This window comes from Borostomias antarcticus (assembly GCF_949987555.1).
Source record: "Borostomias antarcticus genome assembly, chromosome: 17".
In the NCBI taxonomy this organism is placed as follows: domain Eukaryota; kingdom Metazoa; phylum Chordata; class Actinopteri; order Stomiiformes; family Stomiidae; genus Borostomias; species Borostomias antarcticus.
The window spans coordinates 4,600,104-4,703,862 of NC_140250.1; the positions used below are offsets into that span (position 1 = coordinate 4,600,104).

The following is a 103,759-nucleotide window of genomic DNA, read 5'->3' on the forward strand; positions in this document are numbered from 1 at the left end:
GGACCAGGGTGCGGGATCCGGGGAGGGACCAGGAGCGGGAGCCGGAGTCGGGGCGGGGGTCGGTGTCGGAGCCGGTGTAGGGGCGGGGATCCATGTCGGAGCCGGTGTAGGGGCGGGGGTCGGTGTCGGAGCCGGTGTAGGGGCGGGGGTCGGTGTCGGAGCCGGAGCCGGAGTAGGGGCGGGGGTCCATGTCGGAGCCGGTGTAGGGGCGGGGGGCGGTGTCGGTGCCGGAGTAGGGGGGTGGGTCCATGTCGGAGCCGGTGTAGGGAAGGGGGGCCATATCGGAGCCTGTTTAGGGGCGGGGATCCATGTCGGAGCCGGAGTAGGGGCGGGGGTCGGTGTCTGGGCCAGTGTAGGGGCGGAGGTCGGAGTGGGGGTCGGAGCCGGTGTAGGGGCGGGGGGCGGAGCAGGGGCCGGTGTCGGGGCCGGTGTAGGGGCGGGGGTCGGGGTCGGTGTAGGGGCAGGGGCCGGTGTAGGGGCCGGTGACGGGGTGGGACCAGGTGCAGGGGCGGGACCAGGAGCTGGAGCAGAAGTAGGGGCGGGGGTCGGTGTCGGAGCCGGTGTAGGGGCGGGGGTCCATGTCGGAGCCGGTGTAGGGGCGGGGGGCGGTGTCGGTGCCGGAGTAGGGGCGGGGGTCCATGTCGGAGCCGGTGTAGGGGCGGGGGGCCATGTCGGAGCCGGTGTAGGGGCGGGGATCCATGTCGGAGCCGGAGTAGGGGCGGGGGTCGGTGTCGGGGCCGGAGTAGGGGCGGGGGTCGGTGTCGGGGCCAGTGTAGGGGAGGAGGTTGGAGTGGGGGTCGGAGCCGGTGTAGGGGCGGGGGGCGGAGCAGGGGCCGGTGTAGGGGCGGGGGTCGGAGCAGGGGGCGGTGTCGGGGCGGGGGTCGGTGTAGGGGCGGGGGTCGGTGTAGGGGCGGGGGGCGGTGTCGGGGCCGGTGTAGGGGCGGAGGTCGGAGCCGGTGTAGGGGCGGGGGTCGGAGCGGGGGCCGGTGTCGGGGCCGGTGTAGGGGCGGAGGTCGGAGCCGGTGTCGGAGCGGGGGTCGGTGTCGGGGCGGGGGTCGGTGTGGGGGCGGGGGTCGGGGCCGGTGTGGGGGCCGGGGTCGGAGCGGGGGTCGGGGCGGGGGTCGGAGCCGGTGTGGGGGCGGGGGTCGGAGCCGGTGTGGGGGCGGGGGTCGGAGCCGGTGTGGGGGCGGGGGTCGGAGCCGGTGTGGGGGCGGGGGTCGGGGCCGGTGTGGGGGCGGGGGTCGGGGCCGGTGTGGGGGCGGGGGTCGGGGCCGGTGTGGGGGCGGGGGTCGGGGCCGGTGTGGGGGCCGGTGTAGGGGCCGGTGTAGGGGCCGGTGTAGGGGCCGGTGTAGGGGCCGGTGTAGGGGCCGGTGTAGGGGCCGGTGTAGGGGCCGGTGTCGGAGCGGGGGTCGGAGCGGGGGTCGGGGCGGGGGTCGGGGCGGGGGTCGGAGCGGGGGTCGGAGCGGGGGTCGGGGCGGGGGTCGGGGTCGGGGCGGGGGTCGGAGCCGGTGTGGGGGCGGGTGTCGGGGCCGGTGTGGGGGCGGGAGTCGGAGCGGGAGTCGGTGTCGGGGCGGGTGTCGGAGCCGGTGTCGGGGCGGGAGTCGGAGCCGGTGTGGGGGCGGGAGTCGGAGCCGGTGTGGGGGCGGGAGTCGGAGCCGGTGTGGGGGCGGGAGTCGGAGCCGGTGTGGGGGCGGGAGTCGGAGCCGGTGTGGGGGCGGGAGTCGGAGCCGGTGTGGGGGCGGGAGTCGGAGCCGGTGTGGGGGCGGGAGTCGGAGCCGGTGTGGGGGCGGGAGTCGGAGCCGGTGTGGGGGCGGGAGTCGGAGCCGGTGTGGGGGCGGGAGTCGGGGCGGGAGTCGGAGCGGGGGTCGGAGCGGGGGTGGGAGCGGGGGTCGGAGCGGGGGTGGGAGCGGGGGTCGGAGCGGGGGTCGGGGCGGGGGTTGGGGCGGGGGTCGGAGCCGGTGTCGGGGCGGGAGTCGGGGCGGGAGTCGGAGCCGGTGTGGGAGCGGGGGTCGGAGCGGGGGTCGGCGCGGGGGTCGGAGCGGGGGTCGGAGCGGGGGTCGGAGCGGGGGTCGGAGCGGGGGTCGGAGCGGGGGTCGGAGCGGGGGTCGGAGCGGGGGTCGGGGCGGGAGTCGGGGCGGGAGTCGGAGCCGGTGTCGGGGCGGGAGTCGGAGCCGGTGTCGGGGCGGGAGTCGGAGCCGGTGTCGGGGCGGGAGTCGGAGCCGGTGTCGGGGCGGGAGTCGGAGCCGGTGTCGGGGCGGGAGTCGGAGTCGGTGTCGGGGCGGGAGTCGGAGCCGGTGTCGGGGCGGGAGTCGGAGCCGGTGTCGGGGCGGGAGTCGGAGCCGGTGTCGGGGCGGGAGTCGGAGCCGGTGTCGGGGCGGGAGTCGGAGCCGGTGTCGGGGCGGGAGTCGGAGCCGGTGTCGGGGCGGGAGTCGGAGCCGGTGTCGGGGCGGGAGTCGGAGCCGGTGTCGGGGCGGGAGTCGGAGCCGGTGTCGGGGCGGGAGTCGGAGCCGGTGTCGGGGCGGGAGTCGGAGCCGGTGTCGGGGCGGGAGTCGGAGCCGGTGTCGGGGCGGGAGTCGGAGCCGGTGTCGGGGCGGGAGTCGGAGCCGGTGTCGGGGCGGGAGTCGGAGCCGGTGTCGGGGCGGGGGTCGGTGTCGGAGCGGGGGTCGGAGCGGGGGTCGGTGTCGGAGCGGGGGTCGGAGCGGGGGTCGGAGCAGGTGTAGGGGCGGGGGTCGGAGCAGGGGCCGGTGTCGGGGCCGGTGTCGGGGCGGTGGTCGGAGCCGGTGTCGGGGCGGGGGTCGGAGCGGGGGTCGGAGCGGGGGTCGGAGCGGGGGTCGGAGCGGGGGTCGGAGCGGGGGTCGGAGCGGGGGTCGGAGCGGGGGTCGGAGCGGGGGTCGGAGCGGGGGTCGGAGCGGGGGTCGGAGCGGGGGTCGGAGCGGGGGTCGGAGCAGGGGCCGGTGTCGGGGCCGGTGTAGGGGCGGAGGTCGGAGCCGGTGTAGGGGTGGGGGTCGGAGCGGGGGCCGGTGTCGGGGCCGGTGTAGGGGCGGGGGTCGGAGCGGGGGCCGGTGTCGGAGCGGGGGTCGGAGCGGGGGTCGGAGCCGGTGTGGGGGCGGGGGTCGGGGCGGGGGTCGGAGCCGGTGTCGGGGCGGGAGTCGGAGCCGGTGTCGGGGCGGGAGTCGGAGCCGGTGTCGGGGCGGGAGTCGGAGTCGGTGTCGGGGCGGGAGTCGGAGCCGGTGTCGGGGCGGGAGTCGGAGCCGGTGTCGGGGCGGGAGTCGGAGCCGGTGTCGGGGCGGGAGTCGGAGCCGGTGTCGGGGCGGGAGTCGGAGCCGGTGTCGGGGCGGGAGTCGGAGCCGGTGTCGGGGCGGGAGTCGGAGCCGGTGTCGGGGCGGGAGTCGGAGCCGGTGTCGGGGCGGGAGTCGGAGCCGGTGTCGGGGCGGGAGTCGGAGCCGGTGTCGGGGCGGGAGTCGGAGCCGGTGTCGGGGCGGGAGTCGGAGCCGGTGTCGGGGCGGGAGTCGGAGCCGGTGTCGGGGCGGGAGTCGGAGCCGGTGTCGGGGCGGGAGTCGGAGCCGGTGTCGGGGCGGGAGTCGGAGCCGGTGTCGGGGCGGGAGTCGGAGCCGGTGTCGGGGCGGGAGTCGGAGCCGGTGTCGGGGCGGGGGTCGGAGCCGGTGTCGGGGCGGGGGTCGGTGTCGGAGCGGGGGTCGGAGCGGGGGTCGGTGTCGGAGCGGGGGTCGGAGCGGGGGTCGGAGCAGGTGTAGGGGCGGGGGTCGGAGCAGGGGCCGGTGTCGGGGCCGGTGTCGGGGCGGTGGTCGGAGCCGGTGTCGGGGCGGGGGTCGGAGCGGGGGTCGGAGCGGGGGTCGGAGCGGGGGTCGGAGCGGGGGTCGGAGCGGGGGTCGGAGCGGGGGTCGGAGTGGGGGTCGGAGCGGGGGTCGGAGCGGGGGCCGGTGTCGGGGCCGGTGTAGGGGCGGAGGTCGGAGCCGGTGTAGGGGTGGGGGTCGGAGCAGGGGCCGGTGTCGGGGCCGGTGTAGGGGCGGGGGTCGGAGCGGGGGCCGGTGTCGGAGCGGGGGTCGGAGCGGGGGTCGGAGCCGGTGTGGGGGCGGGGGTCGGAGCAGGGGCTGGTGTCGGGGCGGGGGTCGGAGCCGGTGTAGGGGCGGGGGTCGGGGCCGGAGCGGGGGTCGGAGCGGGGGTCGGTGTCGGAGCGGGGGTCGGAGCCGGTGTGGGGGCGGGGGTCGGAGCCGGTGTGGGGGCCGGAGCCGGTGTGGGGGCGGGGGTCGGAGCGGGGGTCGGAGCCGGTGTGGGGGCGGGGGTCGGAGCCGGTGTGGGGGCGGGGGTCGGAGCCGGTGTGGGGGCGGGGGTCGGAGCAGGGGCTGGTGTCGGGCCGGCGGTCGGCGCCGGTGTAGGGGCGGGGGTCGGGGCCGGTGTCGGAGCCGGTGTGGGGGCGGGGGTCGGAGCCGGTGTCGGAGCGGGGGTCGGAGCGGGGGTCGGTGTCGGGGCGGGGGTCGTGGCCGGTGTGGGGGCGGGGGTCAGGGCCGGTGTCGGAGCGGGGGTCGGAGCGGGGGTCGGTGTCGGGGCGGGGGTCGGAGCCGGTGTGGGGGCGGGGGTCGGAGCCGGTGTGGGGGCGGGGGTCGGAGCCGGTGTGGGGGCGGGGGTCGGAGCCGGTGTGGGGGCGGGGGTCGGAGCCGGTGTGGGGGCGGGGGTCGGAGCCGGTGTGGGGGCGGGGGTCGGGGCCGGTGTCGGAGCCGGTGTGGGGGCGGGGGTCGGAGCCGGTGTAGGGGCGGGGGTCGGGGCCGGTGTAGGGGCGGGGGTCAGGGCCGGTGTCGGAGCGGGGGTCGGAGCGGGGGTCGGTGTCGGGGCGGGGGTCGGAGCCGGTGTGGGGGCGGGGGTCGGAGCCGGTGTGGGCGCGGGGGTCGGAGCAGGGGCGGGTGTGGGGGCGGGGGTCGGAGCCGGTGTGGGGGCGGGGGTCGGAGCGGGGGTCGGAGCCGGTGTGGGGGCGGGGGTCGGAGCGGGGGTCGGAGCCGGTGTGGGGGCGGGGGTCGGAGCCGGTGTGGGGGCGGGGGTCGGAGCCGGTGTGGGGGCGGGGGTCGGAGCCGGTGTGGGAGCGGGGGTCGGAGCCGGTGTGGGAGCGGGGGTCGGTGTGGGGGTCGGAGCCGGTGTGGGGGCGGGGGTCGGAGCCGGTGTGGGGGCGGGGGTCGGTGTCGGAGCCGGTGTGGGGGCGGGGGTCGGTGTCGGAGCCGGTGTGGGGGCGGGGGTCGGTGTCGGAGCCGGTGTGGGGGCGGGGGGCGGTGTCGGAGCCGGTGTGGGGGCGGGGCTCGGTGTCGGAGCCGGTGTCGGGGCGGGGCTCGGTGTCGGAGCCGGTGTCGGGGCGGGGCTCGGTGTCGGAGCCGGTGTCGGGGCGGGGCTCGGTGTCGGAGCCGGTGTCGGGGCGGGGGTCGGTGTCGGAGCCGGTGTCGGTGTCGGGGCGGGGGTCGGTGTCGGAGCCGGTGTCGGGGCGGGGGTCGGTGTCGGAGCCGGTGTCGGGGCGGGGGTCGGTGTCGGAGCCGGTGTCGGGGCGGGGGTCGGTGTCGGAGCCGGTGTCGGGGCGGGGGTCGGTGTCGGAGCCGGTGTCGGGGCGGGGGTCGGTGTCGGAGCCGGTGTCGGGGCGGGGGTCGGTGTCGGAGCCGGTGTCGGGGCGGGGGTCGGTGTCGGAGCCGGTGTGGGGGCGGGGGTCGGTGTCGGAGCCGGTGTGGGGGCGGGGGTCGGTGTCGGAGCCGGTGTGGGGGCGGGGGTCGGTGTCGGAGCCGGTGTGGGGGCGGGGGTCGGTGTCGGAGCCGGTGTCGGAGCCGGTGTCGGGGCGGGGGTCGGTGTCGGAGCCGGTGTCGGGGCGGGGGTCGGTGTCGGAGCCGGTGTCGGGGCGGGGGTCGGTGTCGGAGCCGGTGTCGGGGCGGGGGTCGGTGTCGGAGCCGGGGTCGGGGCGGGGGTCGGTGTCGGAGCCGGGGTCGGGGCGGGGGTCGGTGTCGGAGCCGGGGTCGAGGCGGGGGTCGGTGTCGGAGCCGGGGTCGGTGTCGGAGCCGGGGTCGGTGTCGGAGCCGGGGTCGGTGTCGGAGCCGGGGTCGGTGTCGGAGCCGGGGTCGGTGTCGGAGCCGGGGTCGGTGTCGGAGCCGGGATCGGTGTCAGGGCGGGGGTCGGTGTCGGGGCGGGGGTCGGTGTCGGAGCCGGTGTCGGGGCGGGGGTCGGAGCCGGTGTGGGGGCGGGGGTCGGAGTCGGAGCCGGTGTCGGGGCGGGGGTCGGTGTCGGAGCCGGTGTCGGTGTCGGAGCCGGTGTCGGGGCGGGGGTCGGTGTCGGAGCCGGTGTCGGGGCGGGGGTCGGTGTCGGAGCCGGTGTCGGGGCGGGGGTCGGTGTCGGAGCCGGTGTCGGGGCGGGGGTCGGTGTCGGAGCCGGTGTCGGGGCGGGGGTCGGTGTCGGGGCAGGGGTCGGTGTCGGGGCAGGGGTCGGTGTCGGGGCAGGGGTCGGTGTCGGGGCAGGGGTCGGTGTCGGAGCCGGTGTCGGGGCCGGTGTACCAGGACCAGGACCAGTAGCCGGTGCAGGACCAGGTGCCGGTGCAGGAGCGGGATCAGGAGCCGGTGTAGGGGCAGGAGCCGGTGCGGGACCAGGAGCAGGAGGCAAAGCTGGGGCGGGACCAGGTGCAGGACCAGAACCAGGGAGCAGGACCATAAACAGCGGTGTAGGTGCGGGGGTTGGGGTCGGAGTAGGGGCAGGAGCGGGAGCAGGAGCCGGTGCCGGACCAGGACAGGGAGTGGGACCAGGTGCGAGTGCTGGGGCGGGACCAGGAGCCAGGGCGGGACCGGGACTAGCTGCAGGGGCAGGACCGGGTGTCGGACTGGGACCAGGTGCGGGGGTCGGGGCTGGGGTCGGAGCGGGAGCCGGTGCCGGGGTCGGAGCGGGGGCGGGTGCCGGGGCGGGGGTCGGAGCGGGGGCCGGTGTCGGGGCGGGGGTCGGGGCGGAGGTCGGTGTCGGGGCGGGGGGCGGAGTAGGGGCCGGTGTCGGTGTAGGGGCGGGGGCCTGTGTAGGGGCGGGGGTCGGGGCCGGTGTAGGGGCGGGGGCCGGGGCCTGTGTAGGGGCGGGGGTCGGGCCGGGTGTAGGGGCGGGGGCCGGTGTAGGGGCGGAGGTCTGAGTAGGGGTCGGTGTAGGGGCAGGGGTCGGGCTAGTGGACGTTGGGGCCGGCGTGCTGGTGGATGTTGGGGCCGGCGTGCTGGTGGATGTTGGGGCCGGCGTGCTGGTGGATGTTGGGGCCGGCGTGGTCAAACATGCCGTGGTGGTCGGGGGTAACGTGATGGTGGTCAGGGTAGGAACATAACCAGTAGGAATTGTTTGGAGACTCCACTGTTCAAAAGCTGCGGTACTCGCAACGGTTGACGGATTTGTAGTCATAGGTTGAGCTGGGGGCATCTTATCTGGAGTGTAAGGTTGAAGTGGAATATCTGGGAAGTCCCAAAGATCAAAGATCGGGTCATCAACATGTCTTGCGACACGGCTTGACCGACGAGGGGAACAAGACACCCTTACAGTGGACATCTCTCCAGCAGAGTTAAGATAGATGAGTTGCAGGGAGAGACTACCATTCTGTGAAAGAAAACAAACAAGTAAGTCCTCAAATAGTCATGTTAAATAGTCTTGTTGAAGGTCAAAAAGAAACTAGGGCTGTGAGCAGCAGTGAGCGGGCCCTCGCACCCCACGCGTGTCAGGGTGCGGCGCCGTTAAAGGGCGTGCCATTTCCGTGTCCAGTACTGAGAAACTCCCTGTCACCAGTAGGTGGCGCTCCAAGCGTGACAAAACCGACGCATAGTGTTCAGGACGGTACCTTGAAGCGTGAGAAACATTGTGTAAATCGGACAATGTATGTAGGAGTTATGATGAATTCCTGCTTGACCTGTAGGCTGTGCTACAAGTATGACTCAACACTGACCTACAGATGTGTTCAGGACGCAGCCTTCATCAAGCGTGAGCAATTTGGGGTAAATTGGATAATGTAGGTAGGAGTTATGAGGACGTCCTGTAAGCAGTAGGTGGCGCTATAAGTATGACTCAATGCTGATGCACAGATGTGTTCAGGAGCAATTTGGAGTAAATCGGATAAGGCATGTGAGAGTTATGAGTACTTCCTGTTTCACCAGTAGGTGGCGCTGTAAGTGTGACTCAAGATGCATAGATGTGTTCAGAACGCGACCTTCATGAAGCGTCAGCAATTTGGTGCAAAACGGATAATGTATGTAGGAGTTTTGAGGACTTCCTGTTTCACCGTTAGGTGGCGCTCTAAGTATGACAATACTGACACAGATGTGTTCAGGACCTTCATGAAGCGTGAGAAATATCGGGCAAATTGGATAATGTAGGAAGGAGTTATGAGGACTTCCAGTTTTATGGCGAAATGTCAGAATTTGGCAGGGCGCCACGGCAAGGGTGTTTGGTGAAAACTCAAATCACATAGGCCTAGGTATTAAGATGAAGCTGATTGGATGAAATCTGTAGGAGGAGTTCGTTAAAGTACAAAGCAAGGAAATGGTAAACAAGGAAAAAATGGCACATTAAGAGCAAAATGGCTGACTTCCTTCCTGTTCCTCCAACGAGACATTTTAGTGTGTCTATGAATTACATATGCCCATCAAATTTTGTTTGCCTACCTCAAACTGAGGTGGGGCTCGCCATTTTAAATTTTCCAGGGGGCGCTCTTGAGCCGTTTTGCCATGCCAAATATAAATTTTTTCGCCGGGACTGACTCATCTGCAAAGTTTCATGCGTTTTCATCAATGTTTAGGCTGCCAAAAAGGCATTTGTTTGGGGAGAAGGTAGAAGGGAGAATAATAATCCTTACAATTTCAATAGGGGCTCACACCGCCAGTGCTCGGGCCCTAATAAACATGAATTCATTTAAATAACTCACTTCTACGATGGGTGAAAACTTCATGAACAATGCATCAACACTGCGCCATTCTTTTACACTGTATTCATCTTGTGTATGCAGCAAGGCTTGTGGACCTGCAGAGGAAACAGATTAACACAAGTTGCCACCTTTTCAAAGAATGTACTCTACATTTTACATCACTGTTCTATTGGAGGATTCTAGATTGTAGTCATTTTATTTGCACAGTCAAGACGAGTATAGCTCCATTCCCATTCTCATTTCTCAAAGAACAAATCCAGTTGAGGCAACAATTTACAAGCAGTGCTTACCAAGCACCCTCACGTTTCTGAGTGTTCCATCTGGTAGTTTCACAATCATGCTATTCCCACCACAGCTAACCTCAGAGGTTGGCGCATTGATGGGAGTCTGACAAGTGGCCGTGCCAGACACGTTCTTCTTCAAGAAACGGTCAAAGTATTGCACTTTTACAGAGTGGTACTGGACTCCCACATTCATCTATGGGGAGAAACAAGAAAATGGTTTTATATCTTACCCGATCTACCCATTCAAGATAAATGTAAAACTAGAACAAAATGCCATTTAATACAAATAAAGTGGCACTTAACCAAAAGCTTTGTCCCAAAAAGTAGATTGTGGTTAACTTTATTTAGTCACAACTCAATTTACAAAATACAACACCATACAGTATGAAAGAGGGAAGGACCTACCCATTGGGTCAAGTAGCAGCCTCTGTATGACATCTTCAATAGCAGCCATGGCCCATGCTTCAACTCCACATGGAGGCACTGCTCTGGTAGCAACATCAGTGATAGGGGAGGCATTCCATCTGTGAAAAGAAATAGGCTCACATGCTTCCAATTTCAATTTAAAGAACATAAAAATAGCTGACCTTTCACAAAAAGGAACATAAAAATGCACCCACCCTTCACAAAGTAGAGGTGAGCCTGTCTGATCTTGGAAAACCGGATTGACAGACTTTCATGGCCACAATGATACAAGGGCTGGTTGAAATGGGACTGCAATCCAGTTTCCAGATTGGCATGAAAACCTAAGGAGATAAAACTTGAAATCGTACTATGAAAATGTCCAAAGACGAACAAAATAATCTCTAGAGAATCATAGCCAGATTGCCAAATTCAAGAAGAAAAAAATATTACAAATTAACACCCAAGCCAGTGTTAACATCCAACCACAATAAATGCTTTAAATATAATACATTATAATATATAATTCAATATACAATTCAAATAATGGATGGACATGCATAAAAGAATGCCCCTCTGCAACTCCTTACCTTTGAGGTACTTCCAAGTGGGAGAATGGAGATTCGTTTCACTTGCCAGGGCCCTCGACCGCACAGAAGCTTCAATATTCAATGCATGACCATCATAGGCAAGACCCTTGTTGGTGAAACCTTGGCTGACCTCATCCGCGCTAAAGTTGACTTTTGTAGTGTTATGCTGGGCTGTTACATCGACATGAACCCAAGCTATCAATAAAAGCAATTTCAACGATACATTTGAGCTCCACGCCATTTTCAAGAAAGCCTTGGAAATTTGTTGCGTTCAATCCATTTTATATAGGCCTAGGCAACGGCCTAGTCCAATTATCAATCAAGAAGGCAGTCAGTCAATTGACCAAATTCTCACGAGGGTGCCCTCGCGCCAAATAGGCCTAACACTCCAACTAGGTACCTTGATGTTATTTCAGTAAGTTATTTTAAGTTAAGAGGTTAAAGTTCACACACAACAGTGACCCTGCTAGTTATTTTAATGTTTTAATGTAGTCTTCATTAAACTTAAACTCTCGTGTAACCTAGCTTATAGAGTAGCTAAGCAGTGACTTTATATAAGATGCATGTATGAAAAAATATATAGGCTATAACAAAAAAAAAAACATATATTCTTTATTTCCTTCATCCGCCAACGGATTAGGCTACACGATGGTTTTAATTCGAAACGGATGCAAAATAGACACAAAAGAATCCCCGAGAGAAGTAGACCTATACTTTACTCATATTTAATTTGTCTTTGGGTGTGCGTCTGGACAGGCTTGACTTAATGATGTTGCACTAGCATTAGCCACCAGTGGAAATTGGAACAAACCGAAGCTATCTACTGCATGGAATTAACTGAAAATGATCTCCATCAGTCAAAAACATCACAGGTAAATCGAAAATGAGGCACTAGAAATTCCAGAATATACCTTTAAATGTCGGCACAAGGTGAACTGCGCATAACCGACAATGTAGTAGCGGTAAGTATAACTTTCAACGGTAACCAACTCGTTGTCAACATTGACATTGTGGGGTTTTTTCAAGACAGAGATAGCATTGCAGATAGTGATAGGTATGTGAAGAGGCATTTGCTTGTCAATTCACTTATAATGACACATCCCGTTATCGCAATTCAACTCGCTATGACTTGTAGGCTATAGCTACAACTGATTGATTTATCACGACGTTGATTTGGGGACAATTAGCTGTCTTGCTGTAATAGATAGTTTGTTGGCAACTATATTTGACACCTGGATGATTGATATATCATAAATCATATTTATACAACAGCTAGTTCCGACCGCACATTGTGATTGGCTAAGACGCATTCCAAGCAGTGCCTTAAAAGCCTATAATGACACTGGATTAATCACCAAATGTATTCCTACTCCCTATCGCTCGTAGCGAACTCGCGTTGCCTAGCAATCGTAATCAAAGTGGGAACTAGCTGTCGTATCGCGGAGGTCTGAAACAACATATTTAAGCAAGACTGAACACTAGGAATAAATACTATAAATATAGTATAAATGGCTATAGCTTTTCTTAGCCGTTGACAAATACTGTATACTCCAGGAGCTTGCTCCAGGTTGCCTGTTTTAATATCTGTGTTGCTTTTATGGCTCTGTGTGCTACTAACCCTTTCCTGCCTCCCCTCTCCCTAGTACCTCTCTCTCTCCCTCCTGTCTTCTAACCAGATCCAGTGGATGCCCCACTGTCACCAGCAGACCTCCCGGAGTCCGATAGATACCCCTGTGTCTGCTGTGGATGTCGTAGCATTTAGTTAACACACACGTACACACAAACATACACCAGTCCACTTACGGCTTTAGGCCTGGACCTGGGCCCAGTCCCCCTTCCTCTCACCCTAACCTGGGTCTGTATCCTTTTACTACCCCCACCCTATCCCCGACCCCTGCCTCTACCTGGACCCAGGCACACACACACACACAGACATAGCCTACACCAGTCCCTTTCCCCTGACCCTAACCCGGGTCTGTATCCTTTTCCTACCCCCTCCCTACCCCAACCCCTACCTCTATCTGGGCCCAGGCACATTCACACGCACAGAGACATATACCAGTGTTTGCCATGTCTCTCCTATGATGTTTTTAGCCTCTCTTACTCTGAAAATATAATTTAATGTAATTTATTGCTTTATAAATGTTCTTAGCCGTTAGACAAACATACTACAGGATCTTGCTCAATCGCCTCGTTGAGAGGGGTCAGGGAAGAATTTTTACAGCCCACTTTTCTGGCCCCCTGGTGATACTGTTTTTTTTGCTTCCCTCTGGAATATGTAGGGGTGGGTCGTATGCCCACCTCCCTTGTTCTCTGTAAAGCGCATTGTGTTGCCTCTGGGTATGAAATGCGCTATACAAATAAAGCTTTGATTGATTGATTGATTGATTGATTGATTGATTGATTGATTGATACTAGTTCTCATTTAGCTTTCAGATAATAGGCCTATTGGAGTACAGATCATTCATGTTCTTGTAGACTGTATTTCCTGTTTGATTTCTATGTAGTTGTACTGTTTTAGTTTCACAGCACAACAGAAGTTTGTATTTTTGCATTGGTTGATCTGTTTTCATATCTTAAGTATCCTCTGAGTAAAAATTATACAAAAATGTATCTGATGCAGCTGGGCTTACAGGTGTGTTCCAGAGAACATCTGTGGTAGGATGGGTGTGTGGGTGGAGGGGGGGGGGGGGGGGCTTGAGCTTTTAGAAGATTTCATGTTGTATTAACTTAACTGATACATCAATATAAACAACAAAAAATAGACAAAAAATGTCAAGGTCTTGTATAATAATAATAAAAAAAGTGAAAATGTATAGAACTGGCCCTTTGCATATTTGATGTTTGGAATAAATGTTTATGCTTTGTAGATATATGGTCTACTTAAAAACATACGTTTAGACTGAAACCGGGTTTAAGAAGGTTGTTTTTGTACCAGTTACATCTAGATGTTGATTAAATGTTTAGGTTAAAACCTGGTGAAATCCCATTCGAATTGGCAAGTTTTATACCAGCTATGTATAGACGTTGATTAAACATTTAGGTTAAAACCTGGTGAAATCCCGTTCGAATTGGCAAGTTTTTATACCAGCTACATCTTGACATTGATTCAACGTCTTTGAAAAAAGCTTTATTCTTGGACAGTTATTCACCGTCCAGACGTAGCCGGTATAAAAACGTGCCAATTCGAACGGGATTTCACCAGGTTTTAACCTCAACGTCTATGGGTCATTTCAACGTCTTTTAACCGGTTAATAAACGTCTGGATGCTCACTGGGATCACTTTAAACAAAACTTAAATATTTGGTAGGCTAATCTTATCTTAATCCTATAGCATTGTCACACCTAGGCTATGCACAAATAGAGGGCCTCGAACAGACAGCAACTAATCCTAGGACTACAAAAATGCGCGGAGGAGCTGTCCATCATTGAGGTGCTGAAATTGGTATTTTAAAACGCCTGTGTCTTTCTGAAGTCTGAAGAACGTCAATCATATCTAACCCAATGCCCAGTGGTTGACCTAATCTAACCCACTATTGGTTATTCCTTTTATATGTCCCATGGCACTAAATGAAGGTTCGTTGAGACATCACGGTGCCAATCATGTAACATTTCCCATTCAATGACAAATAAATCTGCATAGGCTATACGAGTAGGCCTATTCAATTGAATGAGTGCAACTTGTTGTTGTTGTTGTTATTGATGTTGGATTATCACGTAAACGTAACATGATATAGGCATTTTTACGAGTATTTACATTTACCAAAATTATTTATATCACTTGAGGTGATGGGTCGATGATTTGTTTGCACTCTAGGTGTTAGTCTGCGAGACAGCCCTGTCTACTGTGTGTAACAAAACACGCTGCACATAACACCCCTGTTCAAAATAGCCGTTTTGACATTTCGTCACCTTTTCTATATTCGTGTCCTTATATGCCTATTCTTAAACCACACTGGAACGCGCTCGTTCCCACAGAACATGCACTAAAATTAAGTCAAAAGTTAAAGCAAACGCGTTGTTGACGGTGATGCTTAGGCATTTAGGCTGTGCGGAAATAGGCTAGACTGATCCATTTTGTCTAGAACAATTTATGGTTTCTGTGGCGAGGCAATGATATGGAATACCCAGGGTTAGGGTTAGGGTGCTTCCATGACCAGTGCATCCAAAGTGACAGTCCCGAGCGAGACGCAAACGACTGAGGTGTTGCGCACAGCACCGTCTCCACAAGACGACGGTGATAGATTCTCTGGAAGAAGCGCTATTCTGAACGAGTGGGGAGTCTATATATCTGTTGTTCAATTTCTATCCCGTGTCAAATGATAAATTACCAACAACAAAGACTGGGTAAATTTGGCACTGCAATGACAACAACGGAATTAAATGAGAAGACACTAGCTCTCCGAAAGGACAAGTGTTATAAGGACACTACGGGGACACAAGACGAAACGAAGTATGTTGATTTAGGTCATTCACTCGACTTGAATCCAGGCGAAACTACGTCTGGAAAAGTGTCGTCCCCTGGCGAGGGAAGCCGGGTGGCCGTTCACAAGTGCAGCGGTGCCATAAGTCATCCGGGCGCGAGAAACAATGCGGATCTAGCAAACCAACCCAAAACTGTCAGTGAATGTAAAGGGGATATGGAAGCAAAGGAATGGGTCGGGAATGAACCGAAAGGCTCTTTGAAACCCGCCCTCTCATCCCAGATGACTAATCGTAGCAGCGATGTAAAAGATTGCCTTAAATCACAAGGAGGAGACACTGACAAGCCAGAGGTCCGCGCGCAGCCAGCGAGTGATATTTTACCCAAAAAGGAAGACACGACAAATACTTCGAATGACAATGGAGATTTGGAGTACACCGACGAGTATCTAAGCAGGACAAGTGACTCGGATGATGACGTGAGCCTGGTGCTGTCTGATGATTATGTTCCAGACACCACTGAGGATGAGTCTCATTATATTACCACCCATGAGATCCAGCTATCGGAACTTTCAGACCATGAGGTGGATTATGACGTCGGGGTGGGGTCCCGCTGGGACATCGATGATGATAACCAGGTATACTCTTTTGTGGATTATGCTTCTCTTGACGGTGAGACGAGAGAGAGGGGAGAGAGAACGGATAGCAAGCAGGCGAGCCAGTCTAATAGCGGAGCAGCAGTCAGCAGTCTGCTGGAAAATGATCTCTGTGGCAAGGCCAAGTGCGCCACCTCAGATGAGCACAACGGGAACTCCGAAGGGCAGATCCACCTGTCAATCAAAACAACTTCCCGAGCTATAAATGAGCCTAGCAACGTCCAAGACAAGGAAAAGATTCTTAACCATGCCAAACACGCTGGAGACATGAGTCACTATGTTTTCGCAAGAGCCGATGCGAAAGCGGAGAAATTCTGTGATAGTGCAAAGTGTTTTATTGCCGCCCCCGGTCGGTTGCACTTTGGTAGAAAATTAAAAGGTAAAGATGTTAACGATCACTCCAGCGGCGCGTCTAGCGCTGTAAGTGAACTAGACGACGCTGACAAGGAAGTGCGCAACTTGACTGCCAAAGCTTTCAAGAGTTTAGCATACCCGTATTTCGATGCCATTAATTTCAGCACCTCTAGCGAATCCTCCGCCTCAGAACACGGAGTGGGGATAAATAGGTGGTCAACCTTTGTCGACCTTAAATATGGTAACGTGAACGTGTCACAGGGACGAGAGCAAAAGATGTTGTCCCATAAAAGTTCTACGTCCTCTTTTGAAATTGCAAAGAATAAAGACACTAAAGGCTATAAGGGCTTAGCTAACATGAAACCACCCCCGAGCAAGATCTTTAATTTGAATGGAAATCCTCATAACGCATCTTCTTCAACAAAGAAAATTGAGCTGATGGGAAAATTTGGGCAGGGGCATAGCGGAGTTATTACGCTCACAGAAACATTGAATTTTCGCTGCAATGTTAAATCGGGGGGGTCTGGAGAAAGGCGTTCGAAATTTGCACAAAACGCAGTGGGATCACGTTCCTCAGATGAAGTTACCAACACCTTGCCAAGCGGGCAGGGGAGTGCGGCCAGCAAGCCGCCCTGTAATGCAGGGGAAACCATGGAAGACACACACAAGAAAGCAATATTCGCGTCGAGCCTCCTGAAAAATGTTATTTCTAAGAAAATGCAGTTTGAACAGGAGCGCAAAATGGAGAGGGGGGAAATATCCGAGCCACCATGTCAAGTCCCATCTCCCAGCTTTCACCAAGAACCCGAAACTCTCAGAGAAAATCTAACACCAAGGGAGACCAGGGATTTGCTTAGGCAAAACTCTAAATATTCCGAGGCCAGTTCTGACACTATTGTCTGTGTGGATGAATTGGGGGACATTGTGGACAGCAGTTCAGGCGATGCCAGGAGCGACCGTCGGAGGCAAGACCCTTTAACTCATGCATCGGAAACTAATTTAGAATCGACAAATGAAGCAGGATTCGATACTAAAAAAGGAGCATTCGAAGCGGCCAAAAGCACTCTGCTTCGTAGCCAAAATAGCGCATTCAGATCGTGGAGGGACGGTGAGCTAGAGTTTCAAAAGGAACGTAAAAACGATAAAACTCTGGAGTGGAAACGGCCTTCGACTGAAGACAACCTGGAAGAGACAGACTTGTACGCCGATTCAGGCAACAGCAAGCTGACTAAAATGTCACATTTGTTTGTGCCAAGTATCCAGCTACCATCCAGTGAGAGCGAAGTTGAAAAACAGCCGCAAACTATGAATTATTCGACGCGCGCGTCCACTGGAGAGGGAGGAGGTATGGCGCCGCGCTCTGACAACACCTTATACGTTGCCGATTCAACAAGAAGTGTTGTTACATCAAAATCACCGGAAATAAAAATTAATTTGAGGAGGCTACCAGACAACAAAAGTGAGCCGTTTAACATATCTAAACTGCCAGTACACAATAAAGGTTGCAATACATCCAGCATGATAAAAGCAGCTGACGACTCCAGATGCCAAGCGCTCGCTGCAGCGTTGAAGGGTGAGTCCTCCGACAAAATACCGCACTTCATGGTCAGAGACATACGAGACAACAAGGGCAAGCTGCAAACCCCCATACACCAAGTTAGAGACGTGCGTAAATTGGTGAAAAGCTCGTATCACTTTGTTTCTTTGGATAACAATGAGAACAAATCCAGTGCCGTCGACCTTCACCCAGAGCAAATTATTTTAAAACCGGGGCCTCAGAGGAATCCCGCGTCGCTTTCCCCCATAGTGATAAAGTGTCAGTCGGTGAATACAAACAGTAATGTAAGGGAATCTGGAAATCTAACTGAGGTGTCTAAACGCAGGCTCAGCGAGGACACGTTTGAGGTTGATAGGTCATCTCCAGAGGGCATCAAGACAGGGCCAGCACCTGTCCACCGACCAACAGGAAGAGCGCCATTAGTTAATAAAAGGAGAGATTCGTTGGAAGGGCTCGTTGGATTGAGAATCGAAACAAGAACACCGTCTAGAAGACAAGAAAAAACACCTGATACCTCTGAGAAAAAACCCGAGTCAAAGAACATGGCCGCCCTAGAGAAACTACAGGCTGCTGTGAAAACCATGGAGCAGCTGTATGTTTTTGACAGAAACGAATGGAAAAGAAAATCAGAGCCTCACCCCATGACAGACAGTCACGTGCTTTCCATGATCACCAGCGAGGAGCATGGGGTGCCCGAGGAAGAGGAAGGAGACGCGGCGGGCGCCGCCGTGCCGCCGCCCAACCCGGACAGGCTCGCCAGGAGAGACTCCTACCCCGGCGCAGACAAAACGCCGCCGGCGGGGACGGCCTCCCTCACCGCTGAGACCACGTCCAAGAGAGAGGAGAAAGAGCTCCCGAAAACATGTCACGTCCCCACAGGCCATGAGGAGAGGAACGGACCCAAATGGCCCCCACAGCACGGCGGGAGTGGCGCTGGGAACAAAAACATGTTCGGCCTCGGCGCTGGCCACAAGGCTTCAGTGAACACGAGTTCAAGCGTCAACGTGAGCGAAACGCAGCCTCACGCCGCGTCTCAGGCACCTTATGGCTCTAAAGGCTTCTGTCTAAAGTCGCCTAAAGTCCCGGTGTCACTCGGGACCCCGCAGGCCAGACCCCCGGCGGAGGAGGCGGAGAAAGCCGAGGGGGGCGAGGCGGGGAGGCCGGCCGCACAGACCGAGTCTGGCAATTCGGCCGAGTCCGAGAACTATCTAACCATACCTGTCAAGTCCCGCGCCACCAGCGTCAAGCCCTCTGCCAGGTCGGGCCGCGAGAAGGCATCTCTCAACCCGGCGGGCGCCAAGGCCCAGACCGGCGCCGCCCCGCCCAAGCACGCCAGCCACGCCGCCGCCGCGAGGCAGGAGGAGAGCAGACAGTCTCCGAAACACTCCACCGTTGTCATGGAAGCACGGTCCCAGGACACACCCACCGCCGCCACCATCTACCACCACTCCCTCCCCATGGTGATGTCGCCAGGCCAGCCCCAGATGTTCTGCTTCTCCCCCACCATGGCGCCTCCGCCGGCCATGGACCACTTCCAGGCCACCCAGAGAAAGATGCTGCTTGACCCCACCACGGGAAACTACTACCTGGTGGACACGCCGGTCCAGCCGGCCACCAAGCGCCTGTTCGACCCCGAGACGGGCCAGTACGTGGACGTGCCGATGCCGCAGTCGCCCATGTCCATGCCCATGTCCATGCCTATCTCTCCGCTGGCGCTGAGCCCCGGGGCGTACGGGCACACCTACATGATCTACCCGGGGTACATGTCCACGCCGGCCATGATCCCGGCGCGGTCGATGCAGATGTCCGTGCAGTCGGAGGCGGCCGACGACGGGGACAAGGGCGCCTACCCGCAGCAGAGCGAGAACGTGTACATGGAGAGCCCGTACTACCTGGCCACGGGGAAGTCACCGCAGGCACAGCACCTGGCTTCGGCCCGGACGACGGCACAGGGCTTCGCCAACGGCAAGCAGCCCGTCATCAGCATCACGTCCCAGCAGGGGCCCAGGATCATCGCACCGCCCTCCTTCGACGGGACGACCATGAGCTTCGTGGTGGAGCACAGGTAGTCCACCGGGCCCGTGATGATGTAAGTGTTCAATCTCCTGCGTTTCTCTTTTTTTTTTTATGCACTTTTTGGGTTTTAGGAGGTTCTCAGCAATTTTATCTTATGTAACTGTTAATACCTTTAATGTATTTGAATTACTGTTAATTGTTGAGAAGAGATAACACATTCACCTCACTTAATAATAATAATCATCATCATCATCATAAAAATACAATGAAATCTTAAAGGAGTAGTAAAGGGAAAATGCATGACTAGCCCTGTTTTAAGGTTACTTATGATCATATACAATGGTTCAGATCAAAAAGTTGACAAAACTAGCAATTTTGAGAAAGTCTGATAATTGCTCTACCACCGTTTAGGTCATACAATGGATGTGGGTGGGCACCGTGAAAAATCTTTCAAATGGTAAATGGACTGCACTTATATAGCGCTTTTCCACCTTAGCGGCACTTTACAAAGCCTCTCATTCACCCATTCACACATACATTCACACACCAATGGCAGTAGCTGCCATGCAAAGTGCTAACCTGCTCATCCCTTTACTACTCCTTTAATGTGCTTAGCACAGTCAGTATGGGAACTGGGTTTTATCATTTGAAATAGAATATATTATGATAAATGTAATTTCTGCTGTTCTAAGCACCTAAACATTTGTGTTGTCCTCTCAAGAATTAGTTTATCCAAATGACCCAAACATTGGTTTTGTTACAGCCTTAGTACTCAGTAATCTGCGTGAATGAGGTCCTGGGTCTGTGATGCATCACAAGCACCACCACTAACATTCTGAAAAAGGGTCTGAATGTGTTACATGTTGCACCTTGATCATGTAGATAGAATTAATAAGTGCCAACTCACTTCAGTTTAAAGCAGTTTTTATGCAGCTCTAGCCCTCTTGAACATTGACCCCTATTCAGATGAAAATATCAAAACAACTCAATTTAAGAAAAAAATGAAATGGATAAACTATGATTCTGATTATAATTATGAGTACATTATACACTGGTGTATGCATTCACTTTCTTATGCCCTGTTTATGATGACAGTTCTATGTATAGAAGTGGTGTGATGTTTTATTTGGCATAGCCTGCTCAGGAACTGTGGACAAAATTAGCTGTACAACTTACTTTTGTTTGAGATGATGATTTTTGTGCATTGGCTATTTAAACATTATACAGTAAATTAATACATATACAGAGCATGCATAGTTAGCTCCCTTACTGCTGCCCCTCTAGCTCAGTTGGTAGAGCATGACTTTATATAATAATAATAATAATAATAATAACCAAAACAATAATAATAATGATAATAATAATAATAATAATAATAATAATGACAATAATAATAACAATAATAATAATATATTAATAATATTATAATAATATAAATGTATGCCATTTTGAATGCAGGCATTGTTAGCATTCTTTGTTAGGTGTAGTCTTTTCTTTCAGTCAAGTAGTGTAGTAACACAACTGACCCAACTAACCAACAGACAAGTGTTCTGGAGTGTATGGAGCTAAAGACTGCACCTAGCTCAGCCTCTACTACCAACAGGGTCCCCCTCACCACCACACACAAAGCCAAGAGCTATACTGCCTTATCCAAGCTTTCAAGAATGATATCAGTGATACAAAGTTGATGTTAGGTCAGCCGAGGTTGGTGCATGTTTGTATGTGTGCTTGGGGCGAGGGAAGAGGCGAGACATGGTTGGCATAGCCTCGGGTGGAAGAAAAGGTCAGGTGATTGGAGGAGGCATTTGTTATGGTGATACAGGGAGAGGCTCCAGCTGCTGCTGAAAATCAAGGCCTTCTCAGGGCCGCAACGGGGTCACCTTTTTTTAGGACACAGTAATTTACAGGGAGAGTGAGAAGCGGTCTAGCATGACCAGTGCTCAGCGATTAGATAAACAAATCAACCAGCAGTTAGCCCCACACTGCACTGTTGTGTGAAGGAATTCAGTTCAGGACTTCTTAGGATTACGTTCCTCTCCACTGTTTATACAACTCATTTTAGGCTCTGTGTGTGTTACTCATATTCAGAACTGCATTTTGTAAACTTCGGCGATATAATAATGAATAAATAATAATTCATTTTATTTATAAAGCACTTTTCATTGCAACAATCTCAAAGTGCTGAAGCAATCAGTCACAAAAACAGACACACAAATATATAAAATATAAAAGCTTGTCTAAATAAGTAGGTCTTTAGACCAGTCTCAAAAGAACCCAGAGTCTGTGGTGCCCTCAGACTGTCAGGGGGGGCATTCCAAAGATGGTGGGGGGCAGCTGAGCAAAAGGCCCGGTCTCCCATAGAGCAGAGCACGAAGAAGCAGACCAGACCTGGGTGCACGAAGAAGCAGACTGTTTCTAGATCGAAGATTGCAGGAGGGGTTTAGTGGAGTGAGGAGTTCTTTAAGGTACTGTAGGGAGTCGCATTACCATGAGTGCATTTTAAAGTTGTGTTGAGAAAGGTTGTGAATTTGAAGACAGGGAGCCAATGCAAAGGTTCCAGGATAGGGGTGATATTATTTCTGCACTCTTATCAGGATCCTGGCAGCTTTTGGAGGCTCTTGCCAGGGATCCCAATGAACAATGCATTGCAGTAGCCTCAGTAGCCTGCAGTATCCTCAGCCTTGAGGAGACCTGACACCGAGGTTGGTAATTGAGGAGGAGAGAGCGATGGTTTGGCCTATTAATATGTTTTGATAAACTGCGTCACAGACTCTGCCCTTACACTCCTGAGACAAGCGGATGACACCAGTCAGAGAATCAAATAGCAAGATGCAGAACGAGGCCTAATAATGCAACAGATATGAATGCACAAGGCATAATGCACGACTATGCATGTACAATATGTCTACATGCACTGAATGAAGGTGTATACCTTTCTTACACCCATCTTTGGTGGGTGAGTGCACCCTTGTTTTCTGTTGTATTACAAATAGCACTTTAAGTTCCCAGTCTTAATTTTCACACCATCTATTTTTTGTATTCACCACAGGGGGACTTGTGAGCCGTGTTCCATGTTTTGAGTTTTGGATCGTGGCTTCTCACCCCATAACATCTGTTTGAGTCTGGTTGCCTTTTCTGTAGACAGCAGGTCTTTCTGGAACACAAACATGTGAAAATGTTTCCCATTACCTGAGAATATGTTTGAGATGAAGAAAAAACACAGTTTTTGTGTGGTTTAATGAATATTGCCTCCCTCCACGCATACATGAATCAGAATACATCAGGAAACAGAGGTACAATGATTTTCCTGATCCATATTCTTCAATATTACATTATAAATATTTGGAGCTTACCTTATACTATAGTCATTGTAAAGCATTACACTGTCAAAAGCAACAATATAGCACAAACCGCATTACAACATGTTTGTAAGTGACCCAAAAGGTGCTGATTGATTTTTTATTTGTTTGAGATATTTGATTTTGTGTCACTATTCTATTTTGAGGTAATATTCATATAGCCTATGCAATATGTCATTGTATTAATGTGCATGGTGTATAATGTTAGCAGGGATACAGGTTTTGTTACAGGGAGTGAAAGGAAGTAATGATCAGAATATGATTGTGTTTAAAGTCTGGTTAAATCATGGTTGGTCATCCTTAGGTTTATTCTTTGACCTTGAACTATTGTCTACTAGTGCCCTGCTACAACATCTGTTGCTGTTCAGAATAGTATGTGCCAAAGCCTCAAAATGATTTTTTTCATTTGTACTTGATTTCTTCTCAGTGAAATACCAATGTTTTAGGATTACACATAATTCTGATTATAGTTTTATGCTGCACTGTTTGGCTGTTTACAATTCTTGTGCAAACTCACAATATCCACTCATTCTAGAGCTGCTTTTCTGGAACAGATCTAACCTGACGTTGAATCTCACGTTAACTGAACAACTTCAGAAATTTCTGACTGCTCCCCTTTGTAGAGCACCTCTGTTATACCTTCTTCCACTTATATAATAACCAATGCCTCTTAACATAATGTTATTATATTGCAGTTCTTATGTAACCACCATATTGTTACTATATGTAGGTAAATAGTAACACATTTAAACTTTGTTTATGTGTTACCATATCCTATGTTTTAATTTTGAATTGCTTGTAAAATGATACAGCCAACTGTTTCATTAGGTAATTAAGCACTATCACTGGTACTGTATCACCTGTTCTTTTTTTTGCTAGATCCACATGTCTAGTGGCAGTGAGTTTTATCATGCTGTTCAGTTACTTGTATTTTGGAGGAGTATATTTTTTCAATACTCCATGCACACTAACAATATAGGCTTTTGGAACTGCTGGACAGTTCAACTATCCCCGTCTTTATGACAATTTGGTTACTTGAGCAATTGTCATATGAAGCTTTATAAGCCTTATAAGCGTCCACCTACTGTAAACTGCAGTGCTAAACTATTAAAGAAATTTGGCAGATTAACCATAAATATAAGAGTCCTCTTACTATTCAGATATATTCTTAATCAGATTTGAAATATTCTGCTCTTATACAAGCTGCTATGAATACCCTATATTTAGAAAGGTTAGTGTTACAGACATTTTAGTTTTATTGCAGAAAGCCTATTTTAATCTCAACACTTAACATGCTACCCTAATATAATTTGAACCTGTTGAGTGCATGAATTGATGTCTCAATTGAACATCTCAGGGTTAGTCTAAGTTAAACCCTAAATACTATTAAAAACAGTTGTAAGGTGTATGCAGTATTGGACTATGGCATGTTGTAAGGGTCTGAGAAAGTTAAGGAGTGGTTTCAAGGTGGAGCAGAAAAAAGAGAAAATGTATACTTGAATGTTTTAGATGTCTCCCCTTGGTAACATGGATCTGGAAGAGTATACAATGGTTCTGAAAGAGAGAATTAGTAATGAAATGGGAAGACTTCTTAAAAAAGAAGTGAAGTGAAGTGTACCGTCTAGTGCATTTAGAAAGTATTAAGACCCCTTCACTTACGTTACAGCCTTATTTCCCTCAAGTTTTTTGCACTTAAAAAAAAAAAAAAAGAAGAAATATCACATTTCAAAATTATTCTGACCCTTTACCTAGTACTTTGTTGAGACACCTTTGGCAGCGATTACAGCCTTAAGTCTTCTCAGGTATGATGCTACAAGCTTGGCACACCTGTATTTGGGGTATTTCTCCCATTCTTCTCTGCAGATCCTCTCAAGCTCTGCCAGGTTAGATGGGGAGCGTCGCTGCGCAGCGATGTTCAGGTCTTTTCGTTTTTGGAAGTGAAGGTGTTTGGATACTTTCTGAATGCACTATATAATGTAGACTGTGTTAGGCTTACTGTTTGTAAAAATGAATGCACTTTTCAAGCATATGTACATTGTGGGAGTTGTTAATAAATATTAAGTACTTTTACAAAACTGTTTCTTCTTACATGCATTTTAAATGAATTAGGCCTACTGTATTTTAGACAAGTCAAGACATAGCTTCCCTCCCTGTGGTTCCATGGCCATACTGAGGATAATGCTAGGGGACTCCAGTGGGACTCCACTCAGCTCTGGGTCGTTAATGCTCAAATGTTCAGCTGAAAGCAGAGCCGTGATCGCCCATACAGTATCAAAACCAGGGGTAAACAAAGCATTTCACTAACTGAATATACAATGTCATATTATTTGATGTCAAGAGACTGCCAAGCTTTAACAAGCTAGCCTAAATAGATAGATAATAAACTTTATTTATCCCCGAAGGGACATTGGTTAATGGTTACTACCTGATCTAGCAGAGGACAAGTAGGCATAATGCCTGTGACTGGAGTGATCTCAGGAGACCTGCAGACCAGGCCAGAGACAGAAAGTTAACAGCTATTTTCAAGGTCCACTTTGTCAACAATTGTTTAAATGTTACTCACTTTATAATGGATACATAAACACAGCTTACTGTAGGATGTTATCCTTTAATAGAAGGTCAAATTCAGATGTGGCATTTGGATAAAGACTATACAGAAATACAGATGATAATGATTTTTAACGCTTTGTGTTCTGTAGATGGTAAATCTCAGATGCAATCATAGAGTATGATTGAATCAACGAGAATTTCAATGCATGGTAAAGCTAATAATTAGATGTTGAAGCAAAATCTCCCTTTAAAGCTCTGGCAAGAGGTCATCTGCAATATAAGTCAAAAAAGTATGCCTACAAATACAGTATATATATACTGTAAGTGCCATTTAAATTTACAGATGCTGTTTTGTACTGTATAAGCTCAGTGTTTTCTGACATTTACATTAAAATAGGGTTAAATACATAGCACTACATAAAGGACATTGTGTGTGGGGGGGTGATTAATTTTAACACTCCCCCCATATCTTTGTTTCATTGTATTTCCATTAATTAACTATTGCACTAAACATTACCATATATTTACATAACACAGTACTGTATAAAATAGGCTACATAGTTACTTTGCCACCAAAAATGTTTTTATTTCATAGAATAACTAGTTACTTCAAAAAGAGACAGTCATCATATCAGTGTGGTGATAAAATGTATTAGAAAATATCCACAACTTTAAATTAAATTTCAACAAATGGGTTAAGAAAATGTGGCATGTGAAATGATTACAATACTCAAAAGGTTAAGGGAATTATAAAAACAATAATGAATGTACAACAGATCCAACAATAACGAAAACATATTTCATAGTGGTCTTGTAAATCAACCATAAATCATCAAATGGGAATCCAAGGCCAACTTTTCTTAGTAGGAAATTCTAAAAATCTGTTGGGCTACTAGCACAGGGCTAGAGACATAACTACAAAATTACCACGGCCATTCGTCAGTTATCAGTCCTCTAGAAAGCGTATGTGCTTACTAGCCTCCTTTGCCCTGGCAACCACAATTTTCTCTGCTTTGGAAATCAGCTAAAATGGAAAAGAGAAGAAAGATGTTAAGATACAAAGGCAGAAAACGACAGGGATGTTGATCTGCTTGACGCGGTGGCATAACCCTTCATGTCTGAAGATCTTTAAGGAGAATTCTTACCTTCTCAGTGCCCCGTTTCTTTTCCCTGGGTCTATTCAGCTTGACTTGGCGGTCCACCAAAATCTTCTGCCAGTATCTTTGTTCATGGTCACCTGTAGCATCCCAAATACAGTACACAAGCATTTCAATGTTATAATGGTAAATGGACTGCATTTATATAGCGCTTTTATCTATTTGCCAACAAACTCTTTATGATAGCCAGACACCTCACTGTCCCCAAATCAAAAACTGTTTTTTCACTTTGTGTTATAACGTGGTGGTGCACGTTAGTGTAGTAGCCAGATATGATTTTGTAATGTCAGTCTAAGAGTTGCAGTAAAAGAAGCCAGACGTATGGAAAACGGTCTCCGCCTCGTTTATTAATTTACAGTATATAGGGCATACAAATATATCACAGTGTGAAGAGGCAATTGCTGGATTCTAACTGGTTTAGAGCCCGCTGAAGAAAGTGCTCATGAGCTCCCCTCCCCTATTGTTTTGATTATAAATTGGTTATGAACTAAAGAATACTAAAATGATGTACTGGGAGAATGTGCATACCAGAGAGGATGGCCAGTTGCCAGCTGTGTTTACTCTGGAGTTCTACATGAGCGTTGATCACAGCCTTGGCATCTTCGGGGGTTTTGAAGCGGACGTGACCCTCGACATCTCCTTCCAGGATGTCAACATACACCACCGGTGACACCTCTGAGAGGATCTCCTGAACAAGACACACACACACACACACACACACACACACACACACACACACTAGATGTACAGGCACTTCAATCATCCAATGGCCACTGTCGTCTATTCAATTCATAGCATTGTGGAAATGCATCACACATCGGTACACTCAATCTAAAAGGCAGACAAAGGGCCTTTGTGCCGGTGACCGGCAACGTCCACAATTATCAACAACCTGCCAATGTATGAATCAACTTTATACATTACAACTTTATACATTATATATTGGATGAGCGGTTCTCGACAGGTATAAATCCAGCTGTGTATTGAAGATATTCAGATTACATTTGTGTTGTGCATTGAGGTTATTCAATAATCATGTATAAGTAAATACAACTCAAGATATTCAGTGATCAGGGATTAATCAATAGAACAATGGAAACATTTAGACCACCTCAATCATACCTTGATAGACTTTCTCCCAGGTAATGGCTTGGTATGTGTGATCTTGACGATGACTCCGGTCTCAAACAGAGGACCCTGTGGGTTCTCCTTATTATCAGCCCGCTTGCTCTTCTCAGCTTCAGAGACAATTACACAAATAAACATTGTAAACACAAATAAACATTGTAAACACAAATATACATTGTGAAACCACCTAAGATGGTGACACACAGGGCAATTTTGTGGGCAATATTGCCAGCAATGATCGCCTCAACAGCTCTGCATTAAAACAGGCAACTTTTTCTTATCTGGATAAATTGTCAGATGATCCTCCAATCACAGCGCATATGCAGGTCATTAACCCTAATAATCACGGTTATTCGCTTAGCACTATTGCTGTTAAAGTGCTCTCACAGTTGTGGGAAACACTGTAGAAAAGGAGTTTATTAAGTTGCCGCTAGCTAGCCAGTTTACTTTGAGGAAGTTGAGGCAAGGCAAGATGATGTGAAGCTAGTATGTGAAGCTAGTACATTCAGAAGTGTTTTGTCTTTGGACTAATGGGCAAAAAAATCTACTTACTTATGGCGCTAAACTGTAATAGCATGTATAGCAGTTCCTATGTAACTACCAGGCCCGTGCACACACTTAAGTTGCTTGCACCAGACACACAGGGGCAGCCCTTCAAACAACCCTGTGCACTTTTGCTGGTAATTACCACGTCGTTACTACAAATGTAGTTAGATGCATACAAATTCATGTCAACTGAAGGTCAAGTGTTACCCTAGAAACATACATGTCTGTTCATGCTGGAGAACGTTGCTCGTTTCTATTTGCTGTCTTTCCCCCCTCTGGTGGATCTTGGTCATGCACTTCTTCAATGACGACATACTCTGCTTCTGCAAGGTCAGATACTCCTTCTTCAGCTCAAGCCAGTCATACCTTCACTCAGACCACAATGGAGAGAGAGAGAGGAAAATGATACCAAAGGGTTTCAGAGGATTACAGCGCCTGCTAGATGACTAATGTAATTAGGGTTGCAAATTTCAAGGAATTTCATTAATTGATGACCGTTAACCTTAAAGCAATACATAGCGTTTTCTCCGGTTTTCTCGAAACTGCGCCCCCACAAGCTCTGCGAGTAAGTGCACTGTCGTAAAGTTATCAGATTGTCTTTTTCTGGCTTCCTCTGTGATGTTTCACTTTTCTCACCTCCGCCATGATATCATTGATAAAAAACGCATGATATCCATAGACGCCAGAATAGTTAGATACTACTGTGTTGTTTAAGCACAACGTTGCGCATGCGCACTTCGACTGAATGCTGCGTCCCGGGGGCGCGAGTTTTAAAAGGTAATAAATGTCAATGTATTATCTTTCTGAGTAGACTGTTTGGACGATTCAGCTTACTTTTAATCTAATTGGAGAATAAGCACCAGACATGTTTGTAAAGGTCCAAATATTGCGATGTATTGCTTTAACAAACAATAGTCGATTAATTGATAAGAACGTCCCACGCTGGACTGCGCTTTGCTTGCTTCATTTTTGTGTCTTCTTCCGCTGTGTTGTGGCGTAGCGCCCTCATGTGCAGAGTCAGACCTTAAATCATGATTACATTTCACGCAACTCCCGTTGATAACGTTTGTTCCCCCCCCAAAAAAGCTGCATTCCATTAACAAACAATTAATCGAGTAACCAAATCTTAGGAGTAAATTATTAGCGGCAATTAATTGAGTCGATCAACTGTCAACGTATAGTGGTCACAGGGGTGGACAACGATGCACACCAGTGGTCATGGTCTGCATGAGACTGAGGGAAAATGGTTGAACTTACTTAGAAATAACTCTGAGTGGAACCACCTCCTCCCCGATCTTCAATTTCTCCTTGTTTTTCTTTTTTCTCTTCCTCTTGGCCTTTAACAGTGAGTCTTCCCCCTTCTCCTCCTCTTCCCCCTTCTCCTCCTCTTCCCCCTTTTCTTTCTCCTTCTCTTTCTCCTTTTTCACCTCTTCCTTCACCTCTTTCTCCTTCACCTCTTCCTCTCTCTTCGCCTCTTTCTCCTTCACCTCTTCATCTTTCTTCTCCTCTTTCACCTTCACCTCTTCATCTTTCTTCTCCTCTTTCTCCTTCACCTCTTCATCTTTCTTCTCTTTCACCTTCACCTCTTCCTCTTTCTTCTCCTGTTTCTCCTTATCAGCTTCTTCCATTAGCATGTCTGAAAAACAGAAAGAACATTTTTGAGTAGGAGGCAACAGCTGCATTGAGTTCAGGAGAACAGAACGGTAAAACGGGGCACGATGAGAAAAATCTCCAAATAAACCAACTGTACTTTTACGTTAAAAATATTTTTGCACATTGTACCCCAACTGAACACAACCCCATCGCTGCGTATTTTGGCATCATGCCATCCCTACACCAAGGACCAAGGCTCAGTTGAATACATCCTTTACCCTTCTCATCACAGTCCTCTCCTCGCCCTGGAGACTCGTCCCCTTGGCCTGTCCTCCTGATCTTGGATGGCATCTCCTCCTGGACGTTGCTCTCTGACCCCTCTGCTGCTTGCGATCGCCGTCTCTTCTTTTCCGTCTGCCGTGCAGGGTTCTTCTGTTTGCTGGCCACCTCCCCCTCCGCTACCTCCTCTGGGCGTTTCCTCTTCCTTTCTGAGGACTCTGCCGCCATTTCCTGGTCTTTGGTTTGGCCTGATGTCTTTGATAGAGCGTCCGCCTTAGCACTACTCTGAGACTTCTTCTTCTTCTTCTTCTTCTTGATCCGCTCCTCTGCCTCACCTGCTAAAGAATGGGATGACATCAATGAGAGGTTAAGGTAGTTATGAAGTTATCGGATCCATTCAAATGGATCTTCCCATCCCAATGGAGCCTCCCATTTCCCCCTTCCTCAGGCTGCTTTTGTATATAAGAATTGAGGGCTTTGAGATCAGTGTTGAAAAGTCTGAGATATGCAGATTTTGCCCTTAATACATAACTGAGTGTGCAGGGCTGTGCCATTCAGCACCACCAACAACAGAGAACCCTCTGTAAACAATATCACATCTCGCCACCGGGGGAGCTGTCCAACAGGTCCTATTACAACAGGATTGGTTGACCACAAAGCCTACCGAAAAGCACCTAGATTTGAGCTACTCTGCATCATCCTCAATATTTTATTCCTTCAACCACAAACTGTGAACTGGAGTTGAATGAACTGTATTTGGAAAGCAAAGAACCTCGACAGATATTGATTCATTCAGTGCCACTCAGACTAACCTTGTGTGACGTTTTCATTGGGTGGAGGGAGGATTGGCTTCCCGTTCTGGGTCTTGGGAAAGATCCCAGGTTTCCTGGGAGCATCCTCCGGAGGGTTGTTCAAGATCTGTTTCAGGATACATTGTGACACCGCCTCATTCAGCATGTGAACTTAATGATCAAATGAATGAATGACCCTATGATCATGGGGTTATTAACACTTAAAGTTTATGACTAGTTGGCTACTACAGTAGACAGTCTCACATTCACTGCATCAAGAGACAGAACGGGACATTAACAACTGAGTGAAATTGAACTGTGTTGTACTACGTCTGGGGCTTGAGAGTGGTGGTGCAGTTCTGGCGGTGGCAGATGAGACACATCTGGACATTATTATCATGATCCGTTCAATCGCCTAGTCAATCATAAAATAGTCAACCTGTCAATCAAAGTAGTCAACAATCATGTCACCTCTAGGGCTCTCTGCGCCTGCTCTTCCTTCGCAAACTCCACGAAGGCGAACCCTTTGGAGTGGCCCGTGGTCTTGTATCGCGGGATGCTGACGTAAACCACAGTCCCACATTTGCTGAACACTCGCTCTATCCAGCCATGTTTCACATTCTTTGGCAGAAGTTCCTGAAATATATTAGTAATTTAGATTTCCCCATGGGGGACTCAAAGGATCTTGATGATACATATTTTAAATTGTCATGTCAATTGATTCTGTATACAAATGTATAGTAGGTCTACTCAATATTTCATGGGGGGTACAGTAGCTACTAGATTTTCATGGATAGTATGATGACTAAATAGAGGGATCAGTTTGTCTTAACAACCTTCCTCAATATGTTTCTTTTCAACAGATGTGAGCCATCAAATCAGATGGTGACCAGTATGGAGTAAGAAAGGACAAAGACGTTTACCACGTAGACCGTTCGGGCGTCCACATCTTTAGGATTTTCTCCAATTGGATGTTGCCGACGAACTTTAGTTTCCTCTAGGTTAACCTGAAATTCAAAACACACCTTTCTAAGCAATATCTGCACACATACCAGGAATAATAGACACCATTATTAATCCATTCTGTTGAGTGTTGGAGCAATAAATAAGAGCTGGGTTAACAAATGACTATACATGCTGCACTGTTTTTTCCCCCCACTACAAATAAGCACACCACCTTTCAACGCCGTTTCCTTGTCATCAGCAGTACCTGATAGTATCCCATCAGGCCAGAACATCTAATTAAAGCCCGAAAAATGGAAATCTGAAAAATGTAGATTGCTTTGGCAGTAGGTTTCTCTGAATGGCTGAATGAATGGTATGAGTAGTAGTGGGATCAGAAAAGAAGGCTTTTAAGGAATCAGTAAAATATAGTGTGTATGAAGGACAAAGTGTCCTTCATAGTTTTTAGTCACTTACCTCAACTAACAATGAGTTTTTCAGCGCCCTTGCAATCAATTTGATGTCAGTTGTCAACTTCTTCATCCGATTGAAAGTGGTCAACACAGATATATCGACATCTGGACAAGGTCAAACAAAAGCTAGCTCATAAACAATGTGGCAATTCCATTTCAAATATACATTACAGTGTTCAACATAAATGAATAGACTAGGCTACAGGGGGGCATCTGAAATGAACCAGCCCTGGTCATAAGTGGTGAGTGTGGGGGGGGGGGGGCTTTTCTCAGTCCGTTTTACATGAACCTGACATTTAGAGATTATAATTTCCTTGATCGTCTCAGTATTGAGGCTCAGCTGTTCTGCAGGCACGCACTTGGCTACAATGGAAGTCAACAGAGCTAGTGAAATGTTAGGAGAAAAGTATGATTAATGTGCTTTTCAGAGACGGGAAGCACATGGTGTAATAATCAAAAGCAATAAATAAGACTCTTGATACCAGATCCAGTCTGTGAAGTTGATCTTTTTCTTACAAAAAACTTTGACATGGTAAACTCTGCCAAATTGCAGTGAATGTTATGCAATTCCTTGCAATGAAGTGGCAAGGAAAATCTCAAAGATCATTTGCTATTGGGAAACTTACCAGGTGATTCCTTCGCTTTTATGACTTCATAGAGAGTTTGCAGCACTCACAAAGAAACAAAATCTACACTGTTTCACTCCAAAACTTTGAATTTAGCAAGCACATTAGTTCCAGTTAACTTAGATATTACTCCAATCGTTAGGGAGAGATGGTTTGAATGGATATGAAATGTATTCATGGCACTTACATCCATCTCTTGAATCCACAATCAGTTGTTTTAGAAACCTGTCCTTGTGAAGGTTGACATCCCCAAACCAGAATTCCACCTGCTTCTTTATATCGGACAGGAGCAGTTTCACACGGGACCTTTTCTTCTTCTCATTCTCTCTGTTCTGGCTGCTGGGATCTGTGACAGGCGGGTCCCCTCCGGCAGGTCTCATGTCCGGGTCAATCATGCATGTACCTACCAGCCACATTTGGAACACACACAAAAGCGTAGCCTAAAGTTAGCCCAACTGAACACTGTGCGTTAGCACTGGATTGGCTGCAGCTAGAAATCAATTCCAACCCACCAAACACATGTATACACACATCAATATATTTCCCCCCCCAATTCATTTTGCAGCTTGTTTCGTTTATGATGCACTGCATACTAGAGACGCAGCACGGCAGCGAGCAGACAGAGACCACAGAAGCTAACTTCAGATTGTTTTTTATTATTACAATTGTGTGATTAGCCACCACTCTTACCGACGTTGGCAAGCAACTCCCACCTCATTTTCTGAGGTGACGCCAAGCCTCTTACTAGCACTAGCCAGGTCTGGGTGGATTGCAACAACCATGCGATAATTAGAGAAATGTTAGCTAACGTTGGCCTTCTTACCCGTTTCAGCGTTTGCACTATAATCACATTGGGTTATGGAATAACTTAGCTCACGTTAGCTAAAGTAATTTAGCTAGCCTATAGCTACCAACGTCAGTCCACAGCAGGTGACGCGAGGCTAGTCTGAACCCAATGTGATGCTAGTACCTATAGACATGCTAGTACCTATAGACATGCTAGTACCAGCCAACAACGCAATGGTACCAACAGCTAAGAAGGCTAACGTTAGCTAGATACGCTAGGCTATTAGAGCAAGTTACGCTAGCATAGGCTGAACCGTAAGTTAGCAAGTATAGCTAGCGAGCTGTCTAGCCAAACTAGAGGAGGGGAGCTGGAAGTGTATAGTTGGATTGCTAGCTAGTTTACAGATCGCTAGCTAGCTAGAAGGTACGCTACTATGGTAAAATGGTGTGACACTGACACAAACCAAGCTACTACTGCAGTCACACACACAAGCCGTCTTACCTTCTATGTACGTGGAGCGAAAGTAATATGCAATTCCTGAAGTAGCAGTAGTCTTCTTCGGCCAAACTTTAAAATCTTCTTCTCCTTCTCCTCTGATTTAATGGCGGATCGCAAACCACCGTGTACAGGTGCATACCGCCACCTACTGTACAGGAGAACATGGTGAGACGTTTCCACAGGGCTTCTCTTCTCTTATTATGACAAATGGAGTTGACTAGATGGATGCGGTGTAAAAATGCATTTTATTAGGGTGGACAACATAACTTTATTACCCCACCTGAAACCTAAAAGTGACAGCTGTTAATGATTGTAGATATATCCATAGCATTACTGTATCTGGATGCAAACAAATGTTATCAGTGTAGTTTGCTTACACCCTGTTTATGCCGTGACACATAGTTGTAACTATTGTTATTATTTCCATGTTATCTTTAGATGAGCACTAAATCTAAGGCCACGGGAGACAGGGAGTGGATGAAGAGGCCGAGGGCCTGGAGGAAGCAATAGACCAGCCCAGCATGGCCCCCCTGGACCAGGTGTGCATGGAGCACATCTGGAGTGTGCAGAAATGCCACACCATGCAGGACGTGCAGCTGTACACTGAGATAGGCACTACCAGCAAGAGGGTCGTCATCCTGACCAGGTACCGCTGTGCCAGAGGCTGCCAGCTGAACAGGTTCATTCCAGGTTGGTGTATGATATTTTAAATATATTTTAAATAATTGTTAAGTTTTTTTAATTAAAGCATTATTCAGATTAAAAATACGACTTTTTGCAAAATTTGGACTACCAAAAATGATGGTACTCTTCTACACCTCCATTATCGAGGCCATCCGCACCTCCTCCATCACCATCTGGTACTCCGCCGCTACAGCCAAGGACAGGGCCAGACTGCAGCGCATCATCCGATCCGGTGAGGTGATCGGCTGCAACCTGCCCTCCCTCCTGGTCCTGCACAACTCCAGGACCCTGAAGCGGGCCAGGAAGATTGCGGCTGACCCCTCCCACCTCAGCCATAATCTCTTCGTGCCACTCCTCTCAGGCAGGAGGCTGCGGTCCATCAGGACCACGCCTGCACACCAGAGGCGGCTTCTTCCCCACGGCCATCAGCCTCTTCAACCAGGCTTGTGTCCCCTTCTGATTTCCCCCCGTGCCCCTATCCCGCCACTGTTGAGACACCGTTGAGACACTTGCACATGACCACTGAATGTACAGTATAGGATGCACCTCACTCTGCATACTTACACCGACAGCCCTACTTTTTGTATATTGCTTTGTCTTAGCTTATCCTGTTGGACTAGAATGCTCACTTTTTATCTTCATCAGATTTGCTCAGGTATGAACCAGGTGTGTCCTATATCGTCAAAAAATCGGAATGTAATTCACCTATACAAATACTGAAATATTTTTTTAAAAAATATGAGAAGATTCAGAGAAAAAGATGGACAGAAAGAAAAACAACAGATCAAAAAGAAAGATGAATGGAGTGAAGGAGAGAAGAAGTTGAGTAATCATGCACAATTAATAAACATCATTTGAGATGCATTAATTAAAAAAATAATAGTACTGTTATATTGCACAGTGTTGCCATAAAATGACATTCCAAAAATACAAAATATTGTTTTTAATCAGGTCACATGTCATTTATTGCAGCAAAATCATGTAGACATTCACATCCATTCCACAGGACGGTAAAGGATTGATGAAACCATTTGTAAAAAACAGTATGTTCTGTATTATCTGCTGTTTCATACACTTCTAGGGAGGGAGGAAGTACTCAAATGTACTTACATTCATATGTGGGGAGTTAGAAGCATAGATAAGTTAGTCCTAAAACTTCTGCCAATCCGAGCTGGATTCATACTTAGTCAGGAATCCAAATGTTAACAAGGCATACAGTAACATATGTTGTTCCCCCCCTTTTCTATTTTGGAGAAAACCTGTGGATCTGTACTGCATTGATATACTATACAGTATTTGGACAAATAACCCACAAAGATGAGCAGAGCAGAGAATCATTATAGGCTTGAGTGTAACTAGTGCAATTTAAGAATCTGGAGCGTAGGTCAGTCTCATGTGTATTTCCCCTGAACCTTGTTAAATGCAGGCTGATGCCACACTTGTCAGTTTCTATGTAGTTTGGTACTTTCTGGAATGTCATGCAGGCATATTTTCTCCCGTTCAACTGAACTGGTTTTAGCAAGCCGGTATGTGCCATGTTACTGTCATCTGTTCAGATCAGAATTTACATTATAATATAAACCTTAAAAATGACTTGCCAAGGGTGGACAGTAGCATATATATTAAAAGAAGTTAAAGACTGTGCACCCAAATAACAATCCCATCTGATTTAAAAATTGGTTCAATTCACATCATTTCAATTTTTAGGATTTTGAAACACTTTGGAGACAGTTGTATACAAGAAAACATAACAAAACCTTAAGGTGACATTCATTACTATGCAACTAGACAGTAATACCTGTAGTAACAACATTGGAGTTACATAGGAGTAAGTTGATATTCATTTTGATCTCATCTGGATAATCCCCAATATCTTGGTCAACTTATGTAATATTTTATCAGTGTAATTACATACAGTAGCAGTTCATATGTAAATACACAATGTTGTTACCATGTACTTGCATAGTAATGTCAATTTAGGTATAAAGCTGATACACTTGGTATTTATAAAAACATTGTTGTTTTTTTGTCTCACCTTCAGATGTACATCATTGGGACATTAAGTGATAAAGTGTCACCCTGCCATTCCATTAGCATCAGCAGAACTGCAAGAGGCCACTGGAAGTTTCTTGGTCACTAAAACACAACTGACTGGATGAAGAGGTTAATGCAGGTGGGAATTCAGATAGGGTTGTCAGTTGGGTGAACTTTACCACGTATCCAAGGGAGCTTTATTTTTGTTAGAACTATTGTAGTCTATGTAGTCTATTAAGGTATAATCCAAGCAAGTGTGTGATCATATTTTTAATCACGTATACTGAACAAGTAATAAAAATAAGTGTGATTAAAAACAAATGGGACTGATCTATTGACTACTGTACCTCGGCACTGCAGTAAAGTGAAATTTCCCATCGCTATTTTCCCTGCTAGAGCAGCCCTCTCTGGAGATGGAGGGAGAATAGAAGAGCTGCTTTTCAGTAGTTTAGCATGCCATTTCCACAGCTTCATCTGACATTTGCGCCAAAGTGTCAACTTTAACTTCTACAGGATTATGCATGACGTCATTTCTGTTGGGTTTTCTAAGGTGAAAGAACTTCACTTGATAATATTAGTTTTTGCTCTAAGACTTGAGTGCAGGTATTCTGGAATGTTGTGGAGCTGATCTGATTGTCCATGGCCTCAGTCATCTCCCGTCTAAGTCAGCAGCCAACAATTATTTACACACAAACAGAAAAACTCTCCAAAATGTCATTAAGACAAATGCACACAATGACATGAAATCCATTCTTAAGAGTGTAGAAATAATTTCTGTAGAAGGCATCAAGTTCTCTTACTTTGAAAAAGGCAACCCAGTTCAAATTTTCCCCTTGTAGAAAAACACATACAAAAAGATTATAAGAATGGACAGGAGCTAAGTGCATGTACAAATGGTGAGGATCAGTATCCGGCCCATGGTCATTCACTTCCTGGGTCTAGGGGGGGATTGTAAGAACAGATTAAGCATTTGGACAGAAGTGGAACAGGGCCACTCAGAACAGGGCAGTCGCTGACACCCACATGTGCGCACACACACACACACAGACTATCAGCACACTGTTCATTCAATACACTATGCTCTATCATCAAAGGGTCCATCGTCTCAAGACAAACTAGGCTACCTAAACAGTTGGAACTTAAACAAGCACTTACAGGCAGCCTCAAGAAAGATGATAGCAATGTGAGCCAAAATGCTTTTCGGGACAGGGAAAAATGTACCATCTTTGGGCAATATAAAGGTGTAGAAATTATCTGTACAAAACGCGAGAATTCTCCCTTAGATCCTGACCCACCACCAATCTCAACAATGTAGTTTCCTTGCTTCCTTCATCTTCCTCATGCAGCTCTCCCAATGTCTTGAGAGTGAGGGCCACAGGTGCACATCTCTGTTTTTGAAGCTGAGGGCGCTGTTAGATGACTGGAGCTCCAAAGCACTTAAGACACCACTGTACGTTGTTGCTTGGCGGGCGGTCGATGCGATGCAGCACCTTGAGCTGGTCTGGGCTGAGCTCCTCATAGGCCAGACGGTACTCCCTGTCAAAGGCCTCTGCAGAGTCACAAGGGTAGAGAAGATTTGACAAAATGGGTGATTCTGAAGGGCTAAGCTATAATTATAGAAAATGCAAGTACAAGCACTATATATCAATTGCCCATAGCTGTGCTCTTGAGCAAGGCACTTAGCTGCAACACTACTGTAGCTCATAATTTTAAATTGCTTTGGATAAAAGTGTCTTCCAAATGACAATATTGTGAATACTGCAATGTTTCAGCTGATAAGGTTTTGCCGCCACACCATACATTTGATTTAAAAAATAATACAAATTAGGCTACATACTGTATATTAAAGTCTTAAATTAAAAATCGTAAACTTTCTAAATATTTCTGCCTAAATGCCAGGCGCGCAGATTGGCTGGGGCAAGGGGGGGCACTGCCCCCCCTGGTGGCCAGATGCGCAAACTGTCACTGAACGGCTCCTGCTTGCGTGAGAATTGATTGTGCTGATTCCTCATCCAGTTATGGGTGGATGGAAAACTTTCAACTGAATGTTCACATTGTTCTGATAATTTCGGCTATAGCAACATAAGAGTGGCAGCTCTGACAGCCCAAACATGAGCTAATCCCATAGCTGTAGGCCTACCATTGCTAGCCATGAACGAACTGTTGGATACTGCATATCTGTGCAACGTATCCATTGTCCAGTTGTCAAATCGATTATGTACGCACTATTATTCTTTTGGTGATTATTCTTTGATATAAATGCAGATAGGCTACATGTGAAGAGGCAATTGCTGGATTCTAATACGCTGTTTATAATGACACATCCCGACATTGAAGCATGAAAGGCGTAGCATACATTCCGTTTTAGTTTTTGGAAGAATTTATTGGAAAATATTGTTTGAAGTAGGCCTAGGCTATATTGAAACGAATTCCAAATTTTTGTGCTAATGGACGCGCAGCGGAGGCGCAGTTGAACGAAACTTGGATATTGGAAATAATAAGCACTATGTTTTTAAATGTTGTGGGTCAATCATGCAGCTGTAACAGAATATGCGCATTCCAATGTCCGTGCAGGGCTCGTATTTATACCACTATAATCCCTATTTGATGGGGGAGGGGGGGGGGGGCTGGGACTGACTGCCCCCCCTGATCAAAAAGTCAAACTGCGCGTATGCTAAATGCGCTTTCAAAACCATGACAGTAAACTCTTTTCAGGCAAGTGCCTCATGCAGTTGTCTGATCGGACAAGTAAAAAATATAGCTGAAGTGTGCTAAATATGTAACAATAATGTTATCTAAAAAATACAGTGAAGAAACACGACGTGGAGCTACACATGCACCCAGTAGCCTAGCCTATGTTTGAGCTGAAGCGGAGCCCTGATCTACGTAGCTTACGAGCTGCTGTCTGTCAGTCAGCAAGCATTGTCAAGGAGACCGCCCACACCACAGAGGCGCTGGACTGGCTGGCTGGCTGGCTGGCTGGCTGACTGACTGACTGACTGACTGACTGAGCGAGCCACCGTCTTTTTGGCTGGCTGAACCGAAAGTTTAACAACGGCGACTGTGGCTCAGTTGGTAGAGTGGGTCGTTCAATGATCGAAGGGTCAGCGGTTCGAATCCCAACTCCGACTGTCCACATGTCGAAGTGTCCTTGAGCAAGACACCTAACCCCAAAATTGCTCCCAATGAGCAGGTTAGCACCTTGCATGGCAGCTGCCGCCATTGGTGTGTGAATGTGTGTCTAAATGGGTGAATGAGGCCATTGTAAAGCGCTTTGAGTGCTGCTAAGGTGGAAAAGCGCTATATAAGTGCCGTCCATTTACCATTTAAAAAGTGCCAGTCACAGCAACAGCAAATGCAACTTAATATCAGTTAAGCATAGCCTAATTATTTATGTAAGGTGTGTAAAAAAGGCAGTGATTGGGGTAGGAGAAGACAGGACCAGCACAGAGTGGAGGGACAGGTGAGAGGATAGAGGTTGTTGAGAGGAGAGCAGGAGAAGAGAGAGGAGAAGGAAGGGGACAGGAGAGAGTGAAGATGAGAGATTAGAAAGACAGTCTGATGAATTAGACTGTATGAGCATGCAGTTAAGCATTAATGGGCATCAAACATTCTTTCCTATTAAATAAACATTCTATCTATTATTCTCACCCCATAACTCAAAATTAAAGAAAGCATATTTCATGTAAACATGCTGTTTCAGTATACTTTTCCATATACGTTTCACCATTTTGTTATTTTCAGTCTTTAAAAGTCACCAGAATACAGGAAACTAAACTTTTTTTTGGCCTAGGCCCCTTAGTTCCAGTGAAGGGAAATGTTAATGCTTCAGACATTTTGGACAATTATATGCATCCAACTTTGTGGAAACAGTTTGGGGAAGGTCATTTTCTGTTCCAGCACGACTGTGCCCCAGTGCACAAAGCAAGGTCCGCGAAGGCATGGTTGGGTGAGGCCGGTGTGGAAGAACTTGACTGGCCTGCTCAGAGCACTGAGTGGCTGTTCTACTATTCACTTACCCACGTCAATGTTCTCCCGTCCCAGTGCCACCAGCGCAAGGAACAGGATCTCTCTGTAGATACTCCTAAAAGAAAGAGAGACAGAGAGAGGAAATAACAGTAGATATTAATATTAATAACAGCCATCCCAGCATGAGTTCTTTTACCAGGTGATCTCAATACTCAGCTGTTCCACAATTGTATTGTTACAGTATACCAAATGTGTATGCAAATGTGCATCTATGAAATGACATGGTATTACAGGTTAGCTGAATTAATTCAGCTCTGGATGCCATCGTTGTTATGCTTGTTTTCTGGGTGCCTTCATTGTTATGTGCGAGTGTCTGAATGTCCTTCTACAAATAAATTGATTGCCAGAATACAACATGAAGAATTTCAAGTGAGTAAAACCAGATATACAACTGCTATATGGTAAAACATTACTGAGATGCTACTGTATACCAGACGCAATTGCTAAGTTATCAATGGACATTCTTTAGCTAATGTTCCAGTCAAGTGTATGATGATTCACAACAGGACCTGATCACACATGATCATACGCGTCAAATGGTTGAAACACAGGTCAAAAACTGTGAAATGGAAGAAGCCAAAGGGTCTCTGGAAAGGACTGACCTCTGGCGCTTGACCTCTGGGTGACGCTTGACCTCCCGGATGAGCAGGTTGATGGGGCCGTAGACGTCGTTGGTCTGAATGCTCCTTACGATGCTGTTTAGCAGGGTGCGTGACTCCTGGTGGTCTGTAGGGGCCAATGTCCCCTTCTTCTCCACTGTGAAAGAACAACTGGGAAGGTCAGCGTTCACTTTTCAAATTGTAATGGTAAACTACCCGGAGTTTTATTTCCTCTTTAAAGTTGCAGCATCTAGGATTTTAAGATTTAAACATTGTAAAATTGCTATATTACTATAATACGTCATTGAGTGCAGCTGTTTCCAAGCCTTGCCGTAGCACGGGCAAAGTTTTAAATGTGCGACGACATCTGTATGCTAGTGCTGTCATTAGAACAGCGAAAAAATGCTAAAAGTGTCTTTTGCTGCATGGGCGAATATTTGTTTTTAGAAATCTGTGCATTGATTCATAACCGTAAAATATATAATGGAGATTCTTATATGTATCCATTTGTGTAAACTACATTGGATCTTACCACTTATCACTAAGTCGACCACCATTGATAAACATAGAACTCTGAAATGCTTCACAAAATAATTACTAAAAATAAACACTTCCCTTGTACATGCATGTAAGAGTGCAACATCAACTCATTAGTGTGTGTGTGTGTGTGTGTGTGTGTGTGTGTGTGTGTGTGTGTGTGCACTCACACAGGGTTCTCCAGAGTTGGTAGAGTGGTTCACCAGGCTCCTGATGGAGGTTGATATTGTCCCAAAGCAGCTGAACATACACCAGCTTACTGTCCTGAGAGAGGGATGTCTGTGGGAGCTGCAGAGAGAGAGACAGAGACACACACACACACACACACACACACACACACACACACACACACACACACACACAATAAACCTATGGACTGATTGATATTGAACAATGTTATATACAGTATATATAATAGTACATTGTGTGTTATAAAGAGACAAAGGGAGGCTGTGATCTGTTGAGGATGTAATGTTGAGAGAGAGAGAGAGAGAGAGAGAGAGCGCGAGAGAGAGAGAGAGAGAGCGAGAGCGAGAGAGGGAGATTCTAACCTTGACTCCGTTGTTGCAGTGTTCAGAGGTGAGTATAAGGCCACCGAGGTTGCTGGGCAGATCCAAACGGCGGAAATACCACACCAGATTCCAGAAGATGATAGGGTGCTGGCTCAGGAACTTGTGTGTGTAGATCACCTGATTGGGAACAATTCAATTCAGGAAGTCATATCACATGTGAGTATGGCTCACAAAAAGTTTCAACCCATAGAAATATAAAGACCATTGGAAATCTTGAAGTTATTATGAATGCTATCCGTTCTTTTACCAGACTATAGTATAATTCATTCACTACTAACTTTGTGATGAATATTTCACATTCATTAGGTTGCACACACACACACACACACACACACACACACACACACACATACACATACATATATATAACATCGGTAATAAAGGGAAAATAAAGTGTGTGTGTGTGAGTAGTGTGTGTGAGCATGTGTGCGTGTGTGTGTGGAAAAGCATGTGAGAGAGCGTCTGCTACCTGGTCTCCCTCGTTCTCCAGCAGGGTCTCCAGCTCCTTCCGCAGCACCAGGGGGCTGAGGTACGGCACAGACACCGGCTTGGGATTGGGCCTCCTCTGACCCAGGCCCGCCTGGGACACACAGGCGCAGGCTCATTTCTGAACCAAAACACATCTCTCCCTCCCACTCCGGACCATCATCCATATAACCACTCGGAATATTGATATTGAGCAATATCACACAAGAGGGAGTGCTGTTATATTGAATATCAGCACAGCTGTGATACGGTCGTACCGCAGGCCGAGTGCCAAAGATCAATCCAATTGAACACTGTAGTTGAACTCAAAAAAACAGTCCACACTCCACAGATGTCAACCCAAGAATTTGAAGGAACTAAAACAATTATCCATGAGAAATGATTGAGGATCCCCCCCCCCCCCCCCCCCAAGAAGTTCCATAGACTCGTACGACACTACAGAAGGTAGCTTCTAACTTAAGATATGTTACAATGGCCAAGGGAGGAACCACAAAGTACTGATAACGGGGGTGAATATTTGTGATTCTTCATTTTTCTGGAAAAATTAAAATTGTGAACCGTCCGATTGTGGTTCGTGTCATTTGGTTATAACATGAATCCTACTGAAACTGGGGTTATGGGGGACGTGCAATAAACACACCTCATGCAGGCTGCAGGGTAGACTGCTGGTGGACACACCGTGCCCAGGCCTGCCAGCTGGGTCTAAGCTCTGGAGGGGTCCACCAACACTATTACTGCGTGTCAGTGAAGTCTCACGCTTTCCTGCCTGGATCTCCAGCAGGCCCAGTGGGTCCGACTGTACTGGCTCTGGTACCAGACTAGGAAAAAGAAGAGGCAAAAGCAAAGATGGAGAACATTCGTATAACAAAGTCTGTTTCTTAACTTGTTCCATTGCGACTGCAGAGGAAAAATCATATCAACTTCTTAACATCACTTTAACCCCTCAGTAAATAAGCAAGCAATGCTTTCAAGTATGAATTCACTGTGGGCTAATTTAAGGGCTGCCACTTGCCTGTGCTGGATGAAATAAGATACTGTAGGTGAAGTAAAAACAGAAAATATGTTTTAAAATTAATTTACTACCATGGATGTTAGTAAGAGGTGAGGGGATAGTGAGAGCTGCAACTACTACATTAAGCCCCTGTTTTTAGGACATGTTTCAAGATCGTTCACTTGTTTCTACTGATATTACATTTTCTCCTCATTTCGATATTTTCAGCTAGCAGCTGATTCTTGCAAATGCCACGGAACATCTTTTGAGAGGACGTTTTGGGAGTACCTCTTATGTGTGAGGGGCTGGCTCTCTGGCTTCTCCTCAGATGTCTCCGTGATGCTGATGAGGTCAGGTGCGTCCCCCGTGTCCCCCGTGTCCTCCACCTTGTCCTCTGTGGAGCCCGGGGCTGTAGGGTGGGTGCTGGTGCTGTGGATGCTGTCTCCTGATGCACTGGGCTTCAGATAGAACCTGAGGGGGGGTTGGGCGGGTCATTGAACGACGGTTAAGCACGTGCATATTATGGATCGAGATCACACTTTTGTTGGATACCACACCTATAATGTATGAATGTATGTATATATGAGTATTATTAGACATATTTATACAGACTGTATGTATGTATGTATGTATGTATGTATGTATGTATGTATGTATGTATGTATGTATGTATGTATGTATGTATGTACGTACGTATATATGTATGCATGTGTGTGTGTATATATGTATTCTGTTTTACACATACTGTATGCATATATCCTGGTTCTCTCTCTCTATGTATATTCGCTACTTTGTTTATTCTGTATTCCAACCTATGCTGTACTTTTCCCTCTGCTGAAACGCCCACATTCCCCCCCCAAGAGGATTATCAAAGTTCACATCTATTTATACATAATTTACAAACGCTTCCACAATTAACTTTGCTAGATCTAGAGGAGCAGGCCTACTGATAGCAACATGAATCAGATGCAGTCATGCCGTTCCTGCATTTGTGAAATGTCCGACCGTCTGCAGCTAAATCAAAGGGTCTACAATGCGTTGTTCACAGCGCATGTCCGGCCTACTGAACATTGATTTCCGCAGTTCAACTGTGTTAAGTTTTGCAGAGCTGAATTACGTTTGCCCGTGATGGTCAACAGAACTCATTCTGCCTTTTTGAGAACCAATGTTTCTCAGGCCTAGTGGCCCATAGGGCAGGAGCCAATCTCCTGTTTCTGTAGCGTGAGGCAGCTTGATGTACAAGTACACCCCCTGGACATGACGCTAGTATGTCTATAAGAACAAGTGACAAATAAATTATAGTAATTTAAAGAAACAGCACTGTCAAGTCTGTGAATTGGTAACACTTTACAATAAGGGTACATTAATAAGCATTAGTTAATGCATTATTAAGCATTAAGTAACAGTAAACTAATGTCTCTATTAACCATTTACTAATGTTATTTATGTTAACTAAGGTTAACTCACCTAACCTTAACCCTAACCTTAACTAAGGTATTAATATAATATTAGTAATCTTAACCTAACCCTAAATAAGTATTAGTTAACAGTTAACTAATGTTTTAGTTAACAGTTAACTTATGTTTTTTGTGACCCTTATTGTAAAGTGTGACCTGTGAATTTAACTAGCTGCCAGTGCAATGAGGACAGTCACACAGAAAAGGACAGTCACACAGGAAAGGACAGTCACACAGAAAAGGACAGTCACCCGGTGGCGGTGCGCAGGTCCTGGAACTCGGTATGGAGCACAGGCAGGAAGGGGGTGTGACAGAAGGGACAGGTGGTGTTGAGGTTGGAGTCGTCGGCCGTCCAGCCGGCCATGATCTCCTCGTCGTACACCAGAGCCTCACAGGAGCGACACATGGAGCAGCTTGACATCAGCACCTACGACACACAGCCCCAGACACACACACCAGGAGCTCGGCTCAGTCACGGGGATTATACAGACAAACGTAAGAATGTGAAAACATTTTGATAAAAAATATGAATTATGTATTAACCACCAAACATGAAATAAATGGATATCAGATCCATTTGTATAATTTGGTATCAAATCAGAATCAAGTTTCGGTTTTCATGACATCCCTACATTACATTTGCATTACAGTCATTTAGCAGACACTTTTATCCAAAGCGACTTACAATAATGCATTTAACGTACAGTGCAGGTTCTGTAGTCAGTGTACTACTACTCGCCAGAACTCACAAGTGCATCTCCTTTCTAAACAAGTGACTACGAGCATAATCTAGTGCTAAAGCCAACGTGCAAGAATAGCGTGGTATAAAGTGTGTGTGTGTGTGTGTGTGTGTGTGTGTGTGTGCCACTCACCTCCAAGGCAATGTTCTGGTAGATGCTGGAGGTGGAGGCGTGGTGGGAGGAGCCCTGCTCTGACCTCTCAGAGTCTGGGCCTCTGTGGGGTCTCCCTGGAGTCAGATCTGTGAACACACAGAAACGTACATACACACTACACAGTCATCATTCTGGCATATAACACAATTACATGATTATAAAAGAGGAATCAGTCTTGAGGTCTCTTTTGGTCCATGATCAATTTGTTTGGTGCAACGCTAAGAGATCACTAATGTGCTCACATTTGCATGGATAATGAAGTGTGTATGAGATCATCTTTTCTTTTCTAGCGAACCTGTTGTTTATGTGTTTGCCTCTGCATACTGCATACATGTCTGTTACAGTCGAGGATTGAGTGTTTTTCGTGGACCTACATGTTGTTGGGTGTGCCCCTCTCCCTGTGTCGCTGCTCCCGCTGCTGCTACCCAGGCTGGTTCTGCTCTGGGTGAGGCCGTTGGACACCAGGCCCGGGATGTGCCCTCTATGGGTGGGGCTGTCCCCGCCGCCCCCAGACAGTAGCTGCTCGTCCAGCGTTACTGGGAAGCTCCCCCCACCCTGGGATGGCTCGTCCTAGGGAAGGAATTGAGTTGTTATTGACATGGAGGAATTTTACACCACAATTGTGTGGTCGTTACTCCACTCCAGACATATTATGTTTTGCTAATATTTGCGAAGGTGCAAACTCACCTCATCGTCAGAGTAGGCGTAGGCCGAGGACACCGCTCCCCACATTTTGCTGGCCACGTTGGCCGCCTGCTTCATCCCCGACTTTAGTACGTCCATCTTAGGTCCAGAGAGCAGGGCTTCCATCTTGATGCCAGAGATGGAGTTGATTACGGAGCCCAAAGAGCCACTCTGGGATGACTTAACCAGAGCGGTCAGAGACGATGACCTATGACCCGGGCTGGCCGCCAGGTGCTTGGTCTTCACGGCGAACGTCTTGGAGCGCGTGACGGTAACCGGGCTGCCTTTGGTTGCGTCTTCAGACGAACCCGGCGGGGATTTTATGGGGGCCACGGGGAGGCTGGACCTCCGCTCGAGAGGCTGCTTGGCCGGAGGAGCGTCGGTGGAGTCATCCTGGCTCTGGTGGAGCTCCATGCTGGACGATTTTGCGCCCAAAGGGCTCTGCAGGCTCATGTACATCTCGATCTCCTCTGCCAGGTTGCGGGACACGACAATGGGCAGTGAGTGCAGCGGCTCCTGGCTGGTCACAGAGGAAGACTCATCGCTCTCCGAGACCAGGATGGAAAGGGGGTCCGCGCCCACCTTGACGTCCTCTCTCTCCAGGGTGCCCCCCCTCGCCTCTGCCTCTTCCTCCTCTCCCTTCTCTTGCAGTCTCGTCTCACTCTTCCCTTCCGTTCCAGCCCTCTCCTCTTTTTCAAGCGCCTCCCCTTCTAAAGTGGGCGTGTCCATCGCCGGATCCTCCTCCTCTGATAGTTTCCCTAGAATTAAACCGCCACCGTCCTCGGACTCTTCCTCGAAGTCTTGAAAAAGGGCTCTGGCCGTTCCGGAAAGCGGGCCGGCGCCCGCCGACAGGGCGGCGGCCAGGATGCGAGCGTCGGCGCCCATGCGGCTGGCGATGTGGTCCACCCCCTTCTCCAGGAGCATGCCGGCCCGGCTCTCGGCGCTGAAGCTGCAGCTGCGGAGCTCGGAGAAGGACTTCTGGCGCTGCGTCTGCTGGGTCCCGGCCTCCCCCGTCTCGGCTGAGGAGACGGCGCCGTCCTCCTCGGGCAGGGCAACCTCTTCACTCTTACTGCGCAGAGTGAATAGCTTGCCTGAACCTGGTTTATGAAAAAAGAATAAATGAATACTTTATTTAGGTTTCTCTTTTGTAATTAGATTTTTTTTTCCATTTTCTTCGCCATTTTTACATTATAGAGTACTTTGTGTTTATCAGTGACAAAGACGCTAAATTCAATAAATTTTGATTCCATGTTGTAACACAATAAAATGTGAACAAGTCCAAGGGGTGGATACTTTTTAGAGACACTGTATATGTATGGTGCTTTCACACTGCATGTGAGCAGTTACAACTTGACAATATTGGGGGCCGGCATGTCAACAGGGTTAGGGGGCTCAGGATACCTTTGGGGTCAACAACATGGTCTCCAATTCTTACAAATTTCCTTCCCTACCGTTGTGCTGTGCTTTGGCTTTAGTGGTGTGGTCTGTGGTGAGGAGAGGAGTGGCTGATTGAGCAGAGTCGGGCAGGTCCTGATGCAGCTCGTCCTTGGAGCCGTAGCCTTGGTCCGATTGCCTACCTGTGAGACACAAACACATAGGCCACACACACGATGCAGGCGAACAGAACGGTCACTATGTATGTAAAATGCCCAAGTGAAGATATCGCTCCAGTGGAGTAACAGGACCTTCAAGAGTCAAGCATGACACAAGGTTGTGAAGGATATATACCGCCATTTTAAAATAAGGACAAAGATGCTTGCTTTCCATTAAAACCGGACCAGGCTCACGCTGTTGTGCCGAGTTTCTCAAACCGAACAAAATGACTTAAAGGTCTGTATGCGAGGCATGTACATAAGAAATAGTCATCTGGCCCATTCCTGTAAATTAGAATCAATCAAAAGAAAAAACTCCTCCCTGAGCACTGCATCAGTGGCAGTGTCCTTACCTGTCAAAATCATAGTGGGTCCTCTCGGGGTGGCCCTGTGGAGTGCCTGTTTAAACTGTGCCACGCCGCGCACCACGTTCCTGACTTTGGTCCACATGAAGAGGCCGCTGCGGTTGTGGCTCGGCCATGGGCTCTCCAGCACCGCCTGGTGGAGAGGGCACATACGGCTGTTGTAAAACGTTAGCTAGAGCTAGTTATCAATAGCTAAGTACAAACCAGCCAAGTTTAATCGGATTATCTCTAGCTAGCCAACTAGCACTAACAAGATAGGGCTGTCAACTTACACTGGTATTAAAAACAGAAGGTTTGATTCAGTTGAGCACTCAATAGGACAGCTAGCTATCTACAGTAGCTAATGATGCTGTTGGCTGCCAGTAAATAATGTAACTAGCTAGCTAACTGGTAAGCTGTGGGCTGTGGAGTTAGCTAGATTCCCCGAACTCTATAACCCAAGACAAACAGGCGTTATTTGGATAAACTGACCATGTATTGGGAATCTACATGGTTACTTTCTTGTCTGAAAAAATATGAAAACTTAATGAAATTACATATTAACAATCGTAGAGGCAATATTACAACAGTTGAGGGCAAAGCTCTACTGGCATCAAAACAGAAAGGAAGAAGTGAAGTAGTAGAGCCCGCCTTTTGCTTGATTTGATTGGCTGCCTGGCCCAAGAGTGACATTAATGCAGTGCGACTCCACGCCTTGCGCTAAAAGATTACGAATATTTAAACTTTTAATACGCGTTTAAAAACCACTAGAAAAATGCGTCACAAGAAAGGAGAGCACGCCAGGCGCGCCATACTATAGGAAAACAATGGTTTCACTGGGAACCTGTTTCTAGCAACACGTCTCGGTGTGATCGGCACCTACCACTGTACAACGACGATACACCACACCACTAAGTGTCTTTTGCTTTTATATAACTGTAAGAAAAACATGTCTGACCACTTTCAAAAATGTAACTTTCAACACATAATTTGGAAACGTGAATGGAAATATGGGGTTAGCTACCTTGTAGCTTAACTGGTCCCTTTGATTAAGCCTGATAAGACTGCAAAATCTATTTGCCTAGCAACAAACTTTGGTTTGCCTGAAGCCAGCGATATTGTTTGAAATATCTGGTGATATTATTAGTGTAATTGGGAGTACGTGACGCCAAGATGTGTGTGGTTAAGAAAGCAGTATTTTGTTACCTTGTTGTAATATCCATAGGTGATGGCGTTGGGCCGAACGCCTGCCCTCTTCATCTCCACCAGCACCCGCACCGCCAGGACCGGCAGCCCCCACAGCCCACACAGCTGCATGACCACGCGGTAGCACACCTGACCGCAAGGGAGCACAAACACGTTCAACAGACTTGCCGTGACGAGCCACTACTTACTTTTCAATACATTACATTTTAGACCAACCCAAAAATATCATGGACTCCAATCAAGTTGTAGAAATATCAAGGATGATGAATGGAAACAGGATGCACCTGAGCTCAATTTTGAGTGTCATAGCAAATGGAGTGAATACTTGTGTACGTGATATTTTCCTTTTTTATTTTTAATACATTTGTAAATATTACGAAAAAACTTTTTTCACTTTGTCATTATGGGGTATTGTATCTAGACTGATTCGAAAAATGCATTTAATCCATTTTGAAATGAGGCTGTACAATAAGGCTATACAAGAGTACTTTGCACTGTGTGTACATATTCTAGACTTAACAAATGCTGTATGTATGGACGTATTTATTCTTTGTTCTATTTTTGCTTCCGCATTCCCAAACTTTTGCTGTAATTTTTCTACTGCTGGAATACCAAATTTCCTCCTATGGGGATCATTAAAGTTTCTTTCTTTCTTTCTTTCTTTGACGACATGCATCATGGGTGTGGGACAACAGTTTCACTGTGCACTTGCTATTGCTTTACAGCTTTGCAATCATTTGTAGACCCTTTTCCCAGCGGCCATTTTGACATGTCATTGCAGAGTAAACACAGGTGCAATTTATAACATTAATTACGGCCCTGTTCCCTTTAGGATTTAGGTGGCCCTGATATGGTAGCCTGGCTTTGCCATCCTGATCACGTGAGCTCACATTCTGTTTCTTTCCGCAGATCAGTCTGGTCACACTCGAGCGAGTTCCATTTGACATTTGCTGGGCCAATCACTACCGTTTATCTAATATGGGGTGTATTTGATACAATGACTGTACCCATTTAATACGATGATACGACAACTAACCCACGTTTTGTTGCTCTGATTGGTTGTAGGTCTATCCAATTACGTCCAGAGGCATTTTGGTCTGTGACCTCTGATAACGCCCCTGGGAAATCAAAAATAAACTCTAGACCCTTCTCATTTTTGGGAACTGGGTCTGGCGAAGCCAGGCTACTGATAAGGTGCAGGCTGGCTCACTGGAATGACTGTGACACGTAAAGTACTTACAGTATGTACAATTGTACAGTAAGCGTGACTGTACATCCCAGTCATTGTCACACAAACTCACACACCCCATACCTCGTCCAGCACTTCCACCTCAGAGCTCCTCATCTTGAGCAGGACGCTGTAGGCCTGCTGCATCGCTCGCCCTTTAGATTTGGCCAGACGCACTCCGGCAGGCAGACAGATGAACCACAGACTGTAGCAGTGGCTGAAGAGACACTTGGCCCAGAGTGGAGGGTTGGAGTAGAACCGCTTGGCCATCTTGTATGCCAGCTTGATTTCCTGTGTAACAAACAGAGGCAATTCACAGGTAATGGAACTGATATATCTAATGGGACAGTTCACATAATAACCATTATTCATGAGGCACGGACTATGGAGGCCTATGAAGTTTAGAAACTATTGGGAGTGCAAACGGAAGTACAGTATCTGCTACCCTGGTTAGTCAACATTGATTTTTTTGTATAATCCCTAGGATTTAAAGCAGGACTACCTATTTTTATAATATTTATTTGCTTTATGGTGATTAATATGTACAAAACTGTGTACAAAGCAAAAATGGCAATGGGAAAATGAACAGTGGCCAGCACCCCCCAGTGGTGAACAAACGAATTGTCCCATCGTGGGGGACAATTACTGTAAAGCAGTCTGCACTTCAACCTAAGATAATAGTGAGTGTGTATGTATGGCCAAGTGTGTGTAGTGCTTGTTTGTACCTGTTTGGTCCTCTTGGCCAGAAGTGCAGGGCTGCTGGACTGATTAGCCCCTGGAGTCCTGCCGCTCAGTGCTGGCATGGGCTCGCTGGGCCGGTCGAACAGCTCCAATCTCAAACGTGGAAAACTCTTATAGCTGAGGGAGATTGAGTGAGTGACAGAAGGAAAGAGTGAATATATGCTCAATGTTCTGGGTATTCTGGAATAGCGATGGTACTGTAAACATGTCCTTAGTCTTTGGTGCCCCACACTCTCCTCTATAGGAGTCTGGGAAAACAGTGTGGCCTACAAGGACCTCTATAGGGAGTGATTCATGCTTCCATGTGACGTGTACTGTAGACTGCTAGATCTGATGGAAGTGGAAGAGAAGGTTTAAGAGTATGCTTCTTGTTCTTTTTGGGATAACTCTCACCACTGATCCCGGCCACATCGGAAAATGTTACAGAAGTTTGTTGACCCAGTTCCTTCAGTGGGGCCATAGTACTGATATTGCTACTGTAATAAGCGCTTAGCATTGTTACTGTATAACTGCTCCGTTCCAGTATCACGTGTGGGAAAGAAAGAAAAAAACACATCTCCATTTGAGGCCAAATCCCAATGCTAAACATTTCTCATTAAGTACATTTCATTTTATACCAGTTTTGCAGGGCTGTTTCTCAGACCTTCCTGTAGAAAATACGTATGAAATTAAGCCGAAGTAATTTAAGAGTAATTGGAGAAGAAGCCTCACATGAAGTGAGCGCCAGGATCGGGTCCATCTTCGGCTGAGGGTTCAGGGGGCATGACGAAGACTGTGTGTTCACTCTTCTGTGATTCGTCCAGCTCCATCAGTCTGATGTCCTCTGACAACTCGCCCTCAGCCTACAGAAAGGGAGGACCTGTCCTGAGTGTTGCACCTGACCACCATTTGCAATTGAGTTACACATGCAAATCTTTAAACTATAAGACAAGATAAGCGTGGGTATCAGAGTAGTGGTCATCTTGAAGAACTAAGGAAGAAAGAATGAAAACGCAGACAGAATTTCCTTCTCCAAATAACAAGGACAATGAATCAGTACTAGTTTTACTGGTGCTTGCAGGACTAAGAGATAACCACCAGAGACCAACATGCTCCTCTAACACATGGATCAAGTAGAAACACCACTAGAAAGACCGGGTGGATAACAAAAGAAGGTGTGAGTGTTTACCTTGGTGCCCTTGTCAGCGCCTTTATCAGAGGGAAAAAGCTGTGATAGGGGAAAAAGGAAAAGGAAAACATTGAATTGGAGGAAATGCTGGTTTCCTTTAATCCACAGCAGAGGGAATGTTAATTTTGCAAATGAAACATAATACGAGTTTTGTTCATAGGGAACTTTAAAAACATCACCTCAAAGTTTCTGGCTGTTCCAAGGCTACATCGGAAGCTTGGTTAGTACACACACTCCCTCTCACTCATACCTTATCAATGCAGTCGTCAAAGAAGGCGAGGCCTGTATCCTTGTCGCTGACGAAGGTGCACTCCTCGATGAAGCGGATGAAGATCTGAGTCTTGGTCAGTTGAGAGTAGAACTTCTGATGGGTCCGGTCCCTGCTTTTCAGGAACCCTAGAGAGGGAGATCAAGGCTCAGGTGTCACGACTCAAAAGCGGACTGCAAACCCCATATCTCAGCAACCCAGAACAGGTTACTGTATATTAAGCTGTCTCTGCATTTTCAGACCAGACTACTGTGGCATTTTTTCCCTTCCTGAACACATGAACATGCAGCAGAAAGGAAAAGTCAATGTTTTTCACTCAATTAAATAGCCCCTGGGTGATACTGTTTTTTTTCTTCCCTCTGGGGTGCGACCTATGCCCACCTCCCTTGTCCTCTGTAAAGCGCATTGTGTTGCCTCTGTGTCTGAAATGCGCTATACAAATAAAGCTTTGATTGATTTATTGAACCGTGTATTTCTGAAATCAAAAAATTCTGTTGTTTGTGGTGTCATTGATCAGGGAAGCGCACATAGTTCAGATGGAACACACAACAATAAGACAATGGGCCTCATTCACCAATATCTTCCTAGGTTTCTCCTTGAATTTGTTCTTAAAAACTTCCTAAGAACAGCACTAAGAAAAGTCTCCGTCAGATTCATTAAACCTCAAAGCTAGTCTTAATGTAGATGACTATCCTCACCTTGTAGGTCATAGAGCGAGTCTGCGGAGGTGGCTTTCTCCGAGGGCGCCTGGGTGATGGGTTTGAGGTAGAAGCGGTAGCCCTTAAGGATAGTGGCCATGAATCGCAGGAAGGCCTCCTGGATCTCCATCTCCAGCGCAGTCATCTTCTTATGCCACGTGAAGTCTGCCTCGATGGGGGTCATCTCCACTGCATAGCCCTCCTGAGCTGTCCGACGTACTGAAAACCACAAATCAGATCATTTGTTGTTCATTCGAATTGTTTAGGACTAAATTTCTCTTTATGCCAAAATACACAATTAGTGAAACAGCACCATGGAGCTCCAGCTGTGTTTACCCGAATAACATTGAGAATGAGTCCTTCAGTGTGACAGAGCCTGGGCCTGCAGAAGCGCCACTGCTGTACGTGCAGTTGGAAGCTCCGTTAATTCTCTGCCAATGTCAGAATGTATTTTTCGTCTCTACCATGCAGTGTGGTTTCTCAGGACGAAACACTGACACAATGACCGTCACTGCTTCTTGTTGCTCTTTCGAAGCCATGCTTGATACGTCTGGGAAGTCGCCTGACATTGCCGTGTTAGCCAGATGCACTGTGCTTGCAACTCCCTGGCTATCAGCTTCTGGCCAGGCTAATAAAAGATTTTAATTTGGTCACATTGCACAGTATGACATGTAATCATCTAAGACTGGATAATATATGTATGATAAATATGAGACTGGATCTGCGGATGCCTTAACAAGGAGAAGAGCTATCGGCAACGATCATCCAGCAGAAAAGGCCTGGCAGTAGATTAGGAATTCTAGTTGTCCCACCCCAACACGGTTGGGCTTGTTGCTTGGCAATTAGCTAGGTAACTATACAGTATCTGACAGCAACTGGTGATTTGGTCCCCAAGAGGGGCAAGATCATTTCAATTTTTTACAGATTATGAAATTGCAGACTGTAAGCTTTCAAATGATGTGCCATGCACTGAAATCTGCCAGCATCGTTCATGCTGCCTAGCTAGCTAACATTATATTTGTGGAGCTGTCAATCAAAACGTGATCTGCCACACCCACACAGTTTTGAGAAATGGTCTAGACAGGAAAATTAACTGTTCTTGAATTAGGTTTTCTAGTAGTTCTGAATGTTTATTTTCACTCAGGTTTTTGTTGATGCTTAATGAGATACTGAACTTTTGATATCATATATGCATGTTTACCATTTCAAGCCAAGTTTCTGGTGGCTTTAAGGTTTTTATTATTTAAAGCAGTTTTTGTTTTTTCTTTGTTGTGGCATTGCTTTTGCTGCGACAATGATATTTCTGTGATGTGACATCCAAAAAATTCAAATATATAAATAAAAACAATGTAATTGATAAGGTTTCTACCAATGCCCAGCTAGTGGTGCAAGTTGGTTAGAGGGTGTATTAGGATTCTACCAATGCCCAGTTGGTGGAGCAGGTTGGTTAGAGAGTATATTAGGTTTCTACCAATGCCCAGTTGGTGGAGCAGGTTGGTTAGAGAGTATATTAGGTTTCTACCAATGCCCAGTTGGTGGAGCAGGTTGGTTAGAGAGTATATTAGGTTTCTACCAATGCCCAGGTAGTGGTGCAGGTTGGTTAGAGAGTATATTAGGTTTCTACCAATGCCCAGTTGGTGGTGCAGGTTGCTCAGAGAGTTTATAAGGCTCTTGCAGGGCTTCTTTGGGAGGTTCTTCCAGTTACCGTGTCTCTTCTCATCAGATCTGCAAAACACAAATCATAGGTCCAAATAAACCACATACTGTAGAGACACAGAGAGTACCATAACACTAATGGTGCGTTCCATTTTCCTGGTTCCCCATCAAAAACGTCACCTGAACTGGGATTTCCATGTTAAACTCGGTGGGGGCGGGGAGTGTTAGTGTCTATAGTTAAAGCGTGCAGAGCTTACAAGTAGATAGTGTTGGTGTCGAGGTCCACACACACCACATCCGTAGGTGGGTCATAGAGGTCAAAGTAGCGGGAATCCACCCCCACAATGAACGGACAAGGGGCATTGAGGACACCCGCCAAAGAGAGGGGGCACAGAGGGATGTATGGGCACTGCCACTGGAAAGGGAAGATCATCTGCAGAGAGACAAGGTGTTGAGAGAAAATCTTGAGAGAAAGTCTGGGAAACTTTACTCCGAGACACTACTTGCAACACAAATATACTTAGTATTAGCCGTAGGGATCCATGGTCTAGACAAAAACCACAAATCAAATCTGACCGTAGATTCCTAAAGTAAAAAAAACTGTGGCTCACCGCCACCACCGCCTCAGCCACCCCCGTGAGCACTGCCGGCCGGAGCGAGTGCAGCAGGATTTTACTCTCCAGCAGGACAAAGTACAGCAGTGTGGCGCAGTTCTCAGACCCCAAGTTCATCAGCAGAGTACTGTAGTCTGCCCCACTGAGGGGACAGAGGGGGAAGACAGGGGGGAGGGGGAGGGTTAGGGTTAGGGGAGGAGGTTTGTTAGAGGAGGAGGAGGAGGAGGTTTGTAACAGGAACATGTGCACAGTCAGCTTGAAATGAGGGTACACTGAATGGAGCTCTGGTTTCTGTTTATCTTTTAATTGAACTTTAACACAAAGCAGCAGAGCTTGCACTTCTTTAGGATAATGGCTCTGAACTACCAGGACACAAAGCACTGGCTACCAGGCCATGAAAATTATTCTAAAAGTTAACATAAGCAGTCTGCTTTTTTCACGGCCTCTGGCAGGTCATGTCCTGATTTTCTGAAGTCGTCAAAGTACAACATTGTCTGTAAATGGTCTGTATGCGCATTGTGGCAAAATTCTTACCAGATCACATTTTCCAGAGACACGCAGAAGTCACATCATAATATACAAGTGCACAGTAAACATGCTGTCCCACACCTATGATATATGATATATATGATATCACCCGTGTGTCAATGAAGCAAGGCAAGTGTAAACTCTCTACCCAACTAGAGGTAAAACTCTTACCTAAGAGGTAGCGGTGTACACACAGGCTGGGAGAGAATCAAGGTGTCGTGTGCAGAGAGCTGATGGAGACAGTTAACGCGGTCAATATAATGAGACAGGTAGCTCACAACTGAAACCAATTCATCTATCGAAAGGTAAAAATACTGTATTTAACATTTCTGAAACACAAATGTGTGAAAATACAATTAGTAAAAAGCAACAAAAGGACAACTACTGTACATAAAGACTAATGTCTAACCTGGACCAGGATTCTGGGCCTCTGAGGGGAGGGAAAGGACACACTGTGCATGAAGTGTGAAATGTGCCTGTTGAGTAAACCACACACATCAGTCCCTAAACGATGACCATGCCATTAGTCAGAAAAAAAACATGAACAAGAAAAACAAAAGATATATAGTTTTCATATAGGCAATAACGAATGTGTTACGTGCCATTTCATAATGGGCCAAGGCTGTTAGGCTTGATGCACAGCAAACCAATGTCATAGCGCAGTGACCCACCAATCACCCACCAACACCCAATATGATCCATTTTCAATGGATTGAAGTGGGAGTTGTTGCCACATTGGTCAAAACTCTTACATTTCCGATATACAGGCATCAGTGTACCCCTGTTCTTTTTTTTAATCTGACCTCTATAACATGAAGATCTGATGTAATATTCTCCTATAATAGCTTTTGGGAAATTCAATATATTATTCCCTCTGTCTGTTTACCCATCTATCTAGCCATTACTAGTCTGACTTAATAGTTCATACTTTATCAATTTCTGTGTGTTTTGTTCCATTGAGTAGAGTAGGTGAGGATGATACTGATAGACTAGGGATAGTAAATTGTCAGTTTGGGAACCTTTAAATGTCAAGCTGTGTACCTAGGACTGGAATGAGGAACTGATTAGTACTGATAAGATACTGTTAGGAATTTCAACTCCTATTGAATAATAATAATAATAATAATACTATTTGGGACTATTTAGTGCCAATATCCTAACTAAATATATTATTTAGTATAATATATTTAATATTTTGACTGCTTTCAGCATGCACACATTTTCTTCAGGAAAATATGCATTTCTAGCACAGTGTGCCATCACTACATCAAGGCTGCATACAAATGGCCAAATGTTTTACACCAATTTGCTAGTCTATTTCAGGAATCTATTCTCCCTCTAATGCCCCCAGCCCCCCCACCCCATCCCAACACTCCTTGAAAAATGGGATAAAATATCACTCAATACTGTATGTTAATCTTTCAATGCTGACAATATGTAATTAAAGTGTCACCTACTGCCACAAGTAAACAAAAAATGAAATCACTAAATTTGGAGAAGAGCATCAGTGAAGATAAAAAAAACAATATGGGGAAACAAAACTTTGCTAATAAGTAAATGATTTGCTAACAATATATGTCCAATTGTTTTCTTAATTCATTATGATATGATCCCTCTACCCATTTCCCAAAACAGCTTTGTAAGGCTTCTTACTTTTCAATGGGCAGTGGGTGCGGGCCTGAGACGGACAGTTTGTAGAGGAACATGAGGAACTTGCGGAAGGACTCAAAGAAGGGCCAGCGGGAGAGCAGACAGATGCACTTGTTGGTATTGACAGTCCTGTTAGGGATCACCGTCTTCTCCACAGTGGTGAGGAGGCCCAACTGCACCTTCTGCTTCTCGTTAAGCAGGTCTACTGGGTAGGGTTCGTAGAACTGGATGGCCGCACCATACACCTAGCAACAGGTAAAGGCAGATGGCCTCAGTGTTACAGGATTCACATGGGCTTTGTTTTGTTTGTCTCTGTGTGTATATGAAAAAGTATACAGATGTTCATTCAATTTATATCAAAATTAAGTAGGCTACCTATTAGGGCTCTCAAACCATCCACATTTTTACTGTGTTTATTACATTGCCTGCTGTGATTAATCATGGATTAACACAGTTTAGCAATTTGTCAAATGTATCTCTAAATATAAGTGTTTTGGGATATTTGGATATTTTTAGGATATATTGAGATGTCAATGTCCTATGTCCGTTACTTTGGGTTAGGTCAGAATTGACCTAATTCCTAACTTGAATTCTGGTAAGTAAAAACCATACTGTGCTTACCTTTTCTGCAGAGGATCCGGTTAAGACAAAGGTAGAGAAGACGGGCAGAGGGGATCGTGTGTTGGGGGCCCAGCACTCAATCTTTGCTCCCATGGGCAAGCAAAACAAGGGTACAGACTCTGAGAGAGGGAAGGATTCATCATTTTCCTCTGGGTAACGGAAGATGAGACCTGAAAGGGGAAAAAAAACCTATATGTTAAGAGGTGGAAGAGAGGGAGGAATAAGTCTGAATATTGGGAAAATAATTTCCTACCTTTGTAATGGTTTAAAGAATGTACAATGATTGGTACTCTGGTCTTGGAGGACAATCTAATGCTTTAGAATCTTAATCAAATGTGGATGTGTAGAAACCCCTTAAAAGAAAGCCATGTCCCAGTGAAGTAATTTGTTGCAATTATGTGCCCATGAGGTGTAACCCCAGGAAAGCAGGGGCTAGCAACAGGTCTCCCTAACAGCATAAAAATATATAAAAGGAGGCTTGACAGCCCCCTAAAGACAGGCTGACAAAGAAATAAACAAAGACCACAAGATCTGACTCACCAGCTTTGAAGTTGATGGAGTTGGATGCAGACACTGATTTTTTGTAACACAGGAAAACACTGGAGCCCCACTATAAAGTACAAGCAAGTTTGAAAATGATCTAGAATTCAATAACTCATTACCTGCTTCAATATGCCATCAGTAATGCAATCCATAGGATTACTCAATTTCAGTAAGATGATAACTTTCAACTTCTAATGCCATGAAGTAACCTGAATGTTTAAATTTATAGATCTGTAGTCTGAAAGGATCTCGAAATGATAGCTGTTCCTTATTGATTGAAAACTAAGGCTGTACCCGACTCTGAATTTTGTGGGTCAAATCAGATTTGCCTCTTCAAACCAGAGATGCAACGATTCGTTCCTTTTTTTATTTTTCTCATATGTCTAGGCTGAGGGGAGACCTACTTCTGATGCCCCTTTGTTTTTATGCAATGTTTCCCATAGCCTACATTAGGGTTGGGTGATTTGACCATAAGTTTCCTAGCTACATCTGTCCATGGATAAAGTATCTTTCAGCAGTTAGCCCATCTTAGTTACAACAAGATTAAGCCAGCAATGCAGTTTTGTGTTTATAGGTGTGATATTTATTGAGTTTGGGAAATCCCACGATCTCTAGAAAGCATTAGTGCCAGCATCTGTTCACCAAGCCTGCTAAATCATTATTTTACTGATAGCTGGTCAGGATCAGTATGCTAAAAGACCAGACTCACCATGCCACAGTTGAGGTTCTTGTCCACCTTGCAGAAGGTGTGTGGAGGTGTCTCTCCCTTGCTGGTGACAATGACACTGATGTCGGTGACTGCCAGGGAGTTCTGGGGTTGGACAGGTGGTGCACGGCGGAAGGTGATGAAGATGCGCTGCGAGGTGGCTGAGCTGTTGTTGACATTGGCACAGCGGCCGTACGGGGTGGCCTGGATGATCTCACACCCCTGGATCAGCCGCTCCTTCCCCTCATAAAGGACCCTGCAATTGTCCATTGAATGAGTCGTCCATATTAATAGGAGTATGATGATCATGCCATTTCTGGCAATGCTTTATTGGCATGTAAATGATGAGCTTAATAACTGTCACACATCTCACCTTATTGACCCGAATATAAGACAACCCTGATTACCGTTTTTGAAAATGACTTTTAGAAGACCAAATCTTGTTTTTATAAAGAAAAGAATTATTGGAAATAATGATAATAAAACACATTGAATAAGGGCTATTCTCTTTTATGAAAATAAACGAGTCTATTTGGTATTTCTAATACCAATAGGCCATCCACCTCACAGTGAAAAAACAACCATGCAGCCTATCTGACAGAGGCCTAATGCAGTGACAAAACGAGGAAGTCCCGGTTGACTCTAATGTTAAAACTTAACCCAAAGAAATACCACTTCAAGAATCGAAATGGTCAAAATAACAGGCAGAACACACTATCGCAATGACAAACTTATGATTACCAGACTCAGATTGTTTTTCACTGCCGTAGTTTTCACATTTGGAAGTGAATGAGCTTCACACAGGAGTGAACGAGCTTATGGCTATGGTGTTAGTTGTGAGCAACATTGGCTGGCTTCAGTCAGGAGGGTTGAAATGAAGTTGAAATGCCATAGTACTGTATGAGTAATTGTATATATAGTGGAGTAGAATTCACTGGCCTAATGCCTTCTGCATAAAGAATGATAATTGACAATGGTTATTGGGGCATGGTCTGCCCCTGGCTTTGACTTCAAAGCTCTCTTGCCTGGGAGAATGTATAGGTTTGGTCAGGGAGGAATATGGGAGAGGATTTAGCTGTTGTGATGAATCAACCCTAGACACCATTGTTGACAGTTTTAGGGTGCGCTAACTCTCAACGCCCGGCTAACCTTACCGATATTTCTATGAAAGTCAAAGAATAAGGGAAATTCCATCAACCTATCTTTTTGTTGGTGGGGGGACTGTGCTTTTATCTCCGCCAGAGTTAAGCTCTTTGAGTTGGCTATTCAAAAGTTGGAACAACTAGCCTATATAAATGAGTGGCAGCACATAGTAGTAGAGCAAAGTCAGCAAGCGCAAAACAGTATGTCAGTAAATGGTAGACCATTTTAAAGAATCAAAGTCCTACACACATACCCAAGGGCACTAAAGTTGCACTAAACGTCGAATAAGATTGTCCCGGATCTGTTTGGAAGGTTCCTCCATTCAAATAATTATGTGACTTCTGAGGAAAATGTATTGTGCAAGAGCTTATTTAGATGTCATAAAAAAGGGAGTGAATACTATGCAATCAATTATTTTCAGTTACCTATATAATATTAAATCAATTTTGGTTCCATGTGACACAAAATGGAGTGAATACCTTTTATAGGCACTACAGTATATTATACAAATGTGGCAGAGTTTACATTATCCATACCGCTTTTTACACAATGTGATTGCTGAAAATGTAGAATGGAAAGCCTAGTCGGCACGAATGAAGCTGTTGGCACAAATGAAGGATCATTCATCTCATCTGACTGCATTTTGGAGGGTAATACATCCATTGGATATAGGCTACAATTGCAAAGTACTGCATCAGTGTTTGGGCAAGTGTTAGAGTATGTTGTAATATTATTATTTGGTAGGTTTAATTAACACAGTTAATGTTCATGGTCACAAGCGCATCTGGGCTGATTTTCATAATTTTGTCAGTCTTCAATGAGTAAACAAGCACAGGAGAAATCAAAGCAAATAGTCTAAAGGGCGTTTAATTAAAACCAGCAGCCTTTATCAAAACGGAACGCCCTATCCTGCAAGTGTTTCTTTCTTCACACACACACACACACACACACACACAAACACACACACACACACACACACACACACACACATTCATTCAGATTTGTCATAAAGATCTTGTCAGTGTGTATTTTATTGTACACTAAATGATATAATGATATAAATGATTATATCATTATTACAATGTGGCCGCAACAAGAACAGTTGGTCAATCACATGTTAATCCGCTAAATGGTGGTAGGCTACCGCTCATCTTTGTATTAATACGCAAGATCGTTTGTTTGAGCTGATTGTTTTTAAACTGTAATGATTTGAGCATGCAATGCATATTACATGACGAATGGGATGAAGGCATACTGGAACTTCTATATAGGATTCCTTGGACTCAGGTTGGAATTGTGGGACGGTGACAGGACTGGGGGAGGGGACACTGTGACATGCAGAGATACACAAGTTTGGGGCCCTCCAGCTCAATTCATTCTGAGGGACAAAAGAAAGAATCTAAGGAGGCCCAGCGCCAGCAAACTCTCTTGAAACACAAAAAGCTAATTTGAATGGGGACAGATAATTGTGAAACACTGAGGCCCAGGCAAGGAAATTGGATTTGCTGAGCAGATAGCAATCCATTTTTAATCCATTTTTTTGCTAGTCTTGCACTTTGCCTTCAGCACTAGATTATGCTCTTAGTCCGTTGTTTTAGAAAGGAGATGCACTTGTGAGTTCTGGCAAGTAGTAGTACATTGGCTTTTCCTATGTTAAATGTAATTATTGTTAGTCGCTTTGGATAAAAGCGTCTGCTAAATGACAATAATGTAATGGTAATCCATTTTTAAGGACTTTAAGAAAGAGAGGATTGGCATGTGGAATAGTAGTTAACAAAAAATTAAATAAACCCAAAAATGCCATGTCACCAAAAACAATATAAGATATAAAATCAACGCATTTTGAAACAGTAACTGAGCAGTGAGTTAATTACAGATCATACATAGTTGACAATTTCAAAATGAATTGCAATTGCTCTATTGTTTTCATTTGTGCATGTGACATTTCTTGGTGAATTGCACCAAAGTCATAAAATCACTTACCCTATGTCAATGAGCGGTGGCTTCCCACGGCCCCTCTTATAGCAGAGGAAGAGCTCTGGGCTCTTGAGGCTGCCATGGTTGAGGTTGGCCTGCTGACCACTGTAGGTGCTCTCGATGCAGGTGAAGCCCTCTGGCACAGTTTCACCCGCTGACTTGTTGATGACTGCGAGGTCTGTGATGGGAGCCTTGGGCCCGCTGGACTTAGTCTCTGACAGGTCCTGTTCCAGAGGTGTGGATTTATCCGTCAGCCCCGCCACCACAAAGTAGTCGGTCACACGGGGGCCCTTGTCGTCAATCATGGCTGGATGTACCTGCGAAGAGATGTCAACTGTGAGATAGACTGGAACGGGGAAGGCCAAATGATTACATGGACCTGAATATTGCATAAAAGAACACTGTAAAACCTCTTCAATACCATTTCCGACCCGTTTTTAAGCAGTTTTGATTGATTCTGTGGTTTCTTAAAGTTATTACATCACTATCTTTGGAATGTTTTTACCCGCCGTTCTGTCTGACACAGTAGAGCCACCATAGTATAGAAATGTAGGTAACCCCATGCTATTTAACTGTTTTAAGCACCAAAATGAGACCCAATAACTGTAGCTAGCTTGATACATTTGTCATTTTCTAATATGCTTGTCATGCTATTTATGATACAGCAGGATAGGCCTGACATTGATACACTACGATACAGCTGGGTAGGCCTGACATTGATACACTACGATACAGCTGGGTAGGCCTGACATTGATACACTAGGTTAACAGCTCATCATCACCATCCTACCAGCTGGCTAGCCGGCTTTGGGTGCTCGTGTTTTAAGCTTTCTCGATTCATGGAAACTCCGGTTGTTTCAAATAATATTTTGTGAGATTTTTTTTTGTTGCTAGCTAACATTAACTGATGTCAATAAACATATCAAATATTAGATTATTGTCGTCCGGGAAATGGGGGTTCTACACTACCTTATTTGCTAACCAGCTAGCTAATTCGCTAAGGCTGGGCTACGTCAGTGGGTTCCCCATCAACGTTGGCTCTTTAGGTAAAGCAGTCCAACAGAAGACTTCAGAAGGCTGTTTTATTAACCAGTACAGATATTATTTCTGAAGGACACACTGTTGTTGTCTCTATGTTGAGGCAGAGGCATTGCATCTCTCTCTCTCAATCGAAGCTGAGGCTCATCCTCTGGATCACTTACACCGACCTACAATGAGTACTGAATGTTGGGAAATTCTAATAATGAACCGTTTTTAACAAAAAAGTATCAAAAAAGTGCTTACATTTCAGTATACCGTGGAACTAGTATGAAACCAAGGCCACCCCCCACCCCATATTCCAGAATAGGGTTTCTGTGGTACCAGGCTATTTACACCAGCAGTCAGTAGCCAGGGGAACAACACTATTGTCACTGTAATGAGGACATTACTCTAGTATTCAAAGGAGTAACAGAGAATCCTTAACACTAGTATTCAAATACGCATGTGGAATACTTAATGATTGCATGCACTAAGCAGCGAGTCAGTGGTTTAACTGTGAGCACTATAAAACAGCTAACAAACTAAGGAGGATGGCACTTGTTGCCCAACACTCCTGTCATTGTATATCACCTAGCAGACCAAGTCCAGGCAGTTTGGTTACTGTGGCAAGAGAAGAGCAGCAGAGCCAGGAGGAATGCATGAAAACAACCCCGCTTTACATAAATCCTGAGGACAATTTTTTTTTTTTACTCTGTAAAATGTGAATTCTCAAACTCACTTAGGATTAAAAGGATTTTCAATCCTGAGCGTACAAACGACCATATGCTAAAGTTTGAAGATTACTTATTGGATTCGTTGACTAAGTTTTTATATTGCACATCCAAACAAATGTACAGTGAAACACTGTCTCCCATCCCTGATGCATGTCATCGTCATTAGGGATGCACCGATTGCAAAATTCTGGGCTGATGCCGATGCCGATGTTTAAAATAACAATCCGGCCGATGGCCGATGCCGATGTTTATTTTATTTTTATTCCCCCTTTTGTGCCAGGGAAATGATAAATGATGCCTGCTTTTCAAATGGCCAGTTAGATTTGATGTGTTAAAATCCTTGGCTGTAGTACCTCCTCTTGAAATGTCACTTGAACAAGTTTTACAAGTTGCATAGCGCATATCTTTGTCTGAGATGGTGATATATCCCCACACGGCCGACATTTTTATTTCACTTTAATTTGAAAGCAAACTACACATGCGTTTGCGGCGTTACGTCTCGGATCTTCTCGGAATCTGCAGCTGGGTAGGCTACATTTTGCAACAAAAAAAGCTGTAATTGTTGCGACATAACATCACAACAAATCTTTTGTGATACTAGTAAATTAGACTATTGGATTTAACTTGTAAAATAAATGTTTAATGTTATGCCAGATTGGACACGAGTGACTCTCAGCCTCAGTCTGAAGTCCTCCTGTGAGTATGCAAATTAACACTGACATGTGTAAACAGTCAAAATATTCTCAGTTAACCTTCCCTACTTACGATCCCAACCCACCCTTAAAAACAGTGCATAAATACATTGGTTTGAGGCTGTATGACAGTGGTTTATTTGAACTCACCATATCTAATGGGGTGGATGGGCTTGAGCATATCCCTGTACAGCTACATCTAGTTGTGGCTAGCAGAGCGCATCATATCTGCACTTGGCTGTGAAATCCAGCATGAACGTTCTTCCAATTCACTACACAAGGGTGTTAAATCCAACGTGTGCTTGCAAGAGGAGCATCAGTCTCAAAGTTCACTTATTTATCAAATGGCATACTAATTTGTACAGCTTGAAATTAAAGACTGTATATTTCTTAAATAAATAAATACTATCCAGTGAGTCCCCTACCGGTCCACCCACGCAACAGTACCTCCCGTCTCTCCCGAAAGACCCCAAAAATTGACTTTTAGATCACTAACATTTTTAACGTAAGTCAATAGAGCTTAACATAGTGAAAATTAGCATCTCAGCTAGCGGACATTTTATAACTGGGAGTGAGAGATGATGAAATTATTATTTTTTCTGTTCCTGTAGCTAGCTACATAAGTAATGTAACCACGTAAGTCTATGTCTTCTGATGTTGGTAACTATGTATACATACATAGTAGGCATACATTGTAGGCTAACAGTCTATGTGTTGTGGTCTAAATAGGTTACCTCCCATTCTGCTGTTCATTTTCAGCAATGCTTTTGCAATTTCTTTTCAGCTGTTCAGCATTCACACAAATTTTCGGCAGGACATGCTATTTTTTCTAGTAATATGTTGTTTTTTTGTAAATAAATATTGTTAATATTTATTTGTAAATAAATATTGTTAATATTTATTTATCTAAGTTATGTGCACTCGTTTCATTTCAGCTGTGTAGAGAAATGCAATAAACGTCTAACTGTGCGCGTCTATGACAACACTTGACACCATGTATCCGTGACATGCCCGCCCCGCGACAACAATAGTAGTTTCGGGGGCTCTACCAACCCCCCTGAAAAAAATCATAGGGTAAACACTGACATCATTGACCCAAATACGTTTATCGGAAACTGCAAACATACATACAAGTGCTTATTTCGAACAACTGAACATGCAAGTAGGGATGAGACGGTATACCGTAAAACCGTGAACCGCGGTATAAAATGTCTATGGTATTAGAACTGACATTCCCTGTGTTTACGGTATTACGTTTACGATATTACACAATAATGCACTGCTGAAACTTCACATTTCAAGTTGCTTGCAACAGTTAATTTTGTAATTTAATATAAGCTTGCTATTAATAAACTGAGCTTAATTACAATAGTGTGTATTTTCCATCATGTGTTGCACTGTAGTTCCTTCAAAGTAAAATACTTGTTTTTTTATGTGTGTTGGGGAGGTGAAATGTCGTATACCGTGAAACACCGTTAACCATACCGTGTAACTACAGCGTTTCCGCTGGTAAGGTTTCGCACCGCCACGGCAAGATCCTTGCCGCCACACCAAACATTTGAATCCAATGTGTCAACATCCTCAAAGGAATCACTATGAATGCCTTCCTGGTTAAGGCCTACAAGTCTTAATAGTTGGGGTTCCCTTTAAGACTGATCTAAAGACCTACTTATTTAGAATAGAGATGGGACCAATCCGATCCAGTATCGGGCTCCAATACAAACGTGGTTCACAGATCAGGTATCGGCCTGCCGTCGCCAATCCATGTACTGATCCAGATGAAGTGAAAGGGCTCTGGTATTCATTCATTCAATCATAGGCTACAATTCATGTTTCCCTCAGTCCAGCGTGTAGTTCACCAAACTTGTCTATTTTTTCAGACTGTTCGCTTATGTTTGCAAACATTTGGTGCATAAACAAATGTTGACTGAAAAAAGTTTAAAATAGTTTGTAACAATCGTTTGCGAGTGAAAGAGAGAAAGTCTTAGAGTTGCAAGCGCTGCTCAAGTTGGTTGGCCTATACTAGACGGGGGTGGAGGATTTCCAAAAGCAAAAGCGCCTATTGGGCAATATATCAGATTTAAACCCATCAGGCTGCAGAACAAGGCAGCGACTTGTGTGTGTGTGTGTGTGTGGGAGTTGGAGAGTATGATAAAACACACAGACAACATGCGTAGCACACATCCCACCTGAATGAAATAGCAATATAATAATAGAGAATGAGAGGCTAACCTCTCTTTGTGGACAGAGTAAACAAACAAACATTGGCATTGTCATGACAACAGATCCCCAACAGTACCCAGGCGAGCCCCCAAGCTGCTTGCATTGTTATTCTATCTGACCAGAGGTGAGCCACAAAATGAAATGGATCCTTCCTGGCTTTCAAAGAGGGCATCATGTAGTAACTGTGCCCTCTATGAGCGTCAAAAAAACCACAGACAATCTAGTCTGAACTTAATAATAGGGGGTTGACACTAATAAGTACATTTTAAAGTTCACAAACTAATGATACAGCTACCAAAATTCTAAACATTAGAGATTAAAAGGGGACAAAATTAGGTCTGTCCTGAATACCATTTTACAGGCTTCGAATTAGGGTTGCAACTTTCAAGGAATTTCATTAATCGATAACTGTTAGCCTTAACAAACAATAGTTGATTCATTGATAAGAACGTCCCACGCCGGACTGCGCTTTGCTCGCTTCATTTTTTTGTCTTCTTCCGCTGTGTCATTGAAATTCCCTGGCATCCCAATTATTTGGGATTACTGGACCGCGGTCCGCCTGTTGGTGATGGCTAGATAGCTACCGGTGACAAGATGGGCAATGCACCAGACAGTCCTATTCCCTTGTTGTCCAAACTTTTGCTTCCTGCTACTTATATATTGTAAGATTGCCAGATTATTTAGCTTGATAGCTGAGTATTTGTTTATGATTTAATCATGTATGTTTTTTTTGCTTTTTTTAAATCATGGCTTGTGACTGTCAGTTTGCCCTAGTTTAGGTTTCACTTTCGTGCTCTGACAAGTAGGTTTCACTTCCAAGTTGTGGCTACATCCATAAACTCTTGAAAACCACTTCCAATTCGGTTTTATAAAAATCTATTTTGTACCACTATAAACTAGAAACATACCAAACTAATAGTGGAATACTCAAATTACTCAGGCTAGCCCTAGACAAAAGGTAATAAAACCCATTGATGACAAAACATTGGCTGAGTGAAGTCTATTGATATTTTGCCTTTAGAACAAAAAGGATCTGTCAACAGATTCATGATCAAAATACCAGTTTTCCCTATAATGGTAGAGGCCTATTTTCGTCTCATTATAAGACTGGCGGGACTAAATGGGGAACGCTGTAGCTACTAGGGCTGCCAACTGAGCTCAGAAATATTAGACTTTCTCTCAAATCTCAGAAAATCACATAGATTGTATAGTAGGCGCTCGGATCTTACAGAAGCAAAGTCGTTTGGCTGTTTTTTGGCAATAAAGAATAAGTACTAAATGTGGAATGTGTTTTGGCATGATTAGAAGATACGTCGGGACTCGGGAGGCTGTGTGATGCACACTGCTTTGCGGTAGCGATTGTGCATTTTTCCCCCCAAAATCGATGACTAGTCTAAGTTTGAATATTTATTTGATAGTCCTAGTAGCTACATAATTAGCTACATACATTTAGTCTTCTGATGTTACTCTATGTAGCTATGGGTAAGTTTAAGTTTTGAACCACTTAACGTTCTGAGCGTTAAGCAACAGCCATTTAGCACAGAAAATGGTGACAAGACCATAGCAACATACAAGCATTAGAAACTAAAACAAATGCTAGACTTGACTTTGATAGCAACCAGCTAGCCATGAAGGATACCGTTCTACTTGTTTGTTTTTTACAAACAGTAGCCTATCAGACAATTGCTGAGCTCCCCCATAGCTACCAGAGCATGTGAGCAGAGCGGCTGGATTGAGTGGAGAGTGTTTCCAAATAGTCGGAGCGTCGGTTTACGGGGCAGATTGGTAACCAGTGTCTGTTTTTCTGAGGACTGTTTTGTAGTGTTCCTCATGATCTATCCGAACATTTGAAACACATTTTTAGGTGACCATGCTCTCTCTATCGCATTCCTGACTAGTAACCGATTAAATTAATGTTGTCTCGGAGGGGGCAATGTGTTGCATAATAAGCAACGTCTTTAATGGATAACCGTTGTCTCCTTAAGTACAGCCAAGTTGCACACACCCACGAGTAATGGTGACATACAGTATGTGAATGCAATTGGGTTTGCGACGCAAGAGGTTAGACTATGCCAATTACCCTGGCTCAGCGCATGATTTGTTAAGATTAGAGAATTCTTCTCTTCCCAATAAGCCTGCTCGATCCAGAATGCATCATGTGTGTGTGTGTTTGTGTGTGAGTGAGAAAGAGAGAGGCTTAATGTAGCCCCGATGTGACCTCAGAGATACGTTGTCGCTCCTCTAATCTGGGGTCACGTATATAAGGATATAGAAAAGGGTGACCGGACTATTCCAAACGGCGAATTTCAAATCTGACGCTCACCACGCATTCCTGTCTTTTGTCATGTCGGGGCCTTGTCGGGTCGTTTATAGGTGAAATAACCACTGTTATAGCCTATTTTTCACTCACTGTTCCTTCGTTTCGGGGTTTTCCGCTTACTCTTCTACGCTCTACCGGAAATGATGCGCGCTGTGCGATACGTCACAGTGCTGCCACCAATCTTTATCCTTATTAAGATATATCCTTATATACGTGACCCCACATTAGAGGAGCGACAGCGTATCTCTGGGGTCACATCGGGGCTAGGCTTAATGTAGCATCTCGTTGTGACTTATGAAGGGGCCAGATCAAAATGCCTACCCATCAGAAATTGAAGAGAACAAGACGTGAGTCTTTCAATGCAGCTCTTTTTTGAGTGGCGAGTGATAAGAGAGCAGAGCAGAGGGAAATCTGGGTGAGTCTCTCTGAACGTGAGAGCAGAACGAAAGAGTGTCGAGCGGGATTTCTCAACGCTCAACTTTGCTCAAATGTTCCAACAGCTACTTGGGATGCGCGCAGCGACTATTTTCACTGACAGGAAACAGGAAGTTCAGTGAGAGTCATGTTCTTTGACTTCTCCAGTGCTTTCAACGCTAACCTCCCCCTCCAGCTCACAGAGAAGCTCCCAGCCATGCAGGTAAACTATGACTCGGTGGCCTGGATCACAGACTACCTCATTGGCAGGTCACAGTATGTCCAACTGCAGGGCTGCCTGTCCGACGTGGTGATTAGCAAATCGGGCGACCCCCAAGGAACAGTCCTGTCTGGTCAGTCCTGTCAGATGATGAGGAGGAGGAGTACAGGGACGTGGTCAGGAGATTCATTGAATGGTCTGTCTGAGGAGAGCAAGCTCCAACTCAACATCAGCAAGACCAAGGAACTGGTGGTGGACTTCAGAAAGAACAGGAGGCCTCCAACCCCCATTACCATCAAGGGAGAGGAGGTTGAGATGGTGGACTCATACAAGTTCCTGGGAGTGCACCTGAACAACAAACTGGACTAGACTGACAACACTGAGGCCCTCTATAGGAAATGATAGAGCAGACTGTTCTTCCTCAGGAGGCTCAGGTCATTCAATGTGTGTAGCAGGCTACTGAGGATGTTCTACCAGTCTGTTGTAGTCAGCACACTGTTCTTTGCTGTCGCCTGCTGGGGAGGCAGCATCAAGTCGGGGGAGTCAAGCTGAACAAGCTGGTGAGTCTGTGGCAGAGAGGAAGATGAGGGACAAACTGAAGTCTATCCTAGACAACCCCTCCCATCCCCTCTATGTCGAGCTGTAGCAGATGGGGAGCACCTTCAGCCACAGGCTCAGCCCACACAGGTGCAATACGTAGCGGTTCAGACGTTCCTTTGGAGTGATTCAGACATGCGTGACTCAATGAATAACGCTGCAAAGGACCCGCTCTCTCTCCATCCTTCTCTCTCCTCTCTCTCGCTCTCTCACATACGCGCACACACTTGAATAGACAGACAGGGGGTGTGACTAGGCTACTAGTAAACAACTCAAAGTACTCAGCCGCTTATTGTTAAGGCTGTTGTTACAGTAGGTTTAGTCCAGTCAAGACTGATGTGTGTGAGGTGACTTCACGCTAATTATTTTTATGGTTCAAACAACTAGCATTTCCCAGAAGCTGCGCCGTATATAAAAGACTATCGGTGCACATCCTTAATAGCTATCCCATTAAAATTCTGGTGCCACAGCTGGCCCTAATTGTAATTGTTTGGGACATCTCCATTGTTTCATTGTGTTGTAAGTTGAGCCTGTTGCTTGAGGCTATGTAGTGCCCCTCCCTGTTCAAAAACCTGTTCCTCTGTCTGAGGCACATCTGATCAGGTGTCATATACTCTTTGTTTGGATGGACACCCATGTGACCATCTTTGGGTAAGCTACAATTTAAGTAAGATGCAATTTATTATTCTGTTCCTAAAAGCAACAATATCAACCAGTACAATCTGTGACTTTTCAACCAAAAACAAAAATGCCAAATATTTATCTTGAACCCCTGCAAGAGATTTAGAGGCAGATGAAAATCCATATTATTTTTTTACTATTTCATACTAATTGAACCAACAGCCTATTATTTCAGAGTGAACATGCATGTTAAATGTTATTGAAGCACTTAGTAAAGCAACTTCATACACCTGATCATAACATTTTTCACATTTAACCCATCTGCCATTTGTGTTCTTGTTCTTTTAAGTTCTTGTTGATGAAGAAATGCAAATTATTAGCAAAGACTTCAATTAACTGAGTCATATAGGAACTTGGTAGTGGTCTTCTAAAGTTACTCCTGATCAAGACTAGTTTGGTATTTAGCATCATAAGCCCAGTTATAAAGTTTTTTTACTATAATATACAACAGCCCATATAAAAATGTTAATAGACTTGTGACATAGGCCTATGCCCATAGAGATCCATTGTGTAGTTAGCTGTGGCATGACCAATGAGCACTAATATCTCAAGAATGCAGTCTGCCAAATTTTTTATATGGACCATTGTATTTGATCATAAATAATCTTAGAACAGGGCTTATGATGCTAAATACCAAACTAGTAATTTAACCTGTGCTGTACAATATCATTAGCATGCATCGATTTTGGGACAAGGCAATATTTTATTAGATCATCTAGTACCAGATTCAATGGATGCCAATTCATCCCATGAAATATTTTTGCATAATCCTAATTTGTAATATTTTACATTGTAGTTCAGGCCTTCAAATTAAACCTAGCCATTAGTTGTTGTTTTATTTATATATTTGTCCTTACCATATGCTATTAGCCTACGGCCTTGTCCTTACCATAGGCTATTAGCCTACAGTCTGTCAGAGTAACGGGCCACTGCCACACATTCAGACCTCACGGAGACCACTGACTATTGCTGCTGTGAGATAGAGGTAACGTTATATCAGTTCCCAAATCTCTTCAGTATTTGAATCAGAGCAAGTTCAAGGGGCAGCAGACTGAAACTTCACAGCAGTGATGTGAGACGATGGTGAGGCAAAATAAATGCTGGTATGGTAGTCATAGCACATAGCAAGATAACAAAATAATACTAACACAATAATAATAATAATAATAATAATAATAATGATGAAATAAATAATAATAATAATAATTAATGTTATGCATAAAGCACAAACAATCTCAAATTGCTGAAACAATCACAAAGTCATGAAGATTAAAGACACAAATGAATATATAAAATATGTACATTGACATGTAAATGTCAATAATGCCCACAACATTACTGTTTGACCGGTGATGGTTTTAGGACTTAGAAGAGAAAAACCTGACCAGCTGGATTCTGCAAATGCACCGGTGCAACCGATGAAAATTCCAGTTGCACTGGACAGACAAACAGGTTGCACTCTGGAATGGAGTCTGGAGAAAACTTGTATTCCTGATTAGAAGCTGAACATTTTTTCAGGATCTAATTTTTAAAGGAGTAGTAAAGGGAAAATGCATGTTTAGCCCTGTTTTAGGGTTACTTATGATCATATTCAATGGTTCAGATCAAAACATTGACAAAACTAGCACTTTTGAGAAAGTCTGATAATTGCTCTACCACTGTTTTGATCATACAATGGATGTGGGTGGGCACCTTGAAAAATCTTTCAAAAACATGTTAAACTCGATTTCAAAGACAAGAAGCTCACCGAGGGGGTAATTGGTGTCCGTTGGTGTTCTGGCATCAAATTTGCCGCAAAGTATGAATCCTGTAGGGTTTTATTGATCATTTTATGAAATCCATTGACTTGTATTGAAGCGACCGTTGTAGATGTGTAGATCAATCCACAGAGGGGATTCAGGAAGCGGAACTACTTACGGTAGCTATTATTATTGTTTATGTTGCTAGGCTACCTAGTTCGCGGAAGTTTACACATGTATGTTATGCGACTAAATAGTTCTATGCTAAATATTTAAAAAAGCCTTTCCAGATGAACTAGAATCTTACTTTATGGCAAATTATGTCAGAACGCCAACTAACACCTCGGTGAGTTTCTTGACTTTGAAATTTAGAGTTTAACATGTTTTTTGAATGATTTTTCACGGTGCCCAACCACATCCATTGTATGACCAAAACGGTGGTAGAGCAATTATAAGACTTTCTCAAAAGTGCTAGTTTTGTAAACGTTTTGATCTGAACCATTGTATGATCATAAGTAACCTTAAAACAGGGCTAAACATGCATTTTCCCTTTACTACTCCTTTAAGATTACTATCATAACAAGAATATGATAGTAATGACAGCACACTGCCCCTAAAGCAAGACATTACATTCATTATATTAGTCATTTAGCATTTATCCAAAGCGACTTACAATAATTGCAATAAGACATATTCACAATCTTCCTCCTAGATGGCAGATCCATACTGCATTAGACCTCTAATGACTACAGAATAAGCAAGACTGTCTCCCTTAAGAGTGTGATGGGCACAGGCTCCCAGACATAAGCTGAAGCATTCTTTCCACTCTTCTTTCCACTCAAGTGAGGGAGAGAGAAAACTCATTGCCCTCTCTTACTACACTGAAATACGAGCAACAATCTATTGAAACTCTAGGACAAAGACTGGAGATATCAGAAAGGACTTTATTGTTGGAGTGGTCAGAGAAGATAAGAACTAGGCTTCCTGAAAGGGCATCAATGGCTGCACTATCCATCTAACCCACTGTCTGAGCACAGCAGCACACTGCTGAATCTAACACTGAAAACGGAGTGCATAGCCTGTGTGTGTGTGTGTATTTGATTGCTTTTTTTTGTTAAAAAAAATGTTATTTTTAATGTTCTCAATTGCTGTGTGTGTGTGTGCGTGTGTGTGCCCCTTGTGGTGTATGAAAGTTGTGTTGTTGAGTTTAAGCGCCAGTTCTAGTGCTACCCCTTTGTACATCGGCAGTCAACAATAAATAATTTTCTTATTAGGAATAAATCTGCGTCCTGCGTGAACTGTGCATATTTTTGCATTTTAATATTAGTCATAATGGCGGTACATGGAGAACAAATAATTTCCTGAGGTTGTATGTGCCGTGGTGTAAAAGGTTTGAGAACCACTGGTCTGCATCAATGAAGACAAACTACAGTATATCTTGTTCTACAACACCCAAACAGCAGTTCATTGACCCTCACTAAATAACACCTTACAAATGTGTGTATCAGACACAGCTGAGGCAGAATAAGAATATTGTGAAATAAATTGATGTACTTGACCTGTTTGATCAAATGTTTACTATAAAAAAGATGTGATCTGTGAAATCAACAACTCTAGTGTAATTGTCATCTAAGATCATCCTAAGAAGCCATACTACCTGTACTAAAATATTTTCATACTTAAAGGCCTTTGCTTTAGTCCGGAATGAGCCATGCCAACTATGTTCCCTCTACAAGTTTGCTTCCTTATTTCCTGTCACCTGACAAAAGCCTCCTGATGACTAGTTGTGGCAAAGTACAAAATTAATGTGCACTCATACAGCCTACACAACACACACACACACACACACACACACACACAAACACACTCATACAGCCTATACACGCAGATCTCTATTACAACTACTATTAGGCTACACATTGTCACAATAAACCACCTGAAGTCAAGGTCCACCTGAAGTCAAGATCAATCAAGATAGACTAAGTGTTAAAACTAGGAAGACACTAGTAACCAAGAAGGGGTGCACACTAGCCCCGGGTTGGGTAATGCCCTGTCTCGGGAGATTGTTGGCAGTCAAGGCACAGATGTGTCCACTTTGTCATTGCACTCAAGTGGCATGCACACAAACAAGCTCACCAAAAGAGACAGACAATTCTTACTCAACACCGTGTCCTCAACATGAAGTCAGGGTCACACAAATGCAGACGTTGCCAACCCTAACAAAGGTCATAGAGTAGACCAATCGTGCAGGCTGCACTAAGGATATACAGTAGCAAACTAACATGTATGATGGATGTTCCATTACTGCATATACTGTATATTGTGTTATACATTTTGTATTAGGCTACTTCATTTGTTTTATTTCTTTTTTTGCTTACTCTTTACCTACTTTTAGCTAGCAAGAACATTTCACTATGCCTACACTTTATACCTGTATGTGACGAATAAGCCAACTTGAACGATAATTTCTAGCCTGAGCCTTACATATTTTAATAACATGGCGTTTCCTGTGACATTGTACGATACTTAATCAAATCGTTTGCCTTTCATGTCTTTTTGGCTTGACACACCCAAACCGAAGTAAAGTGACATGCAGGGTTTGAGTGCACACAGAGCCAGTTTGAGGCCAGTTTGAGGCCTGTGTGCGGCTGGGAGGAAGTTCTCCAACTGTTGCATCTGGCGGCCAATAACTAGGTCAGCTTGGATCACTCAATACGTCGTTTCACACTTTTAATCGGGGGGCTGGTTAGTAGGTCCATCCTACAAAACAAACGGAAGCTCGACACACGAAGGTGTTCACACTAACGTTAGCCAAGCTAACGTGTACATTACTGCACAAAGTTGACATGCAGATCATAGGCTAACGTGACCTAGCCTGTCGAGATACGGTGACAAGGTGTAGCCTAGCTAAAGTTAGCATAGCCTAACTTTAGCTAACTTGTCTCTTAGCTGCGCTTTTGCTCAGCTAGGATATAAACAGTCCTATTAATTAACTTTCACTATACCTAGCTTGCTAGAATAGTTCCCAGCAATAGTTGTGGTGCAACTTTAGCTAACGAAAGCAAAAATATACAGCAAGCGCCACTTACCAGCTGTTTACGCCACCAAGAGAGCCAATGTTGACATTCAGGCAACTATCAGATTTCACCCGTTCAATTTAGTCCGTTCCTGCTTCCGCTGCTTTAGCTCAATATCTCCACTGAAAGCTCAGAGAAGCTGCTGCTTTAGCTCAATATCTCCACTGAAAGCTCAGAGAAGCTGCTGCTTTAGCTAAATATCTCCACTGAAACGCTCAGAGAAGCTGCTGCTTTTCGACAATAGGGAATATGCGTGCATATATGATCGTGACGTGAGCGAACATAACAACGCAAAGCATATAGATAAGTATACTGGAATAGCTAGCTGTGCAGTTACCTGGAAACTTCTTCACGACACTTTGCTAACTTTAGCTAGCTAGTTAACTAGTTTAGCTGTCGTCGCAAGCAGACGCCATGTTTGTGTTTTGTCAGCTAGCAACATCGGTGAACTTTCAATTCTTCAGGTTTTCGGACTGCTTCTTGTACGGAACCGCCCAGTTGTGTGTCTAGCGTGGTGATGACTGGCTACTGTAGTGAGGTCTGACGTCACTTTGTAGGCTGAAAAGTTAGCATTTCCGCCATTGTGGGGTGTAGTCCAAAATCCCTATGGAAAGAATGAATGAGATTTGAGAAAAATGCCTAAAATAAGGTGACTCAGATTCAGAATGGAGAACGTTTTTTTCTAAATGTTAAAAAACATTATTGAAGATGCATTTTGTGAATTTTGAAGCCCTTGTTTCTTCTGATAATAATTATATATACAGGACCTCGAGGGGCTACTGCACTCTAACACACACAGATCCATGCATCTGCGGTCGCCGGTGGAATTTATTCTCTCATTTATTTCTCCCATCCAAAGTCGCGGCCCATCTTTCACCACAGGCTCCAAACTAACCTCTTCAAGGAGTACTATACCAGGAGCCTTCCTCTTAAGCACCTATATAGTTTTATTTTGATATGCTTGCACTTTGGCTTTAGCACTGCAGCACTTTAGCATCTATATAGATTATCTTAGTCACTTGTTTAGAAAGGAGATGCACAAGTAGTAGTACACTGACTTCCTACGTTAAACGCAATTACTGTAAGTCGCTTTGATTAAAGTGTCTGCGAAACGACTGTAATGTAATGTAAATGTAGTAGCTAAATCTAATCCTTAAACACCTAGACTCCCTCAGCACCTACACCAGGATTTTGTTTGTGGAATTCAGCTCCACCATCGTACCAGCTTTTCTCCAGAACAAACTACCCCAGCTGAGTGTGCCTGAGCCGACCTGCAGGTGGATTACTGACTCCCTGACAGACAGGAAGCAGTACAGGCAAGCTTGTGTTCAGAGCATCGGACCATCAGCACTGGAGCCTCACAAGGCTGTGTGCTCTCCTTTCTACTGTTCTCACTCTACACCAACAGCTGCACCTCTAGCCACCCTTCTGTCAAACTCCTGAAGTTCATTGGACTAATCACCAATGGGGATGAGTCTACCTACAGGAATGAAGTTGACCACTTGGCTTCCTGATGTAGCTAGAACAACTTGGAGCTGAACGCTCTGAAAACAGTAGAGATGGTTGTAGACTTCAGGAGGAGCCCAGCCCCAACCGCCCCCCTCATCGAGTGTGACTCCCCAGTTAACACCGTGAAGTCATTCAGATTCCTGGGAACAATAATCTCTCAGGACTTCAGGTGGGTTGAGAACATCACCGTCACCACCAAGAAGGCCCAAAAAAGGATGCTCTTTCAAAACAGTGGTACACTTCTACATGGCCATCATTGAGTCCATCCTCACCTCATCACCTTACCGTTTGGTTCGCTGCCTCCGTTGCCAAGGACAGAGGCCGACTGGATCTGGATCATACGGTCAGCCGAGAAGGTCATTGTCTGCAACATGCCCTCTCTCCTGGACCTGTACCAATTACAGGAAATGGAAGAGAGCAGGAAGGATCATTGCTGCTCCCTCCCATCCCGAATATTTACAGGTGCCCCATTGACTTTCATTGTAGCCCAGTGAGAACCTGCATAAAAACTGCAGCTAGCTCAATACTGGAAAGATCAGTGAAATAATGGTCTCTATGTTTCAGGTTCATGGTAGACAGACCATAAATAGGGCTAAATGTCCAAAATAGCATTTTACCCCTTTAAGTAAGTTAAATGGAAGGTTAGGGAATTATATATAGAGGCATACAATGATTTCCTGTTTCCCTTGGGTATAAAAAGGAGGGAGCACATTTGAAATACTGTGGTCACTCAGCCACGTTCTATTAATACATCCATGCTCAGCCATCATCATGGTGAAAGGCAGAGAACTCCCTGAAAACATCAGACAAAAGGTAATTGATCGCTACAAATCAGATGGCTACAAAAAAACATAACCTCGTACGACACTACAGAAGGTGGCTAGCCTACTTACGGTTAGAATGGCCAGGGAAGAAGCCACAAGCATTGATAACAGGGATGTGGATATTTGTAATTGTTGAATAAAAAAGGAGTCCATCTAAACCTTGGACACTCACCAGTCACCAACATCACAGATCTGTAAGTTAATGGAGTTGGAGTAAGAACAATTCTAAAATATTGCAGCTGCATACAGTAAAGCTTGTTTCGCAGTAAGTAGGCTTCATAATGGAAAAAAATCTTGATCAATCAGAGCAATAGTATGCTAAATCATAACCCTGGCATCAGATTAAAATACAAGAGAAACTTCAAACCTTAACCACCTTATCAGCTTGCATCAAAACTTTTATTAAACAATTCTGTCTCAGACACAATGAGATTGGGCTAACACATTCATTAAATATAACATCTCACCTCAAGCTAGTGCAATGTGTTGTGAATTAATGTTTTTCCTATTTCATTCTGGGACTTTCTTTACATGTTCCCTTAAATAAACACACAACACTTTTTAATTAAATGTTTGATTCATACACCTCTTTTTATTGCAGCACATGCAATCATTCAAGTCTCCACCACAAATTGATTTGAGTTCAACAGAGACAACAAGAGAGGGGGGTTAGTGTTGAAAAATATCTAATTACTGAAATCACAGCAGTTCTTTTAAAACCAGTTGGCAGCACTCGCCAACCTTGGCTGGGTCTGAGACAGAGGAGTATTTTGTGATCTGGGAGGTGACCCCGAGTGAGCGGGCCAGGTCCTGGGCTGTTTGGTCTTCTGCCACAGTCGTCCCTAGGGCCACCAAGAGCCTGAACACGGCCTCCTTGTCCTGTACCGACTCCAGAGCGCTGCTGGCCACAGACAGGCACTGGGCCTTGGCTTCCAGGTCTGGCTGGCCGTGGAGGCAGCCCGCGTAGTTGAGCACCAGCGTGGCCAGGGCGACGTGGATGTTCCTGTTGCAGACGGCGGAAAGGTCAGCGGCGTGGGACAGCACGGTCTCGCGCTGAGCCATTAGCAGGGCACGGCCGTGCCTGCCGCTGAAGCAGTTGCACAGAGTCCGCAGTGCCAGCATCTGGTTGGCCGGACGGCCCTGTGGCTTCATCAGGTTGAGGAGATAGTTGCACAGCTGGATGCCATCTGCCTCGCCACACAGGTGCTCATTGACCTGTGGGTGGCGCACTGACAGCCTCATGATATCCAGGACAGGGAAGACGATGTCTGCAGCACCGGGAAGAAAGAGTGTTTTATTAGGTGAGCAAATGGCAATAGTGCCACTCTGGCTTTCAATACAGTGATGTGTTCTTATACGTTTTAAATACCCAGATAACCAATTAGTTGCTTTATTATAGAGGTGGGCCCTTTCTATACCTGTCGCTTGAATCTGGCCTTTATACGCATCGTGGCAGCATTATAGCCAGATTGAATCTGACCTAATATTACAGTATCAGATCGGCACACATCGTGATCAGGGGCTGTATTCACAGAACACCCTAAGCCATACAGTTGAAAAGGCAAAATAGCGCCCCCACATGGGGAGCTGGCTTCGCTCAAACTTTTGTTTTGGCTGTGTGCTCAAGACAGTATAGATGGGTCTCAAAGTATTTCAGAGTGTTTTAGCTTCATGATAGCTCCTAAACCAAGGAAAATTTAGGAATGGTGGAGAGGACTTTAAGAATGGCTAAACACATTTCTAAAGCAAGGGGATTGGCTGCTGCATGTAATCTGCGTCGCAATTGGCAAGATGTTTTGCAACATCAGACCTAAAAATCTGACATCAGTCGTGCTCTAATTTCAACTGGTACCTTCTGGCCATTGGGAGGCCTTCCACAAGTGGCTGATTTGCTGGGTAGAGGGCGGTTCCGAGGCGTTCAGGTCACAGACGCACACCAGCAGCTTCTCCAAGCTCTGCAGCATCTCCTCAGAGAGCTTCAGGTCATGAGGAGCTCCGTTATTCAGTTCCTTCAGCTTGGCTAGTGGTGGAAGGATACAAGCAAACGCATTCAGATGAATCCCTGTTTATTATACTTTATATCTAGCCATGTACTGTATATACCAGCAGTGACATTCAAATTCCCCATAAGGAGACTGTGTGTACCAAGTATCTGTATGGAATTGCCCTGCTCGAAGGTCACCCCATCTGTTTTAGGGAAGTAGATGTTTGTTGTTGTCTGCCTGTGAGCAGCTGAGGAGTAGGCCCCCCCACCTAAGGAGCGGAAGAGAAGTCAGCATGTATTACAGCAGAAACAAAGACTAGGACTAAGGACTAAAAAAACAAACACCACTGAGGATGAAAAATACCCCTTATTTATCATTATATCCAAATTGACATTTAAGACCTTGGTAAAATGGCAAAGAGGGTAACTTTCAATAATGCCTCACGGTCGTCACCGACTTGAGTCCTACCTGTGAAGGGATCTACGACAGCCCCGGGAGCCCCTGTAGGGGTTCCTGATCCGGGGATGTAGCGTCCAGAACCTGCAGGAATACCAAATGCATTACAAAGGCATCAGTATGCAGGCTGGGCTAAACTAGGATGCTGAAAACCCCTGACATCTATCTGTCAGAGCAGAGCAGAGCAGGCTGGGCACTAAAAGCAAATAATACAAATATGTATGCAAAATGCAAAATGTTTGTCTGATGCCTGATGTCTATGCACCTATACAGCACCAAATACTGTTTGTATGTTCTATGTAACTTTGTGTTTTGCCAGCGTGCACTGTATCTATTAATGCACTTTGAGTTTGCGAACATTGCCATATAAATGAAATCCATTATTATTATTATTATTATTATTATTATTACCAACAAATAATACTTGACCTTTAATCAAATAATCTCGTTTTACACAGCGTTTTACCTGTGAAAGGATCAGCTCCAATGCCTGCTCTACCATCAGAGGCTCCTGGAACATATCGACCTGAGCCTGTAAGTGAATATCAAAAAACGAGGGGTTGATACTAAGGGTTAAGCCTAATTTATACTCAGTCGACAAGTGTCATACGACAAATGTCTGTCGACAGAAAAAAAAAGAAAAGTTGACCGAGTCTTCCTGGGTCCAGAGTAGAGCATGTGAGCGGAGTTGAGAGATTAAAAAAAGCTCACAGGGCTGCTCTTTCTCTCCAGTCCAGATTTCCCCCCACTCCGCTCAAATGTAAAAAAACAACAACACGTACATCTTGTCTCTGATTTCTGATGTGTAAGCATTTTAATCTGGCCCCTTCATAAGTCTGAACCACTGTACTGAGTGTTTTAGCACAAAACCCATACCATACACCCCTAATTCCAATGAATTGCTTTCCTACCGGTAAACGGGTCGACACTGCTGGGCTGGGCTGGGCCAAAAACATGTCCTTTGGTGTTCTCAATGATGAAGTGCGCCACCTGGTCCAGGAACATGGGGCTGAGGTCGTTCTTCTGCAGGAAGTTGTGCGCTGTCAGCCAGGGGTCCTCCGTGACGTTGTAAGGCAGCTTCATTGATGGCCCTCCTTCATTTATGTCAATGGTGAAGACATAGTCGTATTCCTGGTGGGAACAGTGTAATTAATGCAACTAAGTTCAAACATCTTCATCTACAATGCAAATATTATCACCTGGACTTTTAAATCAAAAATACTGGGAAATTACTATTGTAATTAAGTACACTGGATTATAGAATGTTGATGTCATTTGTACAACATACAGATACCATGTACAATGAATTGATAAAATTTGAGATTGAAATCAGATAGAAGTTAACTGAAATTAAGAAAAAGAAAATAACTCAGGATTTGCGCCTCACCTTCCCCTCGTACATTACTTTCTTAGACGTCTGCTGGTTTGTCCCTCCAACCACGTCGCCGATCTTCATCCAACGGCCATCGCTTACGCTCCACTGATACGCCTCCACCTTCTGTCCCTCTTTAATGAGGCGCGTTTGCCCGTCGCGATTCCCTGAGCGCACACAAGCCAACACAGACATTTATATTAGTGCAACAGTGTATAATGTACGACAATCAGATGAGATGCGTACTGGAACTTGAGTCATCCTCGAGTAACAAGTTTAACGACTTCGGGCTACTTTGCCAGCCTTGTGCACCTCTGCAAACACTGAACCGATTAATCCTTCACTCAGCCAGTCAGCCATAAAAACAGGCTTGTGCTTATCCTTACTTATGACTTGCAAAATTCTGATTTAGCCCCACTGCCTATTGAACACTGGACTAAATTCGCTCAGCACAACGGCACTTTATATATTTATACTTGGCAGAATATGCATATCTACATTCTGTACTATGAATATACATATTAATAGACTCCATAGATAAATGATATATGCCCATACTTGCTTCCTATCTAACACAATGCTCAATATCGCCTACTCCCCCAGCATCCCATCCCTTCATGTATAGGCTATATGTTACTCTGTATCTTATGTATCTAGATAACACATTCTCTCTTTATACTCGTTTTTTTGTACTTTTTTAACCTCTCTATATTGCTAAATGTGTGCACAATCTAGGAGCTAACAGAAGAACATTTCACTACTCGTACCTATATGATGTACAGTAGTATGTGACAAATGAAAACTGACTGACTTTGGAATATACGTAAAAAAAAAATAAAAAAAAGGAAATTGCCTGGCTCATTAAGATGTTCCCTTCCAGGAAGATCCTCCATCTTGATGTCTCCCAGTTCCCCAGTCTTTGGGTCAATGGTGGATTTGGAGAGCTCATCTTCAAAGGCCTGCAGGTCCTGGGGACTGGCCATGCGGTCCTCAGCCTCAGTAAACACTCGGATAATGCCGTCACTGTGGAGACACAGGCACCAACGTACTGTAATACATCCACAGAAGGGAACAATCAAAATTTTCTCCAGTTACTCGCCCTTTGTTTTACTTTCTCTGAAAGAAGCAAGACATAAGACCTGGGTGGGCCGGGGCCAATGTGTTTCAAATAATTCATATAATGTAATAAATGACTTAAAATTCCAGTCCCAGAAACAAGTCAATAAATCAACAATTACTATATAAAAAATCTTCAAGCCATGAAAAGAGTGACAGAGTAAACAGAGAGGGCCTCACTCTTTGCAGGTACTGTATGTAGGGGTGCGGGGTGCCTAGTGCCTACGCAGCTGATAGTCAGGTTCACTATGTTAACAAATATAATTTCTTATATTAACATATCTAACATCTAACATCTTACATTAACATATCTAACATCTAACATTAGCAAACCTGTACAGTTTTGGAATCATCAATTCATGGAGAATCCTAAAATCAATGTTGGCATTTGCAATGTATGCTCTTCTTGCACCTCGATAGCCAACATTTTGGATTTTCAAAATGGCCACTATAAAATACACATTTTGCGCTACACATTTTGCGCTGTATCGGCTTCAAGTCAACCTAGAAACCTGAGGAGGAGGCGTTAACCTTGCGAGTAAGGACAGTTTTATTTTTTCTATCCTATTTGTACCAGCTCTTTCTTTATTCAATTACACTAGGCTGATATATACATTTTCAGGCTCTAAATGGCCGCGTTTCAGGTGTTTAGAGAAAAGAAAGTGCTTCAGCTTGCCTGTCCCCCTCCACAATCCCCCCTCTCCCCCCACCACAGCATTCCAATCCTGTGGGAAACAACTGTGTGTGAATAATGACCTCTTACCTGGCACCAACAACTATATCCCCATTAAGCAGGATACAGCAGCACCACACTGATTGTGAAGGTAGACGGATGGTCTGACAACACTCTCCACTCCTCCATATCCTCAATGTCCGATCCTCCCCAGTGCTGATAAAATCTGAGAACAGAATATCAAGAGTGAAGTTATCATGTTATCCACTGAGCCAAACATTTTACATCAGATTACCATGTGAATAAGATATTACCGCAATGAGTCTTCGGCATGTAAATAATGTTCCAAGTAAATCTCACAACACTTTGTGTCCATGAGTTAATATCCTTGCAAGCCTTTCAGAGTTCCAAACTGCCTGCAACTTACTGGAAGTCGTTTTTAATACCGGTATGCAAATAGCATATATTGAGGACATGATTATATGGAAAGCAGCAGGTGGTCTGGAATGTGAATGCAGGACTTGAGGTTGATGAACAAAATCGATGTATAGTGTACAAATATATTGGCACAGAGTGACCGCTGGTTTGCCACTGGTTGTTCCCAGAGCAGAGCGAGTCCATGGGAATGTCTGCTTGTGTGGCAAGATTATGGCGTGTCAGAAACACACTTTTTTTCCTTACACTACCCTTCAGGGCAAATAATTATTTATATATCATATAAATGTATGTGTATATATTCTGCCCAATAAAGCAGACTGAGCCCGTTTTTAGGGCAGAAAAAATGACTTTTGCGCACCATCTACAATGGATCTTCCAAGTCTTTTGTTCATTGTCCCCTTGGACAGCTAAGACATGACACTAGCTCAAATAAACAAAATGGAAAGAGATTAGTTCTTTCAATTGAACGAGATCCCCAAAAACCCTAGCATAGAAAGGGAGTGGATAGAGAAAATTCTCATCAGAAGGAAGCTGGTGATGACATTCTTGTGATAAGGTCTGTAACTTTCACTTTTTAGAGAAAAACATATTTTAGGTAGAATAGTTAATCTTACCATTACATGATTAAGCTAAGAGTTTTTCAACTGAACAGAATTCAAGCAATTTAATACACACATAAATATCTGACATATGTGGTGCTTTTTATTCTCAAAATGCACATATGTTCTGTAGTTTGACCCATGACTAACTAAATAAATAGATTTATAATGGAGCATTTTTTTTTTTATATATATATTTTTTTTGTACAAATTCGAATGTACTGTAGAGTTAATCACACAATTTAAAATAATGCGTTTAATATTGACTACCTTGGCTATTGGGGAACACAGCCATGCTGTAGATGTAGTTGGTGTGGCTGTAGTAGACCTGCACACATTCACCAGTCACAAGCCATCTCCTAATACTGCTGTCATTACTGCAAGAGAAGAACTCGTTGTCGCTAATCACCGCTAGCCCCCGTACACAGTCCTCATGACCTGCGGCAGATTTAGAAGGGGAAAAAAGATCAGCAGGAGATACCACAGCCTTACAGTCAACATATCTACAGTCAACATATCTCTTTCACGGGAAACAAAAACATGCTGACTAAAAATTGTTCAATGATTTGTGTACAGCTGTATGCTGCCACCTAAAGGGATAGCTCACCCCAATTTATACAGAACACTAGTTAATTAGGCAGTTTTAAGTACCCGCTATGACACTCAGCAGACTGGTTTTCATCCAAGTGTCTTACACTATATTTAGCACGATGTAGGCTGCTAAAACAAAAATCTAATACCCGAGTTCTTTGTGAAGTTAATTTAGTACCTGCCATTTAAATATGTAAACAACAGAATATTTATTTTTGCTCCCCCTACAACTTTGCATTACAAAACATTGAGTTGAAATTCTAATGAAAAATGCTTTAGCGATTATCCGTCCAGTCTTGCTCAAAACTATAATTCTATTATAGGGCCTGTATTGGTTACAACAGTGGATAACCTAGCTGGTTTAAGTTTCTCACCTGTAAATGTCCTCTCACAGCGCCCAGCTTTCCACAGCTTGATCGTCTTGTCTGCTGATCCAGACAGCATCAGCCCTTGCTCAGGTAGAATGATCACTGCCCACACCGCTGCAGTGTGTCCCTGCGGGTTAAACAGGACAACTTGCCCTCATCAATCTTGTTCATGGTTGCAAACTACAGCACTGCCTTCCTCTCATTCAAATGAAATATACAACCAAATGGACAGCGAGTCACTGCTGCTTACCTGTAAGGTCATCATGCACTTCTCACTGAGCCAGACTTTTGCCGTGGTGTCCCATGAGCCACTCAGTAGTGTGCCAAACTTCCCAGAGGATAGAGTGCAAACTGAAACAAGACAGATGGCATTGATTTGGATGTTGAACGTAGCATAATAACTGAATAACAGGAGTGTGATAACTTTCTAGGGCAGTACTTGACTTACTTAGTCAGATCTGATACACCAGTTTAAACCAAACATTCTAAATGGCTCAAAGAGATGTACTAACATTTTATATACCAAAGTTAATCCTCATATATTAAAGATAAATTTATTTATTCATCAAGTTAAGTACTTTTGATTATGGCTGACAGACCATGTTGTGGGACAACAGTAGCTACAGGCATTTTTGCTAACATTTTCATTTTATGTCACCTCTCTAACAATACAACTGTAGCTAGGAATGGGAAATGAGAACTGGAATCATTAGAGAATCTTTAACTCAGAGAATCAACATTGCATGCCTCCGAGCTTATCAATTCTTTTTTTTTTATCAATGCCGGCATGTTTTTCTGACAGTTGCTCATTGCAAAACAATGATGTCATGTGTCTACACTGTTAAAAAGGAAAAGATAAGGAGCATTGTAATAAAACAGTTAAAAACCTGTGTAGGCCTACTCTTTTTACACACGGAAAATTGATCAGGAATCAATAAGGGAATCGATAAAGAATTGGACCAATGAGCAGAATTTTACCAATTTCCATCCCTACTTGTAACATTCAAATAGCGGTTTATATGCATCAACGAGCCCACAACTTTGTCCCCACACTCATTGGACACAGGCAAAACAAGAGATTGATCATAAAAATACAAGTTTTTCCTCAAGTTACAGACCAATCATGACAACTTGAAAAATGATTTGGTCCAAAGGTTGTACGATGTGGAACACAAACTGTGTGCACATTATCCACAAGTTTCAGACACTCTTCTTTGCGTGAGCACTAAAAGCTTAAAGGTTAAAATGACAACAGAATTCTGTATAGCAACTTTATTGAACATGTTATGGTTTTCTAAATAAAATACATTTTAGATAACCTAGGATGGCTAGATAAGAAGTGCTTTTAGCAGAGACCACTAAGTGATGATCCAATTAGTCGTCGATTCAGGGGCAGCCCTATAACTTTCCTTATCACAATGGTTTTGAATGTTTCTGGATTACACTTCCCAGTCTGAAGAATATGTTTGAGACTTTGAGACAATTTTGGATGACTTTACCTGTGTTTTTGTGCCCCTTGAGAGTGAAGAGAGGCTGTGGTTGGTCCATTGAAAAAACACATATGTTGTGGTCATTTCCACCCGTGGCTATGAGTCCTCTGGGGTATGTTTCACTTGGTGCGATCACGCATACACAGGATACAAAATTTGAATGGCCTGTCATGCAAAGCATTTCTGTGAAACCCCCACCTGGGCTGTACAGAGAAAGAGAAAGAGAACATTTAAAAAAAATAGATCAAAGAGTAGGATACACAATGTAACCACTCTACTACTCTGTACTACCGAAGTCATATTGAATTTGATCAGCCTGTTCAAATCCTATCTCTACCGTTCAAACATTTTAAATCACAGCACTGTTGTGTCGTAGGTGGCAGGTCACCTCACGTAAGGAGAGAATGCATGGGGGTTCATTTTTAGCTTATGGATTGAAGTGCATAGTGAACTTGTCGTCCCCCACCCATGATGCATGTTGACACAGCTGCTGTTGAATGTGTAAGTGGAGTGTGCTTTTCTAGTCTAGATTAATCTAAATGGTAAATGGACGGCACTTATATAGTGCTTTTCCACCTTAGCGGCCCTCAAAGTGCTTTACAATCGCCTCTCATTCACCCATTCACACACACATTCACACACCAATGGCGGCAGCTGCCATGCAAGGTGCTAACCTGCTCATTGGGAGCAATTTGGGGTTAGGTGTCTTGCTCAAGGACACTTCGACATGTGGACAGTCGGAGCTGGGATTCGAATCGCTGACCCTTCGATCATTGAACGACCCGCTCTACCAACTGAGCTAGCCCCGCTCTACCAACTGAGCCCCTCTAAAGAGGCCCATGAAAGCCTTATTTGAAAGTAAGTAGTGAATTAAAATATCAGTGATTAAAATAGTTATATAAAAACTCTCACCCAATTTTAACTTTCTGTAGGCCAAAAAATATGTAATGAAAATTACTGTAAAAAAAGGCCATGCAATAAGATGGTATGAGTATCGCTACAATGAATAGTAGAATAGATTATGTTGCTATTAACAGATGCTACTGGCCCTAGTAGTATGCAATAACATTGCTTTTAGCCGATGCATTTTAGCTTATTTGTTTTTAAGGCTGCATTGCATATGGCTATGCCTGTACTACTGACAATGATCATAAGCTAAAGTGTTGCTGTTAAGATTTGCATAGCCTATTTGCGGGGAGGCACATAGGACTGCTGAACAAGATGGACTCTAACAGCGTTTTTTCCGCTTGAACCACAGAATTTATTCACAATTATGCTTCAATCGATTCCTTAATATTAAGAAAGTGTTAATAAAACATAAATACTACTGTGAGTGAATGCGTATTAGTTTAGCTGAATGTCAGCATGACAAACCCAAATACCAACTCAAAAACAAGAGCTGATAAGCAAGGTTAGCCATGCCATGTTAGTCAGCACGACTCTTTGGCCTGAAAAAAAATTGGAAAATAATGTCAAGCTTTGGAAGCGCGTGAAGCACTTTTTCTCCGAGGCTCTTGGAGTGTATCTAGCTGAATCTGAGCTGCAGATGGTGCACCAATTTTTAACAAAAATGCCAGCGGAGGGCGCTTCAACGTGCTTCATTGTACATGGCCGGGGGAGGTGGTGATCTCTGCGGATCCTCAAAAGGCCAGAATTTGATGAACAATTTTCTTCTAGTTCTTCTAGTCTAAACACGACTAAAACAGAGGACTTGGTTGGTATGTTTGAGTAAGATGTTCAGTAGTAGTTAGTTACAGATGTGTTACATGGGAGTCACATGTCCTTCTACTACTACTACTACTGTATCTTGGATGGGTGGAAGGGGTGAGTTCTGTAGGGATTTCCAGTTGTTGTGCCTCACAGACCATGGCAGGTGGGGATGTCCTTGGAAAAAGGGAATGTTGAGGGAATAGGATGGGGGTCTAAGGGCTTTATTTTTGGCATTTCTATTGTTTGTTATGGTTTCTTTAGGTTAACATTTTATGTGATATGCACAGCACAGGTGATGGATTACAGAGGTGAGCACTCTGCTCTCATGCGGACATACTCGCAACTAGGTGCTCCTAGATAAATATGATGATTTATTGTCTTTATTTATTGTTATTATATATTGACGGAACCCAGAAGATAAAAAGGAAGTGGTTGAGCTATCTGAAATATAATAAAACAGATACGTCCTTGATTCAGGAGACACACATGGAGGGTAGAAGAAGCAGACAAACGTAAGCATGACTTGGCAGGGGTTTCATAACTCATTTATAAATAAAAAGAATAGGGTGGCAATAGTGCATAATAAGGTACATTTATTTAGGTGTACTTGGTCAAAAGAAGGAGGACTAGGGCAGGATATGTATACAGACCACCACTGATGGAGTAAAAGTTAACATTATGTTGGTTTCTACTAGTGACAGCTATTCTCCTAGCTATGTCTGTCTAACGTTAGTCCATCGAAACAAAAAGTAGCTGTATCACCTAACTAACGTTATAGGACGACGTTCAAAAAGGAGCTAGTGCAAGCTAATCTACATGTAGCTAGTAGTAACGATAGATTAATTTAGCTACCAACCATTAGCTAAGCTAGCAACCATTCTGTGTCCATCTAACGTTAGCTAGCTAGCATGTATAGGAAATGAAAAGCACGGGATAGCATAGCATAGCTAGCTATTCATAGCTAGCCCTATGTCTGTCTAGCTAGCTACCCAAATTATCTACCTAACGTTACGTCTTCCCTGCGTTCATCCACTTCAATTGCTAACACTAGCTAGTTTACATATACCTGTAGATTATTAGAATAATTAGCTAACACTAAGATAGCCAGACTAGCTTCTAGACACAGCATTACTAAGCAGTACCAAACACTATGCATAGCTACCTCGCATTTGGCATCCAGACTCTTCCGGTACGGTCTCTGGATACGGACACAAAAGCTCCATTTGGGAAAAGGGCAGTTGAGAGTCCTCTAACATCCATTTCATGCCCGGGTATGGAGCAGCTCAATTTATATGAGTTTACTGATGCCATTTTGAGCTCAGATATATGATCACGGTTTCACAATAACGTTTAGGTGGACAGTGCGGTTTCTGTCAACTTAAGCGAACAGCGGAAGTAGTTCATGAAGCTTCCTATCCTTCTTCTTCTGTGGGGTCAAGACGATGGAGGAACCATGAGAGCGACACACAGCGACCGGCAACCCGAGTGGTGAATACACAAGATTCAACATTCAAGATCTGAATGTTGGGACACAAGGGAAGGGCATATAGGCCTTGTTAATGAGTCATGGGAAAGAAGCTGTTTTTGTGGAGTGAGGACCCGGTCCTGGTGGGCCACAATCCCCTGCCGGAGGGGAGTGGGACAAAGAGACCGTGACCGGGATGGAAGGGGTCGGACACAATTTGGGGGCCCTGGAGGCTCACAGGTCCTGACCTGTAGGGATGACAGCCGATCACCCTCTCAGTGGAGCGGATGATGCACTGCAGTCTGCCCTTGGCTACACTTAGCTAACGTTAGGCTACTGAAAAAAAGATAATGGTGCTTTTGCTAGTTGCATGACAGTATTCTGATTCCAATAAAGTCAGGTGCTAGTGTTGTTGAAAGTAGTGTGCACGTCAGGGTGCTGGGACCTAGCCTCGCGTCACCAGTCTCTCCTCGGGGAGAAGACTCTTCACAAATCATCAAATAATCAAAGACAATGGTAAAAATCTATAACACATAACAACCAGGACATAAAAACGCATGAAAGGGGAGGCTAGACAAAGACCTGTCTGAACAGATTAGTCTTTAGCTGTGTTTTAAATGAGTCAACAGGGGCCAGAACGTAGGTCCAATGGAAGGGTGTTCCACAGTTTAGGAGCCACAACTTTGAAGGCTTGTCATCTTTTATTCTTTAGCCTTGAGCGAGGGACAACCAACAGGCCCTGGTCAGACAACGAGACCTGCTCGTGCCTGACCATGTAGATCTCTGATGACAAGTACCTACCTTACACTGGATCCTAAAATTGATGTGGAGCCAGTGTAAGGAAGCTAGGATGGGAGTAATGCGACAGGTCTTTCTGTAGGCTACCTAGTCAACAGCCTTGCAGGTTGCAGCAGCGTTTTGGATCATTTGTAGGGATGACTTGCTGAGGCAGGTGAAAAGGGAATTAGGCCTAGTACAGGTTAGTCCAAGTGAGATGATATAAAAGCATGAATAATCATTTCCAGCTCAGTTTGGGACAGCACAGAGCAGGAGTTTTATTTTTCATTATTACAGGATTCGTCCTCCATACTTATTTACGATTTGCAAAAACGAAACGTTATGGCTTTGTTTCTGACCCATAGACAGACCTGACCCGGAACTTGAGAATTATGTCAGAGACGGGGGGAAAGGAAACACAATTGTATACAGTTAAGATGGCGGAAGAACAGCAAGAAAAAACACAGGGAGAGATGGAGGGTGAGTAAAGAACAACAATTCATAGAAAAGTCACCGAGGTTGTGCAAGCACTAGCATTTAGCTATGTAGCTGTTAGTATTTGTGATAGTGTTGGTTAAAACTGTGGCTTTATGATAATACAGCAGTCGTCTCGGGGGACGAGGGCTAATAAGCCGCTAAAGCTAGCTAGCTAGCTAACGTTAGCCTTTGGTAAGAGACCCCTTACTTATGCCTGATTGGCTAGCTAGAAAGCTAGCATAGGTATCCTAGCTCGACACAGCCAACTGATAGTAACGTTACGCAAAAAGAAGCATGTGCTACCCAAAAGGTGGACAGATAAATGGACAGATAGATAGACATATAGCTAGACAGATATGCTAGTTACCATTTGGTAAACATGAAATCGCATAGGTTTCTATCTATGCTAGCTCTAGGCAGAAGGTTGAAAATGTGCGCCCTGTGCCGTGCGTTCGCTAGGTAGCTAGGCTAAATTAGCTGTCTACTTTCTCTGACACTGGGTTAACGTTACCTAGCTAATGTGCAGTGTTTTAGCAAAGAGTGCTAGCTAGCTACTAAGTTAGCTAAGCGAGGTAACCAGCGCACGCTAGGCTAGCTGACTATACATCTTGTTGTTGCGGGTGGGGAAAGCTATATAATGATTACCTTGGTGGAAAGCTATATAATGACATTGTTAACTTAAGGATGTATTGCTGAAGTATGAAATCCTACACAAACTAGTTGTTCAGCAGGTAATTCGAACATTTCATGTGATGAGTTACTTTCCATATTACTTAGTTGAGGATTACACATCCACGATAACCTAACCTGCAGCATTCAGAATAGGGAGTTCAGGCGCCATGTCTCCCACGTCAACGTTATGGGAGCATCCAATTCTCTCATTTTTTCATAAGTGACCCTAACCCTAAAGCCAAGGGATGAATTGGGATGGGCCTAAAAGAGCAAACTAGTGAGATAATAGAAAACAATGAGATGTTAAGCTATGTTATAACATTTACTATGGCAAGGAGTCGTCCTCGTTGCATTAGGCTACTCTATTTCACTGTAGCATCATCAGCTCACTTAAATTGTTAATAAAACCATTCCACATGCTGCATAGCTGTCAATTTTAGGATTTATTTCCCCCAAAATATGCAGTCTGGAAATTTGTCATTATACATGTAGGCTAGTTTTCACTCAGTGTACCTCGACAGCATGCCGTAAGCGTTACATAAGGGTGTTTTCACACCTGCACTTATTAGTCTGATTAAATCGAACTCTGGATCGTTTTCCCCCTTGGTGCGATTTGTTTGGTCAGATGTGAACCCAGTAATCGCACTTAGGTGTTGACCAAAACAACCGCACCGCAACTGCACCGACATTAAAATTTTGGCAGATAACAGATATTAACATTGCTGCTATGGCCGATAACAGATATTTACTGATGTAAATATGCTCTTTATAAAAATATGTTTCTGATAATCAAATATGATATGATTGCCAATGTGTCGTGCATCTCCAACCGAGGCCCTTAAGAGGAGATGTCTTGGTCTGGTCCCAAACAAACCCTGGAGCAGTTTATTTCTGGTGGGAACGTGATCCCACCCAATTACTAGGTATACACTAGGGATGCCACCGTGAGGATTTTTTCCCACCCGTTAATAAACTCATGACAACATCAGTGTTACCAGTAACACCATACATTTTACAAGCGTCTGCTCTGCTCTGTCATGTTTTCTTTGAACAGTTAAACTGGAACGGCTTTTTAAAAACATTCAAAAATGGTTTATAGACAGACAGGGCAATGAGAGCATTTGCAGTTCTACTTACAACTAGGGATGCACAGATGCATCGGCCGAACATCGGCATCGGCCTTGTTGACTGCCATCGGCCCATCTGCAAATAAAATGACATTCACCGATGGTAGTGGCCGATGTTATGTCGCAACAATTATGGCTTTTTTGTTGCAAAACGTAGACTACCCAGCTGCAGTTTCGTAGAAGATCCGTGACGTAATGCTGCAAACACACATGTAGTTTGCTTTCAAATTAAAGTGAAATAAAAATTGGCGTTTTGGAACCAAACACTTCATTTCTTTGTTTCCCTGGCACAAAAAGGGGAATTAAAATAAAATAAACATCGGCCATCAGCCGGATTGGTAGAGGTGTAACGATATATCATTTTAAACACCGAAACGTTGTTTAAAAAAAGATTAAAGCAGAGAAAAAGTGTGTGCGGGAGTCTAGTATTTCTCATTTGTAACGATATATCATGCCATGATCTATCGCGATATAAAAACGTGACAATATGCATCGGGGAGATCTCGGTCAGTCGAACAGTCTCATGGTTTATTTTTTTATTTATTTATTACTTTTTTTATTTTATTTATACTAATGTAAAGAAACTTTGGGTTATTATTGTTTTTTTTGTTGTCATTATTATTATTATAAGGCTGACTGCAAATAATCCACTATCACCTACTCAAACAAAGCACTGAAAAAGACTAGAGAATGCAGATCAGTGCTTGTATTAGATCAATTTACTGATATCGGCAAAACATAAAATGGAACTATAGGGAAAACAACAGCATTGATTTGCATTGTCTTTCCAATAAAACACACATTTTCCAGTCATATATTCATCATTCAACTTTTGTTAAAAAATAGTTATCATATAGATATCGTGAACCTATCGTGAACCTAATATTGTGTATCATATCGTAAGTTGAGTGTATCATTGAGCTGGCCTGAGTAATTCGAGTATTCCACTATTTGTTTGGCAGGATGGTATTCAGAGCCCAATTAAGTACTCGGCGAGACTCCAAACCAATACTAACGTGGTCATATTGTTGCGTGACTCGTGAAAGTGCAGCTGAACAGAAGCGTATTTAATGCTTGTGTTTTCTCCCCCAAAACACTCTGTGGGTATCTGGTTAGGGCTGTCAATTTAGGCCTGAATTACACTACTACGTTTTTCAGTGTTTTCCCTGAAAAAGACCAACGTTTGCCCCTATGTTTGCCTCTAGCAAATACACTACCGCGGCCAAAATTAAGCTCCAACCCGGAGGCGGATCGATACGGCCAGAGCTACATTTTGGCATTCGCCTCTGTCTCTCCTCCGCTCCAGTGCTGCCACACACATGCCCACACGTGTGTGTGTGTTTGTGTAGCTAGCAAAGCTAAATGATCTAGCAAGCTTACAATCAACAAGTAGCAGGAGGCAAAAGTTGGACAACAAGGGAATATGACTGTCTGAAATGAGCGGTGACAACCACACACAATACATGCATCTGCGGTTGCCGATGGAAATTCTTCCTTTATTTAACCCATCCCAGCCGTCCTCCAGGGGCAGCCAGGAGTCCTAATGTAAATCTAGCATGATAAACTTTCCCCCATCATTCTGTTGTTAAACATTTTGTGTAACATTAGAGGATTACATTACTGAACATGTTGGTTGACTTTTAACAGAGTTTTATTAGCCTAGTCTTTGAAGTTCTTCCTGAACAAGTTTGTCTTCACAATTACAATAGTTTATAAAGCAACATTACTAAGTTAAAGGTGCTACATTTAACTTTGTTTTTTCTTATATTTATTTTCACAAATAAACGAGGTAAGATCTGCAGGGTCAAAGTATTTCCCCTACCATATATGCTGTGATTGGTGATGAACCAACAAACCCTAGAGATTTAACCTGGTTAATTTGCTAATTACGAAATGATACATAATAATAATAACAACAATGAAATAATTACGTGAATTACATGTAGCACCTTTAAAATAGCAGTAGGCCTGCTTAGAGCTTGTTAACCAATGATGTGTGAGAATTGATTTGAACCCTTTCATTTCTGCAGGAGGAGTGAACTGCCTTGCATATGATGAGGCTATTATTGCTCAACAGGACAGAATTCAGCAGGAGGTAAGATAGTGTTCTTATTGTAATGTTGCATACTTTGGGCTGCTTGAGACTCTTCTGACCACTTCCTTTGCATCACATCAATTTGTGCGGCGCTCGTTCTTTAGCAGGATTACACAAGAACTACCAGAGCAATTTTCATGAAAGTCAGCGGAGGGGTGTAGTACGGGCCAACTTAGAACCCATTACATTTTGGAGCGAATCCTAATAACTGGGCGGATACACCAATTAAAATGGGTCAGAGCTGTTTTGGTGGCACAAGGGGGACCTACACAATATTAGTAGGGATGCACCAATGCATCGGCTGAACATCAGAATATTCCTATGATCCTCATCACCCCGAACGTGCAGTGTCGCCTGAAAGTTGTCTGGCTCAGCGGTTTTCTGTGGGTGCTGTCTGGTAAACGCTGTCCGGTAAAATGCTGGATAAGGGTATCCAACTCATGAATAGAGTTGCATGAACACTGTTTTTTGGTTTATAGCAAGGAAGCTATCTTCTAATATAATGTGGACTATCCAAAACTGCCAAAGGTTGTGTTGATGAGAGTGTTATATTTCGTGATACTAGTAAATTAGACTAGCGCATTTAACTTGTAAATAAAATGTTAAATGTTGTTATGCCATATACGAGTGCTGACTCAGCCTCAGGAACACATCTGATGTCCTGTATTAGTGTATATGAAAATTAACCTATAGACCGACATGCGTAACTGGTCAAAATATTCTCGGCGGTTAACTGTTGACATCCCTTTTTTTAATTAAAGAAATGTGAACTTCATGCAGTAGACTACATCATAGTTAAACAATGGGTAAAAGCACCCATTTTAAGAGAGGTTTGAATCCTAAGCACCCTACCCAGTCGTGAGTATGTTTGAAGTACAATAGAACAACATAGCTACAGTACTGTAACAACTGTCAAAGCTGTGTGGTGGGAAAACCTTGCTAATGCACTGGTAGAGCTAGGGTTGTCATTAGAATTTCCTGTCTTCTGAGGTTTTTGACAAACCTGAACTCATCACATGAAACATAGCATTTTGTTTTAATGGGCCTCCATTCAGAAAAATGTATCTTTTTTGCAGTAATTTCAATATAATTAATTTCTTAATTATTAAACCTTTAAAGATGCTAGATTTATTGTTAGTCAGCTGAGCCGATCAACTTTCTGAAGGATTAACTGAAGTACCTATTTATGTGCAGTACCCTTTGATTTTGAAGTGAAGCAAACCATTCTTACCATACTTGTTTTTATATTTAGATCAATTCCATAGCCTAATTGATCGAAAGATGGCTGCACACGCTGTAACGTCAAAACTTAAACTTGGGCAAATTGACAGTCACAAGCCATGATAAAATAAACCCACACATGATTAAATTGTGTGTTCAGCTAGCAAAGCTAAACAATCTAGCAAGCTTACAATCTACAAGTAGCAGGAGGCAAATTACGAATTATTTCAACCTTTATTTGCACTTCATGTAACTGCTGTAACAAATCAGTTCTGCATGTAAAACATAATTCAGCTAGACCAAATTGCCCCTTAAATCATTGAGATATGTTATACCATCTTAACAACAATACATATCTGAATGCCTTTCAAATTTTCGGTCTTAAGAACACTATTCGAAAATGCAATGCAACATCCCTAATAGAGGGATTATTACTGATAAAATGTACCTTTGAAAGCACACAAGTTTACTTTTGAAAATTTACCTTTCCTAGTTTTCTGTCTGTGTACTTCTGTGTGTCTTCAGATCGCAACCAGTAACCCTTTAGTGTCAGACAGACAGGACTTGTCGGTGCTGCAGAGAGAGTACGCCCAGGACGACACCATCTATCAACTGAAGATCAAGGTCAGTGGAACCACTGTATTACAGGATTTGAATCAGGATATTCCCTGCTGTTGCCTTTTTTCTGCTAAACAACCCACAGTAGTCAAGTCCGTCACAATGATTGCCATGATAACAGCGTCTTGTGTTTTCCCTAGGATTTACACAAAAAATATTCCTACATTCGTAAGACACGGCCAGATGGGAACTGTTTCTACAGAGCCTTTGGCTTCTCACATCTTGAATCACTGCTGGATGACAGCAAAGAGCTGCAAAGGTATGCTATGCTTTAGGGATGTCACGAGAACCAATACTTCGGTACCAAGTCGATGCTAAAATTCTGAAAATATGACTACTTGTTTTCCACAGTACCGTAGGTACCGGGGATGCAATTCTTCCGGACGTGACGGTCGAATATTATGCCTACTAGTGTGCCGCTAGCATAGTAATGTTAGCAAACGTTCTTGGTTTGAGGAGACAAAACAATACAAACAATCTCGTAATCCACCCCTTGGTATCATGGATCTTGAGTTGACTGTAGCACTGCATGGGCACAGGAGAGCATCCTGCCGCAGAAACGGAACTACTTTATTTACTTTATATTACCGGACAAAGTCGGTTGAGAACCGCTGATCCAAACAACTTCACAGGCGACACTGCGCACTAGTCTCTATGCTAACCATATTGCAATTATATTTAATGTATTCATTTGCAATGTTTCTGCAGGTTCAAGGCAGTTGCATCAAAAAGCAAAGTGGACCTGGTGAATGAGGGATTCACCGAGTTCACCATTGAAGACTTTCACAACACTGTGAGTTCTTGCAGTCAGCAATACACATGATTATATATATATAATCTGCAGGATCTGTATTTGTGACACAATCCCTCTCCTCCTTTCTCCCAGTTCATGGACCTGATTGAGCTTTGTGAGAAGCAGCCAGGCCTCGGGGAGCTGCTGGGTTCCTTCAACGACCAGAACATATCAGACTACGTTGTGGTCTACCTGCGACTGCTCACCTCTGGCTACCTGCAAAGAGAGCACGGTTTCTTCCAGCACTTCATAGAAGGAGGACGCTCTGTCAAGGAGTTCTGTCAGCAGGTTAGTTTATATTAAGCAATATAGAGGTAGTCCAGTTGTGTGAGGTACTGCAACAATCATTCTACCCTGTTTGCAGTGTCTGCGCTTCAAGGATTTTTTGCACTAAAATCAGCATTAAATTATATTCATAATTACCTTTATCATGAACGACTTGACATGCTAGGGTTCAGCCTTATGAATTGTGCGACCTAACATTTAGGGACATTTTAGCATTTTTACAGCATTAGCTATACTACAGTATATCATATGTTTGTATTGATAAAAAGATGTGTTTAGGGAATATAATAAATGTAATAGTTGCTCATTACAATTCTTTGTCCGATATAAAATGTATGAGTCCCACGTTTTTCCATGGCAAGTTGTATCATGTTGCTGGGGCCAGCCCTCCCTCACGATTTATTTTCCTAGGATGGTGTTGGAATGTTCATTCCCCAAACTAATTTCATTGGTCATGTGTCACAACCAATTAAATTAGTTTGGTGTGTGAACATTCTGTTGTCATTCTAGGAAAAAAGTGCCTCCTTCACTCTCATAGGGCACACCTGTCTATCATATAGCTAGCTAGCTATCCTGTTTTCAGAGAACATCCAACTCAAAACTGAGCTAAAAGTCTTGCACCTCCTATATTATTCTTGGAATACTGCTATTTCCACTCACTTAGTGGGTTTTTCTATAAATAGCACTGGCACATGCTACACTTGCTGCACACCCCTGGGAACTTGCCATATGCCAAGGTAGTTTTTTTTGCTCTTAGCATGAATCTGAGAACGTGTGTACGGTAATAATAAAATAATAATGCATTTCATTTATAAAGCACTTTTTATTGTGAAACATTCTCAAAGTGCTGACAACGTTGTACATGATCAAACATCAACAATTTCTCAGAACAGTGATTCTGTTGTTCAATCCTATTATGCGAGTATTCCAAAGGGGTCTTGCATGGAAAATGGCGAATATGTACCCTACCACATCACTTGACACGTATGAGTATTATTAACACTCTGTTCGATATCTAAAGCTGTAGTTTTTTGCATAATCGTAATAATTGATCATTTTTGTTCTCCTTGTATCCGTTCCAGGAGGTGGAGCCCATGTCTAAAGAGAGTGACCACATCCACATCATTGCCTTAGCTCAGGCCCTAAATGTGTCTATTCTGGTGGAGTACATGGACAGAGGTGAAGGGGGAACAGTCAATCACCATGTCTTCCCAGAAGGCAGCGAGCCTCGTGTCTTCCTTCTCTACAGACCCGGCCACTACGACATCTTGTACAAATAATATCCTGCTTTTCTCCCCCTCCTCGTTTTTCTCCTTCTCACTGTAAGGCAGTAGGAAATACTTCAGCCGCCACATTGACACATACATCAGTGTACAAAAATTACACTATGGCATTTGAAGAAGAAAAATATCAGTCACAAATACAGTCTCCTTTACCCCTCACTCCAGTCTTTCCCCTCATAACATGGATGGATAAATGAATAAATCGGGAAAAAAGCAGTGACTCCAGGCATTTAGAGTTGTACAGTTTTTTTTTCTTTTGTGGTTGTACATGTTATCAATTTGCTTTTTGTTGGATTCTTTCCTTTGTTACACTGCGTTTCCTTGAGTTTTATTAAAGGGATTTACATGTAATGTCCTATGTGTTGTGTCTGTGATGGGCCTGTTCTGCATGGTAGACCAGGATACTGGTATAGGTCTGCACCTCCAATAACCAGCTCTTACCTGCTGTAACTTGGCTGAATCAGTAGACTCGGACAATAGCGTTTCATGTGAATGAAGTGTCTGTGCATCAGGAGGCTATACTTGCCAAACTGTAGTAAAGTAAGACGGTAGCCAGTTTTCTATTGAACTATAGTAGAACAGAAGATGACAAATTTGAAAGTTTGAATAGACAAAGAATGCTACATATGCCTATCAAGGTGCATGTTAACATCAGTCAGTCCAGTCATCGATAAAAGGACATATCCCGGAAAAAGCACTTGGTGGACGGGTGCATCATGGGCCACCCCATTAAATTTTGGAGCAGAAACGAATCACGGGCCGGATCCTCGAATGAAAAGAAAACTTAGAATGAAGCCAGCTACCTGTGTGAGGGTGTTAGAGCCACAGGGTTTGGACTGGAGTGTGAGGGGGGAGAGCCCGGAGTGCACCGCACTCCCCCCGCCGGCTGTAACCCGAGGAGGGCACCACAAAGCTGGCAAAATACAGCCACCCATATTCACCTCCAGTCATTTTTACATCTGCCACGGAATCATGGGGCAGGTCCACGAGCCACTCAAACACTGCCCGGACGGCCATTCACCTCCCTTCATTTTTTGGACTAGGATTACACAAAAACTATTAGACTGCTTTTCATGAAACTCGGTGGAGGGGTATAGCATGGGCCAAATTAGAACCCATGAAGTTTTGGCATGCACAGAGCCACGAAATGCATTCAGGGGCGGAGGTCTGTGCTCTCTGAGTACCATTTCTAGTTTAGCCTTCAAATAGCAGCCTGACCTTGTAAATGTTAAGAGTGGTGGAGACTGCTTTTAGAGAGGCTAAAGCAATTCCTTAAGCGAGGGGATTGGCTGCTGCAGGTAATCCTCATTGCAATTGGGGAGATGCTTTGCAAACATTTCATGATAAAGAGTTGGTAAGGAGGTACCGTCTCAATTGAGAGGGTATGTTTATTGTGGAGCTTGTAAGGGCTGGATTTACATCCCCAATAAACTGAAGCAACACCATGACACTGGTGGCAATCCTGAATTATTTGGCCACTGGGTAGGTGCAGCAATTCACTATTGATGATTTGAGACTGTCGCAGCCATCAGTCAGCATGTAGGGTCATAACCCTGACTATCCTATCTCTAGTTCCCCTCACCCTAACCCGGGTCCGTATCCTTTTCCTACCCCCGACCCCTGCCTCTACCTGGACCCAGGCACACTCACACACACACAGACATACACCAGTCCGGGGCTCAGATCCCTCTCCCCTCACCCGGGTCCGTTTCCCATTCCTACCCCCTCCCTACCCCTACCCCTGCCTCTATCTGGGCCCAGGCACATTCACGCACACACAGACATACACCAGTGTTTGCCATGTCTCTCCTATGATGTTTTTAGCCTCTCTTACTCTGAAAATGTAATTTAATGTAATTTATTGCTTTATAAATGTTTTTAGCCGGTAGACAAACATACTCCAGGAGCTTGCTCGATCGCCTTGAGAGGGGTCAGGGGAGAATTTTTACAGCTCACTTATCTGGCCCACGGGTGATACTGGTTTTTTGCTTCCCTCTGGAATATGTAGGGGTGGGTCGTATGCCCACCTCCCTTGTTCTCTGTAAAGCGCATTGTGTTGCCTCTGGGTATGAAATGCGCTATACAAATAAAGCTTTGATTGATTGATTGATTTCATTCCCACTTGACAAGTCTAGAGAAAAATGTTTGTAATCTTGATGGCAATTAGATCAGACTGGAACTGAAGGAAGCTCCAAAGAAGACGCCTAGAGGAGCTAGGCAAGGCACTGGTGACACCACATAAAGCGGAGATGTGCCCCCTGGACCCCAGCTTCTCTAACCATAGTGAAGAGAGTGGAGGAGGCTCCTTCTGTCCCGCCTCCAGTGCCTGACGTATGTGGCCTGTTTGTGTGTGAGAGAGATTTAGAATAAGACCTTATGGAAAATGTGGCTGAATTTTCATTATAGATTGCAGCCAGTGGCAACAAGAGAAGCTCTGCGAGGTGTGTGGGCCCTCGAAGAACTCAAAGACACACAGACCACACGCAGCAACTGCCAAAAGTACATCTGTGGTACACGTACTCTCAAA

General features: G+C 45.0%; 5 protein-coding genes across 6 annotated transcripts; 2 read left to right on the forward strand and 3 right to left on the reverse strand.

Annotated features, from left to right (window-relative positions):
• Window positions 1-14,827: 14,827 nt before the first annotated feature.
• Window positions 14,828-19,246, forward strand: cUnh4orf54 (chromosome Un C4orf54 homolog; the record flags this gene model as incomplete). The annotated part of the gene is made up of 1 exon (XM_084451622.1): window positions 14,828-19,246. One exon carries the CDS (start codon window positions 14,828-14,830, stop codon window positions 19,244-19,246), a length of 4,419 nt encoding a protein of 1,472 aa, XP_084307748.1.
• A 6,503-nt stretch (window positions 19,247-25,749) lies between these two features.
• larp7 (La ribonucleoprotein 7, transcriptional regulator) lies at window positions 25,750-34,002 on the reverse strand. 2 transcript variants are annotated; one of them, XM_084452248.1, is made up of 13 exons: window positions 33,926-34,002; window positions 32,825-33,040; window positions 32,016-32,116; window positions 31,520-31,603; window positions 31,068-31,232; window positions 30,618-30,723; window positions 29,805-30,140; window positions 29,191-29,569; window positions 28,154-28,299; window positions 27,382-27,497; window positions 26,788-26,947; window positions 26,248-26,339; window positions 25,750-26,126 (listed from the first exon to the last, which is right to left on the reverse strand). In XM_084452248.1, exons 2-13 carry the CDS (start codon window positions 33,030-33,032, stop codon window positions 26,049-26,051), a joined length of 1,971 nt encoding a protein of 656 aa, XP_084308374.1. In that variant the 5' UTR covers window positions 33,033-33,040; window positions 33,926-34,002; the 3' UTR covers window positions 25,750-26,048. The 2 variants fall into 2 exon arrangements, with proteins under 2 accessions (XP_084308374.1, XP_084308373.1); XM_084452247.1 differs by having other exon boundaries at window positions 29,805-30,143.
• A 1,568-nt stretch (window positions 34,003-35,570) lies between these two features.
• dennd4c (DENN/MADD domain containing 4C) lies at window positions 35,571-77,765 on the reverse strand. The gene is made up of 32 exons (XM_084452141.1): window positions 77,301-77,765; window positions 63,578-63,888; window positions 60,455-60,707; window positions 59,743-59,812; window positions 59,203-59,372; window positions 58,585-58,826; window positions 57,341-57,407; window positions 57,103-57,161; window positions 56,401-56,545; window positions 56,047-56,222; window positions 55,758-55,858; window positions 54,134-54,352; window positions 53,418-53,563; window positions 53,168-53,206; window positions 52,711-52,841; window positions 51,984-52,116; window positions 51,343-51,549; window positions 50,031-50,159; window positions 48,834-48,978; window positions 48,340-48,465; window positions 46,892-47,985; window positions 46,579-46,774; window positions 46,184-46,290; window positions 45,563-45,738; window positions 44,143-44,325; window positions 43,504-43,681; window positions 42,847-42,957; window positions 42,357-42,494; window positions 41,976-42,093; window positions 41,272-41,425; window positions 40,660-40,724; window positions 35,571-38,189 (listed from the first exon to the last, which is right to left on the reverse strand). Exons 2-32 carry the CDS (start codon window positions 63,874-63,876, stop codon window positions 38,053-38,055), a joined length of 5,514 nt encoding a protein of 1,837 aa, XP_084308267.1. The 5' UTR covers window positions 63,877-63,888; window positions 77,301-77,765; the 3' UTR covers window positions 35,571-38,052.
• A 2,328-nt stretch (window positions 77,766-80,093) lies between these two features.
• Window positions 80,094-91,737, reverse strand: plaa (phospholipase A2-activating protein). Its single transcript, XM_084451663.1, has 14 exons — window positions 91,582-91,737; window positions 88,719-88,912; window positions 87,470-87,570; window positions 87,226-87,346; window positions 86,531-86,698; window positions 85,314-85,449; window positions 84,288-84,457; window positions 83,450-83,601; window positions 82,974-83,193; window positions 82,529-82,594; window positions 82,075-82,146; window positions 81,767-81,874; window positions 81,474-81,641; window positions 80,094-80,889 (listed from the first exon to the last, which is right to left on the reverse strand). The coding sequence occupies exons 1-14, from the start codon at window positions 91,728-91,730 to the stop codon at window positions 80,321-80,323; spliced, it is 2,394 nt and encodes a 797-aa protein (XP_084307789.1). The 5' UTR covers window positions 91,731-91,737; the 3' UTR covers window positions 80,094-80,320.
• Window positions 91,738-93,098: 1,361 nt separating this feature from the next.
• On the forward strand, window positions 93,099-101,580 carry otub1b (OTU deubiquitinase, ubiquitin aldehyde binding 1b; the record flags this gene model as incomplete). The annotated part of the gene is made up of 7 exons (XM_084451700.1): window positions 93,099-93,141; window positions 96,968-97,032; window positions 98,779-98,877; window positions 99,012-99,130; window positions 99,580-99,664; window positions 99,758-99,952; window positions 101,032-101,580. The coding sequence occupies 7 exons, from the start codon at window positions 93,099-93,101 to the stop codon at window positions 101,227-101,229; spliced, it is 804 nt and encodes a 267-aa protein (XP_084307826.1). The 3' UTR covers window positions 101,230-101,580.
• Window positions 101,581-103,759: the final 2,179 nt, after the last annotated feature.

Coding starts and splice junctions, on each gene's coding strand:
- larp7 (XM_084452247.1), bottom strand. CDS start 33,032: ATGATTGACCCGGACATGAGACCTGCCGGAGGGGACCCGCCTGTCACA. Junction 30,144..30,617: donor CAATGAAAACGTCACACAAG/GTTAGTCTGAGT, acceptor CCCATTCTTTAG/CAGGTGAGGCAGAGGAGCGG. Junction 29,570..29,804: donor AGAGGACTGTGATGAGAAGG/GTAAAGGATGTA, acceptor TCTGTTTTTCAG/ACATGCTAATGGAAGAAGCT.
- dennd4c (XM_084452141.1), bottom strand. CDS start 63,876: ATGATTGACGACAAGGGCCCCCGTGTGACCGACTACTTTGTGGTGGCG. Junction 56,546..57,102: donor TGTACACCGCTACCTCTTAG/GTAAGAGTTTTA, acceptor CTGTCCCCTCAG/TGGGGCAGACTACAGTACTC. Junction 55,859..56,046: donor GACACCAACACTATCTACTT/GTAAGCTCTGCA, acceptor TGTGTTTTGCAG/ATCTGATGAGAAGAGACACG.
- plaa (XM_084451663.1), bottom strand. CDS start 91,730: ATGGCATCAGTAAACTCATATAAATTGAGCTGCTCCATACCCGGGCAT. Junction 87,571..88,718: donor CAAGGGGCACAAAAACACAG/GTAAAGTCATCC, acceptor GTCTTGTTTCAG/TTTGCACTCTATCCTCTGGG. Junction 87,347..87,469: donor AGTGCATGATGACCTTACAG/GTAAGCAGCAGT, acceptor TTTAACCCGCAG/GGACACACTGCAGCGGTGTG.